This window comes from Dendrobates tinctorius, unplaced genomic scaffold, assembly GCF_039654945.1.
Source record: "Dendrobates tinctorius isolate UK_male_01 unplaced genomic scaffold, ASM3965494v1 ptg000104l, whole genome shotgun sequence".
NCBI lineage: Eukaryota > Metazoa > Chordata > Amphibia > Anura > Dendrobatidae > Dendrobates > Dendrobates tinctorius.
Genome location: NW_027361772.1, coordinates 15,573,184 through 15,717,362, shown reverse-complemented (window position 1 = coordinate 15,717,362; position 144,179 = coordinate 15,573,184). Strand labels below are relative to the sequence as shown.

Below are 144,179 nucleotides of genomic sequence, written 5' to 3'. Positions count from 1 at the left end.
CACGTCGGGGCTCGGAAGGGAAGTAGTGACGTTTTGGAATGCAGACTTTGATGGAATGGTCTGCGGGTGTCATGTTGCCTTTGGAGAGCCCCTGACGTACCTAAACAGTGGAAACCCCCCCAAGTGACCCCATTTGGAAACTAGACCCCCTAATGAACTTATCTAGATGTGTGATGAGCACTTTGAACCCCCCAGTGCTTCACAGAAGTTTATAACGCCCGGGCGTGAAAATAAAAAAATCATATTTTTTTTACACAAAAATGATTTTAGTCCCCAATTTTTTTTATTTTCCCAGGGGTAACAGGAGAAATTGGACACCAAAAGTTGTTTTTCAATTTGTCCTGAGTAGGCTGATACCCCATATGTGGGGGTAAAACACTGTTTGGGCTCATGGCAGAGCTTGGAAGGGAAGGAGTACCGTTTGACTTTTTCAACACAGATTTAGCTGGAATTGAGACCAGACGCCATGTTGCGTTTGGAGAGCACCTGATGTGCCCAAAAAGTGGAAACCCCCCAATTCTAACTCCAACCCTAAACCCAACACAACCCTAATCTCAGCCCTATCCCTAGCCCTAACCCTAACCCTAGCCCTAAACCTAGCGGGAAAATGGAAATAAATACATTTTTTTAATTTTATTATTTTTCCCTAACTAAGGGGGTGATAACGGGGGGTTTGATTTACTATTTATGGTGGGTTTTTATGTTTGGCAGCTGTCATACGCTAAAAGACGCTTTTTATTGTAAAAATAGTTTTTGCATCACCACATATTGAGAGCTATAATTTTTCTATATTTTGATCCATAGAGTCATGTGAGGTCTTATTTTTTGCAGGACGAGTTGACGTTTTTATTGGTACCATTTTCGGGCACGTGACTTTTTTTATCACTTTTTATTCCGATTTTTGGGGCACAGAATGAACAAAAACCAGCATTTCAAAAATTTCTTTTGGGGGGTGCGTTTACACCATTCCGTGTGCGGTAAAATTGATAAGGCGGTTTTATTTTTCGGGTCAGTGCGGTTACAGCGATACCTCATTTATTTTTTTTATGTTTTGGCTCTTTTATGCAATGAAAACAATTTTATATAAAAAATAATTATCTTTGCATCGCTTTATTCTGCGAGCTATAACTTTATTTTTTCACTGATGACGCTGTATGGCAGCTCGTTTTTTGTGGGACAAGATGATGTTTTCAGCGGTACCATGGATATTTATATCCGTCTTTTTGATTGCGCGTTATTGCACTTTTTGTTCGGCAGTATGATAAGCATTATTTTTTGCTTTGTTTTTTATTTTTATTTTTTAAAGGGTTCGCTAAAGGGGTTAACTAATGGGACAGTGTTATAGGGCGGGTCGTTATGGACGCGGTGATGCTAAATATGTCTACTTTTATTGTTTTGGGGTTTTTTTATTTCCAAAAAATGAATTCATTAGGGAATTTTTTTTTTCTTTTTAATTTATTTAGCGATTTTTTATAAATTATTTTTACACTTTTCTTTTTTAAACTTTATTATACTGTCCCAGGGGGGACATCATTGTCATGTGACAGTTCGCTGATCTGTCACATCACAAATCGCTGTGACAGATCAGCGATCTATCACAGGCACTGCACAGGCTTCCTCATGTCGGCGCTTTGCAGGCATGAGGAAGCCGGCTCCCTGCAGGCCCCCGAAGGTCCCTGCCGCCATTTTGAATCCGGGGACCTGCAGGGAAGGAGGCCCCCACAGCAGCGCTGCACATCGTGCTGCTGCGGGGGTCTCAGGGAAGCACGGAGGGAGCCCCCTCCCTGCCGATGCTTCCCTAAACCCTGGTACACTGCGATCGTGTTTGATCGCAGTATGCCAGGGGTTAACGTGTCGGGGGCGGTCCGTGACTGCCCCTGACACATAGTGCCGGGTGTCAGCTGTGATAATCAACAGACACCCGGCCGCGATCAATGGCGCTCCCCCCGTGAGCGCCGCTGATCGCGCTAGACGTACTATCCCATCCATGGGCATAGGGGCCCATGGACGGGATAGGACGTCAGATGGCAGAAAGGGGTTAATTATTTTTCCCCTCATTATCATACAAAGGTTAATGTCTCACATTGGTGTCAGAGCTGTAAGTAAAGGCCCCTTGGCCTGGACCAAGCTGATACTTTATTGCCCAAATTACATGCATTATAACAAAACTAAAAAAATTAAAAAAAAAAATGTAGCAGGTTTATAAGGTCCCATTCACACGTTCGGGATTTGCTCAGTATTTTACCTCAGTATTTGTAAGCCAAAACCAGGAGTGGGTGATAAACACAGAAGTGGTGACGGGTTTCTATTATACTTTTCCTCTGATTGATCCTCTCCTGGTTTTGGCTTACAAATACTGATGTAAAATACTGACCAAACACTGACCGTGTGAACGTGGCCTACGAGTCCAGATAATTAATAACAAACAATGGTGGAATCCTTTTGTTGAGAAAAAGCTTTTTAAATGTAAGGCATGCTGACAAAAAGCTATTTCTGCGCCATTACCCATTGTCTGTGATTGACAGTCTTTAAATGTCGAGGCGTGGAAGCTTACTTTGTTGTCCCATTCTCAGTCTACAATAACAAAGGCCCACGGTAACACTTTTACGACGTATAAAGTATATTTGCGTCATATGTTCTGTACCCGCCTTTTGATACGGGCTCACAAGCTGAGCTCACATCTTTCCCTGCACTTTACGGCTGATTTAATTAGCTGTCATTTGCCTTTAACGGCTGCTGATGGGGTGGTGCTCCGCCCCCAACTAATAACCTGTTAAATCCCTCTGTCAACCTCTGACAGAGACAGAGGGATTTAATACACGCAGACAGGGGTGTGTGTCATTCCACCTGCCCATCAGCGCACCCGTGACGTGATCGCAGGGTGCCAATGGGTTATCATAACATCCGAGGGTCTGTTGATGAAGCTGATGCCTGTCATTACGGTCCTTCTGTGAATGCCGGCTTGAGGCCAGCATTCATAGAAGAACGTGATTTCTGCTGTACATAGCAGAACTGATGCACTGCAATGTACAGTACAGGAGATCGGATAATCACAGCTTCAAGTTCCCTAAGGGAGCTATTAAATGCTGTAAAAAGTGAAACAGAGTTTTTAAAAAAATGTGAAAAAGTTAAAATCACCCCCCTTCATTTACCCCATTTGATAATGAAACAATAATAAAAACAATATTTGGACTCAGAAATGTTCAATCTATCAAAATATAAAATTCATTAATCCGATCAGAATAATGAAAAAAAAAATCAAAACACTGGAATTACGGGTTTTTAGCTGACGCAAAATTGCAATGAAATGCAGCAAGAGGCGATCAAAACATCGATCTACACCAAAATGGTATCATAAAAAAAATCAGCCCAGTGAGAAAAAAAATAAGCCCTCACCTAGCCCCAGATCCTGAAAAATGGAGACACTGCGGGTTCCGGAAAATGGGGACAACTGCAAAAATCTTTTTCTTTTAAATTTCTTTTTTTTTTCACCGCTTAAATAAAAAAAAAACAAAAAACTATACATGTTTGGTATCTACGTACTCGTAGTGATCTGGAGAATCATATTACCCAGTCAGTTTTACCGCACCTTGAACATGGCAAATGAAAAAAAGCAAAAACAACTGTGGGATAGAATTATTTTTGCCATTTCATCGCACTTGACATTTTCTTGCTCATTTTCCAGTACAGTATATGGTAAAATGGATGGTGTGATTCAAAATTACGACTCATCCCACAAAAACCAAGCCCTGGTAGTGCTATATTAGGCAGAAAAATAAAAAAGTTATGGCCTTTGGAATAAGGGGGAGGGGGAGAAAAAATTGGAAAATGGCCTGGGGTGAAGGGGTTAATTAATAGAATCATAGAAATGTTAAGATTTGGAAGGGGCCTCCAGGGTCATCATGTCCAACCCCCTGCTCAATGCAGGATTCATTAAACCATCGCAGACAGATGTCTGTCCAGCCTCTGTTTGAAGACTTCCATTGAAGGAGAACTCACCACCCCCCCTCTTTATAAAATCATGTGGAATTACTTAGGGTTAACTAGGGTTACTCCCTAGCTGTAGGACTGCTTGCTTCTCATGAGTGGAGTTGTATTTTTCATAGGTATGATTTTGAGGTGTCTATAACATTTATATTTTTGGGAGGGAGGTGAAAAAAACAGCAATTCTGTCCATAGACTAAGTGATAATTTCATGATTGATGGGACCAAGAGTCGTGCGGAGTCTAAACATAAGCATGAAAAGTGGATTTTTATTGATAAAATGTCTGAACTATTGTTTTCTTTTTTATTCCCACTATGGAACTTGACCCATCAATCTACTGATTTCTCATATTCTGCACCGCGCTACACGTATATTATTAAGCACAAACACATGACAGAGCGGGAGGCTTTTGTTGGGTTCCCAGCTATCACGACGATCTACTTGGGTGCCCTTGGCCCCAAAATACCTGAACGCACAGTGTTCAGCTGCTGCAACCAGTCTGGGAAAAACTGGTGGTTTCATCTTGTACAAGTAATGACCAGCTGCTCTATAGGAATAACGCAGACCCCATAGCATCCTGAAAGTTGGTCTAAACTTCTCTAATTTCAGTAGGTTTTGAATAAAAAAATAATGATGACTGCTTGTAGTGGTATGATATAGTTGTAGGGTCACTTTTTTGCCACACAGTAAACGCAGACAGATGTTCAAAATCCTACAATTTTTCCCTATTTTTCATTATATCATATGGTATAGTGAATGGTGTCATCTAAAACTACATCTCATTCGGGGGGAAAAAACAAGACCTCATAGGACTATGTGTGCGGAGAAACAAAAAAAGCTCTTGCAAGAAGGGGAAAAAATTAAAGTGCAAAATTAAAACTGCCAGTGGATGGAAGGAGTAAAATGGTAGTTTACTGCTCATGTATGTAGTAAAAGTTGGCCTTCATATTCATTTACAAAGTGTATAGTTATATACTGTACATGACAAAAAGAAAAGCAAAAGAAAATTAACCCTTTACATGTGAGGTAGATAATTTATACAGAAAAAGTTTTCCCTTAATGTAGATGTTGGACCTCTGTGAACTTAATTTTAGGTGAGTATCTATGACCCTGTGCGTAGTGAAACCAAAATGTTTAGATAGACCATCGCTCAGTCTCAGCTGTTCTATGAAGTAGATGTGCGATATCCTTGTGGTCTTAATAAACAGGTGGGCAAATATACAGGCAGTGGCATAAACCAAGCTCTCCCTTCCAGGCAGCTGTGTCAGAGTCAGAAATATATGTTATGGTCACATATAGCCAGGTGGAAATGTGTGGAGGGCTCAGTGCACCGAGAAGACACTCACCACCTGAGACAATGGAAACTTGGACCGTTGTGAACCATCTGCTCAGTGCTGAGCTCACACATTTCATATATGGTGGGAAAGAACTTACAATTAAATAATTGTACATTAAGGAGTTTTCACAACTGAAAATGTTGCCATATGAATGCAACCTTCTAAAAAAAAAAATTCCTATAACAAGTAATTGGAGTAAAAAATGCTTGGTCTATTAAAGATCTACTAGATGTGTGCCCGATGCTATCGCATCGGGAGAGCAGTAACATCACGATGTGGGCAGCTTTGTGGCGCTGGGGTTGGCGGCCCACCCACTACCGTGCAGTCACAACCGGCAGGAAAAACGGTGTTTTGCTGCCTGTGCTGGAGATGGTGTGTGGCACCACCAGATGGTGGCCGCACCCAATTTCCAGCACAGGCCACAAGCCGCGGTCTTTCCTGCCGGCTGTGACTGCACGGAGGTGGGTGGGCAGGCAGCGGCGGGATCCGGTGCGTGTAGTCTGGCGGTGGGTCCTGGCGGGGGTCCGGCGGCGGCATCCCTCTCAATACTCCCCCCTCATTACAACTTCTCGTTACACTTCTCTCACAACCGGCAGGAAAGACGGTGTTTTGCAGCCTGTGCTGGAGATGGTGTGCGGCGCCACCAGAGGGTGGCCGCACCCAATCTCCAGCACAGGCCTCAAGCCGCGGTCTTTCCTGCCCGCTGTGACTGCACGGAGGTGGGTGGGCAGGCAGCGGCGTAATCCGGCGTGTGTAGTCAGGCGGTGGGTCCTGGTGGGGGTCCGGCAGCTACATCCCTCTCAATACTCCCCCCTCATTACACACTCTCGTTACACCTCTCACAGCCGGCAGGAAAGACGGTGTTTGCGGCCTGTGCTGGAGATGGTGTGTGGCGCCACCAGAGGGTGGCCGCACCCAATCTCCAGCACGGGCCTCAAGCCGCGGTCTTTCCTGCTGACTGTGACTGCACGGAGGTGGGTGGGCAGGCAGCGGCATGATTCGGCGCGTGTAGTCTGGCGGTGGGTCCTGGTGGGGGTCCAGCGGCAGCATCCCTCTCGTTACTCCACCGCTCATTACACCCTCTCATTACACCCCCTCATTACACCCTCTCATTATACACCCTTCATTACACCCCTCTCGTTACACCCCCTCGTTACACCCCTTTCACAGCCTCGTGATCGCAGCGGCGGCCTGGATCCGAGCAGCCGGGATCCCAGCGTCGGTCGGGATCGCAGCGACGTTCGGGATCGCAGCGGCAGCCTGGATCCGAGCGGCAGCTCGGATCCCAGCGGTGATCGGGATCGCAGCGTCATCCTGGATCCGTGTGGCATCACTAGGGTGTTCCAAAATGGCGGTCGGCGTACTTCCGGTGCGGCGCGGTGGATTGTGGGATTCGGGGACATCCAGACGGAAGTGGATGACGGACAAATATATATATATATATATATATATATATATATCCCTGGATTAACCTCACATCTCCAGAATCCTGTATTCATAATCTGTAATATATTTTTCAATTAAGGCATCCAGGCCCTGCTTGACCTTGTTTAGGGAATCACCTATTATAACATCATGTGGCAGAGAGTTCCTATGTGATGTATATGCTGTAGCCCCAGTGTCTCCTATGTGATGCATATGCACCAGCCACAGTATCTTCTATGTGATGTATATGATCCAACACCAGTGTCTCCTACGTGATGTATATGCTGCAGTCCATGTGTCTCCTAGGTGATATATATGCACCAGCTCTAGTGTCTTCTATGTGATGTATATATACCAACCTCAGTGTCTCCTATGTCATGTATACATACTAGCCCTAGTGTCCCCAGAATATGACAGAAAGCACCAAAAAGTGACACCATTCTAAAAACTGCACCTCTCAAGGTGCTCAAAACCACATTCAAGAAGTTTATTAACCCTTCGGGTGCTTCACGGGAACTGAAGCAATGTAGAAGGAAAAAATTAACAACTTTTCTCCCTGCCCCACATGTTATGTACACTCGATGCAAACTCGAGTACCGAGCACTTGAGCTCAACACTAGCCAGCATATCATCATCATTTTTTTACTTTTGAAAAATCCCAATTCTAACACCAAAGCTAATCCTTACAACAACCCTAACACAACCCTAGCTTTCAGACAACCCTAACCCCAACCTTAACACAACTCTAACCCCAATTCTAACCCTTAAACAACACTAACCCAAACCCAACCCCAACCCTAACACCACCCCAACCCATACCCTAACCCCAACCCTAATCCTAACCCTAACCCGAACTGCAATGAATGGAAAAAATTTAAAATTTTTAATTTTATAATTCTTATCTAACTAAGGGGGTGACAAAGGTGGATTTGATTTAATATTTTTTTTTTTGATCACTAATAGTGCCTATCACAGTGGTCAAAAGGAACCAATGGGAAAAATTTCACATTTTTGCTGGGTATCAGCAGTCAAATTTTCTGCCAGGAAGATGACACGGTGGACCCCATTTCTCTATTCTCTTATACAGTGCAATTTGCAATTCATTTACCTCTTCTCGGATATGATCTAACATACAGTGGGGAAAAAAAGTATTTAGTCAGTCAGCAATAGTGCAAGCTCCACCACTTAAAAAGATGAGAGGCGTCTGTAATTTACATCATAGGTAGACCTCAACTATGGGAGACAAACTGAGAAAAAAAAATCCAGAAAATCACATTGTCTGTTTTTTTTTCATTTTATTTGCATATTATGGTGGAAAATAAGTATTTGGTCAGAAACAAGCAATCAAGATTTCTGGCTCTCACAGACCTGTAACAACTTCTTTAAGAGTCTCCTCTTTCCTCCACTCATTACCTGTAGTAATGGCACCTGTTTAAACTTGTTATCAGTATAAAAAGACACCTGTGCACACCCTCAAACAGTCTGACTCCAAACTCCACTATGGTGAAGACCAAAGAGCTGTCAAAGGACACCAGAAACAAAATTGTAGCCCTGCACCAGGCTGGGAAGACTGAATCTGCAATAGCCAACCAGCTTGGAGTGAATAAATCAACTGTGGGAGCAATAATTAGAAAATGGAAGACATACAAGACCACTGATAATCTCCCTCGATCTGGTGCTCCACGCAAAATCCCACCCCGTGGGGTCAGAATGATCACAAGAACGGTGAGCAAAAATCCCAGAACCACGCGGGGGGACCTAGTGAATGAACTGCAGAGAGCTGGGACCAATGTAACAAGGCCTACCATAAGTAACACACTACACCACCATGGACTCAGATCCTGCAGTGCCAGACGTGTCCCACTGCTTAAGCCTGTACATGTCCGGGCCTGTCTGAAGTTTGCTAGAGAGCATTTGGATGATCCAGAGGAGTTTTGGGAGAATGTCCTATGGTCTGATGAAACCAAACTGGAACTGTTTGGTAGAAACACAACTTGTCGTGTTTGGAGGAAAAAGAATACTGAGTTGCATCCATCAAACACCATACCTACTGTAAAGCATGGTGGTGGAAACATCATGCTTTGGGGCTGTTTCTCTGCAAAGGGGCCAGGACGACTGATCCGGGTACATGAAAGAATGAATGGGGCCATGTATCGTGAGATTTTGAGTGCAAACCTCCTTCCATCAGCAAGGGCATTGAAGATGAAACGTGGCTGGGTCTTTCAACATGACAATGATCCAAAGCACACCGCCAGGGCAACGAAGGAGTGGCTTCGTAAGAAGCATTTCAAGGTCCTGGAGTGGCCTAGCCAGTCTCCAGATCTCAACCCTATAGAAAACCTTTGGAGGGAGTTGAAAGTCCGTGTTGCCAAGCGAAAAGCCAAAAACATCACTGCTCTAGAGGAGATCTGCATGGAGGAATGGGCCAACATACCAACAACAGTGTGTGGCAACCTTGTGAAGACTTACAGAAAACGTTTGACCTCTGTCATTGCCAACAAAGGATATATCACAAAGTATTGAGATGAAATTTTGTTTCGACCAAATACTTATTTTCCACCATAATATGCAAATAAAATGAAAAAAAAAACAGACAATGTGATTTTCTGGATTTTTTTTTCTCAGTTTGTCTCCCATAGTTGAGGTCTACCTATGATGTAAATTACAGACGCCTCTCATCTTTTTAAGTGGTGGAACTTGCACTATTGCTGACTGACTAAATACTTTTTTTCCCCACTGTATGTTAGATCATATCCGAGAAGAGGTAAATGAATTGCAAATTAGATTTTTTTGTGTGATCGCCGATATTTGGTGAATAACGAAACACGTGACAATGGACCGTAAAAACCAGCCCTGATCATGTTCCGATGCTGAGGGCTGCTATACCCTTATTTCTCAGTGCTATCAAAAAGCAGTGATGAGGATTAAGTACCCTTAACTGCTGCCGTTTAAAGGCGTATCGGCAGTCATTAAGGGGTTAATAATCTATTTACACTGGCAGGCCACATTAAACGATTGTGCACTGAACAATATGTAACAGATATCTCAGTGAGCTTAGGATGCCATTGTTGTCAACAGTGCGAGTCCTCTTTACCCAGGATGATGTCCCACCAGAACAATGATCGTTTGCACTGCACAAAACATAATTACGTATGATTAACCCATTAACGTCCATTGACGGGCATAGCCCGTCATGGCAGGATGAAACTTCTCGCATGACGGGCTATGCATTGGTAGTTCAGTGCTGACAGCTGTCATTGACAGCTGAGAGGCAAGGCAAGGGGTGCAGGGACCCTTGCAGTCGGTCCCCTCACCCAGAGCACTGTGATTGGTCAGTGAATCTGACTGACAGATCATTTTTGTGGAAAAAAATGATTTTTTTATTTTCACGGCTCTACGTTATATACATCTGTGACGCACTTGGGGGTTTAAAGTGCTCACCACACATTTAGATAAGCTCCTTGGGGGGTCTAGTTTCCAAAATGGGGTCACTTGTGGGGGGTTTCCACTGTTTAGGCACATCGGGGGCTCGTCAAGCGCGACATGGTGTCCGATCTCAATTCCAGCCAATTTTGTTTTGAAAAAGTCAAATGGCGCTCCTTCCCTTCTGAGCTCTGCCATGCAACCACACAGTGGGGTATCAGCGTACTCAAGACAAATTGCACAATAACTTTTGGGGTCCTGTTACCCTTGGGAAAATAAAAATTGGGGGTGAAAAGATCATATTTGTGGAAAAATATGATCTTTTAATTTTACCGCTCTACGTTATAAACTTCTGTTTAGGTACATCAGGGGCTCTCCAAACACGACATGGCATCCGCTCTCGATTCCAGCTAATTTGATATTCAAAATCTGAAATGATGCTCCTTCCCTTCTGAGCACTGCCTTGCGCCTAAAGATTGGTCTTCCTCCACACATGGGGTATCGGTGTACTCAGGAGAAATTGCACAACAAATATTGTGGTTCATTTTCTCCTGATAGCTTTGACAAAATAAAAAAAATTGTGTCCAAAGAAAAAATTTTGGAAAAAAAGTTAAATGTTCATTTTTTCCTTCCACATTGCTTCAATTCTTGTGAAGTACCTAAAGGGTTAATAAACTTCTTGAATGTGGTTTTGATCACCTTGAGGGGTGCAGTTTTTAGAATGGTGTCACTTTTGGGTATTTTCTATTATATTAGCCCCCCAAACTCACTTCAAATGTGAGGCGGTCCTTAAAAAAAATGGTTTTGTAAATTTTGTTGGAAACATGAGAAATCACTGGTAAACTTACAGTACAGTAAGCTGGACACACACTGAACTAATTACATTTGTCACAGACATCTGTATATCTACCTATTCTATTTGTATTTACTGTATGTAATACATCTCTTCTATCCTGTTGGCGCTTGTTGTAATTTAACACTACGAGGCTGCTGAAATGCCGGCTTTTCTTCTATCTTTGTAATATATATACATATATACAGTTGTGCTCAAAAGTTTACACACCCCTGCAAAATTTTCGCTTTCTTGGACTTTTTTTTCAGGGAATATGAATGATAACACCAAAACTTTTTCTCCACTCATAGTTAATGGTTGAGTGAAGCCATTTATTGTCAAACAATTGTGTTTTCTCTTTTTAAATCATAATGACAACCCAAAATATCCAAATGACCCTGATCAAAAGTTTACATACCCCGGTGATTTTGGCCTGATAGCATGCACAGAAGTTGACACGAATGGGTGTGTATGGCTACTAAAGGTAACATCCTCACCTGTGACCTGTTTGCTTGTAATCAGTGAGTGCATATAAGCTGAGTGAGCTTATGGTATCCAGACAGACTCTTAAGGTCTCGTTACATTTAGCAATGCACCAGCAATCCCAACAACGATACGACCCGGTCAAGATTGCTGGTGCATCGCTAAATGGTCGCTAGTGAGCTGCCAAACAAGCAGATCTCACCAGCGACGCTCAGCGGTCGGCGGCCGTTACTTACCTGTCAGACGGCAGCTCTGGTGCCGACTTCCTCCCACGTCTATGGAGTCGCTCGTCGGCGCCAGCAGGAAGCTGACGAGAAATGGACCAGGCCGATCTCGTGCGATCAGCGATATCCAGCGGGGAGCCGGTCGGAGGTAAGTGTCACATATAGCGAGATCGCTAGCAATCTCACTATGTGTGAAGGGGGCTTTACATCTTTCATCCAGCCACTGACGTCTCTGGATTGGGAGTCATAGGGAAAACAAAAGAATTGTCAACGGATCTAAGGGAAAAGGTAGTTGAACTGTGTGAAAAAGGAAAGGCATGCAAAAAGATATTCAAGGAATTGATAATGCCAGTCAACAGCATTCAAACTGTGATTAACAAAAGGAAAATCAGGGGCTCTGTAAAAACAAAACCACAGTCAGGCAGAACTACACTTTTTTTTCCACAACTGCCAGGAAAATTGTTCGGGATGCGAAGAATAACCCACAAATAACATCAGCTGAAATACTGGACTCTCTGAAAACTTGCGGTGTGGTTGTTTCAAGATGCACAATAAGGAGGCACTTGAAAAATAATGGGCTCCATGGTCGAGTCACGAAAAGAAAGCCATTACTGCGCAAATACGACAAATTATCTTGTCTACAATACGCAAAACAGCACAGAGGCAAGCCTCAAAACTTCAGGAACAAGGTAATTTGGAGGGATCAGAACAAGAATGAACTTTTTGTCTGCAACCATAAACGTTATGTGGCGCCCCTGAGGGTTCAGTCGCCACAGAGGTACTGCACCTCCTCCTGAGGTGTGGTACCCCACCATCCAGGTAAGGTGGAGACTCCTAACCACGCTCCAACACCTGCACCCCACACCACAAAGTAGTGTAGCAAAGCACCTTCGGCGGCTCCCTGCTTGGAGTATAGCAAAGCACCCATTGGTGGCTCCCTGCTTGGAACACGAAACGTGCTGGGAGGTGGATGGAGTTAGATTACATTACAAGGAGCGGGAAGAGTTTAAGTCAGTTAGTCAGTAGTTGGTTGGAGAGAAGAAGATCCCTAGAGAGAGGGATAGATGGATGGAAGTGCTGCAGCAGATCCCAGGATCTGGGTCTGCTGGCACGGGAAAGGGAGAAAGAGAGAGCAACATAGACTGAAAGCTTGACTCTCCATAGAAAGAAAGGATTAGTAGGGAATGTGAGGAGTAAAAGAGAACAGAGGATGTGGGTGAGAAGAGACCCTTCCTAGAAGTTCTAAGCGCATGGCCGGGGTCCGGTCCCCGAGGTTGTATGGATACTAATGGTCCTGCAGTAGACACCGGAGGAATAGAAGTAGTGACCATTTTATTCCCACACAAGACTTGGGGGCACAACAGCAACTGGATAGTGAGCCGGGACTTAGTAGCAAGGAGTCCCCAAAGCAGGCTACAGCTGTCTGCCGTACAAGTAGAGTTCATAGGAACATCAGACAGAAGGAACTCCAGTGTAACTCAGTACTAGGAGTACTTCATCTAAAGGCGCTATAAGAGGAGACATTCAGAAAGGCACAAGTTGGCAGAGTGTTGGAAAGGAATATTCCATCTGGCCTGGGGGTTGACTGAGTCCCAGACCCGGAGGACACGGCACGGAAGCGGGCACCTGTTTGTACAACAGACTGTGAGTAAAGCTTTGGAACTACATGCCATGGTGTCCTCCACTTATTCCAGCATCAACCTGCCTGGCACTGCTACATCCCCTGCGCCTGACACTACACCACCTAAGTGTCACCATATCTACTCTGCCCTGGGACAACAGCCCTGCCTGTGGAGGGCTATACCATCACTGCTGCACTACATCATCTGTCCCAGAGGATCTGTCTGCAGCGTCGGCCTAACATCTACATTGCCGAATACCACAGGTGGCGTCATGACTTATTCATTCACACTGAACATTTACAATGGGCGCCCAGGGCCACGGGCCGGGTCACAGCTGCCGCGACAACTTCCATTGAGATCCACCGGGCCTGGTACCGAGTACCCCACAGTCCTGGGTGCGAGGGCGTCCCAACTTGGCGTCACGAACAGGATAACGAGACCCGATGCCATCGGGTTCTGTGTGCCTACGATTTACTGAACTTAAAAGTTTGTGGAAATGTGCCGAAGACCCTATTTGATAGACTGTAAAATGAACGCTAAAATGGCCGCTGGTGCGGTGAAGAAGGGCGTGACAACATGGGTGGTCCTAAGAAAATACCACGAACTGTTCTGGGCCTCCCCTGTCTAAACTTCTATGCAACTGCAACATGGCCCACCCCCTGAGGGGTTCGAGTACTGGCTTGGTATGGAGGAGTAGGAAAAAGACGCCGCCCTCAGAAGGTGGGGCGAAGGCCAGTGGCGGGAAAAGAGCCCAGACAGGAAGAAGAACGCCAGAACGCCATCTTGGAAGGAGAAGGGAGGAGGCCTGTAGAGCGTGCAGAGGTCGAGCCGGATCTCCCTGGCACCATGGCTGAAGGCTCTAACCCCGTCTCCTGGATGAACCACCAACAGCTGGAGGACGAAATAACCCAGCTGACGCGCCGTCTGTGGCTGAGGCAGGAGGCCTTACGCAGGTTGAGCAGGCAACACGCCCAGGAGGGGCCTACACCACCGGCACCTCTGGACCCAGTACCTTTCGAGTCGGTACCTGCTGTTACAGCTGTCACCCCGGTACCTTCACCAACGGTACCTGTCACTGCTGAACCGGACTGTCCTCAGGCAGCACAAGTATACACCTCCACACTGTCCATACGGCTGGTCGCGGCCTGTCCGGAAGAGTCGCCGGAGACCCCAGGAGCTGAGGCCGTGCTCCCACCCGGACCTGACGCGGCTGCGCGGGTCCCACCGGAGGCCCCTGCGGACCCGGAGCCGCCATCTGCTCCACCACTGCTGGCACCCGGACCAGCCATTCCAGTGGATATCCCTGCAGCTGCCCACCGTCTCAAGCCTGCACCGGAACACCGCCGGGAGGCCCCAGGTATGTCTGCTGCCCCTGCACCTGGGAAGGCCCTGGGGTGTACGCCCGTGGCAGCATCAGGACAGGTCGTGCTGGACCTTGTCTGGGACCGGGATGCTGAACCCTGGGGGGAGACATCCGAACCCCCAGTGGCAGCACCCTTGCCCACCATGGGTAAAAGCAGGTCCCAGGAGGAGGAAGAGGAGACGGAGTCATATTGTCAGCAGACCCTCCATCAACTGGCAGCGGAGCAGAGGGAGAAGGAACAGTGGAGACTGACTGTGTTGGGTCCTGACCTGGACCGGAAGGAGAAGGTCCATGCTGGTCATTATGGTCCCCGGGATGCAGCTGGATGGGGGCAAGTTTTAAACGTGAACCACGAGAGAGGTTTCAGGTTCATTGCAGACCCCAAGAGAATTAGTGACCTTTTCTTCAATCGGCGGGACGTGGAGTCGCACCTGAGGAAGGGGCACCCTGCTAGAGACCTGCAGCCAGGGGAGTACGTGACTTTCACCCGGCATGAGGGGTTGAGAGGGTGGTATGCTATCAATATCCGCCTCATACCAGAAGAGCTACTGGCAACCTATACAGGAAAGAAGGTATATGTACCACTTCATCTCATGTCCATCCAGCAGCAGGAAGAGATCATCAAAAAGTTCTTCCCTGGAAGCAGCAGTCCAAGTCAACAGCTCCCAGTACCCCAGGAGGGGACAACTAGCCAGAACCTGCAAAATAACTAACTTTGTTGCCCAGTAAGGTATTTGCAACGTTGTGCCTTTTCTCTAATTTTTGTTCATATTGTTTTTCTGTTCACACTTTTGTTGCCCAGTTTGATTGGCAGCGTTTCTTCATTTGGAGCTGTGGAGATCATGGATGCTGAATGATCCGGAACTGTGTTTATAAATAGTTGCACCTCTTTAGGTGCCCTCTCTTGGTTTTACATAGACACTTTGCGAAGATAAGGTCTACCTCATCTGGAGCATGACTCCAATCAAAGGACACTGCAAGAGATCCCGGCTGGGAGCGGTGTCAAGCACTTACAAGAATTATTGAAAGCTTTAATGTGAAGTATTTGATAATGTGTCTTATGATAGCTTTTATATAAGATGTAGGAATGTTTTAATAAAGAGATGAGAGATTTGAATAAAGAATGGAGATTTGGAAAATGTAGGTGGTGAACCAAGTATCAACGGTTATCACTTTAAGCTAATGACAGAAAAGTAGAAAATGTGAAAATGAGGAAAGATGATGAAGAATGAAACTTGCACTTTTGAATTAAGACTTTAGATAGTTCATTAAGAATTTTTGCAACATTCAAGAATTGAGAAGATTAGATAAGAACTGTTTACAAAGCATTGCCAAAAATGTTGTATGTTCCCGTGTTTGTCAACTTTGTTTGCCTTGCAGCCCGCGGACGTGCTGTGTTTAACAATACGCAAAACAGCACAGAGGCAAGCCTCAAAACTTCAGGAACAAGGTAATTTGGAGGGATCAGAACAAGAATGAACTTTTTGTCTGCAACCATAAACGTTATGTGGCGCCCCTGAGGGTTCAGTCGCCACAAAGGTACTGCACCTCCTCCTGAGGTGTGGTACCCCACCATCCAGGTAAGGTGGAGACTCCTGACCAAGCTCCAACACCTGCACCCCACACCACAAAGTAGTGTAGCAAAGCACCTTTGGCGGCTCCCTGCTTGGAGTATAGCAAAGCACCCATTGGTGGCTCCCTGCTTGGAACACGAAACGTGCTGGGAGGAGGGTGGAGTTAGATTACATTACAAGGAGCGGGAAGAGTTTAAGTCAGTTAGTCAGTAGTTGGTTGGAGAGAAGAAGATCCCTAGAGAGAGGGATAGATGGATGGAAGTGCTGCAGCAGATCCCAGTGATCTGGGTCTGCTGGCACGGGAAAGGGAGAAAGAGAGAGCAACATAGACTGAAAGCTTGACTCTCCATAGAAAGAAAGGATTAGTACGGAACGTGAGGAGTAAAAGAGAACAGAGGACGTGGGTGAGAAGAGACACTTCCTAGAAGTTCTAAGCGCATGGCCGGGGTCCGGTCCCCGAGGTTGTACGGATACTAATGGTCCTGCAGTAGACACCGGAGGAATAGAAGTAGTGACCACTTTATTTCCACACAAGACTTGGGGGCACAACAGCAACTGGATAGTGAGCCGGGACTTAGTAGCAAGGAGTCCCCAAAGCAGGCTACAACTGTCTGCCGTACAAGTACAGTTCATAGGAACATCAGACAGGAGGAACTCCAGTGTAACTCAGTACTAGGAGTACTTCATCTAAAGGCGCTATAAGAGGAGACATTCAGAAAGGCACAAGTTGGAAGAGTGTTGGAAAGGAGTATTCCATCTGGCCTGGGGGTTGACTGAGTCCCAGACCCGGAGGACACGGCACTGAAGCAGGCACCTGTTTGTACAACAGACTGTGAGTAAAGCTTTGGAACTACAGGCCCTGGTGTCCTCCACTTATTCCAGCGTCAACCTGCCTGGCACTGCTACATCCCCTGCGCCTGACACTACACCACCTAAGTGTCACCATATCTACTCTGCCCTGGGACAACAGCCCTGCCTGTGGAGGGCTATACCATCACTGCTGCACCACACCATCTGTCCCAGAGGATCTGTCTGCAGCGTCGGTCTAACATCTACATTGCCGAATACCACAGGTGGTGTCACGACTTATTCATTCACACTGAACATTTACAATGGGCGCCCAGGGCCACGGGCCGGGTCACAGCTGCCGCGACAACTTCCATTGAGATCCACCAGGCCCGGTACCGAGTACCCCACAGCCCTGGGTGTGAGGGCGTCCCAGTTACATTAGGAGAGGGGTCAACAAGGCCTATGATGAAGGAACACCATTCTTTCTGTAAAGCACAGAGGTGGATCACTGATGTTTTGGAGATGTGTGAGCTACAAAGGCACAGGAAACTTGGTCAAAGTTGAAGGAAAGAAAGCAGCACGTTATCAGCAAATACTGGAGGCAAATGTGCAATCATCAGCCCGGAAGCTGCGCATGGGACGTACTTGGATGTTCCAACATGACAATGATCCAAATCACAAGGCCAAGTCGACCTGTCATTGGCTACAGCAGAACAAAGTGAAGGTTCTGGAATGGCCATCTCAGTCTCCTGACCTCAATATCATTGAGCCACTCTGGGGAGATCTCAAGCGCACAGTTCATGCTAGACAGCCCAGGATTTTACAGGAACTGGAGGCTTTTTGCCAAGAAGATTGGGCAGCTTTACCATCTGAGAAAATGAAGAACCCCATCCACAACTGCCACAAAAGATATCAAGCTGTCATTGATGTTAGAGGGGGCAATACACGGTAATAAAAAATAGGGTGTGTGAAGAGGGGCTGTGGTCTGAAATACTGGAAAGAGTACCACAGTTGTCCCTGAGTGAATCCCATAGATTTTCTCACTTACAGGTATTACACCAGTCATATAGAACACCCCAATTTCTCCATGATATAGGGTTTCGACCTGACCCCCTATGTGCTAGATGTAAAACATCCCCAGCTAACGTGCTCCATATGATATGGACATGCTCCGCCTTGGATACTTTTTGGAAGGATGTACTAGCGATCATTAGTAGGACATACTCAGTCGATACAGATCCTTCACCATTAGTATGTATACTGGGATATATAAAAGATCTGAGCACTGACGAACATGGTAAAATAGCGATCGCACGCATGTTATATATGGCCAGAAAATTGATAGACCAGCATTGATTATCAGAGCTGGCGCCCACAGTAACAGAATTTATAAATAAAACTAACTGACTATTAAGTCTGGAGCAAAACATATATTTGAAAAGCAAGGTCATCTCCAAATTTGAAAAAATATGGGCTCCATGGATTGACGGGCCCAGCATCTAGAGAACTGCAAAGATTTAGACTAGGTCAGTTTTGATTTATGTATAGAGTAAATACTTGGCAGATGCTATATTCAATATTGGGCGGCTTTAGTCGTGTATACAAATGTGCCAAACTAAGTTCTTGACTCCCCATTACTATTGTTATGATAGTGGATAGTCATAGTGCAAGACTTCTAATCTGCTGTGGACAGAACTGTGAAATATTTATCTTAAGATGTTATGTTTAAAAGTGTTACATGTTGTGGGGGGATAGAAGAGGGACTAGGGCCCTTTTATTGTTGAATTGTTGTTTTGCACTGTATTGTTATAAAAATAATTTTAATAATAAAAAATATTTGATAAAAAAAAACCAGATAGGGTATGTGAACTTTTGTTCAGGGTCATTTGGATATGTTGGGATGTCATTATGATTTAAAAAGAGAAAACACAGTAGTTTGACAATAAATGGCTTCACCCAACCACTGACCATGAGTGGAGAAAAAATTTTGATGATATCATTCATATTCTCTGAAGAAAGGCCAAGAAAGCAACAATTCTGCAGGAGAATGTAAACGTTTGAGCAGACCTGTATATGTGTGAGTCACTGACCTCTATATATCTATCACATCACTCTAATCCCATACTCTACTATGATATGGGAAAATGAAGAGATCCCAAAAATAGTAAAAACAAAATCTTTATTAACAATTGTTAAAAGTATAATACTAAAATAATATTAAAAAAGCACAACGCTGTCCAAGGGCCACTGAGCAGAAAAAAGTACCAAAAAATATTTCTAAAGTTCACAGAGAATATAATGTATGCCAAAAGGTATATCACATATGTATAAATATAAGGTGCAGTTGAAAAGTGCCATAGTTATCCACACATAGAATAAAATCACTAGCGCTCCCAGCATATAAGTGATTAAGGCAACATCGCCATATAAGGAAAAATGTATCGGGATAATATAAGGAGGACACGGATGTGACCGCTGTGAAACTAGCACCACCCAATAAATCGGGCTAAATCATGGCGTGAACATGAGATGAAAAGGGGTTATTACCTGATGTAGGAAATATGACTGCTCAGCGTCCCCTCATCCCGACACGCGTTTCGCCGCCAGCTTCTTCCGGGGGCGTGTCAGAGTGAGGGGTACCTGAATATTTATAAGGCGGACAGCCAATAAGAAGAGGAAAGGAAAAAGCGGGACGGTATCAGTTTATTACAGCGCATGAAGCATTAGCCCCCTCCTCAGTGACGTACTTCCTCCTAACCGCACTCAGTAACACGCAGCCTGTGACGTCTGCATGTCAGTGTAAGAGCGCTCGGGGAAGTTATCGGAGGCCGGGATAACTGCACATGCGCACTGGAAACTGATCGTCCAAACTTGTAGTGCAAAAGAGAACATAGTAAATAACGGTGTAAACCAATAATATGGACCCAATAGGAAGTGACACTAGACAGAAATAGCTTATAGTCACCACTACAAGAATAGAGTGATAATATAAAATCATTTTTTAATTATTGAATATTTAAGAAAGTGCTCAGTGCCATGAAACGCCAAACGGACATTTAATAAATACTGTGCCTAATATAGCAGGTGATTATATATGTGCACAGTAATCAATATAATTGTTATAAAGTGCATAATGTTATATCTAAAATGGACTACAACATCTGAATTTTAGGCAATGAAAAAAATAAAGTGACCAAGTGACTGTGATATTACTGATATTACTGACTGATATATATACATAATTATACATTGCTCATATAAAGAATATATATTATATACATATATATATCTCAAAGTAAAATATAAATACCAAAATACATCACACAAAATAGTGCATAAATAAATAAAAAGAAAAAGAAAAAATGAAAAATTATGATAAATAAAATCATAAACAATAAACACTAAGGTCCACATAAGAAATGTTCCAGCTTTCACGATGATCGAATCCAAGCAAGGACATCTTGAATAGAAGAAAACTGTCCACCACAAAGGGGAAACTAGGAATAAATAAAATCAATTAAAATAAAAAATATGGGCAAGCGGGCACGGCTTGGAGACACTGGGCAAGCGGGCACGGCTTGGAGACACTGGGCAAGCGGGCATGGCTTGGAGACACTGGGCAAGCGGGCACGGCTTGGAGACAGAGCAGGTAGGTGACGGCTTGAGACACAGGGCAAGCAGGAGTGGTATATGAGAGAACAGGTTTGGACTTGTTCACACAGGAGGTGCAGGTATGGATATAGGCAGGAAGGAGTGGAATATGAAGGAAAAGGTTTGGACCTGTTCACACAGGAGGTGCAGGTAGGCAGAGCCGCAGGAGTGCGGAGTAGGCAGAGCCGCAGGAGTGCGGAGTGGGCTGGGCTCCAAGGGAGCCGGGCTGGCAGAGCAGCTAGGGAGCCGAGCGGGCAGAGCAGCTAGGGAGCCGAGCAGGCACAGCGGCTAGGGAGCCGTGCACAGATAGAGCTGCAAGGGTGCAGATTCACAGACAGAGCTGCAAGGGTGCAGATGAACAGATAGAGCTGCAAGGGTGCAGATTCACAGACAGAGCTGCAAGGGTGCAGATGAACAGATAGAGCTGCAAGGGTGCAGATGAATAGATAGAGCTGCAAGGGTGCAGATTCACAGACAGAGCTGCAAGGGTGCAGATGAACAGATAGAGCTGCAAGGGTGCAGATGAACAGATAGAGCTGCAAGGGTGCAGATTCACAGACAGAGCTGCAAGGGTGCAGATGCACAGACAGGGAGGACACAAGGAAAGACACAGCAGGGAAGGAAGCCACGGACAAGGAGAAAGGGAGATTAAGGTAGGACAGAGTACAGACAGGGTACTGGAACCAAGACTCAAGGGCCAGGATATTCAGCCTCCTGGCAGGCAGACAAGGTACGAGGCAAGACAAGAAATATTCCTCCAGAGAAGGAGGAAATACACAGAACAGGGCCTGGCTTCTTCAGGAGCAAGATACTAACTGAGATTAGACATTGCTCAGGCAATGTTCCAGTGGGTGTGGCAGGGTAAAATAGTCCAGGGCTCAAGGTGATTGGTCAGGGACCCATTAGCCAGGTGCACCCTGACTGCATAAGAACCAGAGAGTTCAGGCGCCGCCCCCCTATACACACAGTCAGGAAACATGGAGAGCAGAGGCACAGAGCTGGCAACAGACAGAATTCACAGCATGGCTTGAAGCAGAAAGTAAGTTGGTGTGCGGGGGATGGGAGGCCATGCAGTGATGCCAGCAGGGTTGTTACACTTTGCAAGTGCTGTGATCCGGAGCAAGCAGAGGGGGCCCACTCGTTGGCGACGGCACTGGCACAGGGCCCCTCATAGTACGGCGGTGTGTGGCGGTGTGTCTGATGGCGGGTTGGCCCTCCCACCGGCAGAGACACTTTTGCGTACTATGAGGGGCCCTGTGCCAGTGCCGTTGCCCATGAGTATGCCCCCCCACCTGCTCAAGGAACCTGCACTTTCATCTGCACCTTCCTCTTTGTCCCGTGTAAGGTGGTATAGTATGCGGGAAGGGGAACCTGAGTTTCCTCAGGGTAAGATTCTGGCTGTGTAGAGTGTGACGGGAATGTAGTGGTCTGGGTCAATGTACCAGCAGAATCATCTAGCAGTGGCTGGGCATCAGTGCACTTGTGGCGTCCCCAGGAGTACGGTCATCACAGTGGCATTACCTTCCTCCTAGGGAGTGTGATGTCATGCTTGGGAGCAACGAAGGATCTCTCTAGCAGTTAAACCAACACACAACACATTTCCCACTCCAGGCCAGCAGGGAGACCTCTGAACCTGACTGCTGAGGAGCTGCTCTCTGTGGTCGGGAGGAGGTAAGTTAGGGCACTCTGTGCAGGGAAGGGGAAGTGTGTGGACGTGAGAAGGGGAGCTGGAGGATGAGCAGAGTTAAGGCTCACTTCTAGCTGGAGCGCATGGTCCGGATTCCGGTCTCCGAGTTTGTAGGGACACTGACGTTCCTGCAGCAGAAACCGGAGGAAGTAGCAGCTGTAAATGCTCTGTACCCAACTAAGGCTCAGAGGCCCCAGCATCAACATGTGGGAGCCAGAAGGAAAAGGCTACGGCTACTTGCCATATGAGAAAGTTCCAAAAGAGAGTCAACAGGGGGAACTTCATTGAACTCAGCACTGCGAGTACCTCAGATAAGCGCTAGAACGGCGGCCACACTACCTATCTGAAGAGAGAGAATTCGAAATTGGCATCCAGGCTGACCAACTCCTTCTCCATCTGTACTCTGGGTCCTGGACGGCACTTACCAAGTACAGGTAAAGGAACTGCACAACTGTGTCTGTCATCTTTCTCCTGCACCTGGTGCACGGCTCTGCTACATCCTGCACTGCACACCATCTACCAACTCTTTCATCTGCCCTGCGACTACGGCCCTACCTGGGCAGGGCTTCTACATCTTAGCTGCACCACAACATCTGTCCCAGAGAAGCGACACTGCAGCGCTGGTCAATCTAATCAGAAACCACTGGTGGCGTCACGTATCATTCCCCTTTAAACGTAATTCACCCCTTTGCATGGACGCCCAGGGCCACGGAACGGGTCACCACCACCGTGACACATCCCTGTGAGACACCGGCCCGGTACCGATTGACCCCACTGCCCTGGCTGGCCACCCACACTCCATGTCAGATTCATCTTGGACTTGGGAATTCACGATTTGACTTGATAACCCAGGCATGGTATGATAGAAAGACCTATATGGACTAATGTGAAGTGTGGCCTGCTGCATCATTCACTTTTGGTGGGGGTGAAGGACACAAGGAAAGGGGTTCTTCCTGACCAGGAGCCAGCACTTGACGACTCAGTGCTTGCATTTTTTTGAAACTTCAGAAGAGGAGGGCATATTTGCTGGAGTCTATTTCGGCAATGTAAGCTAAAACCAGTTCCTCATGCTCCGGCTTTAAAAGCTGTTAACCTACTCCCAGAAAAGGTAGCCTTCCAGGCGTTCCAGAGCCAGACCATGACGCAGGCTCAACACCTCCTGCCTTAGCTGCTATTGTGCTTTTGCCACTACCAGCAGATGCACCACCACCATCAGCACCAGCTGGCCCCCCCACGCCCACGTCTGCGGCCTCTTACACCAAACTTCAAAATTTTGCAGAAAATAGACCCAAAATAACATCAGATATATGGCACTGTATCAGCAGCGTACAGCTCTATTCAGTCAAAGGATAATTGTCAATCTCCCTATATTCCATCAGTCACACAGAGACGCTCACAGGCTCAGTATGGATTAGACAAGAATATAAAAATGAGACAAAGTGTACAGTATCATCAGATAGCCGGTATATATAGTATAGTTTAAACATTCTAAATCTCTGTAGATATTTGAGGAGGCACACACAGACACTCTCAGGCTCAGTATTGGATTACAACACTAAAAAGCCGTAAAATGGTAATGGATCTCAAGAGTACAGCTGTACACAGTGTAGGTGTCATTGTTGTCAATCTCAGTATTTATTTCCACAGTCAGAAAATAACTCTCACTTGGTCAGTTTGGATTAGACCAGAATATAACAAGCAGTAAATGGGTACTGTATCACAAGCGTAGAGCTGTATACAGAGTTGGGGTAATTTTTAAATGTACATCTAAATTGCAGGAGTAACCCAAAGACACTCACGCGCTCAGGATGGATCACACCACAATATAACAAGAAGATCCGCAAGAAATAATCACACATGTGGGACAATGTTACAGGTGTCAATGTTACAGTTAGAGTGTTGGTTGGAGGAGGACTTCCTGGCAGAAAGGGTACAGTATCACCAGATACCAGGTATATATAGCATACTTTAAACATTAACAATGTACGTCTATATATCAGGAGTAGTGTTGAGCCACCCCGCTAGTGTTTTGGTTCGTCGCACAGGAGGCAAGTTCGTCGAATGTTCGTCGAACGTTCGAAGAACACCGTTGAACCCCATTAAAAACAATGGCAGGCAAACACAAACACATACAAACACATAGAAAACAATTACAAAACACCTTTAAAGGTGTCCCAAAGCAGACAAAATGCTCAGAAGACAAAAATAACATATGGAAAAGGGCAACTACATTTAGAAAAGAGGTGGTGTATATTACACCGCAGTGTAACAGGCAGAAATTGCCTAGTGTATGACAAACTAAAAGGTGTATGTAGAATTGGGCAGAATTGGAATCTCCCTAGAGTGTAGTTCTGTAAGAACGGACAAACTCCTCGGCTTTTCCTTTCAGAGTCACACACAGATAGCTTCAATTTGGCCGTGATAACAGCCGGTACACGGTACCATGTGAGGAGCGTACACGTACAACGCTGTATGGTGTGTGTATGTAAAATTGTCAAGCTCCGTGTTTTTGTATACTGTGGTGTAGTAACCACTATGTCCGCTAGGGGGCGCTGTGTGGAGGTTACAAGGGAGAGGATGAGTGGCAGAATCCTGAAGGATGGTTGTGTATCTCGAAGGGGGAGGCTTTGAGATGGAGACTTAGTTATGCGTATTGATCAGAAATGGTATTGCTGAGGTGTTATTTCAAGGTATAAGGGAGAAGTCTCTAGGTAACTTGGGAGTTGGGCGGGCCAGTTACCTACAAACCCACCCAGGGGTGTGTCTGAAAACGCCTGTATTAAAAAGCTATGTGAGTGTGTGAAGGACCTGTGATGAGATCATAGTCACGTGACCCGGTGGGCGTGGCTATAGACCATATAATGTGGCCAGGGTAGGTCACATGTGAGGAATGCTGGGACCTGGTTGGTCCAGTGTGGAAGGTCCTGCAGAGATGGAGCTTCCTCCCAGACAGCACGTGTGAAGTAGCTGGGAGCGATGGCGATGTGTGCCTGAGAGTTCCCTGGAGGGAACGAACGTGTGCGGAATGCCGCAGCCGCATGAGGAACCCTGACGTGGGTGAGATAATTGTGAGGCTAAGTGAGCCTGCATACTGAACATTGATAATAAGAGTGAAGCATTATAATGGACGCTATGCTGGTAATGCTATTAAGTGAACTTTCTGTTGCTGCTGTGGTTTATGGGCGTGAATATACCGCAAGGACTGTATGATTTGATGGAAAATCCGTGCCGGAACTGGTTTTTGTTCGCTGCAAGCGAGAATCCCCTAAGTAAATGACAGCGCTACCTCACAATACGGACTGACACACGCTCTCTCTAGTTTTGAATGTAATCAAACAGCAAATATACAAAACTGTTTGAAAACCAGACAAAACTCTAAGGTGTAGGTCTGTATGAACGGACAAACTCCTCGGCTTTTCCTTACAGAGTCACACACAGATTGTCAAGCTCCGTGTTTTTGTATACGGACTGACACACGCTGTCTCTCTCTAGTTTTGAATGTAATCAAACAGCAGATATACAAAACTGTTTGAAAAACGGACAAAACTCTAAGGTGTAGGTCTGTAAGAACGGACAAACTCCTCGGCTTTTCCTTACAGAGTCACACACAGCTTCAATTTGGCCGTGATAACAGCCGGTACACGGTGCTGTGTGAGGAGCATACATGTACAATGCTGTACGGTGTGTGTATGTAAAATTGTCAAGCTCCGTGTGTTTGTATACTGTGGTGTAGTAACCACTATGTCCGCTAGGGGGCGCTGTGTGGAGCTTCCAAGGGAGAGGATGAGTGGCAGAATCCTGAAGGATGGTTGTGTATCTCAAAGGGGGTGGCTTTGAGATGGAGACTTAGTTATGCATATTGATCAGCAATGGTATTGCTGAGGTGTTATTTCAAGGTATAAGGGAGAAGTCTCTAGGTAACTTGGGAGTTGGGCGGGCCAGTTACCTACAAACCCACCCAGGGGTGTGTCTGAAAACGCCTGTATTAAAAAGCTATGTGAGTGTGTGAAGGACCTTTGATGAGGTCATAGTCACGTGACCCGGTGGGCGTGGCTATAGACCCTATAATGTGGCCAGGGTAGGTCACATGTGAGGAATGCTGGGACCTGGTTGGTCCAGTGTGGAAGGTCCTGCAGAGATGGAGCTTCCTCCCAGACAGCACGTATGAAGTGGCTGGGAGCGATGGCGATGTGTGCCTGAGAGTTCCCTGGAGGGAACGAACGTGTGCGGAATGCTGCAGCTGCATGAGGAACCCTGACATGGGTGAGATAATTGTGAGGCTAAGTGAGCCTGCGTACTGGACATTGATAATAAGAGTGAAGCATTATAATGGACGCTATGCTGGTAATGCTATTAAGTGAACTTTCTGTTGCTGCTGTGGTTTATGAGGCGTGAATAAACCGCAAGGACTGTATGATTTGATGGAAAATCCATGGAACTGGTTTTTGTTCGCTGCAAGCGAGAATCCCCTAAGTAAATGACAGCGCTACCTCACAATACGGACAGACACACGCTCTCTCTAGTTTTGAATGTAATCAAACAGCAAATATACGAAACTGTTTGAAAACCGGACAAAACTCTAAGGTGTAGGTCTGTAAGAACGGACAAACTCCTCGGCTTTTCCTTACAGAGTCACACACAGATTGTCAAGCTCCGTGTTTTTGTATACGGACTGACACACGCTGTCTCTCTAGTTTTGAATGTAATCAAACAGCAGATATACAAAACTGTTTGAAAAACGGACAAAACTCTAAGGTGTAGGTCTGTAAGAACGGACAAACTCCTCGGCTTTTCCTTACAGAGTCACACACAGCTTCAATTTGGCCGTGATAACAGCCGGTACACGGTACTGTGTGAGGAGCGTACACTGGTGTACGGTGTGTGAAAAAATAAACGCTCAGTACCTCACCGAGACAAAACAATAAAATTTGGATTGCTTTTAAAAAGCAGTTTGAACACCAGTGTGCACACAGCAATGCAGGTAGCCTTAAAAAGCAGCCTAATCACCACCAGCACTGCTGCACAAAAGCAAAAATCTTCACCTTTCACTGCACACTAACTACAGTGAAAAGCGCTATCAGCAGAAGCGTTTTTTTTTTCTTTTGGCCTTCCTAGCGCTCTCCCTACAGAATCATCATCAGCAGCAGCTCTCCCTATTCTGAGATCAGCATAAGTAACATGGCGGTCGGCGTGCACGCCCTTTTATACCCCCTGTGACGCCACACAAAGCAAGCCAATCACTTGCATGCCCTTCTCAGAGATGGTGGTGACCGCTGCCTATGTCATCACGTTGCCCACAGTGTCCGTTCTTCCTGATTGGCTGAAAAAGGGAGCTAAAGCATCTTTTGAAACGCGACTTTGGCACGATGGTCGCCGACCTCATGGCCAACCTCACGCTAAGGTCGGGTTTCGTTTCATGAAACCCGACTTTGGCGAAAGTCGGCGACTTTTGAATTTTTTCAACCCGTTTCGCTCAACTCTACTTGGGAGTACTACCCAGAGCGGGATGCAATAGTGCAGTTTTGTGGTAAATTTGTCCATGAATTTGAAATCAGTATGGACCATGCCCAGGAGGTGGCGCTACTTGTGCTCCCATTGATGCCAAAGCAAGAGAGCTATTGTATTGCCTTATATTAGCCATAAAGTTATTGGAGTGCCCATGCTCTCCTTTCGTCAACATGACTAATTGATCATCCATTCGAATGTGACGTAATTGGATGCGCTCTCTTTTGCAGCAGGAAGGGAATGTTTTGTCCTGTGCCATTTCGTCTTTGAAATTTTTGGGTTGGCAGAACTGACATCGAAATGTCAGTTCGCCAGCACAGTGCTCTTCAATACGTGTCTCATCAATTTGATTAAGACGCCCTCTAGCGGCAAATGTAAGTTGCCGTCTTCGAGTGGCTCTTGCATTTTGGACACGACTTCTATCTTGTTCTCGTCTTTGTGAAATTTTGTATCACTTTGTGCATTGCGCGTTGCTCGTTGTCGTGCAGCATTAGATGTTCTACGTGATTCAGTTACTTCATTCATTTCTCTTGCTCTGGCTGCCCTCTGTTGGGCTCCATCAGCAGTTCTTCGACAATATTGTTTGTCTTCTGTTTCATTAAGACGCAGATTATGCATCAGTCTGCGATTCGCTTCTCTACGTGCAGCAGCGCAATCAATTTGATCCATCTTTGCAATGTTGCCTCACAGTGTTGCCTCACAGGCTAACGTTCAAAAAAGACTTATGCCTTAACTCGTCACCAGGGAGAGCTCCTCTCCTTATTAGATATGTCACTTAACTCGTATACAGGGTCTTACAGTACTTGGGTATCCATGGTTACGCCCATGCATATAGTCAGTTAGCTGCTAGTGGTAGTAACTATGTATACCTAAGGCTAGTTTCACACTAGCGTTTATTCGATGGAGCGCACGGCCGCCGCTAAGCCCCGCCCCCTGCCGGCTCCCTGCCCGCCCCATCCGGTCATCGCCGCCTACTATCGCACATGGACGCTTGCGATCTGCGCACCCTATCTTTAGCATAGGGTGCGCAGAGTGTGTGCTGGCCGTGCGCTAGTAGGATTTTGACGTGTGCTGCGCGCCGAAATGCAACATGCTGCGTTCAGCGCTCACGGACGCACTTTCAAAAGTGCGCAGCGCACGCCAACATCCTACTAGTGCACGGCCAGCGCACGCTCTGCGCACCCTATGCTAAAGATAGGGTGCGCAGATCGCAAGCATCCATGTGCGATAGTAGGCGGCGATGACCGGATGGGGCGGGCAGGGAGCCGGCAGGGCGCGGGGCTTAGCGGCGCCGTGCGCTGCATGGAATAAACACTAGTGTGAAACTAGCCTAAGTTAATGTTGAGCTGTGAATGAGTCATTGCGCCCAGACGGTTGGGCTGTGGATGACTCATTGTGCACAGACACACGGACACGTCCAAATTAGGTATATGGATATAACATGCTGACAAAAAAACAAGAAAAAAATAAGTTCGAGGTGATATGGTGAAAATAAAAACGCAATTCCGTCATCATTATTATTATTAAGAATTTTTTGTTTTGAGGGGGGATTAAATTTACGTCGTTTACTGTGCGGTAAAAAACAACCTGGTAATTTGGTTCCTTAGGTTAGTACCGTTATAGCGATGACAAACATATAATAGGGTTTTTTTTATTATTATTATTATTTTAGTGTTTAAAAATAATCCAAAGGTATGACCTGGGATATAAACTGATGTGCAAGCAGCATGTAAGTGCATGTTCACCCTTGGCCACTAAACAGAAAAAAAACATAATGATTAACCCCTTAAGGACGAGGGGTATTTCCGTTTTTGCGTTTCCATTTTTTGCTTCCCTTCTTCCCACGGCCATAACTTTTTTACTGTCAATTTGGCCGTGTGAGGGCTTGTTTTTTGCAGGAGAAGTTGTACTTTTGAACAACACCATGGATTTTACCATATCATTTACTGGAATATGGGAAAAAAATTTCAAATGCGGTGAAAATTTCCGAGAACCGTAGCGTCTCTATTTTTCGTGACCTCGGGTTGGGTGAGGGCTTTTTTATTGCGTGCCGATCTGTAGTTTTTATTGATACCATTTTGGTGTAGATACAATCTTTTGATTGTCCGCAATTGCATTTTATTGCAATGTTGCAGTGACAAAAAAATGTAATTCTGGAGTTTCGATTTTTTCTCGCTACGTCGTTTACCGATTGGATTAATTATTTTTATGTATTGATAGATCGGGCGATTCTGAACGTGGCAATACCAAATATCTGTATCTTTGACTTTTTTTATTGTTTTATTTTGAATGGGGAGAAAGGGGGGCGATATGAACTTTTATTTTATTTTTTTAAAAACACTTTTTTTTAACTCTTTTCTTGCTTCAATAGTCTCCATGGGAGACTAGAAGCTGCGATCATCCGATCGCTTGTGCTACATAGAGTAGGGCTGCAGCCCTGCTCTATGTAGCAAATATGCTCACTTGCTATGAGCCCTGACTGAACTATGAGCTGTCACATGACTGCTGATCAGATCAGCTGTCATGTGCCGGAAAAGGTGCGGGCTCATCGCCTGAGCAAGCACCAAACGGGGGAGGAGTCCAATGACGGACTCTGCCCGTCATTGGACATTATGAGGTTAAATAACCTGCAGTAAATACACAGCATAGTGCATGAAAATAATACAGTACTTAGTTAACATGTTTTTTTTTATAAAAACAAATGCTAAAGCCATCCCATCTCTTCACAAAAAGAAAAAATATTTGGTGCACCTTTTTCTGAGACTCTTCTTTATTTTTCTGTCAATAAACCAATGTGCAGGTTTTTTTTTTCTTAGTGAGCTTACATTTAATGCATTTTTATTGCATATTTTGTGTGAGGTGCAGAGACTAAAATACTGCAGTTTTGCAGTCTTTTTATTAATGTTTTGATAGATCGAATTTTTATAGTTGTTGAGAAGCCAAATCTGTTTTGTTTTTTTTAATTTCTTTATTTTTAAATATGGAAAAGAGGCTGATTTAAATGTTTGCTTTTCCATTTTTTATACTATATTTTCCAGTCCAGGACTAGATCCTGAATTGTTCGCTTGTGCGATATACTCTGATTTCACAGAATATAGTAAAAATAACCATCTGCAAGAAGCCCACCGTGATGGCAGCGATGTGGCCCCTCACAAGCCTCCTGTCCGCCATGACAGCCTATAGACGCAGCGCGATGATTCTGACAGGAAAATCAAAAAGGCTTCGACTGCAGCGACAAAAATAAAAATATGAATTTTGTGTCGCAGAATGTGTCAAAATAAATGTTTCCTATAATTTATAAGGCAAAATCAATGTCGTAAAAAGTAAAAAAAATTGAATGTTCCTCTCGAAAGGAGATTACGCTTTATTTTTTACCACAGACTAATTAAAGCCATAGTTAGTCACTAGACTTTCCCAGCTTGTTTTACTAAGTGAACCAGTAATCCCCCATTTAGTGGCTACACTCTAGTTTAGAAGGAGAAGCATAATGCCACAGAAATCAGCGCCATTTCCTCCGTATTATTTTTCCCGCGCTTTTCTCATCCTATGGTTTTGCCCTTTCCCAAAATGGCCGAAGCGTTGCACTAGCGATCTGCGCATGCTCCGTTGTGCTTCCCGCCCTTGCTCCTCCCCCCAGCGCTGCGGACGGACACGTGGTTTTGTGTATGAAGATGGCGTCTGTGGCGGATAAGGAGGATGTGGAAGCGGGAGGAGGAGCGGCAGCACCCGGGTCTAGCCCGACAGGGGGCGGGGACAACCGTGCCGGGTGAGAGAGGGAGTGGCTAAGTTATGGTTTGGTTATGGGTATGTGTGAGGTGACATTGCGCGGGCGGCTACAGCCCATTCATATCATAGTGGCGGCCATAGCTGGGCACGGGGCCGCATCCTGTGTGCCCGGCGGGGGGTCCATACACATTTCTCCTTTGTATTGGCGTTTCCTTGCTGTTTGCATGACCTCTGCTTGCTGCCAGTGAATGGGAACAGTCCTGTCTCCAGATGGTGGAGGCTTTGTTGCTGTGTTTCCAGCCTACACCATCATAACACTCTGCTGACACACTGTAGCAAACCCTCAGCGCTGTATGTGGACATTTTCTTGACTTATATTCATGTATTTGGGGACTAAATTCTTTTATTGTTATTATTTATTTATATAGCACCATTGATTCCATGGTGCTGTACATGAGAAGGGGTTACAGATATCACTTACATTAAACAAACTAACAATCACAGATGGATACAGAGGGGAGAGGACCCTGCCCTTCGCTGGCTTAGGCCGGTTTCACGTTTGCGCTTTATAGCGCAGCGACGGCCTGCGTATGGCCGCCGCTAAGCCCCGCCCCCTCCTGGCTCCCTGCCCACCCCATCCGGTCATCGCCGCCTACTAGCGCACATGGACGCTTGCGATCTGCGCACCCTTTCTTTAGCATAGGGTGCGCTGGCCGTGCGCTAGCAGGATTTTGCCGTGCGCTGCGCACTTTTGAAGGTGCGCCGAACGCAGCATGTTGCATTTCGGCGCGCACGGCGCACCTTCAAAAGTGCGCAGCGCACGGCAAAATCCTGCTAGCGCACGATCTGCGCACCCTATGCTAAAGATTGGGTGCGCAGATCGCAAGCATCCATGTGCGCTAGTAGGTGGCGATGACCGGATGGGGCTGGGCATAGCGGCTGCCGTGCGCAGGCCGTCGCTGCGCTATAAAGCGCAAATGTGAAACCGGCCTTACATGCTACAAGATGGTGGGGAAGGAGACAGTAGGTTGGGGGGGTTGCAGCAGTTCCGGTGTTGGTTGAGGTGATATCTCCGGTAGTGGTGGGGAGGAGGCAGCGGGGTCATTGCAGGCTGTAAGCTTTCCTGAAGAGGTAGGTTTTCAGGTTCCGTCTGAAGGATCCAAATGTGGTTGACAGTTGGACTTGTTGGGGCAAAGATTTCCAGAGAATAGGGGCAGTTCGGGAGAAGTCTCGGAGGTGGTTGGGTGAGGAGCGAATAAGTGTGGAGGAGAGAAGGAGGTCTTGGGAGGTTCGGAGATTACGTGAGGGAAGGTATCGGGAGATTAGTTCAGAGATATATGGAGGAGACAGGTTTTAGATGGCCTTGTAGGTCAGTATTAGTAATTTGAACTGGATACGCTGAGGGAATGGAAGCCAGTGAAGAGATTTGCAGAGGGGAGGAGTAGCGAGGAGAGAGATTAATTAGTCGGGCAGTAGAGTTAAGGATGGACTGGAGAGGTGCGAGGGTGTTAGCAGGGAGACCACAGAAAAGGATGTTACAGTAGTCTAGGCGGGAGATGATGAGGGCATGCACAAGCATTTTAGTAGATTGAGGGTTGAGGAAAGGACGGATTCTGGAAATATTTTTGAGCTGGAGGCGACAGGAGGTAGAAAGAGCTTGGATGTGCGGTTTGAAGGACAGGGCAGAGTCAAGGGTTACTCCGAGGCAGCGGACTTCCAGTACTGGGGAAAGTGTGATGTCATTAATTGTTATAGCTAGGTCGGGTAAGGAAGATCTGTGAGATGGAGGAAAGATGATGAGTTCAGATTTGTCTACATTGAGCTTGAGGAAGCGGGAGGAGAAGGAGGATATGGCTGATAGACACCCTGGGATTCTGGATAGCAGAGAGGTGACGTCTGGGCCAGAGAGGTAGATCTGAGTTTCATCAGCATACAGGTGGTACTGGAATCTGTGGGACTTTGAGTTGCCCCAGACCAAGTTTAGATCGAAAAGAGTAGGGGTCCTAAAACAGAGCCTTGGGGGACTCCCAACAGAGAGAGGATGGGATGAGGAGATGGTGTGGGAGACGCTGAATGTGCGGTTGGAAAGGTATGAGGAGATCCAGGATAGGGCAAGGTCTTTGATGCCGAAGGAAGAGAGGATCTGTAGTAGGAGGCAGTGGTTTATACAATGCAATTCCTTACAAGTTTTGTACCTTTTGCCTTATACAGGATCTTAGTTTCCCAGTATGGTCACTTGTTTTTAATTTGATCTTTGGATATAAATTAGCAGAGAAAAGAGAGAATCAGACGGCAACGGGGATCACAACACAAGGCACGGACTGGCTGGCGGCTCTACCTGACCCAAGCGTGACAGCAAGTATTTCTATGCGCGCTCGAGTCCAGCGTCCATGCGTTGCGCTGAGATCCTCGTACAGGAAGGGATAAAGGAGAATGAAAACTCCCATAATATAGTTGAAACGAGCTCGCTGACGGTTTCTCCATTAATTAATTCTACATCAAGCAATAGACAGAGACCGTAGGAGGCAAACGGTGCCATAATTTTTGCAGAACCCGATATATACACATGCATACTAGCAGTGGGTGTGTGTATAAATATATATATATATATAGTATGTATATATAAAATCTCACTTGTATTAATGTATTTCAGTGTATGGCAATAGGTTTTATCTCTTTTGGGCTTCATTGGAGTGTAAAGATGGCAGCAATGGGGGGGGGCTACTGATGTGGACCCATTAGTACCCAATGATCACATCAAGGGGAGGGCAATGGGTGAACAAATTGGATGCTGCAGGCAGAGACTGTCCGTGGCATTTAAGTGGTTAAACAGCAGCAATCTGCGCTAGCTCCTGCATTTAACATGCCCCATTCCTATATTGGGGATATCAGGTGAGGGGTTAATTGATGGCCTGGCTTTATCATGGTCCATTAATGTTAGATGTGTGGGGATCAGTCTCCTGACATATTCAGCGGTGGCCATGATTGGCACATCCTAATCAAAACGCCTTATAGTGGCTGCGGCTGGTTTTGCCTTTCAGTCCCGTTTACTTGATAGGGCTTCTACAGTATCAGGCACTACCACTTTGTACATGAGGCGCTATTTCCTGTCACACAATAAAGTGGACGATGTGATTGGTGGAGCGCTTTAGCTCCTCTCAATGACCTCACTATCCATCATAGAGTGAGCTCAGGGCCTGAGCCTGTTCCTTACACGTTCAGGAGCCATGCATCAATCGGAAACATATTTTTTTTATAAAAGTTATGAGTGTCAGAAATAGGCTAACACAGTTTTGTTTTTCTTTTGTATAATTTAGAAAGTTTTATTTTTCATGTCAGTAAGAACTTTATTTATTTTTTTTAAATATAATTCTCTATGTCAGTGCAATTAAGGGGATAATGTTACCGGGTCATTCTTAATGCGCAATGAACCCCGTAGAAGCAAAACTGAAACAACAAATAATGGCAGTTTTGCATTACATTTTTTTTCAAACATTTCATCTAACATGGATCTTTTTTTTTTTTTTTTTTTTTTTCTTCTTCCCCCTGATTTCCAGTGAATTGAATGGTGTCATCCTAAACGACAAATTCTATTGCAAAAAAACAAATGCTCTATAGTTATGTAAGGGGGGAAAAAAAATCATGGCTGTTAAAAGGAGGAGAGCAGAAAATGAATTTGAATGAATGTCTAGTTCCTGCAATTGTATACATATGGCCCCTCACAGATAGGAGGCGGCCGGGCATGGAAGCCATTTGGCCTCTGTGCACTTGTCGTCACCTGCCTACACATATGTCCGATGCCCCGTGTGTCACGTCCTTGCCTGGGAGCGCGTAAGGTTTTATTCTATGTCCTGACCATATTATTTCCATATCTTTGCAGTGACTCTGTACAACTGAGCTCAGGAACTGCACTGGACACCGAGTCTTCCAACGAAAAGGACGCTTTGGTACGTAACACGTTCATGTTCATCCATCTGGTTTCTGGCGAATAATCGTATGAGCATCCAAAGCTGGTGTCTGCGTATTGCCAGAGCCTAAAGTTCTGAAGAACTCTTGTATGGGTGTGATCCACACCGCAATCCTCTCTGCCTCTTTTAGGACTCCACAGCAGAAGGAGACATCATGGACACACAAGGCGGCTCAGTGGATGAAGAAAATGGCCGGCAGCTCGGTGAGATCGAGCTACAATGTGGCATCTGTTTGAAGTGGTTCGGAGCAGATACTTTTGGGATAGACACCACGTATGTTCTTATAAGCCTTCTGTATCTGCGCTTGCTGATTGCTGTGGACACGTATTCAGGCACCTTACTTTTTTTTTTTTTTTTGTACAGGTCTTGTCTTCCGTTTATGACCAACTACAGCTTCCATTGTAACGTTTGCCATCACAGCGGAAACACCTACTTCCTGAGAAAGCAAGCCAGTAAGTGAGTGATGGTAAATGCAGCCATCACATTGTAGGTTGGACTGTGCAGACCTTGTCCCAGGATCTGTTGGGTCTCAGATTTCTTAGATACTGCAGGTCCGAGTGATATCTGAGAAATGTGAGACTACCGTCAGATACTCCAATGCAGTCCTCCATAAAGTAGTCTTCAGGCCTGGCTTTCTACTTGTTCTAAAAATATAAGATTCTCCAAGACTTACCAGGTCTTGCATTAGATTACCACAGCAGAACGTCTTTTAATTGCCTATTACTCTGTCACCTCATTGGGGGACACAGAACCATGGGTGTTATGCTGCTGTCCACTAGGAGTTGACACTATGCATAATCTGAAAAAGATTAACTATGGCTCCTCCTCTGCAGTATACACCCCCGGACGGCGTCAGCCTTCTCCAGTTTTTTGCTTAATGTCACATACGACGCACACCTAAAGATTTTTTTTTTTTTCCCATTTTTATTTTTTTCCGTTTTTTCCTGACGGACTACAGATGAAGAAAAGTGGGTCTCCTGCAAGACCCCCGGCATGGCTCCTTCCTCGGCCTCTATTATAGGGTGCCTAGTTGAAGTTGAGGTGGCTATTCCCCATGTCGCTCCTTCCCCAGTCCCTCGGGTACTGGTTCGAAGTCGAGACCCCCCCCCTCCTTCCCCATTTCCCTTCGGTACTGGGTTGAGGACGAGGCAAGGATGAAGCCCCCTGATGGTGACAGCAGCACCCTCCCTAATCCCCCTCCTGGGGCATTAGGTTGAGACCCCTCAGGTAGGGCCTGTACAAGGTAGCATTCTGCGGCTCCAAGGCCAGGGACCTCCAGCCCAGCTGCGGGCTCCTGTAGGGGCAGGGGGAGGGTGTACGCAGGCATAGCACACACAGACACAGGGCTCCTGTGCCCCTGTCTCTGCGGCAGCACAAGCTCCATAGCGCTTCAGAGGGACCACTCACAGGGCCCCGCTCCTGTTACTAGCCCCACCGCTATCCTGCCTTTAGATCCGGGGGGTCTGGTTCAGATCCGACCCCCTCCCGGACATCCTCGCCGGCCTGGAGCCCTTCTGGGCTCAGACTTCAAATTTAGACCGTGGCTACGGCCTAGTTGAAGGTGTTCTGAAACCGCCTAAAAGTCCCTCACACACCTCCTGTACCTCAGTGGGCGACTTTTCGGTGAAAAGTTGGACACAATGATATCCAATGCCACTGGGGGGAAGAGTACCTCTCTCTCCCTCAACTAAAACCTACACAAAAGGCGTAACCAAACACGATTCTGATCCTTTCGGAATTCTTCAGGCTGGTCCGTCTCTCGTCCAGCACAAAATCGTAACCACTCTCCACGCAGGGACAACCCACGGGCGGTGCAGAGGCTGGACAGGACCTGGCAGCCGAAAGCAGGCCAGGCAAAGCCCAAAGGAGGAAAATCTCAGACTTTCTCCTCATCATGACTCACGAACTCCGGAAGACACCCCACCCGTAGGCGGACGACTTTTACTCTTTCAGCAAGTCTGGCTGCCTATTACAGAAGACAGGTGGGTCAGGGAAATGGTGTCTTCCGGATACAAGATAGAGTTCACTTCCAGCCCACCGAACTGGTTCTTCCTCTCTGTTCCCCCAAAGCCGCCAGACAAGGCTCGTGCCTTCCGCCGCGCGGTTTCCTCCCTCCTTCAAGCAGGAGTCATAGTACCGGTTCCCGAAATCGAGCGCTTCCGAGGGTTCTACTCCAATCTATTTGTAGTCCCCAAAAAAGGAGGCAGCGTACGGCCCATACTGGACCTGAAACAACTCAACAAATATGTACGGGTTCGTCATTTCCGCATGGAGTCCCTTTGGTCCATCATTGCGTCCATGGAGCAGGGAGAATTTCTCGCCTCCATAGACATACAGGACGCATACCTGTGTCGGGGTCGTAAACGACAATGAATCCTCATTCACCAGTCATTCCAAATCATTGTGCGAGCACAAAACATCTGGTACCGATTAAGAATGACTCAGACACGCAGCTGATTCAGTCTTAGCTAATGTCCTGCATCCACACCTGTCAGGAGCAGTACAACAACTGGCTTTTATTTACAAATACACAATACTATATGGAGTGTTAGGGGAAGGCGTGCACTAGGCGGGGTTTATGCAGTATACATCTAGTGTCCAGTCTCTCTCTGATTCGTCAAACGTCTCCCGATGGTTACTCTTTCTTCACATTCCTGAGTTATCTTTTTTTAGGAGAAATGAAACTTAGGAGAAATGAAACTTAACTTAACTCTTTAGACACTGAATTTAAGTGAAAGTGAACACTGGCAGCCATCTTTAATACAGTTACATTTGCATTAGCAAGCAATTAGGAAAAACTTATTGTTTCACAGTATAAAAATATAAAAGTTATATAAGAAAATATATTTTCACCTTGACAATCCCCCCTAAACACTAAGTTTTTCCCTTAATGAAAGATCCTTCGAGACTGTCCATGTGATGGGAAAAGGGGAGGTGGATTTCTTCATCCAGACACCTCAGAAGCTCTCCCCTAGCGAGAGGCCTCCAGGCAGCTGAACCCTTCACTAACCTCACATGGAGTTCTCCCGCTGTCCCTAAACTAAGTCTCTTAACATCATCTGAGAATGGGGGGTTTTGTCTACTCTCTTGAGGGGAATATACTTAGGGATCTCCCCTAGATCAGTACCATCGTACTCTGGTGGGTCTACTTCTTGATTGAGGAAGGTGCCAGTCGGAGTTGCTTTGGCAATAACCTTTTTATACAAGGGAATAACACAACAAAGAGTTATTGATCCAATTACAAGGAGGGCAATCAGTACTATACAAGCTTGTTGAAGGAATCCCTTGAGTCCACCCAACCAGCCGGAAAAGAAAGATGTGTCTACTCCAGCATTAGTTTTCAATTCTGCTGCTAACCCAGTTATCTTTTTAAGGGCTATCATGGTTTTTCCATTCACTCCAGAGTTCTGAGGGATATAGGTACAACACTCCTCTCCCACCATCCCACAAACTCCTCCTTTCTCAGCTAATATCATATCAAGGGCTAGTCGATTTTGGAGTGTCATTCTAGTGTTAGGGCCCAATTCTTCAACTATACCTTGGAAGGCATCTTGGCTGAAATTGACAAACCTTTGTTCACTGTAATATATGTAATTGATCCATTCAACATTTTTATTAATCTGCACCTGTGGGATTATAGAAGCAAAGCCAGCATAGATCTGGTTCTGGGCTTTAAATTGGTCAGGCACCCCCCTTGGCACTCCAATAGCATCAATATATACTAGTGGATCTTCTTCATAACTCATATGGAGCTGATCGAGGCTTCTCCTTTTCCTGGTAGGTTCATCAGGTATCTTTGGATCCCAGGGTAGAATCTTGAACTGCATAGCTAGTTTAACAAGGGTGCATTGGCCTGTCCAGGCATTTGGCAACCTAGGACGGAGCTTACCATCTCCACATAACCAATAAATGTCATACATATATTGTGTATGTTTGATTAACAAGTCAGTATCCAGAGAACTATTCTCTTTGCAGAAACCTGTCTCGAAGATCCCTACTGGTGTACCTGTGGTGTCGTGGGAATTATAGCAGGTGTAATTGTCAACTAATACAGTTACTTCTCCTGGGACCTTTAGTTTGGGTTCCTTATGAATTAGTGGGACGTAATCTGGGCAATCAGTGGGCTTCAAACCTTTCAACAAATTCATGACACAGGCAGTGGTGTTTAGGTATGCTCTGAGTATTCAACTGGTCATTCGGAATAACAAAGGTAGCTGGAGTCAAACGACCCAGAGTACAAGCACCTTTTACCCCTACTGGCAACCATTTATATGCATTGTCTCCACATACCCAGAACATGTCACTAGGTAGGTCCCATAGGGCTGAATGTTGTAATACCAGTCTATGAACTAAATCTATGAACGCAGATACATTCTGAAGCATACACCAATTTGGAAGTTGTCCTAAAGGGCTACAATACCCTACATCGGGATTTCCACAGGTGGGAGTTCCTTTCTCATATCCAGATAACTCGTTGCAAGGTATATTACCTGAAATATTAAAACAAGTTTCATTATTGCCCTGGGGAAATAAATTGGAATACTCCCAGGACGTATTATGCAACCTTCTTTCTAGCAGTATTGGTTTGAAGGCATCAGTAGAGTGGGAAGTTACATTAAAACTAACTTGTAGGCCATACATTGGAATTTGCCCCAGGTAGGTTAATCGAGTTCTATTCCTGGGTACCCAAGACCCCCTTTATATGCCAGATATTGAAGGTATGTGTTACTTCCTGAAAGATTACCCTGCCACCAAGGGTATCCTACCTATCCCACAATAGGTATACCAACAGTTGTGTTCCATAACTTCACATTATTTGTGGCATTATTAGCAAGTGTATCAGAACTGGTCCAGGCAAATAATTCCTCGGGTGGCACAGGAATAACAAGGAACGGAATACTAGTGGCCGATATTGGTGAATGTGTGCAGATCCAGCAATCTGCTGGAGATTGAGTGTCTTTTTGACCTATCATTCAGTATTTTTTTCATGATGTTGTAGAAACTTATTATTCAAGGACATTGGAGAATTTAGATTGTCCCACGCAGCTACCATTATTACAGAAAATGCAACAAAACCAAACCAAAACATTATGCACTCTTATGCTTTGTTAATTCCTGTGGCTAGTTTGCAATGCGATGCGTGGATCCAGGTTGGTCGTCCTTCCAACTTAACAGAAGTAGGCGTTGTCAGGAGTACTTGGTAAGGTCCTTGATATCGGGGTTCAAGGGTCTTTCTGGAGTGTTTCTTGACATATACGTAATCACCAGGTTGTAGACAGTGAGTTCCTTCCACACTATCTGGATCTGGAATGGAAGAGAAAACTAGAGAATGCATTTGAGTTAAATGCTTTTGCAACTGGATTACATAACTTGTCAAATTATCCACATTGAGTGTTAAGACCTGTGGGTAGTACAACCCTGTGTTTGGTGGTCTTCCAAACAGTATCTCGAAGGGTGACAGTTTAGTTTTCCCCGTGGGTGTGTACCTTACTGAGAATAATGTTAATGGGAGACACTCTGGCCATGGTTTATGGGTCTGCTCCATGGTTTTCTGTATTTTCAATTTTAGTGTCCCGTTCATTCTCTCTACCTTCCCTGAACTCTGTGGGTGGTAGGGTGTATGAAATGCTTGTTCTACACCTATCATTTGCATTACATTTTGCATTACCTCAGCAGTAAAGTGTGTACCTCTGTCTGATTCAATTGTTTCAGGGACACCGAATCGTGGTACTAGTTCCATCACCAGTTTCTTTGCAGTAGCTCGAGCTGTAGCCGTTTTCACCAGGTAGGCCTCTGGCCACCCAGAGAAGAGATCTACACATACTAGGATATTTGCATACACTCCTACCTTGGTAGCTGTATGTCGTCAATCTGCCGTCTCTGAAACGGGTAGAGAGGCCTAGGTGTCGCTTTCTTAGGGACTTTTACTGTTTTACCTGGGTTGTGCTGTGCACAGATGAGGCATGATTGTACAAGTTTCGCGGCTGCGTAACTGAAACCAGGAGCGATCCAGAAGGCATCTACCATGGCACACATGTGACTTTTTGAGGTGTGATTGGGGCCATGTGCTGCTTGCGCCATGATTGGGAACAGGGACTTTGGTGGGCACATTTTATCCTTATTCTCCCATACTCCATTTGAGTTCAGCTCAGCTCCCAGTCTCCCTCGGTGTACCTTCTCTGTTTGGGCAGCCTTTTGCTGGAGGGATTTCAGGACATCTAGACCCAATGTGGCTGGAATACGCTGACTCCCCGCCACTGTCCACTGCTCTCTCTAGGCCGCCTTGTGCTATTTTAGCAGCCTCGTTCGCCCTTCTATTGCCCTCTACCTCCACGGAGTCACCTTTGTGTGTGCTTTTACCTTGACAATGCCAACCTGGACTGGTAACATCAATGCCTCCATCAATTGTTTCACCAGCTCTGCATTTTTAATGGGCTTCGAATCTGTGAAAATATTAGCGACTTTACCTGCAGCGGCTCTACACGCCTCAGTGAGTGCCTTCAACTCTGCCTCCTGCGCCGACATGTGAGGAGAGAGTGGTTCCGCTCGGATTACCTCATGTGAGGATACTACTGCATATCCAGTGTAGAATCGTCCATCCTGGTGGTATCTGGGGCCATCTACAAAAAAGAAACTCAAAGTCTGCATTAGGAACAGGTTTTTCATGAATGTGTGCAAACCCAACTGTCTCCTGACTCATCAGTTCTATGCAGACATGTTCATGCGTCATGTCAAAGTATCCTTCCTCACTTGCTAATACGGTCACCAATTCCCCCTTTTCTGAATCCACAGGCAGGAGGGTGGCTGGATTCAGAACGTTACATCTTTTGAGGAGTGACATACTCAGGAATTAGTAGAGCACACTCAAGTTGGAGCTATCTGGCCATAGACAGATGTTTTGGTTGAACTTGTAGGAGTATGGCATGGATGTCATGTGGGGAATAGATTGTCAAAAGAAACGTCAGTGTCATCTCACATGCCTTCCCTATTACGTCTCCACTTTTTTCCTTGTGCTCCAGCATACATGACAGGTCGTTTTATTGTCCTTGTTTGCTCAATTTCTTTAGCTACCTTAAGGAGGTCTTTTGGATCTACATGTCTCCATTCAGGTCTGGCTGTCTGTACTGCGTCTCGTAAGTCTTTGTTCATACCGTCAATGAATGCATCCACCAGTATTCTAACATCAAGTGGATTTATGCAAATGTACCCCATGTCTGCCCATTTCAGCTGTAACCGTCCAAGGTATATCTCTACTCTCTCTCCTCTTTGCTGTGTCACATTAGTCAGGAGTACAGACTGCTCTGATTGTTCCACTGCAGCCCATTGTCTTAGTGACTCACAGTACGTCTCCCCAGATCGTGCAGATTTATCATCCATGCCCCAAGCCTGATTCTTTGTCACATCTGTGTGTCTTAATTATATGATCTAGTGCGTCACCTGCCTTTAAACTCACCAACCTCTCTAAGTCTGCCCAGGTACACTTATATGTCTGCTGTACTTCCTTTATGTGTCTGTAAAACGGGAATGGTTGGTCTTCAGGGGCAGGCAGCTGCTTCAGCAAAGCTAGCTGATCAGAGGGGCTCCAGGGATAATACACCTGTATCTTTCTTATTCTAGTCACACTTCTAGGTCCTGATGGGGTTGGCCGTCTGATGTCTACTGTCAGCTTACTCCTCAAGGGCCAATGTCCCACTACCCACTATCCACACTATTATGTCAGCTTCTTATGATCTTGTCTGGATAGGATTTAGTGCAATTCTCTTAGGTCAGTAGCACAGGTCACACTAGTAGCTATTCAGTCTGGGTTTGTCTGAGTCTGACCACAGTGTTTACAAGTCCATCTGTTTTGTCTGGGTCTCTGGTTACACTTTGTCAATCAAACATTCATAATACACCTTCCACACTGCTGCACATTCTCAAGCATCATTTATTCACTTGCTATTTTCTTCCCTTGTCTGTGCCTTTTTGTACATCCAAACATTCACACTCTGGTATTTTTGCCTTTTTCAATATTTGTCCCACTTGTTTTACTGCTTCCTTCCTTCTCTGTCTCTTGTAATTTGACACAATTTGCTATACAAATCAATCACACAACTAGAAGCAGGTTCAAACACATTAATGACCAAGCAATCACTTACAATTCCCTTCTAAATTAGGCACCATATCTTACTTTTAACTTCCAATCTTCAATTAAGTACTGTTGCTTTAAAATGCACAAATCTTTCAGCGTGTACCTTACGGATAGAATTACAGAGAATTTTGAGCACAGCTCACACTCAGCAGAGATAAGAGCGAAGGGAGAAGAAAAACTGCGCAGCTCCATCCTTCCCCCCTCCCGTCAGAATGCAGCGTCGTCCTTCACAGAATTCTGTAGTTCTTTAGACTTATCAAAATCAATTTCTACAAAGAAACTCAAAATCACGGGATTTCACTGTAAGGGCAGATAACTGTATAATGAGATTAACCATGCCTTGCCCTTTTTCTGGCCAAATGCATTCAGGAAACTTTACAATGTAATGCCACATATAACACGAACTATATCATTACTCAATTCATTCAGTCTCAGATGTAGATTTGAAATATCTATAACGCATCTGTCCGGGATTCCACCACAACTAGAAAGGTCACAAATCTCTTGACACAAAAATGATGTGTGATGATTCATTCATACGTGCTCATTCACTGATTTTTTTTTTTTTTTTTTTTTTTTTTTTTTTTTTTTTTACTCAATTACTCATCTCTCATCTTATTCAGAGGTTCTCATAGACATATATACAAGGATTCACACAGCCTGCCTATCTTGCACTTTGGATTTGATTAATACTTTTTCCAGGTTCTTTGCTGCACTACTTCCATATCTATCCTCAATTATATCACATAACCGATTTCCTTCTTCAGGTATCTTTCCCTGACTGTTCCCCATCAATCTCTTTCCATCCTTCATTCTTCAAGCCTCGCGCAACTCGCAGATGAGCTTGTGCTTGTTCTAACAATCCTTTATCTTTCAACATGCCTCGTTTGTTCTCTATGAGATTATGCCACATAGCCGGCTGTAATCTCCCTGACGAGGGCAATCCTACATGCTTATACAATCTCTCAACATTCTTGACTGCCTTCTTGCCTTCCCGTGACGCTACTATTGCCTTGACCTCCACAGCATCCTCATCTAACTTGTGGGGCACAGACTTCTTCTGCTTTAAGATACGCAGCATGACTCTTACAGAATACTATGGTTCTCTGCAGAAAAACCACTGGTAGCGATATCAACACTGATGTTCCACAGTACGGAGCCTCACGTTCGACGTACTAGGAAAAGAGCCTCGCGCTCAATATTTCCTTTCCCTAACCTTGAACAGCAGTGATTAACAGATTATCCTGCCACGATATTCCAACAGTCGGGAGGCGGTCTCCTAGTGAGAGCCCTCCACAGAAATACAGGTGGTCCCTTCTCGGGACGTCTTAATTACCTAGCTGGTACAATATCACAGAGGCTGCGTCTCCTATCCCTTCCTCTAGGTTGCCCCACAATCTGCAACTAGCTCAATTTATCACTCCACTTCACTACTAGACAATAGTCACGGGTAGGGTGGTTGAATGGAGTACAATGACCAGTGGAGGAGGTGTGGTGTACACGAGGACGCGCAGAATGCAACGTCTCTCAGTTGCTGGTTCAGAGCGTGGCACAGGATCGCACTCGGTCTCACCACTCGACCGGTCACCCCTCAGACCCAAGGAGACCACAGACAAACCAATAACGGCTGAGACACTAGCAAGTGTGACACATACAGTGTATATGATCTCACTTACCGTGTTTTGGAGGGTGATCAGTCCTCGAGGTCAGCCACTACAGGTATCATCCACAGACATCCAAGCATGGGTCCAGAGGAGCCTCGGATCACTGTCCACGCCCCACGTTGGGCGCCAAATTGTCGGGGTCGTAAACGACAATGAATCCTCATTCACCAGTCATTCCAAATCATTGTGCGAGCGCAAAACATCTGGTACCGATTAAGAATGACTCAGACACGCAGCTGATTCAGTCTTAGCTAATGTCCTGCATCCACACCTGTCAGGAGCAGTACAACAACTGGCTTTTATTTACAAATACACAATACTATATGGAGTGTTAGGGGAAGGCGTGCACTAGGCGGGGTTTATGCAGTATACATCTAGTGTCCAGTCTCTCTCTGATTCGTCAAACGTCTCCCGATGGTTACTCTTTCTTCACATTCCTGAGTTATCTTTTTTTAGGAGAAATGAAACTTAGGAGAAATGAAACTTAACTTAACTCTTTAGACACTGAATTTAAGTGAAAGTGAACACTGGCAGCCATCTTTAATACAGTTACATTTGCATTAGCAAGCAATTAGGAAAAACTTATTGTTTCACAGTATAAAAATATAAAAGTTATATAAGAAAATATATTTTCACCTTGACACCTGCACATACCGATTGCTCCCGCCCATCAGAGATTTCTCAGGTTCGCTATCGACCAGGATCACTACCAGTTCGTGGCTCTCCCGTTCGGACTCGCCACGGCTCCCAGGACGTTTACTAAAATCATGGCAGCCACCATGGACGTTCTACACTCCAGAGGCATAGTAGTCGTTCCATACCTGGACGACCTTCTTATCAAGGCTCCCACCTTCAAGGACTGCGAGGTCAGCGTCTCAATCAACACTCTGAGTCGCCTGGGCTGGCTAGTCAACTTGCAAAAGTCATCGACTACCTCGAGTCAGTCTTTGACATTCCTGGGGATGCTATTCGACACCTCCAGGGGTCTGGTGCTCCTTCTCGGGGACAAGGCAATGGCTCTCCATCTGGGAGTTCACATACTCCTCCGCAATTCCCCCCCCCCCCCCCCCCCCGATCTCTCCGGTTTGCCATGAGAGTCCTCGGCAGGATGGCAGCAGCAATGGAGGCGGTACCAGTTGCCCAGTTTCACCTCAGACCCCCTTCAACTAGCCATCCTCAAGTCCTGGGACAGGAATCCTTTCTCCCTCGACAGGGAGTTCTGGCTAACATCGGCAACCAGGAGGTCCCTACACTGGTGGCTCAAGCCAACCTCGCTTGCAAGGGGAAAATCCTTTCTCTCGGGTCAATGGAAGGTTCTGACCACCGACGCAAGCCTGACAGGTTGGGGTGCGGTGCACCTACATCACAGGGCACAAGGCAAGTGGTCAACACTGGAAGCGACTATGCCCATCAACGTTCTGGAGATTCGGACCATCTTCCTGGCACTGAGAGCCTTCCATCACTTGCTGGCAGCCTCTCATATCAGAATACAGTCGGACAATGCCACGGCGGTGGCATATGTGAATCACCAAGGCGGAACCCGCAGTACCCAGGCGATGAGGGAAGTGGCACATATCCACCACTGGGCAGAAGACACGAGGTCGGTACTCTCTGCGGTCCACATTCCGGGTTTGGACAACTGGGAAGCAGACTTCCTCAGCAGACAAGGAATGGACTCCGGGGGGGGGGGGGGGAGTGGACCGTCCCGATCTTCTTTCACAAGTCCCGTTCTACCACCAGAACTCGGGCTCTCAGTTTGACGGCGTGGCCCTTGAGGCCTGGGTTCTAACCCAGGCAGAGCTCTCACCGGACGTCATTAAGACCATGATGAGGGCACGGAAGCCAGCCTCCGCCAAGATTTATTACCGTACCTGGAGAGCTTTCTTTACCTGGTGCGAATCTCACGGCCAGATTCCACTCCCTTTATTCCCTCCCAAAGGTACTTGGTTTTTTTCAATCGGGCCTGGACGCCAGGCTATCCCTAGGCTCGCTTAAGAGCCAGGTGTCAGCGCTCTCAGTGCTTTTCCAGAGGCGCATTGCTAACTAGCCGCAAGTAAGGACTTTTCTCCAAGGAGTTTCCCAATTAGTTCCCCCCCTTACAAGCGTCCACTGGAAACGTGAGACCTCAACCTGGTCCTGACAGCATTGCAAGCACCACCTTTCGAACCCCTTAAGGAAGTCCCACTCCGCATTCTATCATAGAAGGTGGTTTTTCTGGTGGCAATCACCTCGCTACGCAGGGTGTCTGAATTGTCAGCATTCTCCTGCAGACCGCCCTTCCTAGCCTTTCACCAGGACAAGGTGATTCTCCGTACAGTCCCATCCTTTCTTCCGAAGGTTGTGTCCAACTTCCACCTCAATGAGGAAATTTCACTGCCATCCCTTTGCCCGGTTCCGGTTCATAGAGTGGAGAAGGCGCTGCATACGCTTGACCTCGTCAGGGCATTGCGTATATACGTGTCTAGGACTGCGCCCTTCTGGAAGTCTGATTCCTTTTTCCTTCTTCAGGAAGGCGTTTGCAAGGATCTGCCGGCTTCCAAAGCTACCCTTGCCAGGTGGATCAAGTCCACCATACAAGAGGCTTACCGCCTTAACAATTCTCCCCTTCCGGCCAGTATCACGGCACACTCTACGCGGGCGGTAGGGGCCTCCTGGGCCATTCGGCACCAGGCTTCGGCACAACAGATGTGTAAGGCGTCCACTTGGACTAGCCTACACACGTTTGCGAAACACCACAGAGTTCATACCCAGTCCTCAGCGGACGCGAGCCTGGGTAGATGGGTTCTGCAGGCGGCGGTGCTCCTAGTTTAGGGGCCTGTCAGCACAATATTCGTCCATTGCTTCCCACCCAGGGACTGCTTTGGGACGTCCCATGGTTCTGTGTCCCCCAATGAGGCGACAGAGTAAAGGAGATTTTTGTGTACTCACTGTAAAATCTCTTAGCCTCTAATTGGGGGACACAGCTCCCACCCTGTTGCCCTTATGGGCCGTTGTTATGGTTGAGTTCTCATATTGTTCTTTGAGTTCGTACATAGTGGCCTTATAACAGGCATGGTTATGTTGATTCTGTTATGTTCCTCCTAATTCTTTTGCACAAAACTGGAGAAGGCTGACGCCGTCCAGGGGTGTATACTGCAGAGGAGGAGCCATAGTTAATCTTTTTCAGATTATGCATAGTGTCGCCTCCTAGTGGACAGCAGCATAACACCCATGGTTCTGTGTCCCCAATTAGAGGCTAAGAGAAAGAGATTTTACGGTGAGTACACAAAAATCTCCTTTTTTTGGTATAGGTCTTTAACATTAGATTGTTAGAGGTCTTAATATCTAATTTTACTGAAACTTTGTTTTGTAGACTTGAAGGAAATGTGTCTTACCACTTTGGCCAACTTAACATGGCATTCCCGAAACCAGGATGAACACCCTAAAACTATGTTTTCCAAAGACAAGGTGACGTTGGCATTTCCTGTTCCCTGTGCCCTCGTATATCTCCTCATATAAGTGCAGGGGTCACATCTACGAAGAATATTACAATGAGGCTGGTTTATTTTGGGTGTTAATATTTTTACTGATCCCTTTCAATGATCACCTTGTGTGCTGAAGTATCCAATGCGACTGTCCCCTCCCTCTTTTTTTTTTTTTTTTTGATTTAGGAACATAATAAACATTATTATCAAATTAGACGTAAAGCTAAATTCTTACCATAGAGCAGTGAAATATGGGAGTTCAGATAAACCTCAAAAAGAGCGGGGGAAATGGAGAAGATTTATAGCTGGAAAATCTGTAGCAGATGATGAAAGAAAACTATTTATAAACTTAATTGTGACTTGTTTCCTGTCTCCTATAGGACATTATACCTTTCATTGATAAGTATTGGGAGAGTCTGACTACTCGACAACGGCCAGGAAAGATGACCTGGCCAAACAGTATTGTGAAGACTATGGTACGTGTCAACAGTGGAGTAAAAAGGGGATCTGTTGTGCGCCTAAAGCCACCTCATACATGCAACCTATGGTTCAGGCAATCAGACGGTCACCACCTTCCTTGCCCAGGTCTCCCATAGACAGGGGCGCTTAGCCAGCTGAAAACTCCCATTGTTCTCTTTGATAGAGCCACTGTCTGACATGTGAAATTGGAAATGCCCGATCCTTAACTCCCCCTGACAATCATCTGTCCAGAGTGCTCACACTATCTGCCAAATCCGTCAATATCGGCAGGTTCGGCTAACGTTAGTCCACTGTGTATGAGGGCTTAAGGCTGGGACTACACGACTACCTTGGCCGCACAGTATGTCTCATTGCATGTTGCATCATAATTAACCCCTTTCTGGCATCGGATGGAATAGTATGTCCGATGGCAGCACCCCTGCTTTTATTTGGGCTCCGGCGGTGAGCCTGCATCAAAGCTGGAACATGTCTGCTGTTTTGAACAGTTGACATGTCCCCGCAATAGGCGCTGGTGGAATTGCGATCCACCCACGATCCACCAAAACTCTTGACTGCGACATTTAACAAGTGCTCCTAGCCATCCAGCCGGAAATGCGCTGACCCCTGTGCATCGGCATAACAGCCAGAGGTCTCCTTGAGACCTCTATGGTTGTTGATGCCGGATTGATATGATCGCCACCCTGTGGTCGGCGCTCATAGCAATGCAGTAATTTTACTACATACAGGCGATCTGAGCATCGTCTGTATGTAGCAGAGGCGATCAAGCTATGGCAGCTTCTAGCCTTCCATGGAGGCTATTGAAGCATGCCAAAGGTTAAGCGAAAAAAAAGTAGTTTTAAAAATATAAAAAAAAAAAAAAAGTTCAAGTCACCCCCCCCCCCCCCCTTCGCCTCATTCAAAATGAAGCAATAAAAAACAAATCACACACATTAGGTATCGCCCCATTCAGAATTGCCCGACCTATCAATAAAAAAAGGTTTAACCTGATAGCTAAACAGCGTAGTGAGAAAGAAAATCGAAACTCCTGAATTACGTTTTTTTGGTCACGGCGACAAATTAAAATGCAATAACAGGCGAATGTATCTGCACAATGGTGGCATCATTAAAAACATCAGCTCGGCACGCAAAAAATAAGCACTCGCCCAACCCGAGATCACGAAAAATGAAGACGCTATGGGTCTCGGAACATAGCACAATTTTTTTTTTTAAGCAAACTTTGGAACTTTTTTCACCACTTACATAAAAAAAGAACCTAGACATGTTTGGTTTCTATGAACTCGTAATGACCTGGAGAATCAATTGAATGTCAGTTTTAGCATTTAGTGAACCTAGCAAAAAAGCCAAAACAAGAAACAAGTGTGGGATTGCGCTTTTTTTTTATTGCAATTTTACCGCACTTGGAATTTTTTGCCCGTTTTCGCGTACACAACATGGTAAAACCAATGGTGTCGTTCATAAGTACAACTTGTCCTGCAAAAAATAAGCCCTCACATGGCCATATTGACTGGAAAGTAAAAGAGTTATGGCTCTGGGAAGAAGGGAAGCAAAAAACAAAAATGCAAAACAGAAAAAAGCTCCGGTCATTAAGGGGTTAAAGTGAACGCCTTCAGATCACAACCCGAATCGTGATCACAAGAAATCAAAGCCTGCTGTGTTATATACCGTATTTTCCGCTTTGTAAGACGCACTTTTTTTTCCCCAAAATTTAGGGGGAAAACAGGGGTGCGTCTTACAAAGCGGACATGCCTTACCTAGGCTGTGATCGGGGGCGTGTGGCGATTGCTGGCCGCTGCTGCGGGTGTGTCCGGTGCCGCGTTGTGTGCCCGTCGATGCCCGGGGCTCTGCCAACATTGTGCGACAGGCCAGAGCCTCGGCATTTCCTCAGTTCCCTGTGTGCGGTAAAAAGATGGCCGCCGGCGCGTGCGCAGATGGGATCTCGGGACCCAGTTCTCGAGAGATGAGATTTGAAATCTCATCTCTCGAGAGGTGGGTCCCGAGATCCCATCTGCGCACGCGCCGGCGGCCATTTTCCCTGGGTTCCCTGTGTGCGCGCGGTGGTGCCTGCAAAAAAATGGCCGCCGCGCGTGCGCAGATGGGATCTCGGGACCCAGCTCTCGAGAGATGAGATTTCAGATCTCATCTCTCGAGAACTGGTCCCGAGATCCCATCTGCGCACGCGCCGGCGGCCATTTTTTTTTTTTACCGGCACTTCAGCGCACATATACAGGGAACCAAGGAAATGCTGGGGCTCTGGTCTGTCGAACAATGTCGGCAGAGCCCCGGGCATCGATGGGCACACAACGCCGCACCGGAGCACCCGCAGCACCGGCCTCCAACCGCCGGACAAGTGGAGAAACCTGACACCAGCACAAGACTCTGCAGCAGCAACAGCACACATCGGAGCCCCCCCTCATCCCTGAATGCGGCCTGCAGCATCACTCCACGCCTGCCTCCTCCAGCAGCGAGCCTGGGACCCCTCTACACCGCAGCCACCAACCCCGGTAAGCAATAAGATGCAAGGATTATAAGAGGCACCACCATTTTATTAAAAAATATTTTTTTCTTATTTTTCTCCTCAAAAATTGTGGTGCGTCTTATAATCCGGAGCGTCTTATAAAGCGAAAAATACGGTATATGACTTGTATATCGTTGTTGCACTTAGGCCTGTTTCACACATCAGTTTTTGTGTTCAGTCAAAATCCGCTAAAATGGCGGATAGCGGATCCGTTCCTGAACTGACCACAACGTTTGTCACCGTTAACGGATCCGTGGAAGGAAGAATTTTAAAGGAACCGCTGCCTGGGGGGGGGGAGAGAGAGATTGATTTTCCAGCCGGCAGAACAGAGTTTAGGGTTAAATTTCCGGCTGAGTGAAGTCTTTCAGCCATGCGCAGTGAGAAGTGCGGATCCTGCCGCCCGAAAAAACGTTGCATGGTCCATTCGGTCATGTCGGCGGACGTCAAAATTTTGGCGGATCTGCAAAAAAACGGATGGCCATCCGTCCAAGATCTGCCGGTAATGCAACTCAATGGGGAAAAAAACGGATCCGCCAAAAAAAATGGCGGATCCGGGTTTTTTGCAAAACGGCGGATTTTGACTGATGGACAAAAACTGATGTGTGAAACAGGCCTAAGTTGTGACAATCGCTCTCAATCTAGTTTGACGTAACATCGCAATACAGCGACCAAAGGCGTGTTGTAGCCAATCACTAACTTGCCCAGTGTATGTGGACAATTGGCCTTTTATGTGTAGATTTATATAATATAGTTTTTATTCTGTGACTTTTTTAAAATTTCAGACTAAAGAACGGGACGTGTTTTTAGTAAAGGAGCATCCAGATCCAGGGAGCAAGGATCCAGAGGAGGATTATCCAAAATTTGGCCTGCTCGACCAGGTGACTATGGTTACAAAGCTGACATTTTCCCTCATTTAGCTCCATAAAGCAGACCGTAGACCGGCTTCTCATGTCCCCGTCACAGCCATCTTTTTGTCGCCGCAGCTTCTCTATATCTGCCGATCATCTGTGGTTTTACACTTCGAACAGTAGAGTCGCTGTCCTTATGCATTAAAAACACATTTGCCACATATGGTGCTATAGTGAACTCTCTTTGTTCTAGGACTTGGCGAATGTAGGGCCGGCTTATGATAACCAGCGGCAGAGCAACGCAGTGTCCGGTGGAGGTGGCTTAAATGGTGAGCGATATCTCTTTGTACTGCTTGTATTTAGGTGACATAATATTTAAGAGTTAAGAGCTCTATAAAAGCTTCATTGTTATTCTGAATGTGTTTATATAATATAAAAGTTTAATTTCTCCTTTGCCTCATTGGGGGACACAGGACCATGGATGTATGATGCTGACACTAAGTAATACAAAGAAAGTTAGCTCCTCCTCTGCAGTATACACCTTCACACTGGCTCCCAGTGAACCAGTTCTTGCTTAGTGTCCGTACGAGGCACTCTGGTCTTCAGACCGTAGTTTTTTATTTTTGACATCTATTTACTTTTTACTACTTTTTCCAGACTGCGGCGACGGATCCTTTCAAGGGTCCGATCTTCCCAATCCCAACAACAGGCGGGAACATGGAGTATCGCCTCCATGTACCCCCTTCTGAAGCCAAGCTACAGCCCTGTCCCCATCCTAGGGGAGTGAACCCCTGGAATGTACAGAGGTATCCATGGCGTCCGTGCGGCCCCCAGTGGATCACCACTGATAGAACAGCGGTGATGGAAGGAGGCGGACGGTCCCTCTCAACCTCCCAGACAAGGGGATGGTGGATGGAGGGCTCCTTGCACCGTCCACGTGGCATCGACAAAGTCTAAACTCTGCGCCCATGTGGCTCCCTCTCCATCGCCTGTGATGTACAGCGGCGTTGGCGGAAATGCGGATGGTACTTCCCCTCTTCTCTGACCTTAGAGTGGGTATATGGCATCACCGTCCACGCTGTAGCCTGATCATCCACGGCGGCTCCATGCTGGGACGCGCACCGCTGGTAAGGGAAGTCGGCGATGGGCTCATGCAGCAGGGTTTTCGGCGCTCCCATGCAGCGTCCCCCTCCCCCGGGGCAACTCTCCCGCCGGCCGTAGAAATTTAGGCCCTGGCTTGGGCCTATTCATGGAGCAATCCATGAAGCTCCACCCACTTGATATTGCAGCCGTGGCCCCTCCCCCCGATCTGGCTCTTCTAGCTCACTGCAAGACTTTGCTGCCTCTGCAACTCCCTCGGCCATCTTGGTCCACCCGGCCAGTTTGCACAGGGGTGACGGCTTTGCAGGACGTGACACGGCGCCAGGCAAGGATCTGCGGTGAGAATGTACCGGTGGCGTTTTTTAAAAGGGGCACAGCGGATCTGAGGAACAGGACCTGGATAAGAGCATGACCCTGCAGCAGACACATCAGTCCACATTGGCCCTTTTTGCGGTGGACCTTTGAATCTATGGATGCCACTGGACCCTGTGAATTACATAATGGTCTTAATGGCTCTTAACACTCTAGTAGGCCCAGGTGATAAGAATGGACACTTTTTGCGCAGGAGCCCGCCGCCGCTACCGAAACAAGTGTTTCTAGCCCCCCTGAGCAGGCTTCGTTGCCGTTGCAGTTCATGGCGCCACTGACCAAAGCAATACAGTCCCTTCTCTATCGGCCAGGACGGTCGCCAACCGCTTGGGAGGGTTCATCCACTCTAGATTACACAGGACGATGGATCCCTTAAGGGCTCCGCTCTCCCCAAACCTACAACAGGCGGGAACGCGGAGTGTCGCCTCGACGTACCCCCTCATGCTGCCCAGTGTGGCTAGCCCCCCTGAATGGGATTTCCATGCATTCCATGGTTGAGGCAATTGAATCCCTCTCGGGATAGGAGCGTTCCCATGACTGTTGTAGATGGTTCATCCCCTACACGGGAGCAGTCTACAAGAACTGCACATGCGTCTACAAAACGGATCCGTAGTATGTCATCCGTTGGCGTCCGTGAGTGCAGTCTGTCGCTCTCCCGCACCTGGGATCTGTAGCGATCAAAGTTCCGAGTATGAATAGGATGTTTCCTTGAATCTGGTCTCGCCAGAGCTTCAGTAACCATGTCAACCAGTCTTTGGAGGTTGACGAGGACTCCGGTTCTGCTCTGGATCATGCAGTGTCCCTTTAAGAGGACTAAACGCCCGTATAGATCTTATGCCTTTCTCCTGGACTTTCGTGCTAGTTACTTGGTACAGGGAGCGACCGGATAAATCCTTCACTGGTTGGAAGCCTCTTGAAGTGACACATCCCTTCCTGCTGATCTGCGGTGAGATCCTCTTTTTAGACAAAGTGTTCTGCTGCACAACTTTGCAGAACTACGATGACGTACAGCTGAGTTGGTATATACTGTACCTCTAGCATTCCCTGCAGAGTACAAACTACTCCGCTCCGTGACACCTGTGATCCCAAATGATGCTGATGACCCCTAGTACACTCAGGAGCCCTCAACTGTCACTGAGTCCAGTGTACCTAGTCCCCTTAAGTGGGCTTTGTCACTGTCAGGCTGTGTGCACACGCTGCGGATTAGGTGCGGATTCATCCGCGCGGATTTTGTAAAATCCGCAGGTCAAAATACCTGCGGATTGTTCTGCGGTTTTGCCCTGCGGTTTTTCATCTCAATAGCGGAGATGGCAAACCGCAGGGGAATGTCAATTCTTTCTGCGGATTGAAAACCGCAGATAATCCGCGCGGAAAATTCTGCACCGTCTGCACTGCGGTTTTTGATTCCCATAGGGAATCATGGTACTGTACACCGCAGCAAAATCCGCAGCGTGTGCACACAGCCTCACAATCCATGGCCTCTCTGGCCAAAGCAATTGAATCCCTCTGAAGATTGGGCAGCTCCCATGACTGAGGTAGATGGTTCCTTTCATATAAGGGCGTCGTCGGCTAGCAGGGGCTGCAAGCATTCTAGAAACGTGCAGGCGTCTAGAAAACAGTCAGTGAGCTATCATGTGCCTTGGCATCTGCAAGCACCGCTCCTTACTCTCTCACCAGAGGTGTGTAGTGAACATGATTCTGTGTATTATTCGGAGGGTTACTTGATCTGGTTTTGACAGTTTTCCGGAAAACAGTGGTTTCAATTATTGAGGCAATCAACCAGTCTCTGTAGGTTCACAAGAACTCTGGTTCTGCTCCGGATCACAGTGTCCTTCAAGACTACTAAACTCCCTCATGGTACATTTGCATTCACCTGGACGGTAGCGTCCGGATAAGCCACTCAATCAGCAGAAACCTCCTGAAGCGCGGTATTCTTTTTCAGGCAACAGGCGTGCACTTGGATTGTCGCCTCCATGTATCCACCCCTGCTACGTGGGATGCCAAGCCTGAGCTGATTTTTTACGGGCAACTGGTCCCTTAAAGGGCCCCGATCTCCCCACACCATCAACAGACGAGCACAGTGTCGCCTCTATGTATCCTCTTCTGCAGCCAGGACATTTCTGGACAACTAACCTTGTCCACCTGGGGGCTTGAACGCCGTGAATGTACAGAGGCACCCTCCTTTTGGCATCCGCAGTCCCCACTGCATCACCACTGTTTAGCGGATGATGCAAGGTGGCGGACGGTCCCTCTCCACCTCCATGTTAAAGGGATGGTGGATCGAGGGTTCATCACCTTAACTCTGCACTGTTCAAAGACAGCAGCGACAGCAAGAGAGGGTTTATCCTGACCTGTTGGATACAACTGCACATTCCACCACCCGGCAACTTATCTGGGTACGTGTAAAAAAAAAAGGATCTGAAGGAAGGAAGTTTGAGCCAAATCTCCTGTAGTAGACCCTCCAGTATCCCAACTGGGAACAGTAACCTTCTCCCGAAGGCAGCACAACTAGCCAACTAGCCAATCAATTCTCTTGAGTGAGACTATGGGTCCACTCCCCTTTGGATGCGACTAGTTACGCGGCGCTGTCAGCAGCGAATGCCATTACAATCAGAAGGGCATTATGGCTCAGAAAATGGAAAGCGGACTCTGCATCCAAAACAGTCTCCAACTTATCTCCCTTACCAGAGTGGTCGGTTATTCGGTGAGAAGTTGGAACCAATCCAGGCTGGCCCTCTACTTCCTCCCAATCAAGGGTGTTCCCCACGCCGGAACAAAGGACCGCTCCTGGACCTCAAATTTCTAACAAGTTTATTAAGATCCGTCTTTTTTGGATGGAATTCCTCCGTTTGGTTATTACCTCAACGGGAAAAGGTGAAGTTTCTCACATCCATCGTCATTCGGGATGCTCACCTCCACATTCCAATTTTGTTTCCCCTCACCAAAGATTTCTGCGCTTCGCCATTCGCTAACAGCATTTTCAGTTCAGTCCTTTGCCCTTCGGTCTTGCTACCGCTCCCATAGAGTTTACACAAGGGTCATGGCAGCTGTCATGTCCATCTTGCACTCCCTGGGCCTGGTCGTCCTGTCCTATCTGGACGATTTTCTAGTCAAGGGACCGTACTTCCAGAACTGTGCTGAGTCTTTATGTATCACTTGCGATACCCTGTCTTGCCTGGGCTGGCTGTTAAGCCTAAGAAAGTCTTCCCCACTTCCAGCCCAGCGGTTATGCTTTATGAGGATCTTCCTGGACACCTCCAGAGGGTTGGTACTTCTCCCTCGAGACAAGGCCTTGGTCCTCCAGCAGGAAGCTTGCGCCGTGTCCCTCGTCCCCTCATTCCATCCGAGTTGCTATGAGGGTTCTGGAAAAAAATGGTGGCGGCAATGGAAGCAGTCCCCTTCGCACCGCTTGTCTGCGGGTCGGACTTGCTCTCAGCTAGTGGACTTAAGCTCCTTCCTCAACTAGAGGGGAGATTTTTTTTTTTTTTTTTATTTTTTTTTCCCAGTTTAATTTTAGTAGTGCCTACCAATGGCCAGTCTTTACCACACTACTCAAGGCCGCCGGCTAACTCTGGCTCCCAGACTCCCGATCATCGTTCTAGAGATCCGAGCGATGACTAACCCTACAGCAGCTCCACTTCTGGCGGGGGGCCCCCCCCCCATCCGAATTTTGGTGATCTCAGCAGGGCTTATCCCAGGAGTGGGAAACGGGGCTACAGACTTCCTCAGGCAAGTGGGAACTTCATCCAGAAGTCTTCCAACAAATCTGTCTTCCTTAGGGCACTCGGATGTAGATCTCATGGCTTACAGATTGAACGCCAAAGTACTCGAGTTCTGACCCAGGCGGGACTCTTACAAAGAGTTGTGAGCGACTATTGCTGTATGGCTTCCTCAGCACACATTTTGCCTGGGGCAGGGATCACGGATACCTCCCCCTTTTTTCCTTCAAAACAATCTGGATTCAGGCCTGGTGCTCAGTTCGCTGAAAATCCAGATTTGCCTTATCGGCTTTATTGCAATAAATCTGCAAGTAAGGTCTTTCACGCAGGGAATATCTCGTGATACTTCCCTATCGCATACTGCTGGATTTTTGAGACCTTAACTGGTCCTGGGGGTCTTACAGGAGACTCCTTTTTGATCCGGACTGACCTTATGGTCATGGAAGGTCACACTTTTTTTTTTTTTTCTTTTGTGGTCATGTCATTCAGGCGACTTTTCAGAGGGCTCGCTGTGTCTTTCCGACATCTTTCCTTATTTCCATCAAAGCAAGGTTGTCCTCAGGCTGTTCTCGCCCCTTGTTGCCAGTGTGGTATCGGACTTCCACAAAGTGGAACAGGTTCTCCATACTGTGGACGAAGTGTGAGCTCTCAGAAGGTACTTATCGAGGACGGCATCCTTCTGAAGGTCGGACGCTTTATTCAGGCTTCCTGATGGTCACAGGAAGGGTTTAGCCGCTTTATCGACTATGATCGCCAGGTAGATTCGTTTCTCCTTCCGGGAGTCCTACGTCAGAGGCCAGCCTATCCCAACAGGGATCGGGGCACGCTCGACTAGGTCGATAGGGAATTCTTGGGCCATTAGGCACCAGTCTGCACACATTCTTGAAGCACGATCATATTCACATACAGACTTCCGCAGATGTGAGTCTTGACAGGCGGACTGATCTGTTACATTGTCCCCACCCAGGGACTGCTTTGGGACGTCCCATGGTCTGTGTTCCCCAATGATGCGGTACATCGTGTGGAGTAGGCTCTTCACACTCTGGATCTTGTGAGAACTCTCAGAAGGTATGTTTCACGGACGGCAACATTTTGTCAGACGGACACGCTGTTTGTGCTCCCGAGGGCCACAGGAAGGGACTAGCCTCTTCAAAGTTGACAATAGCCAGGTGGATTCGCTCGGCTATTCAGGAATCTTACCGTGTCAGAGGCAAGCCTATCCCAGCGGGGATCAAGGCACACTACACTCGGTCGGTGGGCGCTTCTTGGGCCATTCGGCACCAGATGTCGGTGGAACAGGTTTGCAAAGCAGTGACCTGGTCCAGCCTGCACACATTCTTGAATCTTTACAATGCCCACATTCAGGCCTCAGCAGATGCGGTCCTGGGCAGACGGATTCTGCAGACAGTGATAGCGAATCTTTAGACAGATGGTATGTGGTGTTTAATCTATTATTTTGCATTTCCGACCCAGGTTCTGCTTTAGGACGTCCCATGGTCCTGTGTCGCCCAATGAGGTGAAGGAGAAATAGGGATTTTTGTGTACTCACTGTAATATCCTTTTCTCCGAGCCAATCATTGGGGGACACAGCACCCACCCTGTTAATGGTTCTGTGCTTGTCCTGTAGATTGACATGTTAGACTTATATGTTTTTGTTGATCTTCTACTGCTTTTACATTGAACTGGTTCTCTGGTAACCAGCATGAGGGCCTATACTGCAGAGGAGGAGCTAACTTTCTTTGTATTACTTGGTGTCAGCCTGCTAGTGGCAGCATCATACACCCATGGTCTGTGTCCCCAATGATTGGCTCGGAGAAAAGTATTTTACGGTGCGTACACAAAAATCCCTCTTTCCTCCTTGCTGCTGGGATTTTAGTGCAGCAGCTGCACAAATTTTGGATGATTAACCACATATCTGCAGGTTAATAGCCATTTTTGATGTGACAGGCTCCCCTTTTAAAGAAGTTGTTAGGGACATAACGAATGACAACCTATCCCTAAGATCGCTTCTCAATATGAGATTAGTTGGGGGTCCAACGCCCGGTACTACTACTGATCAGCTGAAATCTATTCCAGCAATGACCAGATGCACGCTGTATACTGAGTAGAAAACCGCAGCAGCACAAATGGTGGTCCCTGCTGGGTACTGCACTTTATCTCCTCTTCACTTGAATTGGGATATAAACTGCGCTACTTGCCACTAGACACAAAACAATGTACAGGGGCTGTGGTGTTCCTCTCAGTACGTCACTTATTCCTGGTCGCTGTTGGAGAGTATTGAAGCACATCTGTGGGAGTGTCGGCAGCGATGAGGATCACATCATTAACCCTCGGGTGGGAGAGGGTCACTGGAATCCGGGATCCAAATTCCGACGCCGTCTCCAGACAGTGCAGAAGACAGCATCAACCTCTTACAAAAAGGGGGGGAGGCCACCTCTGGTGACCACAGTCTTCCTCTCAGCTTTCTCTGAGAGTGGTGAGGTGGGGAAAAGGCAAAGGACCGGCCACCAGGAGTCACCCTGAAACGCCCGTAATGGTCACAGGGGATTAGGTCCTGCCTGCAGGCCTGAGAGTGGGAGATGTGTGTGACACCACACTGCTCTGTCGCATAAATACGGGAAAACGGTGAGAAATTGCAACCTATTACCCTTAAAAGAAGAACCTGAAAGACAAAGGGAAAAGGTTAATAAACACAAACAGGGAACCTGAAAAGTAGCAGCTCCAGGTCTGCCTCCTACAGACACCTAGCTTAAGGTGAAGGGCTTTGTGCCTCTCGGTGGGTATATACTGCTGAGGGGGAGCTATTTTTCTTTTTTGCGAAGTGTCCCGCCTCCTAGCGACAGCAGCATACACCCATGGTTACCTGTGTCACCCAATGAAGGCTCCAAGAAAGAGAGATTTTATGGTGAGTACCAAAAATCCCTCTTTTTTTTTTTTTTTTTCATGCACAGCGGCACTCCTGCCGACTATCTGTGCAGTGATGCGGTTACCCTGCACAGTGGATATGCAATCACCGTTGTTCAGGAAAAGACTACAAAGTTGACACCACAACTGGGGCACCTTCATTCTGCAGGCCAGTAACGCTAACGCTCCCTGGGGTTAGACTAATATGGTCATGAAGTAATAATCATTGTGAGGGCGGCACTAAGCTTCTTCCTTTTACACTGTCGTAGCATCCGCCACTCGCTACGTACAGACTTGTATACTGGGACGGTTAATCCCTATGCACGTGGTGACTACATTGTTTGCTATACGCAGTCAGAATGTTTTGTTTGAGGTGACCCTCTGGTTTTACTTCATTATGCTTCATTCATGTATCTGACAGAAGTGCCATCAAAGACCGTGCATCTCTTCCATCATCTGCGATGGTTGCAACCTTTCTCAGACAATTTGTGGTCCAATATACTATATCCTTGCTCCTGAAATGTATATCACTGCTCATGTCGAAATCATCGGACAATCTGAGAGAATTTGTATCAGGACTACTGCTTCACCGTATGCATCTAGGGGTAGCCTGAGAGGCCCGGGAATCCGCCGCACTGGGGCTGAGCTGATTGGGTACGCAGATACAGGGGCCAGGTACACGCACATTGAGCATTTTTGATGTAAAAACGAGACTGGCAGAATTTAACCCTGCCTCTCCAGCAGAACATGGGTGTAATATAGAGAGGCTATGCCAGATATCATCTTCATATTGCTTCTGTCTGTACTCAGGAGCCGCAGCGGCCAGCTCTGCGAAAGGTAGAGGTGCCAAGCGCAAGCAGCAGGATAGCAGTTCTTCCAATGCAACCAAAAGAACCAGAAGGTAATGGGCTCGTACAGGAAGTGGCCACGTAATATATTTTTTATGTTGTCCATGTCTAGCAGATGTTGGGAAGGGGGTAATGTAATAGTAATGTTTCTTAGACTAAGCTGTATAGGATACCGGCATTGTTCTGAACCAGGAGGAGTCCGTGGCTCACTACACCAGTGTAAGGTCTGACAATGGCTCTGAACACGTGTGGGTGTGACAGATACTAGGATAAAATCCTTAGAGCCACTAACAGCAGTCAGTTTACCACTGGCTAGGACAAGGCTTTGCCTCCCCAGACCATCAGATGTGCAGATTTTCATCTCTGACTCATCACTTAGGATCCCATTTCACATAGCGACGCACCAGCGATCCCGACAACGATGCGACCTGGTAAGGATCGTTGATGCGTTGTCACACAGCAACTATTTTGAACGATTCCAGCCTGCGTCCCTGAGTTCTGCGTCGCCGAGGTCGCTCGTCTGCGTCAAACACAGCGATGCATGCTGGCCAGCGGGACGCCGACGATGAAAAAATGGCCCAGGACATTCTAGCACGATCAGCGTTATCCAGCAGGGGGGAGGGCGGTCGCCGCTATGTGTCACATGTAGTAAGATCGCAGGCGAGATCGCTGTTGCGTCACAAAATCGGTGACGCATCAGCGATCTCGCTATGTGAGACGGGGCCTTTACTTTGGGCTTTCTGTGACGTGTAAGTGCAGCCTTATTTTTCTCAAACAACGTTCTATGCATGTGATTAACGTGCTGTAATTCCCTTTTCAGTGATCCACTGTTTGCGGCCCAGCGCCTGCCTCCTCACGGCTACCCGTTAGAGCACCCATTCAATAAGGATGGGTACAGATACATCCTGGCAGAACCTGACCCACATGCACCTGACCCCGAGAAACTTGAATTGGACTGTTGGGCTGGAAAACCTATTCCAGGAGACTTGTACAGAGCCTGCCTATACGAGAGGGTGCTGCTTGCCTTGCACGACCGAGGTGAGGAGGCTTCCTGTGCAATATCCATGTCATGTAATCAGACTATGACATATGTTTTTTGTCAGTTTTATTAATGTGACCATTTTATAGGTTTATTGTAAACTTTACCACCAACCAGCATGCTTTCCTTCTGTTATGTCATCGCGAAGTTATCAATGAATAATATATTTCTTTAATTTTTTTCTTTTTCAGCTCCCCAGTTAAAGATCTCTGATGATCGCCTTACTGTTTTGGGAGAGAAGGGATATTCCATGGTGCGGGCATCCCACGGCGTGAGGAAAGGAGCCTGGTATTTTGAGATTTTTATTGATGATATGCCACCAGATACTGCTGCCCGGCTCGGCTGGTCACAGGCTCTAGGTACGGTTTGTCTAGAAAAAGGAATAGATCTGGGGAAACATGCAGCATAAAGCCCTGCTATGTATAGCACAGGCAATTGGACGATTGCAGCTTCACGTCTCCTTAGGGGACTATTAAATAAAGTAAAAATTTAAAGTATAAAAAAAGAATACAAGTTCAAATCACACCCCTTTTGCCCTATTAGAGATAAAAAAAAAATACACATTTGGTATCGCTGCGTTCAGAAATGTCTGATCTAACAAAATATAAAGTAAATTAATGAGAAAAGGAAATAAAAGCTCAAAATGCCAGAATTAGATTGTTTTGCTTGCATCAATATTGCAATAAAATGCAATGACTGCGATCAAAGCACCACATATGTACCCCAAAATTGTATCAATAAAACATCAGCTCAGGGAGCAAAAAATAAGTCCTCACCCAGCCCCAGATCCCAAAAAATTAGAGCATTTCGGGTCTCGGAAAATGGTGACAAATGCAAATGCAGAAACCTTTTTTTTTTTTTTACGTGTAGGTAATCTCCAGGCTCCATTAGGTTATGACAAGTTCAGCTATTCCTGGCGCAGCAAGAAAGGAACCAGATTCCATCAGTCCATCGGGAAACACTATTCTGATTCCTATGGACAGGGCGACACGCTTGGGTTTTATATCAGCCTCCCAGACGAGACTGAGACTGCGCTGGCTCTGCCTGACACGTACAAAGACAAGGTGAGGAGAGACATTGCCTCCTGTGGTACGGGAAACGTATGTCCTTCATACCCTAACATCTGCTGATCTTTCTTCTCACTCAGGCCTTAATTAAATTCAAGAGTTATCTGTATTTTGAAGAAAAGGACTTTGTAGATAAAGCAGAGAAGAATTTGAAGCAAGCCCAAAGCAGTGAGGTGAGTCTTGCATCCTGGGTGTAAACTCCCCAATATCTTTACACGTTCGCTATAACGGGTTGTTTCTTCCTGACACACATCCTTTTGGCAATGAGCTTATGGCAAAGGGGACTTGTTGGCTTTCAAATGTCCCACTGAATCTAAAAGATTGACAGGCACGCTTTGCAATGGCTCACAACTGGTCCCTAATTCCCTCCCCCATCCTTCCCTTTACATAACAGAGAAGTAGTCAAAACTAGACTTACTTACAGTAGTGTTTCCAAACCAAGGCGCCTTTGTAACTCCCAACCCAAGGTGCTGCAAGACGCCAGATCAAAATTGTGGCAAGAGTGGAGGGAGCTAGGCAGTACACTGCACATGGCTTTCTGTATGGCCGCTGACTTATTAATTTACCTCAGCATGTTTGAAACTTGGAAACAATTGGACAAAGCAGTGGGGCTTCCAAGTAGACCTATTAGGTTTCCTGCATAGACCTCTTATAGGTGCTGTAAGATGGTGCTGGTGGCGCAATGTATACAGGGTGTGCATGTAATAAAAAAAAATATGGATTTATTTTCTCGTTCGCCTTATTGGGGGACACAGAGACCTTGGGTGTATGCTGCTGCCACTAGGAGGCTGACACTATGCACAAAAAAAGATAGCTCCTCCTCCGCAGTGTACACCCCACCGACCGGCAGAGAATTCCTCAGTTTAGCTTAGTGTCAGTAGGAGGTGGACACGGGTCTTTTATTAGACCCATATCTACCTCATCGTGCGTCGTTCCTGTTCAGGTTCCACGGAGGGATACAGAGTGAAAAGTCACATCTGTACTCCCACATGGAGTCTGCAAGTACGGCGTGTACTGCCACCCCGTATCCTTGCAGTTCTCCGCGGCAGGACCAGCCAGATGGACGCCGACACCAAGACGTGCCAGCGACTCCAGGGTCCTTGTCGCCAGTCTCCCTCCCACTCGCCTACCAGAGCCTGTCGGTTGGATGAGACGCAAGACTTCTTCAGACAGGTAACGGATCGTGGATGGGTGAGTATTAGGCCCCGGCTTCATATTTATTTACCTGGCTGCCCATTCCCGACGGTCACCTCTTCAATGGTCACAGGGGTAGGCGCTGCGGTCGCTCGCAGTCGCCACAAGGCTATAGGCAGCTCAATGTTGCTGGGCATCCCCCCCCCTTCCCTCCCCCCTTTCTGGGTACAGGGAGCACAGGGTTTTTTCCCATTGGGAGCAACTTGCGACTGCGGCGTCCCACTTTTTCGGACCTCCGCGCCGACCCCCTGCTGACAGGCGGCCGCCGCAACTAATTTAGGCCCCGGCTTCAGTTCGGGCCTACCGCTGCGTCGCGGCCACGCCCCCCGCCCCTTTCTTCTAAGCGGGCTTCTCTCCCGCTCTTCCCAGGCCCTCCCACCGCCTGTCCTTCACCTGCCCAGCCTGTTATTGGCTAGAGGGCGGTGAATCGTTAACCCTGCGTGGTGCTCCGCCCTCCCTCCTGTCCTAAGGCACGCTTTTTCTCAGGACGGCGCCATTTTCCCAGCCTGTTAGCCGGGCACCAGCTCCTCACTGGACAGCATCTTCTCCAGCTGGTTTTTTTCAGGAAGTCTGTCGGCCGGATTTCGCTCTGACCTGCATCCACTGACAGGTCGCAGAGCATCGCTTCTGGGGACACCGGACCGTGAGTAGCTCTGCACTGCAGACTGACCCTTCTCCGCCCTCTGTCCCCCAACCTTCCGGCATTACCTCAGCTTTTCACTATGTCTAAGTCTGATCGTACCCGCTCTACCGCCCCCCCCTGCACTTTAGTCAAGTACTTTGCATGTTCTTCGTGCAATCGCAAACTTCCCTCAGGCCAGTCCACTCCCCTCTGCCTGGATTGTAGCAATCCAATTCAGCCTGATGCCGTCCAGGAGCCATCTGCGGCCCCAGGTGAGAGTGAGCCCCCCATGCCTGGCTGGGCCTCCTCGCTATCTCAATCAGTGGCAGACCTCACCAGGGTGTCTCAGTCCCTGGTGGCCGTTCTTGATAAGTTGCCCCTGGACTCTTCAGCAGGGCTAAGCAGGTCCCAAATTGTTCCATCTGAATCAGCCAGCGGTAGTCGCAAAAGACCCTGGCAAGATTCCCAGCCGGAATCCTCTCCTAGTCCCATCTCACCGCATAGCCCTTCTCACCAGTCTCCCTCTCGGGCCTCCTCTCCCGAGTCAGGGGAAGCGCTTTTGGACAGGTCATCTGAGGGGATTTTAGAGCTGGATTCAGACCAGGATGCAAGCATGAAGGTCACAGTGCAGGACCTCATTGCTGCGATCCATCATACCTTCGATATTGCTGACTCCTCTGCAAAATCCTCAGATCAGGAGGTTTCGTTCAGACGGGCAGAAACTCCCTCCAGGGTTTTTCCTTTCCATTCCCAGTTTGGGAAAATTTTTACCAAGGAAAGAGAGGATCCGACCAGACGCTTTCAAAGAGGAAAACGTCTCGGCATACTCTACCCATTTGCTAAGGAGCTCACGGACAACTGGTCGGCCTCTCCCTCGGTCGATCCGCCCGTGTCCAGGCTATCCAATAACACGGTTCTCCCGCTTTCAGGCGTGGCGTCCCTAAAGGATTCTAATGACAGGATTATAGAATCCCTGGCGAAGTCTGCCTTTGAAGCGGCTTCAGCGGCGGTGTGTCCAATCTTTGCTTCATCCTGGACAGCAAAGACCATAGCCACGTGGGCAGACGACCTTCGGCAGGGCATCTTAGATAAGGCGCAACCGGAGCATTTGGCCAATCTCGCCAATCAGATCTCCCATGCTGGGGACTATCTTCTCTCCGCTTCCTTGGATGCTGCATCCTGTGCAGTTCAGGCGTCAAGCAACGTTATTGCAATTCGACGTACACTTTGGCTAAAGGCATGGCAAGCGGACTTGTCTTCTAAAAAGTCCCTCACTAACCTGCCTTTTCAGGGGGTGCGCCTCTTTGGGTCCCAATTGGACCAGATTATTAAGGACGCCACCGGAGGCACGGGTTCACTCCTCCCTCAGTCCAAGCCTCGCAGACCCCCACTAAGGCGTCAGTTTCGACCCTTTCGGACTTTCCGCCGTTTCAATACGGCGGACAACTCCTCCAGCCAACAGAGACCGCAGGCTCGCCAGGAGAGAAGGAAAGTTTCCTTCAGACCCACTCCTTCCTGGCGACCCCACTCCTCTGGACGGTCTACTTCAGCATGACTATCATCGGGCACGCGAAGGGCCTTTCCAATTGGGAGGTCGACTTCTTTCCTTCAGGGACGTTTGGCTGGCCGCCGTGGAGGACGCCTGGGTCAGGGAGGTCGTATCCTCAGGATACAAGATAGAGTTCGTCTCTCTCCCACGGGATCGTTTCTTCGAATCCCGGCCTCCAAAGGATCCAGCCTTGATCCCGGGGTTCTCTACAGCTATCGCCGCTCTCCTCAGTTCCGGGGTGATTGTGCCCGTTCCCGAATCGGAGCGCTTCACGGGGTTCTACTCGAACCTGTTTGTAGTGCCGAAAAAAGACGGCGCAGTTCGACCCATCTTGGATCTCAAGCTGCTCAACAAGAGGGTCCGCCTTCGCCACTTCCGCATGGAGTCGCTTCGCTCGGTCATCGCCTCCATGGAGGAGCAGGAATTCATGTGCTCAATAGACATCCAAGATGCCTATTTACATGTTCCAATTTTCTCCGGACATCAGAAGTTCCTGCGCTTTGCAATTCGACAGCACCACTACCAGTTTGTCGCACTGCCCTTCGGTCTTGCCACCGCTCCCAGAGTCTTCACGAAGATCATGGCTGCGTTGATGGCTTTGTTGAGAGTCAGAGGCCTCGTTCTTTTCCCGTACCTAGACGATATTCTGATCAAGGCTCCCTCATTCCAACAGGCTCACCAAAGTTTGTCATTCGTCCTGGACACTCTTTCCAATTTTGGGTGGATCGTCAACAGGAAAAAGTCCTGTCTGGTTCCTACCCAACGCCTGGTCTTTCTAGGTCTTCTGTTCGACACTCGTCGGTCAAGGGTCTTTCTCCCACAAGAAAAGATTCTCTCTCTGCAGCAGGAAGTACGATCGCTGCAGACCTCGCGATTCCCATCCCTCCGTACAGCCATGAGGGTCCTGGGAAAGATGGTTGCGGCGATAGAGGCTGTTCCCTTTGCCCAATTTCACGCCAGGCCTCTCCAGCAGGCCATTCTGTCGAAATGGAACAGGTCGCCTCGGTCCCTGGATCGCTCTGTCCATCTTTCTTACCGGATCAAGCGGTCTCTCAACTGGTGGTTGTCGTCACCTCTCATTCTATCGGGTCGATCCTTCCTTCCCATTCACTGGCAGATAGTAACCACAGATGCCAGTCTCCTCGGTTGGGGTGCTGTGTTCCGCAACCACACTGTTCAGGGTCGATGGTCGGATCGGGAATCAGCGCTACCGATCAACGTTCTGGAGATTCGAGCGATCCATCTTGCTCTGGTCCACTGGGAAAGGCTCCTCAAGGGACTGCCGGTACGGATTCAGACAGACAACGCCACAGCGGTGGCATATGTCAACCGCCAAGGGGGAACACTGAGTGTTTCAGCCCTGGCGGAGGTGTCCAAGATTCTTCGTTGGGCGGAGATTTCCGTCCCGACAATTTCCGCGGTTCACATTCCCGGCGTAGACAACTGGGCCGCCGATTTTCTCAGCCGCGAGGGTCTCGCGGCGGGAGAATGGTCCCTACATCCGGAAGTGTTTCATCTGCTCTGCCTTCGGTGGGGAACCCCGGATGTAGACCTCATGGTGTCTCGCCTCAACAGGAAAGTCCCACAATTCGTGTCCAGGTCTCGGGACCCTCTGGCAGTGGGCGCCGACGCCCTGGCCGTTCCTTGGTCCCAGTTCGAACTTCCCTACCTGTTCCCTCCTCTGCCTCTTCTTCCCAAGCTGTTGAAGAAGATCAAGGCAGAAGGACTTCCGGTCATTCTCATCGCCCCGAATTGGCCCAGAAGGTCTTGGTTCGCGGACATTGTCAACCTTCTCGCGGACGCCCCCTGGAAGCTTCCAGACAGAACAGATCTGCTGTCTCAGGGTCCGATTTGCCACCCCAATTCTCGGCCGCTCAATTTAACGGCGTGGCTGTTGAGACCGAGGTTCTGAAACGAGCAGGATTTTCCGACCACGTAATTCAGACCATGATCCGAGCCAGAAAGCCATCATCTTCCAAGATTTACTACCGTACTTGGAAGGCCTATTTCACTTGGTGTGAGACCAATGACGTCGCGCCCATGTCCTTTTCGCTCCCTTCAGTCCTAGCGTTTCTTCAGGCAGGATTGGATGCGGGGCTTGCCCTCAGTTCCCTGAAGGGTCAAGTTTCGGCGCTGTCCATTCTGTTTCAGAAAACGTTGGCTTCCCGTCCTCAGGTTAAGACCTTTCTTCAGGGCGTGGCTCACACGGTCCCGCCGTACCGGGCGCCCGTGGATCCATGGGATCTTAATCTGGTTCTTGCGGTTCTGCAAGGTCCGCCCTTTGAACCCCTCAGGGATATTTCCCTTTCTCTCCTTTCTTGGAAGGTAGCCTTTCTGGTGGCCATCACCTCCGTCCGGCGCGTGTCGGAATTGGCAGCTCTTTCGTGCCGCTCTCCCTTTCTGGTTCTCCACCAGGATAAGGTAGTTCTGCGGCCTCCGCCCTCGTTCCTTCCGAAGGTGGTGTCCTCGTTTCACCTCAACTAGGATATCGTGCTCCCGTCCTTTTGTCCGAATCCAACTCATCCCCGAGAGCGGTCCTTGAACAAGCTGGACCTGGTTAGGGCGGTAAGAGTCTATCTGTCTAGGACGACTTCCTTGCGAAAGACAGAGTCTCTTTTCATTATCCCTGATGGAGCGCGGAAAGGTCACCCGGCGTCAAAAGCCACCATTGCTCGCTGGATCAGATCGGCTATCCTCATTTTGGGTTCAGGTTTGCTATTTCTTCCTGCTGCATTCTGCAGGCCATGTCAGTTATATTTTCTGCCTACGGCGTGAGTATCTGACTCTGGTAGTACCCTGATTTGTCCTGCTGCGCTTTCTGACCTTGCACGTGTCTGTCCCTCCCTCTCTGCCCGTCCCGTTTTAGGGTTTCCCGATTGCTTTTGGATTTCCAGGTTTTCGACTCGGCTTTGACTCTGACTTGATGTTGCCTCTGGTCCATGGTACTTCTGCCTTTTGTTCTGGAATTCACCCTTTGGCACTCCACTGCCTCTTTGCTTGCTTTTTCCCTTGGTACTGTTTGATGGTCTTGGTTTTGACTTGGCTTGTTTGACTACTCTGGTGCCACCTGGTAGTGGCTTCGCTGCAGCATTGCCTGTCTGCTCTTGCAGACTTGTTACTATCCTTCCACTCTATTGCCATCTAGTGGAGGTTACAGTTACCTGCATAGCTGCAGTGTGACACCAAGGTTATGTATCTTGCCATCCCGACTCCTAAGTCTCGATCAGCTCCTCGACCTGCGGCATCCGATATGCACTCGACTTGGAGACTTCATTCAGCTTCTGATAATCAATGCCGAATCTCCATTCTCCACCGGGTTTTGGGACAAGGACAATCGGGTTAAACCATTCGCTCTTGGATTCCTCAATGACTCAGATTTAGCATACGCTCCACTTCCTTGGAGATCAGTTCTCGGCAGGCCAATGGAATTCGGTAGGGCTTCAAATTTACCTGCACATGGTACACCATCAGAACCTTGTGTTCTATGACATCTGTATACCCTGGCAAATCTGAGAACAGGTCCTGCATCTGCTGCAGCAATTCCCGACATTGAAGACGTCACAGTAGCCAAAAAAAACAATGTCCACTTCTGGCTTAACCAACAAACATGGAATTTCAATGGGGTCACTTTCTTGCCAAGCCTTGGTGGGTAGCGGTATGAGGGGATATCTGAAGTGAGAAGTGGGAGCGGATAACTGGCAGATGAGACAAGACTTGCAATACCTTAGGACTTCCCAGTGACATTCAGGCCAATAGAACCTCCGCATGAGCCGTTCTTGAGTTTTGTCCACCCCCAGATGGACACCCAAGACTTGTGAATGAGCCATGTCCAACACCCTCCATCTAGAGGATCCTGGTACCAACAATTATTCCATGATCTTCTCCCTCACCTTAGTAATCTGGTACAATAAGTCTCCACTCAATGTGAAATGGGAAAACCTGGTGTCAGCCCCCAGTTCCTGTGCAATGCTATTTTATAACAGTTACTTCATTGAATGCTTCCTTTAGACTTGAGTCCCTATGTTGGGCGAACTAAAACTTTCCTCCAGTCACCCCTATATCAAGAATGTCGGCCTCCAGAGGATACTACCTCCCTATCTCCCACCATTACGCAGAAGGGAAATCCATCAGTCTATGGGGTTGGTGAGTCTTCTTTAGGGCCACCCTTTTTCTTACCCGAGTAATCAAGGTCTTTACCCCCTGCCCCCAAAAGTCCCAAAACGGCAGAAAGTCCCGGCCTATGATAATTGGGTGCAATGAATCCTGGACCACACCAACCTTATGGGACTCAGTGCCTTGCATTGTCTCAATATCCAGTTTAGCCACCGGATAATCTTTAGGAGTCCCGTGAATGCAGCGGATGCACTCCTTCTTCCCAAGGATAAATTGGAGAGGGAGTGTGGCTCTCATGAGGGTTACCAAACTCTGAGTCTAGTAGTCCAGTTATTTGCAGACCATTCACTTTTACCGGACAAGTTTGGTTCCCTCACAGTGTGGACAGTCCACACTGCAGGCAGGATATGAGTAGAATGAACATCTGCGTCCCATGCTGCAGTCCATTTGCTTGGTGGTCATGGAACAATGGGCAGCTATAATGACCTGGATCATGACGTCTCCAGCAAATTGCATTCCCCCGATGAGACTCTTGGCATGATCTCAGATCCCCCGTATGGAGTGGGTTTCCTCTCCAAGGAACGGATCTCAACGCTGAAAAATAGATAAAGTGCACAAGAACATATCAAAATATCTTCAACATCCGTTTTTGATGTTTAATGGTAGGAATGGCAAGTGTAAGGTTTTGTGACGTGGATTGCCAGCTTATTTATGGTGGCCATAATATTAACTAATACTTTACATATTTTGATATGTTCTTGTGCACTTTATCTATTTTTCAGGGTGTAGTTGGGCCCATATGGCTCTGTATCTGTGGCCTCTGTTCACACAGGATACATTTGGGAGGCACTGGGCCCGCCTGATCTAAAAGTATGGACGGTGGTAATAGGCTGTAAGCCAGATGCTCTGCATCACCTTGAATCACCGTGAATTATGCAACATATAGATTGGAGTTTTTTGTGCATTAGTATTTGCACCTGTGTTGCTGCCATAATTAGAGAAGTCCGGAAGTAACCTGCGTCTTGCTCGAGATCCCAGCGGAGCAGGGGAGATTACAGCTCCTGTCCCGGGTGGCGCTGACATCAATTGTATTCGCATCTGACGGACGTGAGTACAGCTAAGTGCAGGAAGCAACGGCCGGGACGCGGGAGAGAGGGATGAGCGGTGTCTGTGATCAGCACCGCTAGCACGTATGCCCGAACCTCAGTTATCACTGTGCTGAATGTTTGCGGTTGTAATGTGAAAAAAATGTGGAAAAATTCACAGGGTATGAATACTTCTTCAAAGCACTGGATAGGTAGATATCTAGTGCCCAGATTTGCTGCCAAGATGGGCCTGCCCCACACATACGGTAATATCCAGAGAGCTTATATCCTTCCTGACTGTTAAGAGGGGGAGATAACGTTAAAAAAGTGTTTTATAGCAATTAAAACTGAGAAATCCTACAAGAAAAATCTGTGTGCCTCAGAGGCTCAGGCATGTCTCTCTACGAATTTTACACCCCTGTGTTTGGATATGCCACAACTGGCTGCAGCAGGAGCCTCCCCCAATTTCTAATCTTTTCCCATTTGTCATCCCAGAATGGAGTAGGCTAGCTTGAGCTTTCTTCCCCCTACTTTCACAGTGGTGGCTACATGACCTCTAGTTCACATGTCCTTCATTTCGGCTCTGTTTTATCCTACTAACAGTTTTTTTTTTCTCTATGCAGATCATCTTTTATAAGAATGGGGCCAGTCAGGGAGTGGCCTATAAAGATGTTTTTGAAGGTGTCTATTACCCAGCTATATCTCTCTACAAAGGCTGCCAAGTAAGTATATAGTGAATTCAGTTTTGCTAGGGATTTTAGAAATGCAAAATAATTAAAAAATAATTTATTCCGACTTGCTTGATATTTATATATTTTTTTTTTTTTTTTATAGGTTTCTGTTAATTTTGGACCTCATTTTAAGTATCCACCGAAGAATAAGTCTTTCTGTCCTGTGAGTATTTAAAGGGGGGAGGCTGTGCTAAGGGTCTAAAGGTACTGTCACACTTAGGGATGTACCAGCGATCCCGACCAGCGATATGACGCGGTCAGGGTCGCTGGTACTGTCGGGGTCGTAAACGACAATAAATCCTCATTCACCAGTCATTCCAAATCATTGTGCGAGAGCAAAACATCTGGTACCGATTAAGAATGACTCAGACACGTAGCTGATTCAATCTTAGCTAATGTCCTGCATCCACACCTGTCAGGAGCAGTACAACAACTGGCTTTTATTTAAAAATACACAATACTATATTGAGTGTTAGGGGAAGGCGTGCATTAGGCGGGGTTTATGCAGTATACATCTAGTGTCCAGTCTCTCTCTGATTCGTCAAACGTCTCCCGATGGTTACTCCTTCTTCACATTCCTGAGTTATCTTTTTTTAGGAGAAATGAAACTTAGGAGAAATGAAACTTAACTCTTTAGACACTGAATTTAAGTGAAAGTGAACACTGGCAGCCATCTTTAATACAGTTACATTTGCATTAGCAAGCAATTAGGAAAAACTTATTGTTTCACAGTATAAAAATATAAAAGTTATATAAGAAAATATATTTTTACCTTGACAATACATCGCTAAGTGGTCGCTAGTGAGCTGCCACACAGGCAGATCTCACCAGCGACATCGCTGGGGACGGGGGTCGCTACTTACCTGTCACACTAGGCGATCCTGCGTCTCCCGCCCGGCTCGTCGCTTGTCTCTCCACAAGAAGCGCCGCAGGAAGCTGACGACGAGAAACAGTCCTGGATGTTCTCGCGCGATCAGCGATAACCAGCGGGGGGAGAGGGTTGTAGGTAAGTATCACACACAGCAATATCGCTATAACGTCACAAGTTGTAGCGATATTGCTAGCGATATCGCTTAGTGTGACAGTACCTTTAGAACTTTCTAGGCTTTGTTTGCAGAGCATTAAGCATTTTATATGACAGCTATCCTGTCATATGCATCTGCTCGTTCCAGAGGGGCAGTGTGCTCAGGAGATATCACTATGTTTTGGGAGACGTATAAAAATATTCAGTACTTTGCAAAAGTTTTAGGCAGGTGTGGAAAAAGCTGCTGCAAAGTATGGATTCTGTCAGGTATGGAAGTTGCCAAGGGAATAAGAGAAATCTAAAGCAAATCAATATTTGGCTTTAAAAGAAGATCAAAGCATCAATTGTTCTAGAATACACACCCACACAATTTTTGAATGATCTCAGGAGGGAGGTAGTTCTAAACATCTTGGAGAACTAACCACAGATCTTCTATGGATTTTACGTGTTCTAATCCCTCTGTCTCTTGATATAATTGTAGACTGCTAAATGATATTGAGATCAGGGTTCTGTGAAGTCGTATCAACACTTCCAGGATGATGCAAAGGCAAATATGCCACAGCCTGTAGTATCGGAGAGCACACAGTTTGGTCCTGTGGCTCATCCATGCCGCGACCAGAGCTGTTAATCTTCAGGAGAGAACCCCTTTGACCTCAGGAAGCATGGCACAGTGTGCATCTATAAGTTCTAAGAATATTTGAGGTTTTAAGGAAAATAGTAGAATTTTAGAATGTACAGTTAGGTCCAGAAATATTTGGACAGTGACACAAGTTTTGGCATTTCAGCTGTTTACCAAAACATATTCAAGTTACAGTTATATAATCAATATTGGCTTAAAGTGTAGACTCAGCTTTAATTTGTGGCTATTCACATTCTAATTTAGTGTTTTAAGAATTACAGGTTTTTAATATGTAGCTGCCTCTTTTTAAGGGAACCAAAACTGATTGGGGAATTATGTCAAAAGCTCTTTAATGAGCTGCATGGGCCTTTCCCTTATTAATCCATCATTTAAACAGGTAGAAGGTCTGGACCTAATTCCAGGTGTGGCATTTGCATTTGGAAGCTGTTGCTGTGAACCCACAACATGTGATCAAAGGAGCTCTCAATGAAAGAGAAACAGAACATAATTCATTTGAGGGAAAGAAGAAAAAAAAATCCGAGAAATAGCAGAAATGTTAGAAGTGGCTGAATCAACAGTTTGGAACATTCTGCAAAAAAAAAAAAAAAAGCGCATTGGTGAACTTGGAAACGCAAAGGGGACTAAATATCTACGGAAGGCAAAAGTGGTGTAGGATTGCAGAATCATTTCTTTGGTGAAGAAAAACCCTTTACAACATCCACCCAAGTGAAGAACCCTCTACAGGAAGTAGTTGCTTCAGTTTCTTAAGTCTACCCTAAAGAGAAGACTTCATGGGAGCAAATACAGAGGATTCACCACAAGGCCAAGAAGGAAAGAAAGGCCACTTTAGACTTTACCAAAAAACATCTAAAGAAGCTGCCCAGTTCTGAAAAAGCATTCTATGGACAAATGAAACAAAGACTAAAATCAACCTGTACCAGAATGCTGAAAAGTATGAAGAAGGCTTGGAACGGCTCATCATCCAACACACAGCAATATCCTCTGTAACACATGGTGGGGCCGTGTGATGGCGCGGTCATGAATGGCTTCCAATGCTGCTGAGTCACTAGTGTTAAATGATGATGTGACTGAAGATAGAAGCATCCAGATGAATTCTGCAGTGTACAAGGTGATACTTTCTGCTCAGATGCAACCAAATGCAGCAAGATGGATTGGACGGCGCTTCACAGGACAGAAGAACAATGACCCAAAACCTACTGTGAAAACTATCTAAGGGTATGTGCACACGCTGCGGATTGGGGTGCAGATTTTGTCAAATCCGCAGGTAAATCTGCAGGTAAAAGACCTGCAGTTTTACCTGCGGATTGATCTGCGGTTTTGCCCTGCAGTTTTTCATCTCCACAATGGAGGAGATGGCAAACTGCAGCAGAATCCGCAGAAAGAATTGACATGTTTCAAAACCGCAGCAAAACCGCGCGGAAAAATCTGCACCGTCTGCACTGCGGTTTTTTATTCCCATAGGGAATAATGGTACTGTACACCGCAGCAAAAACTCCGCAGCGGCCAAATCCGCTGCGGAATCGCAGCAGAATCCGCAGCGTGTGCACACACCCTTAGAAGTCAAAGAAGTGGACTATTGTGCAACAGCCAAGTCACCACCAGATTTCAACTCCATGGAGCAGCATTTCACATGCTTAAGACAAAACTTAACCCCTCAATGACTGAGGCAATTTTGACCTTAATGACCATGCCTAATTTTTACAATTCTGACCAGTGTCACTTTGAGGTAATAACTCTGGAACGCTTCAACGGATTCCACTGATTCTGAGATTGTTTTTATTTTGTGACATATTGTACTCCATGATAGTGGTAAAATTTCTTTGATATGACTTGAGTTTATTTGCGGTGGCCCCACCCCCCCCTGAAATTTTGAAATTTGGCAAAAATTTTATAATTTTCAAACTTCTAATTTTTATGCCCTTAAATCAGAGTCATGTCACACAAAATAGTTAATAAATAACATGGCCCTCGTGTCTACTTTAAATCAGTACAGTTTTGGAAACAAATTTTTTTTTTTTGTTTGTTAGGAAGTTATAAGGGTTAACAGTTAACTAGCAATTTTCTCATTTTTCTAACAGAATTTAGAAAACCTTTTTTTCTGTGATCACATCATATTTCAAGTGTCTTTGAGGGGGTCTATATAACAAAGTACCCAAAAGTGACACTATTCTAAAAACTGTACCCCCTCAAGGTGTTCAAAACTCTTCAGATTCTTCACTGGAACTGAAGCAATGTGGAAGGCAAAAATGAACATTCAATTTGTTAACAAAATTTACTTTAGACCCAAACTTTTTTTTTTTTTTCTTTTTCACAAGGTTGACTTGAGAAAATGGACCCCAAAATTTGTTGTACAATTTTTCCTGAATTTGTCGATACCTTATTTGTGGGGGAAATCTACTGTTTGGGTGCATGGCAGGGCTCTGAAAGGAAGGAACGCCATTTAACTTTTACTCTTCGCCACGACAGCACCCACTTGGAGGTATCGGATCCGCCCATTTGGAACAGGAAACCCTACAGGAAAGATAAAAGGGGCGGTCCGCCTTTCCTCCTTAGTTTTGGTTTCCTGTTACAAATGGAGCAGGATCCTGCAGGATCTTACCTGGGCCATGCATCCGCCTGTGCGGTCTCCTCGGGAAAGGCAGGGGCTGCGGTCCGGAAGCAGCGTCGGGGGAGACTCCGTTTGACGGTTCCCCCCTCGTCTGGCGGCAAAATGGTGATGACCGGGTCCGGGTATGGCCGCCCGGTCTTACCAGGGAGCGGACCGGTCTGGCATCCGGAGGGGCCCCCCCCCCCCCTTCGGTGGTGACACAGTGTGGGAGGTGAGGCCATGAGCGCACGAACCGCGCGTGTGAGTAGCGGGGGCGCAGGAGCCGGCCGGCGCCCGACGCTCCTATACCCCGGAAGTAATGGTTGAACTTCCGGGGTAGGATGGCGATGACGCGGCGTATGCGCCCTGACACAGGGCGACTTCCGGGGGCACGACAGGAGAAGATAAAACAGCGCTGCAACGATGGAACCATGTCGTCCCCCACGGAGTCGCAGGCCCCAGCAGGGGATTCAGCTGGGGGCAATTCCACCAGGGACCGCAACGCCAGGACAGAGACTGCCCGCAGGAGTGAGGCAGCAGAAACCCGATCCAGACCGTCTCAGCCATCCGACCCGGTATTAAGCTTCACTGGGTGAGTGTGCAAAGTATATACTCTACCTAATAAGCTAAAACCTCTCCCCCCCCCCCCCTCCCCCCTCTCTCCTTTCCTTTGACCTCCTACCTCAGTCAAAGAAAAAAGAAAAAATTAAACATAAAGAATGCGCATTATGTTCAGAGCCTCTCCCTGACTCCTACCCCAAAAAACTCTGCAAACAATGCATGAAAGAGACCAGGCAGGGGTCGACGATATCTTCTAAAGATATCCGAGCCATAATTAGGGAGGAGATACAAGCCATCAACCGCGCCAGCACTCCCTCAGAGTCCAGTCATAAGAGACAGGCCGTTGTTAGTTCAGAGTCAGAGGAAGAACAGGAGTTAAACTCAGGCTCCGCATCCACGTCCTCATCGTCATCCTCGGAGATGGAAGGACGGGCATGTTTTCCACTGGACAGCGTAGATAATCTAGTAAAAGCGGTCAGAAATACCATGGGGTGTGAAGAGGAAAGGGGCGCCCAAACCGCGCAGGACATTGTTTGCGGGATTGGCAGAAAAAAAGAGGAGATCATTTCCGGTGATACCGGCAATTAAGGACCTCATCAAAAGAGAGTGGGAAAAGCACGACCAGAGAGGTTTTCTCCCATCAGCCTCAAAACGGAAGTATCCGTTCACTGATGAAGACCTATTGAAATGGACTAAAATACCAAAAGTGGATGCCGTCATAGCCTCCACTTCCAAACAGACCTCGATCCCGGTCGAGGACGCAGGATTGTTAGCAGACCCATTAGACCGAAAGGCAGAATCTTCGCTCAAAAGGTCCTGGGAGTCCACCACCGGGGTATTCAAACCTGCAATAGCCAGCACATGTACTGCTAGATCAATGCTGGTATGGCTAGATCAGTTAGATCAGCAAATCGAACAAAGAATGTCAAGGGAGAAACTGCGTGCAGCCATCCCGTTGATAAGAGGTGCAGCTGCCTTTATGGCAGATGCTTCAGCGGACACCCTAAGACTGGCAGCGAGGTCGGCAGCCCTGGTGAATAACGCCAGACGCACGCTGTGGATAAAAAGCTGGAAAGGGGACGCACAATCAAAATCCAAAATTAGTGCAACCCCATGCGAGGGTGAGTTCCTCTTCGGAAAAGCCTTAGACGAAATTCTCGCCAAGGCAAAAGAGAGGAAAAAGGTCTTCAGTGATTCTCCCATTCTGTTTTATAGGAAAACCTTTAAGAGACGGCCATTCGGGAGAAGAAGACAGTCGGACAGAACGAATAGATGGGCCACGAAAGACGAAAAACAGAAGGGTACCATCTTCAGAGGGCCAACATATAGGAGAGATAAAAATTAAAAGTTTAGACCCACCAGTTGGGGGTAGATTAAAATTTTTTGTTACCAAATGGGAACAAATTACGTTAAGCCCATGGATTTTGAACATAATCAGGGAAGGAATAAAGATTGAATTCCTTCAGATCCCTTATGAATTCTTTGTTATAACTCGCCTTAATTCCTCAGTTCAGCAAAAGGCTCTCGAAGACGAGATTCGAGTGCTTCTAGCTAAAAAAGTTTTAGTTGATGTCCCTGAGGGACAAGAGGGTAGAGGCTTTTATTCTCCCCTGTTTTTGGTTTCTAAACCAGACGGTACATTTAGAACCATTATTAATTTAAAGAAGCTTAATTCATTTATAAAAAATTATAACTTCAAAATGGAATCAATTAGATCCACTATAAAGCTTCTGTTCCCAAATTGCGTAATGGCAGGGATTGATTTAAAAGATGCTTATTATCATCTCCCTATTCACAATAGATTCCAGAAATACCTAAGAGTCGCAGTGGAAGTCGAGGGCAGGATTCGTCATTTCCAATACGCGGCCATGCCCTTCGGGCTTTCCACGGCACCAAGAATATTTACCAAGGTGATGGCAGAAGTGATGGCCTACCTTCGCCAAAAGGATACACTGATCGTGCCATATTTAGACGACTTCCTAATAATTGGGAATTCAGTCAAACAATGTGCCGAACGCGTGACTGACGCAATCTCGTCTTTTCAGAGCCTTGGCTGGATCATCAATATCAAAAAGTCCAGACTCGATCCACAATCTCTCCAGACATTTCTAGGATTTCAACTAGATTCCTTGACCCAGAGATGTCTACTACCTCAGGTAAAAATCACCCTCACGAAACAAAAAATACGAGCAGCTATAGATAAACCACGGGTATCCTTGAGAGGAGCAATGTCACTATTAGGATCACTAAATTCTTGCACCCCGGCAGTCTGGTGGGCCCAGTACCATGTCCGTACACTACAACACCAGATCCTCCAGGAGGATAAGCGACATAGTGGGCATTTACAGAGCAAAATAACCCTGTCACAAGAAGTCTTGACTTCTCTAGAGTGGTGGTTAGATGATGACCATTTATGTTCAGGAGTTCCATGGCTTATAGTTCCATCCTGTATCGTAACCACCGATGCCAGTCCCCGGGGCTGGGGAGCCCATATGGAGAATGAGTTTCATCAGGGAAAGTGGAATAGAGAGGAATGTGAATACTCATCCAATTTAAAAGAACTGACTGCAGTGTTCTATGCTCTATACAACTTCCTTCCGCAGCTCCAACAGAAGCATGTCAGGATACTATCGGACAATACCACCACCGTGGCCTATATAAACAAACAAGGAGGAACTCTATCAGAGACTCTGATGTCTTCAGCGGCAAGAATTTTAAACTTAGCAGAAAACTATTTTTTGTCCCTCTCGGCCCTTCATATCAGAGGCGAGAGCAATCAAAAGGCAGACTTCCTAAGCCGACACACTCTGCGGCAAGGAGAGTGGTGCCTCAATCAGAAGGTCTTCAGGGACATAGTAGCCCTATGGGGACAACCCGAGGTGGACCTTTTCGCCACAAAGGAGAACAGGCAGATAAAAACATTTGCCTCCCTATCTCCATCAGACCACCCAGACATACTAGACGCCCTTCTAGCTCCATGGAATTTCAACCTGGCGTATGCATTCCCTCCATTGATCCTCCTACCTCAAGTAATTCGGAAGATCAGAGACGACAAAGCAAGGGTAATCTTAATAGCACCGTTCTGGCCAAAAAGACCGTGGTTTTCGTGGCTGCAGACTATGTCAATAACAGATCCTTGGGTCCTTCCTTCAACTCCCAACCTACTCTCCCAAGGCCCCTTTTTCCACCCTCAAGTGGTCAGCTTGCACTTGACGGCGTGGAATTTGAGAGGCAGTTATTGAGGACAAGAGGATTCTCTGAGTCTTTAATTACTACACTACTACAAAGTAGAAAACAGTCCACAACCCAAATTTACACTAGAATATGGAAAAAATTTCTTCAATTCCATACAGTACCTCATACAGCAGAAGTTCCGATAATCCCAATCTTAGAATTTCTGCAGAAAGGGAAAGACTTAGGCTTAGCAGTAAATACGCTAAGAGTACAAATATCGGCATTAGGAGCACTATATGGCCATAATATAGCAGGCAACAAGTGGATAACTCGATTCATTACAGCATGTGAACGAATAGCTCCAATCCACATACCCTCCGTCCCTACATGGGATCTAAATCTGGTCTTAGACGCCCTAACGGTAGACCCCTTTGAGCCGATCGACACAATACCCTTCAAACACTTAGCACTTAAAATGGCCCTCTTGGTAGCACTGACCTCAGCTAGAAGAGTGGGTGATATCCAGGCCTTGTCAATAGATCCACCTTTTTTTCAAGAATACCAAGACAGATTGGTATTAAAACCAGACCCTGCCTACCTGCCAAAAGTGGCAACAAAATACCATAGATCTCAGGAGATACTCCTCCCAACCTTCTATATAAATCCCTCTACTCCGGAAGAGCAGAAGTTCCATACTCTGGACGTCAAAAGAACTGTCCTAAAATATATTGAGAGGTCCAACAGTTGGAGGCAGAGTAGGGCCCTATTTGTTTCATTTCAGGGCTGTAAGAAGGGGTATGGAGTCACGAAGGGCACCATTTCCCGGTGGATCAGAGAAGCCATTCGTTTAGCCTACTCCGCAAAAAACGAAGATCCTCCAGGGAACATCAGGGCGCATTCCACCAGGGCAATGGCAACTTCTTGGGCAGAAAAGGGAGATGTTCCGATTGAAACTATATGTAAGGCGGCAGTTTGGTCATCCCCTTCTACCTTCTATAACCACTATAGACTTGACCTTTCATCAGTCTCTGACTTAAGCTTTGGCCGGACTGTCCTTGACACAGTGGTCCCACCCAGGTGATGGTCTCTGGAATCTCTCCAAGTGGGTGCTGTCGTGGCGAAGAGTAAAAAGCTGGATTACTTACCGGTAATGCTCTTTTAATGAGTCCACGACAGCACCCGCTCACTTCCCTCCCTAAAGATATTTATAGTAAGTATATCAACCAAATAATGGATAAGAAAGATGTTAAAATAAGAGAACATTGCCTAATCCTTGGCGGTCCTTCTGGTACTCTGAAACATAAAACTGAGGAGGAAAGGCGGACCGCCCCTTTTATCTTTCCTGTAGGGTTTCCTGTTCCAAATGGGCGGATCCGATACCTCCAAGTGGGTGCTGTCGTGGACTCATTAAAAGAGCATTACCGGTAAGTAATCCGGCTTTTTTCAGTGTAAAATTTGCTATAATTAAATGCCATGTCGCAGTTGGAGAGCCCCTGATGTGCCTAAAACAGTGGAAACCCCTCAAAAGTGTCCCAATTTTGGAAACCACACCTCTCAAGGATTTTATCCAGGGGTATAGTGAGCATTTTGAACCCACAGGTAAAACACCGAATTTGATAACATTAGGTCGTCATCTTGAATTTGTCGTCATTAGTGTTGAGTGCAAGTGCTCGCTACTGCAGTTTGCATGGGGTGCTTGAGTAACATGCTTAAGTCTCTGCCCTGCCATGTTTCTTGACTGTTAGACACCCCCCAAAAAAACCCAGGGATTTGCGATATTCTGTGCATAATACCCAAGCACCCGATGCAAACTTGAGTACCAAATACTTGTGCTCAAAACTAGCCATCGTATTCTCACCCCAACCCTAACCCAAAAATTAAGCAACCACTGCAAAATGTTCAGTTTGTCTGATTTTTCTGCTTATAGGTATATTTTTGAGTGAAATGTAAATTGTTGTTTTATTCTATAAACTACTGACAACATGTCTCCGAATTTCCAAGCAATACATTTTTTTTCTAAAAATGAGAAATGGTCAAAATTTAAATAAAAGAACCAGTGCTTTCAGACCTCAAATAATGCAAAGAACACAAGTTCCTAATCATTTAGAAACCACAATACTAATGTTTTAACTCAGGAAGAGTTCATAAATTAATATTTTGTGGATCATTATTATACATTTTTATAGCGCCATTTATTCCATGGCGCTTTACATGTGAAAAGGGGAAATATAGACTAGTACAATAAACGTGTAAGACAAGGGACACACATGTACAGAAGGAGAGAGGACCCTGCCCGCGAGGGCTCACAGTCTATAGGGATGGGTGAGGATACACTAGGAGAGGGTAGAGCTGGTTGTTCGGTGGTTCAGTAGACTGCGGGTCATTGCAGGCTGTAGGCTTGTCGGAACAGGTGGGTCTTCAGGTTCTTGAAGGTTTCCGTTGTTGGCGAGAGTCTGATGTGTTGCGGCAGAGAGTTCCAGAGTATGGGGGAAGCACGGGAGAAGTCTTGTATGCGGTTGTGGGAAGAAGAGATAAGGGGGGGGGAGTAGAGAAGGAGATCTTGAGAGGATCAAAGGTTGCACGCGGGTAGGTACCGGGAGACCATGTCACAGATGTATGGCGGACACAGATTGTGGATGGCTTTGTATGTCATGGTTATGGTTTTGAACTGGAGCCTCTGTGAAGGGCCTGGCATAGGGGGAGGCTGGGGAATAGTGGGGAGACAGGTGGATTAGTTGGGCAGCAGAGTGTAGGATGGACTGGAGTGGTGCCAGAGTGCTAGAGGGGAAGCCAGAGAGAAGGAGGTTGCAGTAGTCGAGGTGGGAGATGATAAGGGCATGCAGTAGTGTTTTTGTGGTTTCGTGGTTGAGGAATGCACAGATCCGGGAAATATTTTTGAGTTTGAGGCGGCAGGAAGAGGCAAGGGCTTGGATGTGTGGTTTGAAAGAGAGGGCAGAGTCGCGGATCACCCCAAGGCGCCGAGCATGCGGGACTGGGGAAAACGAGCAGCCACTGACATTGATGGATAGGTGTGGTGGAGGGGTAGAGTCAGATGGAAAAATGATGAATTCTGTTTTGTCCATGTTCAGTTTGAGAAAGCGAGCAGAAAAGAAGGCTGAGATAGCAGACATTGTGGGATTTTGGTCAATAAGGAGGTGAGGTGAGGTCAGGTCCAGATAAAGTATGTAGATCTGCGTGTCATCGGCGTAGAGGTGATACTGCAAACCGTGGGATTCTATGGGGTGTCCCAGGCCAAAGGTGTAGATGGAGAAGAGTAGGGGTCTTAGGACTGAGCCTTGAGGAACACCGACAGACGGGGTGAGGTGAGGAGGTGGTGTGTGAGAGGGAGACACTAAATGTTCGGTCTGTTAGTTATGATGAGATCCAGGATAGGGCCAAGTCTGTGATGCCAAGAGATGAATCTGTAGTAGGAGGGGAATGGTCCACGGTGTCGAAGGCAGAAGACAGGTCTAGGAGGACAGAGTAGTGTCGCTTGCCCTTGGCGGTTAGTAGGTCGTTGGTGACTTTAGTTAGGGCAGTTTCAGTTAAGTGATGCGGTCGGAAGCCAGATTGTAACCAGTCAAAGAGGGAACAGGAGGAGAGGTGGGAGGACAGTTCAAGATATACATGCTGTTCCAGTAGTTTTGAGGCGTAAGGGAGAAGAGATATCGACAATAGTTAGACACAGAGGATGGGTCGAGGGAGGGCTTTTTGAGGATGGGTGTGATTGAGGCATGTTTGAAGGATGAGGGAAAGACACCATTTGTAAGTGAAAGGTTGAAGAGGTGTGTTAGAGTTGGGATGAAGACTGTGGCAAGGTTAGGGATGAGGTGGGACGGGAGCTGGTCAAGCGCGCAAGTGGTGAGGTGTGATTTTGACAGGAGGGTGGAGAGCTGATCTTCTGTCCTGGTAGAGAAGCTGGTTTTGGAAGAACAGGGCTGAGGGGCATTGGTGGCTGCGGGCCAAAGCTTTCTCTGATCGTATCGATCTTCTGCTTCAAGAAGTCTGGGACGAAGTACAGAATTGAAAGTGTTGAAGAGCTGTTTAGGGCTGTGAGACAGGGAGGATATGAGAGATGCGAAGTATGTTTGTTTTGCAGCAGAGAGCGTGGACTCGAAGCTGGCAAGTGACTGCTTGTATGCGTTGAAGTGCTCGGTAGAATGGGTTCTCTTCCATCTCCGCTCAGTAACCATTATTTTTAATCACACTTTTCATGCATCTTGGCATGCTTTCCACTAGTCTTTCACACTGCTTCTGGGTGACCTTATGTCACTCCTGGTACAAAAATTTAAGCAGTTCTTTGTTTGATGGCTTGTGACTATCCATCTTCCTCTTGATTACATTCCAGAGGTTTTCAATGGGGCTCAGGTCTGGAGAATGGGCTGCCCATGACGGTTTTGATGTGGTGATCTCTTAATTTTTGCCAGAGCTGTGTGTATATATGTGTGTGTATGTATATATAATATAAATTTTTATCTAAGGCTACTTTCACACTTGCTTCGCCCCCTGCCGCGCCCCCCTCCGGTCAGCTCCGCCTATGGCCACATGACGCTGCATGCGACCTGCGAACCCTATCTTTAGCGTTGGGTACGCAGGCCGTGCGCCGGTATGCATTTGCCGACGCATGCTCCCTTTTGACGGTGCGCCGAGCACACCAAAATGCAACAGGGTGCGTTTGGCGCAGGTCAGCGCATCGACAAAAGGGCGCATGTGCTGGCAAAAGCATACCAGCGCACGGTCTGCGTACCCAATGCTAAAGATAGGGTACACAGTTTGCATGCAGCATCATGCGCCCATAGGTGGAGCTGACTGGAGGGGGGGCGGACCTTCACGCAGAGTGTACGCTGCGCCTCCTAACGCAAGTGTGAAAGCCTAAGGGGGAGGCAAAGGGGGACTTGATTTACTATTTTTATTTTAATCACTGTGATACTCTATCACTGTGATCAAAAGGGACCAATAGGAAAAATTCCCTATTGTTGCCGGGTACCGGCGGGCGCACTGCGCTTCCACCCGCCATTTTTTTTTTTTTTTTTGTTCCCGTGAAGATGATGGCCATGGTACCGGGGGGGGGGGGGGTGTATCATTTCTCTCTCCTCTGTCATGTATATCATGTCAGAAGAGAGAGAAATCATTGAAACATCACACACGAAAAAAAGTGTTCACTGAATAACGGCAATCACGTGATCAGACACTGGAAAATCCGGCCCTGATCATGTTCTCTGGGAGATTTTATGACTCTGGGGGGCGTGACAGCCTTATTCCCAATTGTCGCTAAGGGATTAAACCAAAAAGACCCACAGTTTGGTGGCTTCCAGGCCTCAGGCAGACATTGCCCTCAAAGGATTCTCTGCAGTATTTAAAAATTAACATTTTATGTATGGCACAGTTAATTTGTCCAATTACTTTTGAGCCCCTGAAATCAGGAGTCTTTGTAGAAAAATGGCGGCAATTCCTAAACATTTCACAGGATATTTTATTAAACCTGAAAGTCTCCACTTCAATTGCATCTTGTTTCATGTTAAATAAAAATTAGTGGAATATAGAGGGCAGATCACGATGATTCAGTCACTGTCCACGTTTTTTTTTGTTGGTTTTTTTTTCACCCTAACTGTACATAAGGTAAAATTCTTTCTTTATCGCTTCATTGGGGGACACAGATTGCCATGGGTGTATTCTGCTGCTGCTAGGAGGCTGACACTATGCAAAAAAGGAAAATTAGCTCCTCCCCGGCAGTATACACCCACCGACAGGCACCAAATACCTCAGTTTGTGCTTAGTGTCTGTAGGAGGCGGACCGGGACCTCCCCAGATCCGCAGTTAACTATTCCTTTTTCCCTTTTAGGTTTTTAGTTATGTGTATTAACCTTTTTCCATTTATTTTTCAGATTCAGCTTCAGGAAACAGGGGGTAAATGTTCACCCTGCTTTCCCATATCAGGCGGCTGAGCGAGCAATGTGGTGTTTCCCACATTGCAATTCTCAGGACCGCAGGCAGGACCTTTTCTCTATCACCTTCGGTTGCTACGGGCTGACGACAGGTGGCCGGTCCTAGCCGATTCCCCTCCTCACCCCTCTCCCGGGACAGGGCTGAGAGGAAGACGGTGGTCACCGGTGGTGACTTTCCCCTTCTGACAAAGGGTTTGGCGCCGTCTTCTGCACTATTCAGACATGGTGCGGATACAGAGGATCTTCATTCCCAGCGGCCTCCCCTCAACGTGGGCCCCTGCGGTCATCCTCTTCAGGGAAGCATGTGGACGTCAGGTAAGAAGTCTGAACGCTCCCACCAGTCCCGTGCTCGCCCCACATGGAAGTCATCGAGGTCGGCACCGCTGATAGTCGACTATGCCCACCCTCCTTTTGAAATTCCTGCCCGTTTTTTGCAGGCGCGCTCCTCACAGCCGCCCACAGCCGGGTGTTCTGCATTGAGCCGCAGACAGCGGTTCCCCATCCTCATACCTGCCTCATTTCTGCGGCGTCACGGGCACCGGGTGCATATCTTGTGGATGAGAGACTCCATCACAGAGCTACTTTCTTTTCATAGCTTCTCAGCTCTCCTTATCCGTGCCCCCGCAGTCTACAGCCAATCGCGCAGCACGGCCGCCAAGTACCGCCCACCGCTAAGGTCCTGCGCTTCTCTGGGACCTCGTGTGCGGCACTCCACGGATTTCAGCTTGGGGGACACATCTGCTGTCTGCTGCGCATCAGATTAGCGTGGACACGGTAGGCTCTTCTCATATTCCTGAGGCCCTAATTAGCTTCCCTCGGCAGTACCCTCTCACTCCCTGCAGTACTCAGGTACGTGCTGCTATAATACTGCAGTCTTCACATATGCCCAACCCTGCAAGGGCTTCCTATTCTAGACCCACCGCTATTTACTATGCCTGTGTGCGCTGTGAAAAGAAGCGGGCGTCAGGTCAGTCGTCTCCCTTCTGCCCGTCCTGCAGTCCTTCCACTATGTCTGCCCCACAGGAGCAGCCCGGGTCCCGGGATTAGAGCACTCCCCTTCCCCCAGAGTGGGGCGTTGCAATGTCTCAGTAGGTCTCTGACCTGACTAAGGTTTCACAGTCCCTGGTCCAGGTCTTAGAACGATTACCTCAGCTATCTACAGCCACCTATGCGCTGACCGCCTCTCACGGTGAGTCCCCTGCACCTGACAGCGACCTCCAGAGGGACAGACCGGGTAGGAGTTCTAGGAAGCGGGCTCTTTCTGGCTCCTCTTCCAGCTCGCAAGGTCCTTCCGCTCCGCCCAGGCTACTTCGTCTCCTTCCTCAGAAGACGACCTTAGGTCAGACGATGATTCCCAATCGGGATCTGACTCCGAGGCAGACAACATGTCTAAAACACAGAACATGGTAGATAGTCTCATAACGGCTATTTTCCAAACGCTCAAAATAAAGGAAGATAAGGCACCCCTTCAGGAATGCTCTGTTCCCTTTAAACGAGCGAAACCTCCCTCCCGAACCTTTCCTAATCACAAGGAGTTCGAGACTACTTTAACCAAACACTGGGAACACCCTGAGAAGCGTTTCTCAGGCTGCAGGTACTTAGACGTCCTATATCCCTTTGATGCGGATCATCTCACAAAATGGACAAAAGCTCCCGAAGTGGATCCGCCAGTTTCCCGTCTTTCCTCTAAGACGGTTCTATCCCTTCTGGACGGGGCATCTCTTAAAGATCCAACATAAAGATCCAATCAATTTTTGAGTCATCCGGCGCCTCTCTCTGCCCTATTTTCGCCTCCGCCTGGGTGGCGAAAGTCATTTCAGCTTGGGCAAAAATTCTTCGCAAAGGCATCTTAGCGTCAGCTCCTCAGGACGAGCTGGCAGATTTAGCAGACCAAATTAATCATGCGGGTAAATACCTCTTGGCCGCCTCCTTGGATGCGGCTGGGTGTGCAGCAAGAGCTAACAGCAACATAGTAGCCATACGCCGTATCCTTTGGTTGAAGGCATGGAGTGCGGACACCACCTCTAAGAAGTCGCTCACCAACCTGCCATTTCACGGTTCTAGGCTCTTTGGTGCCAAGCTGGATCAGATCATTTCTGATGCCACCGGGGGTAAAAGTACCTCTCTTCCCCAGTCTCGGCCTAGACGGTTTTTCAACAGAAACCTTCTCGACCGTTTATGTCCTTTCGTCCCTTCTCTTCCGCGGAAGGATCATCCCAGCAGGACCGGCCCTCTACCTCCTGTAAACGGAGAAAACCATTGTATAAACCCGTACCCCGCTGGAGATCAAGAGGCCGACCCTCCAGGTCGTCGGGCTCCCGCTCCGGTAGATTTTCCTCCAAGTGACGGGTCACCCCCACCTGGAAGTTCTTCCAGGGTGGGAGGCAGACTTTCTTCTTTCATGGACGCGTGGCTATCTGTTGTTGACGACACTTGGGTCAGGGAAATCCTCATATCCGGATACAAAATCAAATTTTCTTCCTGTCTCAACCTCCAAGACAGCAGTCCCAGACTCCAGGGTTCCTTCATGCGGTCTCTTCCCTTCTTTCCGCCGGAGTAATAGTTCCCGTTCCTTCAAACGAACGGTTTTCAGGCTTTTACTCAAATCTTTGTAGTCCCAAAAAAAACGGCTCCCTTCGCCCAATCTTGGACCTCAAGTTGCTCAATCGCCACGTGCGGATCCTCCACTTCAAGATGGAGTCCCTACGCTCGGTGATCGCCTCGATGGAACCCGGAGAGTTCCTCTGCTCTGTGGACATACAGGATGCCTATCTTCACATTCCTGTTTGTTTGCAACATCAGAAATTTCTTCGTTTTGCGATTCAGGAGAATCATTATCAATTCACAGCCATTCCCTTCGGCCTAGCCTCCGCTCCCAGTGTTTTTACGAAGGTGATGGCAACAGTCATGGCCACTCTTCGCTCCAGGGGGATCCTCATTATACTTTATCTGGACGATCTGTTGATCAAGGGCTCGTCTCGCCAAGACTGTCTCCAAAGTCTTCAGATAACTCTGGATACTCTCGGCCGTCTCGGTTGGATAGTCAACAGAGAGAAGTCCACCCTGCACCCCACTCAGCGTCTGACTTTCTTGGGCATGGAATTCGACACAAATCTAGTCCAGGTGTTTCTTCCGAAGGACAAATTTTCAGCCCTTTGCAAGGGAGTCCGATCCCTAAAACGGACAGGGCCCATTTCCCTTCGGTCCTGCATGAGGGTCCTGGGGAAGATGATAGCTGCCATGGAAGCAGTGCCCTTCACACAATTTCACACTCGTTCTCTCCAGCTGTCCCTCCTTTCAGCCTGGGACAAGACTTCTCTTGCTCTGGATCGCCCCATACTCCTGCCTCTCAGAGTAGGGCAATCCCTGACTTTGTGGAGAATGCCTGCGTCAGTCCTGCAGGGGAGGTCCTTTCTCCCGCTTCAGTGGCAAGTTATCACCACCGATGCCAGCCTTCTAGAGTGGGGAGCGGTTTTCCATCGGAAAACGGCCCAAGGGCGCTGGAACGCCCAGGAGACTCTTCTCCCCATCAACCTTCTGGAAATCAGAGCGATCTTCCTTGCCCTCCTCAGCTGACAGCCTCTCCTCATGGGCAAACCAGTCCGCATTCAATCAGACAATGCCACAGCCGTGGCGTACATAAACCACCAGGGCGGTACTCACAGCAGACAAGTAATGGCAGAAGTGGCAAATATACTGCGTTGGGCAGAGCGTTGCGTTCCGGCGATCTCCGCCGTTCACATTCCAGGAGTGGAAAATTGGGCAGCCGACTTTCTAAGTCGCCAGGGCCTAGCGGCAGGCGAATGGTCCCTACACCCCACGATCTTCAGTCAGATATGCCAGCTTTGGGGCACCCCGGACGTCAATTTCATGGCATCTCGGATGAACCACAAAGTTCCTTGCTTCGTTGCCAGGTCCAGGGACGCCCTGGTAATTCCGTGGTCCCAGTTCCAACTTCCTTACCCATTTCCTCCCCTTGCCTTGATCCCAAGGGTGGTCAAGAAAATAAAATCAGAAGGCATCCCAGTAATTCTGGTGGCTCCAGACGGGCCAAGACGACCTTGGTATGCGGAGCTGGTGAACATGCTCGCGGACGTTCCCTGGAGGCTTCCAGACCGTCCAGATCTTCTCCCACAAGGCCCCCTTTACCACCAGAGTTCTCAGTCTCTGAGTTTAACGGCATGGCTGTTGAGGCCACGATTCTGAGAGAATCAGGTTTTTCCAATCAGGTCATTCAGACCATGATCAGAGCTAGAAAACCAGCCTCCTCCCGCATTTACCATAGGTACTGGAAGGCTTTTTTCCGTTGGTGCGACGATAACAATTTTTTCCATTGTCGTTCTCCATTCCATCCATACTTAGCTTCCTCCAGTCCGGCCTAGATGCGGGCCTGTCCCTCAGTACCCTCAAAGGCCAGGTCTCGGCTCTGTTGATTCTTTTCCAAAGGGATCTGGCCCCCTTACCGCAAGTTAAGACCTTTCTCCAGGGAGTCGCCCACGTGGCTCCTCCTCATCATTCTCCAATAGATCCGTGGGACCTTAATCTCGTTCTCGGCGCTCTCCAAAATGCGCCGTTCGAGCCTATTCAGGACATTCCTCTTTCCCTTCTCTCATGGAAGGTAACTTTTCTGATCGCCATTACATCCATTGGGAGAGTTTCTGAACTGGCGGCTTTATCATGTCGTTCTCCGTACCTAATCCTCCATCAGGATAAGGTCGTTCTCAGGCCCGTTCCCTCCTTCCTTCCCAAGTGGTGTCCTCTTTCCACATTAATGAGGATATCGTCCTTCCCTCCTTTTGTCCTGCACCAGTTCACCCTCTGGAAAAATCGCTCCACAAACTTGATGTGGTGAGAGCCTTGCTTGTCTATCTTGCCAGGACCGCTTCTCTTCGCCAATCCGATTCCCTGCTTGTCATCTCTGAAGGTTGCCGGAAAGGGCTTCCGGTATCCAAATCCACAATCGCTCGCAGGATTAGTTCTACTATACTGGAAGCTTACCACCTTCAGGAGAAACGGCCCCCTCCGGGAGTGAGAGCCCACTCCACCTGGGCTGTAGGGGCTTCTTGGGCTGTCCGACACCAGGCTTCGGCTCTACAGCTTTGCAAGGCTGCGACCTGGTCGTCTTTGCACACTTTTGTGAGGTTCTACAAGGTTCATACCCAGGCCTCGTCTGGTGCAGGCTTAGGTAGGAAGGTTCTGCAGGTGGCGGTAGCACACCAGCCGGCCTAAGCCCTTCCTTCTCGTTCCTTTATTGCTGTTCCCACCCTTGGGACTGCTCTGGGACGTCCCATGGTAATCTGTGTCCCCCAATGAAGCGATAAAGAAAGAGGGATTTTTGGGTTCTTACCGTAAAATCTCTTTCTTGGAGCCTTCATTGGGGGACACAGCACCCTCCCTGTTTAAGTTGTACCGTGTTGGGTCTACGAGGCCCTTGTTGGGTTGGTACATATTTTAAGAGTTTTTTTTGTTGCTTCTCCTACTGCTTTCTCACCAACTGAAGTACTTGGTGCCTGTCGGTGGGTGTATACTGCCGGGGAGGAGCGAATTTTCCGGTTTTGCACAGTGTCAGCCTCCTAGCAGCAGCAGCATGCACCCATGGTAATCTGTGTCCCCCAATGAAGGCTCCAAGAAAGAGATTTTACGGTAAGAACCCAAAAATCCTTCTTTTAATCTGTCATTGAATCTGGTTTGTCAGATGGTGGTAAAACTCCCTTACTGATGATGGCCTCACACTTTCACAAGTTGTCAGCAAATAACTATTCCTTCTGCCCTACTCACCCCATGTGCATATATACTCTCTCTGCTCCACAATGCGTGCTTATGTTCTCATGTGGAGTGGGAGTGAGCTGCCGCTGGACTTCCTGGTTCCAGCTTGTGTCCTTTTAAGGGATGAAACATGTTAAAAGCCTATATGCTCAATTCAGCAGTTGTCTGAGCGTCAGGTCAACCTCCACCCTGTACAGATTAAATGCTCAGATGATTCGTTTGAAATTGGCGTGTTCAGTTGGCATTCAACTAATGTGCATGGACACCTTCAGACCACTTTCCTTTCCAAGAGGATTAGTCTGTTTTTTTTCTGCTTATCTTTCTTATCTTCTGTCAAAAAAATGTTGATTATCAAAGAAATGTCACTATATTTATCCGTTTGTCTTTAAATCCTTACAGATGAGTGACATGGCCTGGAAGGCGATTGTGGAGCACACGTTATCGGATGTTCTTTACCATGTAGAAACTGAAGTTGACGGCAGAAAGAGTCCTCCATGGGAGCCTTAATATTAGTTTTTATGTTTGTAGGGTTTTTTTTGTGTTATCTCTCCCCTCTTCCCCTCTTTTCCAAATTTAGATTATTCACTGCATAATGAAAATAATACTTTGTGTATCAATACTTCTCAGTTTTCAAAATCTCTGATTGCTATCCTTTAAAGGGTTTGTCCAGCCTTTGGCTACAAGTCTGAACTCTGTGATTGCGAACTCGTGAATGCTCACATTTCGCATGCCGTGAAGATTCTCCTGTGCCGGCGGGGTTGTGTGACTGCAAGTATGTGATGTGGGCACATGCTGACTAGACGTGCGCAAGTGTACTGAGCAAGGCTGGAGACGTCTAGTTGGAATGTGGCCGAAAGTATACAAATCACATCCTTGTGGCCATGTGACTGACCGCTCCCAGCACTGAAGAATCTGCGCGCTGAGAATTCACTTATAGCCTAAAGGGCATGTCACACTAAGAGAGATCGCTAGCAATATCGCTATAACTTGTGACGTTATAGCGATATTGCTAGCGATATCGCTGTGTGATACTTGCCTACAACCCGCTCCCCCGCTGGTTATCGCTGATCGCGCGAGAACAGGCTGGATTGTTTCTTGTCAGCTTCCTGCGGCGCTTCCTGCTGTGACGACGAGCGACGCGTGGAGGCGGGCGGGAGGACGCAGGATCGCCTGGTGTGACAGGTAAGGAGCGACCCCCCCCCCGTCCCCAGCGATGTCGCTAGTGAGATCTGCCTGTGTGGCAGCTCACTAGCGACCACTTAGCGATGTGCCAGCGATCCTGACCGCGTCATATCGCTGATCAGGATCGCTGGTGCATCGCTAAGTGTGACAGTACCTTAAGACTGGACAAACCCTTTAAGTGCAAACTTTTGTTTGCTTTTAAGTGGAATAATCTGTCTTGGTTGTGTGATGGTCACATTGCTCAGCCTCTTCTACAGTTCCTCCATGTGTCTAGGACTAGAAATAGACAATGCAGATTTCTATTCACTGACCGCAGAGAAAATGGCAAGAAATTGGTACAAAAAGTATGTCTTGGAATTTTTTTCTTTAATTTTTTTTCATTATACAGTGAAAAAGCCTAATTTGCTGGATCAGTAATAACAAAAATGATTATTGGGAATCCCACTGATCCCAAGAATGGGATTGGAGAACCCATTTAATTTCATCATTACTGGGTTGTTTTTTGGGTACTTAATGATTACTGATGGGTCAGAAAGTTGGATGTGTGGCCAAAAATCTTTTTTTAAGCAGATTTGTGCAATGCATCACCCAAGTATTCATATCTGCCCATATTTTTTGTTTGATCAAGTGTTATCCTATAGTAAGGACTGCAAATGTCTGTCCATTCGTCTCATGTCAGCAAAGTATTAAATGCTTCCTGTTCACCGAGGGTTGCCTTGTGCGTCCTGAATCTTGTGGTTCACTCAGATGTAAAAATATTACTTGTGTTTCTTTTAAATAAAAGCTTTTTTTTTATAATTTACAATAGCGTGTGTATTTGCAAAGTGTCCAGAACAGATCAACCAGTGGGCAGAGAGTGGGGCATTAAATCATCTGTTTTGCACACATTGCAGGGCCTGATATGTCTATATTGCCTGTCAGGGCAGAAAAACATCACAGTGGTGTCCAGTACACCAATGAACTGCCAATTAATCCACATTCACCAACTGTAATTGGATCTTTCCCTTCCCCATGCTTTACACTGCAGACCTGTGTGCTCAGAAAGGCTGTTGACAACTAGGTATTCACATTCCATTTGACTGTAGGGTGTGTCCATACATAGTCTGAAATCCATTATCATCAAATTGAAAAATCATGGTACCACAACAAACCTCCTAAGAGAGGGTCGCCCACCAAAACTCCTCATCCTGGGCATGGAGGGCATTAAACAGGCAGCACAGAGGCCAAAAGGTAACCCTGAAGGAGCTGCAGAGTTCCCAAGCAGAGACTGGAGTATCTGTTCATACGACCACAATAAGCCGTACGCTCTATAATTGTAAGGCTCATTTGAGTTTGCCAAAAGACTTGGGAGTCTCCCTAAATGAATGGAGTTGGGTGCTTTGGTCAGATGAGACCAAAATTGAACTTTTTGGCCACCAAAGTAAACTCTGTCTGGCGCCTAACCAACACAGATAATCACCCCAAGAACACCATCCTCGCAATGAAACGTGGTGGCAGCATCATGCTGGGAGAATGTGTTTCGGCACTAGGGGCAGGGAAAATGGTTGGAGTTGAGGGGAAGTTGGATGGTGAAAAATATATAGGGATATTGAGAAAGACCTGTTTCAGTATGTCAGTGATGACTGGGACGGAGGTTCACCTTCCAACAAGACAGTGACCCAAAGCATACTGCTAAAGCAACACTCGAGTAGTTTAAGAGAAACGTTTAAATGTTTTGGAGTAGCCAAGTCAAAGCCCAGACCTTAATCCTATTGAGAATCTGGTCAGTTATGAAGATCGCTGTTCACCAGAGGAAACCATCTAACCTGAAGGAGCTGGAGCAGTTTTGCCTTGAATGATCAAAACCCAGTGGCAAAATATGGAAAGATCATAGAAACTTATCCAAATCAATTTGCAGCTGTAATTTTCACAAGAGGAGGCTCTACAAAGTACTTACTTTAAGGGGGTGAATAGTTATGCACAATTAAGTTTTTAGCCATTTTTTCTCTTTGCCACGACAGCACCCACTGAGAGAGGGGATCCTGTTGTGAATGGGTCACCGAGGAGGATATCAGAACTAGGATAAGCACCAGAAAACCAGAGAGGTTGGTAACTAAGCGGATTGCAGACCCCTGATCCTATCTACACATCAAGCAGTAGCCGTGGAGCGTACCTACGATGCCCTAGACGCCTCGGCACATCCGGAGAACTAACTCAGCCTAAAGCAAGAAAGGTGAAATCTAAACTGCCACAGAGCAGACCCCAAGGAAATAGCCCCCAAACATATACTGTCGGTGAGACAAGATGAAAACACAGACGCAGGCAGAAAAATAGACAGCAAATGATGGCCCAAACTGACTAGACAGGAAAGGAAAGACACTGTCTGCAATCACACAAAAAATGCTGAAAAATCCAACACTTCTGATGCACAAAAAAACACTGAAGTCACACGACTTCGCCCCACTATATCAGCACTCTGGTATATACTGAAAGCAAAGCAAAAAGAGACCAATATAACGGGACAGAACAAACTGACACAAGCAGTAACATATGGGCGGTGATCCAGCATAGCCCCAGCAGGAGCAAGCTGACCCGCACAAAGCAGAGATAGACAAAACCAGATCAAATGTAAAAGATTAGCAAATGAACCACTTAGCTGAACCATGCAGGAACAGAGCAGGAGACATCGACCTCAGAAGACACAGGAAGAAAATCACCAGCAGGGATTGAAGGAAGTCAGCTGTCTTAAATACTCCAATCAGAAACCCCAGATCTCCAATCATCAGGTGGCAGGCCTCTGTCAATCTGACCAGCTCCACTACCTCCAGTAACCACCAGAGGGAGCCCAGAAAGAGAATTCACAACAGTACCCCCCCCCCCCTTGAGGAGGGGTCACCGAACCCTCATCCACGCCACCAGGCTCATCAGGATGGGCCCGGTGAAAAGCACGAACCAATCTCGGCATGAATGTCAGAAGCCGAGACCCAAGAATTATCCTGCTGGCCATAACCCTTCCACTTGACCAAGTACTGGAGTCTGTCTAGCCAAATGAGAATCCAATATCTTCTCTACCTCATACTCCAAATTACCTTTTTAACCAATACAGGGTCAAGAGGCGCTGCCATGGGAACTACTGGCTCCACAAACCTCTTCAACAAAAATTCATGAAAAACGTTATGAATCTTAAACGTAACTGGAAGAGCCAAACAAAGAAACGGGGTTAAGGATTTCCAAAATCTTATAAGGTCCATTGAAACTTGGCTTGAATTTTGGAGACGCAACATTCATAGGAATATTTTTTGAAGACAACCAAACCATATCACCCACTTTAAACCGGTGACCAATGGTCCTATGCCGGTTGGAAAACCGTTGGGCCTTTTCCTGAGAATGGGACAGCTTATCCACTACTTGGTCCCAAATTTGCTACATTCTCTCTAACACAATCCACACTTGGGCAGGCCAAAGATTCCACCTGCCCTGAAGAAAATCGATGAAACCCAAAGTTACAGAAAAAAGGCGACATCAAAGTGGCAGAACTAACCCTATTGTTTAGCGCGAATTCGGACAAGGGCAAAAATGAGACCTAGTCATCATGATCAGCAGATATGAAACATCTCAAGTGGGACTCCAAAGTCTGGTTTGTTCTCTGCCCATTGGTCTGAGGATGAAATGCAGAGGAGAAAGATAACTGAATTCCCAGTTTGGAACAAAAAGCTCTCAAATCTGGAAATAAACTGGACTCCTCTGTCCGACACAATGTTCTCAGGAATCCCGTGCAAACGAACCACCTGTTGTAAAAACATGGGCACCAACTCAGAAGAAGATGGCAACTTTGGGAGTGGTACAAGATGGACCATCTTAGAAAATCTATCACAGATCACCCAGATAAGTTATTCTCTGAGAAGACAGGAAGATCAGAATTAAAATCCATTGAGATATGGGTCCATGGCTTCCTGGGCACCGGCAGGGGTATCAACAAACCACTAGAACTAGAACAGGGCTTGGACCGAGAACAAGTCCCACAGGACTGCACAAAATTCCTGACATCACAAGATATGGCAGGCCACCAAAAAGACCGACTCACCAAATTTCTGCTACCAAAAATACCTGGATGACCAGCCAACGCGGAGCAATGTATTTTAGACATTACTCTTTTCCTCTATTGGTCAGGGACATACAATTTTCCCATAGGGCAATGTTCAGGTTTGTCCTCCTGAAATTCCTCCAGGGCACGTCTCAAATCGGGTGAGATGGCGGAAAGAACTAAATCCTCATTTAGAATGGTAGTAAGCTCGGTCACATCAAGAGAATCCGCAAAGAAACTCCTAGAAAGGGTGTCCGCCTTAACATTCTTAGTGCCCGGAAGAAAGGAGACCACAAAATTAAAACGCGTGAAAAATAAGGCCCACCTAGCCTGTCTAGGATTCAAGCGTTTGGCTGATTCAAGATAAATCAAATTCTTGTGGTCGGTGAGGACCACAACTTGATGTCTAGCTCCCTCCAACCAATGTCTCCACTCTTCAAATGCCCATTTCATGGCCAACAATTCCCGATTCCCAACATCAAAGTTACGTTCAGATGGGGAAAATTTTTGAAAAAAGAAGGCACAGGGATTCATCTTAAAGTCACCGGATCTCTTTGGGACAAAACGGCTCCTGCACCAATCTCAGAAGCATCTACCTCCACCTGAAATGGGAGTGAGACATCAGTTTGCCGTAGAACCGGAGCAGAAGTGAATCTCAGCTTAAGCTCCTGAAATGCCGAGACTGCCTCTGGAGACCAATTCACCACATCAGCGCCTTTTTGGTCAAATCAGTCAGTGGTTTAACAATACCAGAAAAATTACTTATGAATTTTCGGTAGAAATTAGTAAAACCCAAAACTTCTGGAGAGCCTTGAAAGAAGTGGGCTGAACCCAATCATAAATGGCCTGTACCTTGGCCGGGTCCATTTCAATAGCAGACGGGGACAAAATGAATCCCAAAAATGAAATCCTCTACACCAAAGAGATACTTCGATCCCTTAACATACAGAGTATTTTCTCTCAAAATCTGGAACAGTCTGGACATGTTCCACATGAGAATCCCAATCACTGGAAAAGATCAAAATATCATCCAGATAAATGATCAAAAACTTATCCACAAAGTCCCAGAAAATATCGTTCATAAAAGATTGGAAGACAGAAGGGGCATTAGTGAGCCCAAAAGGCATCACCAGGTACTCAAAATGTCCCTCCGGGGTATTAAACACCGTCTTCCATTCATCCCTGTGCTTGATGCGAATAAGATTATACGCCCCCTGAGGGAAAGTTTGGTAAACCAACAGACAGTTTTAACTCTGAAAAATCAGAAATCAGGGGTAATGGGTACTGATATTTAACAGTGATTTTGTTAAGGGAACGATAGTCAATACATGGCCTTAATGAGCCATCTTGGCCACAAAAAAAACAGCAGCTAAAGGTGAAGAGGATGGTCTAATATGACACTTCTCCAACGACTCCTTGATATAAGATCGCATAGCATTATGTTTGGGGTACCGATAAGTTGAAAAGCCGACCCTTGGTAAAATTACACCCGGGCATTAACTCAGTTGCACAGTCATAACTCCAATGAAGAGGCAAAGACGCAGACTTACTCTCACTAAATACATCAGAAAAATCAGCCAAATAGTCAGGAATATCATGAGACTGGAATATCATGAGACTGGGGAGAGGTGGAGAAAACAGAAGTGTCACTAAGAACACATTGACAACCCCAACTCACCACAGACACAGATTTCCAATCCAAAACAGGATTATGAGTTTGCAACCAAGGAAAACCCAGAACAATGGTATCATGCAAATTGTGCAACACTAAAAATGTACAATTCTCTTGGTGGTCCGGGGCGACCTGCATTATCACCTGTGTCCCAAACTGTGGTTTATTCTCCGCCAAAGGAGTAGCATCAATACCCCTCAAAGGGATAGGAGTCTGCAGGGGTATCATGGGAAAACCACAACGTTTGGCAAAGTCAAAATCCATCAGATTCAAAGCTGCTCCTGAATCAACAAAAGCCTTAGCGGAAAATGTAGACAAGGAGCAGATCAAGATAATCGCCAAAAGGAACTTAGGCTGTACACTGCCCACCGCAAATGCGTGAGCAAAACGATTTTCTTGCTTAGGGCAGACAGAAAAAGTATGAGATGCGTCCCCACATAAAAAACACAACTTATTACGCCTTCTAAACTCCTGACGTTGCGCCCTAGACAAAACCCTATCGTATTGCATGGGTTCAGAAGTTCGTTCGAAAGGCAGCAACGCCTCGTGTAGTTTTATGTTCACGTAAACGCCGATCAATTTGAATGGCCAATAACATAGAGTCGTCAAGACCAGAGGGGACAGGAAATCCCACCATGACATCTTTTACGGTTTCTGCCAAACGCTTCCGAAAGAGAGCTGCTAGGGCATCGTCATTCCATTTAGTAAGGACCCCCCACTTTCGGAATTTTTGACAATATAACTGCAGAATCCTGACCCTGGTTCAATGCCAATAAGGTTTTCTCAGCTTGATCAATAGCATTAGGTTCATCATACAACAACCCCAGGGCTTGAAAAAACGCTTCCACATTAGCCAGAATAGGATCTCCGGGTGTCAAACAAAAGGCCCAATCCTTGGGATCGCCGTGCAGCAGGGAGATGACAATTTTAACCTGCTGCACAGAGCTCCCCGATGAGTTAGGTTTCAAAGCAAAAAATAGTTTGCAATTCTTAAAATTCAAAAGTTTAGACCGATCCCCAGAAAACATCAGGAGTTTTGATTGAGCGAGATGATTGAGCGAGATAGGCAGAAATTCACCGCACTTCAGCAGCGAGCTGCTCAACATGATCAGACAATAGCTTAGTCTCCATTTAGACAAAAAATATCCTACGGCCCCAGAAAAAAAGAAAAAAATATACAAAAAAATGCTCTTTTTTTTCAATTCTTTCCTTCTTTAGAGTACCCTAGAGTCTACAGTAAGGCTGGTCATTCTGTTGTGAATGGGTCACCGAGGAGGATAGCAGAACCAGGCTAAGCACCAGAAAACCAGAGAGGTTGGTAACTAAGCAGATTGCAGACCCCCTGATCCTATCCACTCAACTATCAGTAGCCGTGGAGCGTACCTACGATGCCCTAGATGCCTCGGCACATCCGGAGAGCTAACTCAGCCTAAAGCAAGAAAGGTGAAATCTAAACTGCCCCGGAGCAGACCCCAAAGGAATAGATAGCCCCCAAACATATTGTCGGTGAGACAAGATGAAAACACAAACGCAGGCAGAAAAATAGACTGAACAAATGATGGGGCCCAAACTGACTAGACAGGACAGGAAAGGAAAGACACTGTGTGCAATCACGCAAAAAAAACCTGAAAAATCCAACACATCTGATGGACAAAAAAACACTGAAGTCACACGACTTCGCCCCCACTATATCAGCACTCTGGTATATACTGAAAACAAAGCAAAAAGAGACCAATATAACGGGACAGAACAAACTGACACAAGCAGTAACATATGGGCGGTGATCCAGCACAGCCCCAGCAGGAGCAAGCTGACCCGCACAAAGCAGAGATAGACAAAACCAGATCAAATGTAAAAGTTTAGCAAATGAACCACTTAGCTGAACCATGCAGGAACAGAGCAGGAGACATCCGACCTCAGAAGGCACAGGAAGAAAATCACCAGCAGGGATTGAAGGAAGTCAGCTGTCTTAAATACTCCAATCAGAAACCCCAGATCTCCAATCGTCATCATCATTATCAGGTGGCAGGCCTCTGTCAATCTGACCAGCTCCACTACCTCCAGTAATCACCAGAGAGAGCCCAGAAAGAGAACTCGCAACACCTCTGTCAATCTGACCAGCTCCACTACCTTCAGTAACCACCAGTGGGAGCCCAGAAAGAGAATTCACAACAGGATCCGCCCCTAGGAACAGGAAACCTACAGAGAGAGAAAAGGGATGGTCCCCCTCGCTCCCTCAGTTGGTTTCCTGTTTCTAAGGGAACCTGTGGAGACCTGGGCTGTGGGGCCGCCTGTGCGGTCTCTGCAGGAACGACAGGGGCTCCAGCGCTGAATCAGCATCGGGGTACTCCTGAATTTCAGCTCCCCCCTCAGCTGAAAAAGGGCAGTGTGAGACCAGGGTCTGGGGAGGGCAGCCCTGGCTCACATGGAGAGCACGGTGCGGCAGGACGGGCCAATACTTGCCGAAGGGGTAGCAGGGTGCAGGCATCGGCTGCCCGGGCTTCCCCTGCAGGTTTCTCACTGCGACGCGCAGCCGGGGGAGAACGGAGCCGACTTGCGCATGTGCAGGAGCCATGAATAGCGCTCTTCCCCTGGAAGTACTTTTTTTCCGCTTTTGGGGCGGTACCGAAGAGGTGGCAGGGCGCCTGTACAGAGCGGCGAGGCTGCGCAGGCGCGATGAGTGGGGATGCCGGAACCAGAAGTAGTGCACAACACTTCCGGGTGAAGACTCAGATGAAAGAAAAAAAAATTTGCCTTTGATGGGGGAGTTGCATAAAAGCATCGGCTAGAGGCGTACCGGTGTGCAGCGATGTCCCCAAATGACCTACTATGCATCCGCTTGAGGAAGTGGTGGTGTCTGCGCACAGCAGCAGAAAAAGCGGCAGTGGACACTCTGGACAGAGTGGCTCCACGAATAGAAGTGGAAAGAACAGGAAATCAAGTCAATCCACATCTCAGCCTGTACCTCCGCAACCGGTACCATGCTGACAAGCTTCTCTGGGTGTGTGTTATTGAGCACATCTATTAAGCTGATAGCCCCTTCTTTCTGTATGCCCCTTCAGGTTAAAAAGACCGGAAAATCAAAACATAAGGAATGCGCCCTATGCTCCCAGCCCCTTCCTGACAGTTATCCCAAAAGGCTCTGTCAGGTCTGTATCAGGCATTCCCTGCAGGAAGAGTCAGTAAGAACAGAGGACATCACGCTCATGATAAGGGAAGAACTACAGGCCCTGGGGAGTTCCAGCAGTACCAGGGAGCAGAGACCCAGCAGGGAATATACTTCCCCCTATTTCCAGATCATCCTCGGACAGTGGGAACTGGGCTCAATTTCCTCCCTGGAGTCATTATCTTCAGAGGAGGAAGAAGAGCATACCTATTTTCCGAAAGAAAGTATTAATAACCTTGTCAAATCGGTCTGAAAAACTATGGGGTTGACGGATACCAGAGATTCTAAAACACCTCAAGAAATCATGTTCGCAGGCCTCTCTCAAAAGAAGAGGCGAGCTTTCCCAGTGATACCCGCAGTGAAAGAGCTAGTGAAATAAGAATGGGCAAAGCAGGGGCAGTGAGGTTTCCTTCCCTCAACATCTAAGCGGCAATATCCCTTTGATGATGAGGATCTAGCTTCTTGGGCAAAAGCTCCCAAAGTGGATGCAGCCATAGCCTCGACTTCATGATGCTCTTCCTTACCAGTGGAAGACCCGGATGCTATCTGACCCCCTGGATCATAAGGCAGATACACTCTTTAAGAGATCCTGGGAGTCATGTACAGGAGCCTTCTAGCCAGCGATATCGGCCACTTGCACTGCGAGATCTATGTTAGTGTGGTTGAATCAGTTAGAGGAGGATATAAAAAGTGGACTATCCAGGGACAAGTTACGTTCCTCCATTTCTCTTATCAGAGGGGCAGCAGCCTTCTTGGCAGACGCCTCGGGCGGTTCTCTGCGCCTAGCGGCCAAATCAGCAGGATTAACTAAATTAGCCCGTTGGACCTTATGGTTAAAAGGCTGAAGAGGTGATGCGCAGACTATATCAAAACTTACCAGGGTGAGTACCTGTTTGGCACATTCCTGGATGAAATTTTCACCAAAGCAGGCGAAAGAAAGAAGGGTTTTCCTAATGCATATGTTCTGTCCTAGATGAGGGCTTTCAGAAGGCAGTCATTCAGCAGAAAGGACTATAGGAGCCAAGAGTGCTGGCTGCTGGGGCAACAGAGAAGCCAAATAAAAAAGGTACCGTTTAGCAGACGTCCCCTCAAGGGCGGTGACAAGTCCCGATAGCCCCGGGCCGCCGGTGGGTGGCAGGTTGTCACTCTTCTGCCAGCAATGGAAGGCAATAACATCTAACTCTTGGGCCAATAGCCTTGTGACATCTGGCTTAAGATTATAGTTTGCCAGGATCCCTCCGTACACCTTCATATTGACTTCTCTAATGTCTCAGGCTCAGCAGGAGGCTTTGGAGTCAGAAATTAAGGGTCTATTATGCAAGTGTGTTTTAGTGGAAGTTCCGGCAAACCAGAGGCGGAAAGTATTTTACTCCCCTTTATTTCTGGTCTCTAAGCCAGATGGGTCCTATAGGACCATAATTAATTTAAGGAAGTTAAATAGCTTTCTAAGATCTCAGACCTTCAAGATGGAGTCCATCCGATCAGCCATTAAAATTTTGTTTCCGATGCTTCATGGCAGTTCTGGATCTCAAGGATGCATATTATCTCCCAATACATGTCATGCATCAACAATATCTTCGAGTGGCGGTTATGGTAGAAGGTCAAGTTCGTCATCTTCAGTTCGCCACAATGCCCTTTGGGTTGTCCATGGCTCCCCGGATCTTTACCAAGTTAAAGCTGGAGGTGATGTCGCATATATGGTTAAAGGACACTTTAATAGTCTGTTATGCCGCGCTCACCAGGAGGCGGGGCTTCGGCGCCGACGTCACTCCCTCCGGTACGGCGGTCCCTCAGGGGTCCCCGTCGGGTGCGCACGCGCAACTCTCGTCCCCGGGTCTCCTCCTCCATGCCACGTTTGCGCTTGCGCGCTCCTGTCAGTGCTGTATAGGGCTCGGTCCTCTCTATGGTATTGGAGGACCTGACCCGGAACCACTAGTGGTCATGTGCTTTCTGGCTAGGTCCTGACCCGGAACCAGTAGTAGTCATGTGCTATATCAGACGACCTCCCCCTAGGGGAGGTGCCTGGTTATTGTTGTGCTTCCTGGCTGGGTCAGCTGTGTCCCAGCCTGGCTGTGTGCTGTTCTCAGGTCCTCTGCTCTGTCTGCTATTCTGTGGTGCTCCTAGCACTTGCTCTGAACCCTTGTTGCTTCATGCTCAGTTGTGCCTCCTGGCACATCCTCTCGTATCCTGTCCCTTGTTTCTTGCTCCGCCGTGCCTCCTGGCATTCACTCTATTCCTGTGTTCTGTTACTTGCTACACGCCTTATGTGCCCATGTGTACCCATCTAGCACTACCCTGTACTCAGCGCACTCCCGTGTACTCTCCTGTGTTCCCTAGTATCCTGCACCCTCCAGTCACACAGTCTCGTATCTCCTGTGAGCCGGCCGCCTGGTGCCAGTAGTCGTGGTATCGTATCCCCTGGGGCTTGCTCCTGACACTCCCTGTATAGGGGGTGGTCCTCACTAGGCTAGCTCACCCTGGGAGGGTTGGTGCCGCGACCCAGAGGGTCCACTCCAGGAGTCGCTAACACTCTAACACTCTAACAGTATAATCAGGCCATGGACCCTGCTGGTACTGCGGCTTCCGTCCAAAAGGAGCTGACGTTCCTCCGGGAAAACCAGATTAGGATTATGGCATTTCTCAAGTCCATGGAGTCCGGTTTATCTGCCTCTCAGTCCTCTGAGCCTGGGAATGCTGCCCAGTTGGCTAGTCTCCAGCAGGAACTTGCGCAGCAATGCGACTCCCAGGCTCAGATTCTCAACTATATAGCGTCGGTAGATAATCGGCTCCTTTCCATACAATATGCCCAGGCCATGCTTCCACACTCGCTTCCGTGCCTATGCAAGCCACCCCGGTATAGTGGTGACCCTGTGTTGTGTCGCGGATTCTTGAACCAGTGTCGTTTGCATTTTGAGTTTTTGCCGCAGCATTACCCCACCGATCGTGCTAAAATAGCATTTATTGTTTCTCACTTAGAGGGTAAGGCACTTGCGTGGGTGAATCCCCTTTGGGAGCGTGATGACCCGCTCGTCGCTCAGCTTTCCATCTTTTTGGACATTTTCCGTAAGGTGTTCGACGAGCCGGGTCGCCTTGCTTCCACCACCGAGTCCCTCTTTAATCTTCGTCAAGGTTCTCTATCGGTTGGACAATACGCGATATGTTTTCGCACTTTGTCCTCTGAGCTAGGTTGGAATAATGATGCCCTCGTAGGGGCCTTTTGGCGTGGTCTGTCCGGTCGGATCAAAGACGAACTGGCGGGCCGAGATACCCCTACCAATTTTGAGGATCTTATCTCTCTCGCGACACGCATTGATTTGCGCTTCCAGGAGCGCTCCCGCGAGTCAGCCAGAGAGAGAGGGTCCTCTCACCTCTCTTCGTCCACTCGCAGTTTTTCTCATCCGTTACCCGAGTTATCTGTGGCAGATCCGGTACCTGAGCCTATGCAGGTGGATCGCCTCCAGATAGCTCAACGGCGTCGTGTGAAAAGGCAGGCACAAGGGCTCTGTTTCTATTGTGGGGATGCCTCTCACTTTCTACGCTCATGTCCCAAGAGACCGGGGAAGTCTCTCCGCCTGGGACTGTTAAGTGAGGTCTCCCCAAGTGTATGTGATTCCTCTCTACCCCTGACCGTGCCTGTCTCCCTGAATTTTGGTTTCGAGACTTTTACTGTGAAAGCTATTGTGGACTCTGGCGCAGTGGGTAACTTTATTAGTCTCGAGGCAGTTAAGAAGTTTCGCATCCCTGTCAGATCCCTGGAGTCTCCTAGGTCAGTAGTTCCGGTCGACGATAAGCCCTTGCAGGACACCGTTAACCAGGTCACTGAGGAAGTTGAGTTGCAGATTGACACATGTCATCGGGAGCGGATCTCCTTCTACGTATTGCCGACTTCGCCTCATACCCTTCTTCTTGGCCTTCCTTGGTTACGTATTCATGGGCCGACCCTGGACTGGCAATCTGGTGATATACTCCGTTGGGGACCGTCCTGTCAAAAGAGTTGCCTGCTGTTCATTCATCCGAAGAACCCTGCTTGCTCGTCTTCGACGGTTATAGGTCCGCCGTCCACCATCCCGTCTGTGACTTGTGACATTGTCGAGAAGGAGGCTGAGAGTCAGTCTCCACATCCTTCAAGCAACCGGTCTGTGACTTGTGACATTATCAACAGGGGGGCTGAGAGTCAGTCTCCACCTCCGTCAAGTGACCATCCCAAGGTAATTACCGTGGCTTCCGTCAAGTTGACGCCCCAGCGTCCAGGGGAGACCTTTGTGTCTAAAGGTAACCGTAAAGGTGTGTTATCCTGGGGACATTCTTCTCCAGCTGCCTGTCATGTTGGTGCCAAGAGGACACTCTCCCGTTTATCCCACGATTACTGGTGGCCGTCTATTGCTCAGGACGTCAAAGACTTCGTGGCTGCTTGCCCATCGTGTGCCAAGAAGAGACTTCCCAAGCAACCATCCTCCGACAGCTCGCCTCCTAAGGATGAATTGACTTCCAATCACTGCACCACCACTTCGGCCTCCAAGCATGTCTGTGTGCCTCTGCCGGTTCGACCTGTCTCGGGGATACCTGCCTCCGACTCTCTGTCCGTGGAGTTCTCCAGGGTATGGCAGGAGACCGAATTTTCTCGTATTGAGACTCTGGATCTTATTGGTCCTCATGCAGTTAGGAAGTGTCTGGATCCCGCTCCTAGTGTCAAGGTGCTATTTTCCAGTTCTAGAGAGAGGGGCTTAAAGGAGGGGGTACTGTTATGCCGCGCTCACCAGGAGGCGGGGCTTCGGCCCCGACGTCACTCCCTCCGGTACGGCGGTCCCTCAGGGGTTCCCGTCGGGTGCGCACGCGCAACTCTCGTCCCCGGGTCTCCTCCTCCATGCCACGTTTGCGCTTGCACGCTCCTGTCAGTGCTGTATAGGGCTCGGTCCTCTCTATGGTATTGGAGGACCTGACCCGGAACCACTAGTGGTCATGTGCTTTCTGGTTAGGTCCTGACCCGGAACCAGTAGTAGTCATGTGCTATATCAGACGACCTCCCCCTAGGGGAGGTGCCTGATTATTGTTGTGCTTCCTGGCTGGGTCAGCTGTGTCCCAGCCTGGCTGTGCGCTGTTCTCAGGTCCTCTGCTCTGTCTGCTATTCTGTGGTGCTCCTAGCACTTGCTCTGAACCCTTGTTGCTTCATGCTCAGTTGTGCCTCCTGGCACATCCTCTCGTATCCTGTCCCTTGTTTCTTGCTCCGCCGTGCCTCCTGGCATTCACTCTATTCCTGTGTTCTGTTACTTGCTACACGCCTTATGTGCCCATGTGTACCCGTCTAGCACTACCCTTTACTCAGCGCACTCCCGTGTACTCTCCTGTGTTCCCTAGTATCCTGCACCCTCCAGTCACACAGTCTCGTATCTCCTGTGAGCCGGCCGCCTGGTGCCAGCAGTCGTGGTATCGTATCCCCTGGGGCTTGCTCCTGACACTCCCTGTATAGGGGGTGGTCCTCACTAGGCTAGCTCGCCCTGGGAGGGTTGGTGCCGCGACCCAGAGGGTCCACTCCAGGAGTCGCTAACACTCTAACATAGTCCCATACCTGGAAGATCTTCTGGTTGTAGGGACTTCCGCTTTCCAATGTGAACATCGACTAGCTGATGTAATTTCATCTTTACAGGCTTTAGGTTGGCTCATCAACTGGAACAAATCCAGGTTGCTCCCGTTAATTTGCCAGACGTTCCTGGGCCTTCGTCTGGATTCCGTAAGTCAGAAATGCCTCCTCCCTAAAGCGAGGTTAACAATAATACATAAAGTGCGTTCAGCAGTCGACAAATCTAGAATGTCCCTAAGGAAGGCTGTGTCCCTTCTCGGCTCCCTTATATCAAGTATTCCGGCGGTACAGTGGGCCCAATTCCATACTAGGCAGTTACAGCGAGCCATCCTACAAGAGGACGAATGGCTGCAGGGATAGTTGGAGGGCGTAATATCCCTGTCAACTGAGGTAGTTAGATCCCTATCATGGGGCTAGACCCAAACCATCTCTCGGGAGGAGTTCTGTGGGTGATAACACCCTCAAAAATAATTACTACAGACGCTAGTCCCTTCGGATGGGGAGCGCATTTAGGGGAAAGCATAGTTCAGGGACAGGGGTTCATGAGTGAAGCAGGCGACTCATCAAATTTGAGGGAGTTGAAAGCTATTTATCACGCTATACATAAATTTCTTCCACAGCTGCGAGGGACTCATATAAGAGTTCTGTTGGACAACATCACCTCCGTATCATATTTAAATCAACAAGGAGGAACTCAGTCAGAAGCTCTGATGTCTACCACAGAGAGAATCCTAACAATGGCTGAAGAACATCTCTTGTCCCTATCAGTTCTTCACGTCAGGGGAGTAGACAACTTCAGAGCAGACTTTCTCAGTTGCCATACCTTGGATCAGGGGGAATGGGTGCTCAGCCGTCGCATCTTCAAGAGGATAACGGACATGTGGGGTATTCTGGAAATAGACCTATTTGCTACAAGTTCACTATACAGAGCGGACCAACTGGATATACTCGACTCCCTTCACTTCCCATGGCCTTTTCATCTCAGTATGCTTTACCCCAGATGGTGATTCTGCCAGTGGTCATCAGAAAAATAAGGGAGGAAGGAGTGAAAGTAATCCTGATAGCCCCGTTTTGGCTTAAGAGGCCGTGGTTTTCATGGCTCAAAGCCATGTCGGTGTCCGACCCCTGGATCCTCCCATAGGAGCGGGACCTGCTCTCTCAAGGACCCTTCTATCATCTTCAGGTGAAGGGCCTACGCCTGACAGCATGGAACTTGAGAGGCAGTTACTGAGTCTAAGGGGGTTCTCGGAGAATTTAATAAATACCCTCCTGCACAGTAGGAAAGAGACCACGGCCAGAATATACACCAAAGTATGGAGAAAATTTCTTACCTTTAATACGGCAACCCTCTTTAGTGAGGTACCTATCCCTGCCATCTTAGAATTCCTGCAAAGAGGTCGTGAGTTAGGACTACCAGTAAGCACCTTAAAGGTTCAAATATCGGCTCTAGGAACCCTGTATAATTAGAACATTGCTGGGGACAGATGGGTAGCGCGATTTATTTCAGCGTGTCCGCGAGCAGACCCAGTACATATTGCTCAGATACCACCTTGGGATCTCAACTTAGTTCTGGATGCATTGACAGGGGCCCCATTTGAAGCATCACACTCAGCATCATTAAAGTGCCTTTCATTGAAGACGGCCTTATTAAGGACCTTAGTATCAGCAAGTAGAGTGAGTGATATCCATGCATTATCAATAGATCCTCCCTATCAGTATTCCATGATAGGATAGTATTAAAAACAGACCCTTCGTACCTTCCCAAGGGGTCTACTAAGTTTCATAGATCTCAGGAGGTTTTTCTTCCCTCCTTTTATGATAACCCTGCAACACCTGAGGAGGAAAAATTTCACACCCTAGATGTGAGGAGAGCTGTCTTAGCCTATTTAGATAGGACTAGACCCTGGAGGCAGAGGAGGGCTCTCTTTGTGTCCTTTCAGGGCAGCAGGAAGGGGTCTGGAATCACAAAGGGTACGCTATCTCGACTTGTCAGAGACGAAATTGGACTGGCATACTCGGCAAAAAGTGAAGACCTTCCGCCGAATGTAAAAGCACATTCCGCATGGGCTATAGCATCCTCCTGGGCTGAAAGAGAGGATGTCCCGATTGACCGTATATGTAAGGCTGCAACCTGGTCCTCACCTTCTACAGTCACTACAGGCTTGACTGGTCTTCATCTGCGGACTTAGGGTCCCATTTCACATAGCGACACACCAGCGATCCCAACAACGATACGACCTGGTAGGGATCTCTGGTGTGTCGCTACATGGTAGCTAGTAAGCTGTCAAACAGACAGATCTCTTCAACGACACACCAGCGATCCCGACAGCGATACGACCTGGTAAGGATCGCTGGTGCGTTGTCACACAGCAGCTATTCTGAACGATTTCAGTCTGCGTCCCTGAGTTCTGCGTCGCCAATAAGGCGATGAACTCGATGAAAAAATGGCCCAGGACATTCGAGCACGATCAGCGATATCCAGCGGGGGGGCCAGTCGCCGCTATGTGTCACATGTAGCGAGATCGCTGGCGAGATCGCTGTTGCGTCACGAATCGGTGATGCTTCAGCGATCTCGCTAACGATCTCGCTATGTGAGAAGGGGCCTTTAGTCTTTGGTAGAGCAATTCTTGACACGGTGGTCGCTCCCAGGTGATTGTCTCTGAAAGTCTCTCAGTGGGTGCTGTTGTGGCGAAGAGAAAAAAACGGATTACTTACCGGTAATGCTCTTTTATAAAGTCCACGACAGCACCCACTCACTTCCCTCCTTTAGTTTATAGTTGCACACGGTTTACTCCGAATGGTGACGGGTTAGTTTTATATAGATAAAGATATACAGATATGTATGTAGCTGGAGATGTAAATATGTACATACTTTAAACGGCTTGCGGAGCAACTAACTAAAGCTTGTGTGGCGGTTCCTCTCATTCTCTGTAATCCAACTGAGGGAGCGAGGGGGGCCGCCCTTTTTGTCTCTCTGTAGGTTTCCTGATCCTAGGGGCGGATCCCCTCTCTCAGTGGCTGCTGTTGTGGACTCTATAAAAGAGCATTACTGGTAAGTAATCTGTTTTTTTTTGTTTGTTTATTTGTTTGCGTCACAAAAAAAAACAAATGTTCACAGTTCTAGGCATGTTCTTTACATGAACTGATGCAAACCCTCAAAAAAACTAGTAAATTCCAGGTTGTGGGGTAGCAAAACCCAAAAAATGTGAAGGGGAGTGAATACATTCTCAAGCCACTGTATCCTTCAGGAAGCATTAAAGTATACAGTAATCTTTCACCAGAGTTTCTAATGTAATTCTTAAAATGTGATTAAGCTGGTGTACTTACTTTGAAAACCCATGTCAGAACAGCTGTATAACCCTTAGGCTATGTGCACATGCTGTGGTTTTTGCTGTGGTTCCGCTGCGGATTTGGCCGCAGTGGATCTGCAGCAGTTCCGCAGACAGTGTACAGTACAATGTAAGTCTATGTGACTTACATTCCGCTGTGCCCACGCTGCGGATTTTTAACTGCGGAAAAGCTGCGGTTTTGAATCCACAGAAAGAAATGACATGTCACTTCTTTTCTGCGGATTCTGCTGCGGTTTACCACCTCCTCCATTGTAGAGGTGATAAATCACAGGGCAAAACCGCAGGCCAATCCGCAGGTAAAACCGAAGGTCTTTTTACCTGCAGTTCCGCAGATAAAAATCTGCAGACCAATCTGCAGCGTGTGCACTTAGCCTTGAAGTGGTTGTCACCATATTTATCAATACATATTATGAAATATACTATGAGGCCGGAGTATTATATCTGACGAGGCTGGTGTACTTACTTTGATCTGTCAGAATGGCTGTATGATTGTGATATGAAAAAAGTCTAAGTGTGTTTAGGCTCCGTCCACTCAGCATAGCAGTCCTCTGGCTTGTCCTGAGCAGCGTGATGTCAGCAACAGCGGGGAGGAGTGACACTGAGCAACTGTCTTTCAGGCTAAGAGAGCAGAGGTTGAGTTTTACATTTCTGAAGAGGTTATCGAGCCATCCTGTTATGGATTATCCCACTCATCCGGTGTTAGATCTATTTAATTATGTAAGCAGTTTATACTGTGAAAAGTAGTGATAGATCTGTTCTAATGAAAGTTTAAAATGCAGTTTTCCCATTTAGGCTGATTGACAGCTCCTCAGTGACCCTCCACTCTGCTGAGATCTCACACTGATCAGTACAAGCTGCGGCTGTCAATCAGGCTGGATGGGTGGTTACTGAATACACTTTGACTCTAGCGCTGTTATTCTCTTTCTGGACTCATGAAATGTTCATTTTAACAACAGGATTATGGGGTATTTTATTTGAGGACACAACACAAAGATGCACGAAAACGGGAGACCGGCTCGTAATGGTAACAACTTTTATTATTGGCACAATGGTTGTACAGAACAATTCAGCCTTATCTAATAGAGAACAGAACATGAATACTCGGGGGCTAATAAATGCAGGCGTCATTTGTTTGTATATCGCCTGACATCATGGTAGCTGCTGACTCTGAATCATTTCTGATTGGGATAATTATCAATCTCAGCCAATTCGGGTCTAGGACTGTATCTGCGGAGGCGATTCGGACCTACATAAAAAATATTAAAACACTCCTGATACTTTCTGACCTGCTCACGCGTTTCTTACCATACTTTATTAAGCATGACCACATTTTAATGAAATTCCACTTTCTTATTAGGCAAATATTAAATTAAATATATAAATAAATTATGCAGCCGGTTCATAAATAATAAATAAAATATAATATTAATGGGTATTAATAAATAACACTGATATTAAAAAAAAAAAATAGAACAACGTGTCACAAAGTGCTGAGTCTATAAAATTCTTAAATTTTACAGATGCTGTAAATGCCAGAAAGCGAGAGCGTGGAGAAGAAAACCGCAATACGCAAAATGCTGAAAAGACCATAGATTTTTTTGAAAAAAAAAAAGGTACACAATACTGCATGTAAGTGGGATATATATATATGTGTGTGTATATGTATGTTTGCGCGCGTGTGTGTGTATATATATATATATATTACCGTACATTTTTTTGTCCCATTATTTTTTGATTCATAAATAATTGAAAAGTAAAAAAGTGTCTAGTTATCAATTATCTATGAAGTGTATGTATGTATGTGTGTGTGTATATATATTTGGATGGAATATACTTGGAAGCTATCCTCAGTACTGGAGCTTTATGCTATATGGAAGTTGAAAAAGTGAGCAAGTGTAAAAGGATTTCCCTTCATATTTATGGAAGTGTCATATAAGCAGTAGATAAGATAAGCTTGAGATTTAAAGAGGTTTTCCACTATTTTGATACTGATGACCCATGAAAAGATTAATTTTCAATATCAGATCTGTTGGGGTTCTGACACCCGATTCCTCCATCAACTATGATAGATGTAAAATGGGCCACGACGGCACAACTTTTAGTGGCTGCTCCTGGGTTTTAAAGCTTCTAAAATATTGAAGACCTATCCTAAGAAAAGGTTATCAAAGTAGTGGACAACCCAATTAATTGTGCTTCGTAAGTGTGGAAGAGAGTACAACATAAAATATACTGTATCTCTGGTCACAATATGATAATATCATATTGTTTTTCTATTCTCCATGCATGGACTATTGGCTGAACCTTATGGTGTACACAACCACAGAAACAGTTCTAACAAATCATAAAACAATAATAGAATTATATATTATACAGGATATAGTAAATTATTATATATTATATTTACTGGAACAAATATTTGTATGTGGAACTTCATGTGGCTAGAAGTAGTTTTCCTCCTTGCAATGCATTGTCACCTCTATTTTATGCCCTTTTCATTTAGTCTCTCTTAATTGTTTCCTAACTTGATAGCTTCAGTTGTCAGGGAACATTGGAGGATCAGCTTTTTAGAATTTGACTGGTTGTCATCAGATTTTCCCAGAAAGAAAAGTTTGCCAATATTCATCCATTTTTGTGTTAAATTTAGCTCCTAGGGGGTGGGTTCTAGTTCCAGTTGGTCACATCAAAACTGCCACTGATTGGTCAGCACCTAAGATCCGCTTGTCTCTACAATAATGGCAGTATTAGCAAAAAAGGGGCCAAACTGCCCTCTCTGTTACAAGATTGAGAGCTCGCTATTGCCTAAAAACGTATGTTTTTTACATTGTGATATGGGGCCCTCTTTATGTTTGCATCTAAATCATGGACATTTTTTGGGGGGTGTGGGTAAATACTCTTTAAATAATCAGAGTCAGCAGCTATCACTCTATGATGAGATATTAGTCTTAAAGAGGACCAGTGACTGGGTCAAAAATGGCCAGTTTTTGCTCTTATTTCTTCTTCCCACTGTTCCCTGATGTATTCAGTCATCTACCATGGGGTGGAGGTCATCTTCCATCATGTTCCAGGGGTGTAGGCCTTATTGTTTAGTGCTTATTTTTTATTGTCTTTACCAAGGGGGTGTGACTCACCAGATTTTCTGGAGGCGCGTCTTTACACTTCTGTGCCTAGTTACCATGTTAGCCACACCCTCTTGTTAAAAAGAAACATACAAAAGTAGAACTAAAAGGCACCCATATATCCTGAACTGTATGGTAGATTTAAAAAAAATATATATACAGAATTCTCAGGAGCAAAAGGAAGAAAATGGGAGCAAAAACTGGAACTTTCTGACCTGGTGACAGCTCCTTTCTAAACTCTGATCCATAGTAATAAATTGTACGACCCTGATACATTAGTTACTTTCAGAATTTAGCTTCAAAACGTACACATATGGCTGTAGGAATCTAGTAGTCTTTATAGCTACGCATGAGGTTGTAAGTTCCGGTTTCGGGACCTGCGGTCAGTTCGGGAATTGCAGTCCTTACATGGCCCGCGAAATATGCCCGTCTGTACCTGGCTTTAGGCAAAGTGGCTTTTTGGTGTTCCTATGGGCTACATCAGTGGCGCTCCACGTGTATAGATCAATCATTACATTGGCCATTACTTTTTAAAGCCTGGAATAAGCAGAAGGATTGGGACCAGGAGGAGAAAGGGTTAGCAGAGTGATAGGCTGGCAGTGGACATAGCGACTCTGTTGCGGAGATGTTTGGCAAAATCCACTTGCGTCTGGGACAAAACTTGGTTTATAATAGACTTTGGCAGCCATCCCTGGATAAAAGACAGAAGAAGAGAATGGATTACAATGAAGTAAAGAACACGAATAACACCCAAAAAGCTATATTAACTAAAGGGTGGACACCTCTGGTCATACATTGTAAGCATAGACCAGTACCACTGCGTCCCAACCTCGTCAATAATCCTAAGAGGTGCGGGAGTGCTGCTTATAAAAAAAAAAAGGAGGAGGTTCATGTTTCAAATGGTGGCCATGTCCATAAGATTAACAAATGACTTCAACCAGTGATCTATACTGAAAAATTTGGACTGTGGGACGTGCCCATTCGATCATCACTAATGAGATTGTAATGGCCTAGATACTGTTGTATGGGAAGATTATAGTAGTATTACACGGCGCTATTACTTCGACACTATATGGATGGATAAATGGGTGTGGAATGGCTAAGATTAAATTAGGGGCTACTACTATGATAGAATAAAGAGAAAACTCCAAGAAAACATTCTTAATTCATAACTGTAAGTACAGATATAGTGCCTCATAAAGTCTCAATCGATAGAGACGACGCTCACTTATACTGGAAAAACAAGAGGAATACAGAGTCCAGATCCATCTATAAGTAAAGAGGCACATAATAGATGAAACAAGACAATTTTGTTAAAATAACTTGGTCAGTAAGTTTGTAACCCAAAACCAATAGAAAGAAACAAACCAGCAACCAAACGGTTAATGTTAACTAACTGAGGACCACTGCAGAAATAGTTTGTTGTGCAAAATGAGCTGTGCTGGGGAATCTATGCTTAAGGATGATCAGTCCTATTGTATATTGTATTGCACTATGCCCTAGTAATATAAATCAATGGTGCTATGGTGGAGGGTGCAGCCCATATCAGCCCGGAGTCCAAATGCATGCACAGTTGCCCAATGATAGAAGAAGCCACTATGGCTAATGTTATATGAGCATACTGTGTGAGCGGATGATGTCAGGTGTCCTGATGCTATAGGGCAGCATTGTGTATGCACTGCATGCCTCGCTTTATACTGGTGCAACTGGAGTCTTTTTCTAAGACGTTGACTATAGAGGGCCATTTATTTTGAGACTCTAGTATCTATCACAGACAACTTAGAAGGCTTGGACTGGCCCATTCGAGAACAGGAGAATCCTCCGGTGGGCCACCACCCTCTTATATGAGCAGCACTTGGGACAATACTCTTGATTCACCATATACAGACAAAGGCGGCATCTTATTTATTTAACATTCAACCCAGTTTATGCAAATATGACTTTATCCTGACTCACAAATTTCTATATTTGCATTTGGCTGAAAAATGGAGTTCTGGAATTGATGTTACTAGTGGGCCCTTGATGAGATTTCAGCTCTAGTAGAAGAGGGATGTCTGTCTGGCTCGTTTCAATAACAAAGCCAGCCCCCTTTTAAAAGACACAGAAGGGGGCTGGATTAACTACTGAAATGAACCATGTAGATAGCCCCTTTTTAAAGAGGCGCAGAAGGGGGATGGATTAGCTCTTGAAATAAGCCATATAGACAGCCCCCTTCAAGCACATCCCCAATACAATACAAGGAGCACAAGAAACCTTAGTCCTGTGTGTATGTAAAATATATTAAAGTATATTGATAAGTTCAATCTCTTCTCACTTGGAACCAATTAAAACAACTTTTTATCTAGGTGGACAACCCCTTGAATGGCGCCCAGGCTCTAGATGACAGACCCATAATTGGAACTGGTTGGGATGGTAATAAATGTGCTCAATGATATCTACATACCTTTAGATCAATGCTTAGAAGCCAGGTTAGTTTGGTTTTTGAGGGGTCTTCAAGCACTGGGTGAAGGACCATACATGTTGGGCCATTCTCTGCCCTGGAAGGAAGAATATATACTGTATATTTCTGTTTTATCAGTCATCATGCTGGCGTTCCGGATACACTACAGTATATGTCTTAGTAGGAGTTCTCCATACCTTACATATCCTTTCTGTTCCGGCATTCCACCAAATCTCGTTGACATTCCGGCCAGAATACAGGTGGATCCTCTCCTCTTACTGCACCGCACGCTCACAAAATCTCGAGCTCCTACAATATTCCCTGGGGTTTCTGCTGCTTTTTCATGTGTTATCACTGTATCTTTTCCAATTTTCTGGAGAATCTGCAATAAAGAAAACATTAATATGTGTGCTCCATGATACTATACCGGTCTTTCCCTGCTTCATAGGACGAGAATACACATTTTGGTAGGCTCTAATCAGACATTTTTTGCCTATGAACTACATCTGTCATTGTATCCCAGCCCCAAATACTTCATAGAATTGCAGCATCCAACATAATCCATAAACAAGGACTGCATGAGAATTCTTCCATCTCATTCACCTTCCGGCAGTCTGTAGTTTCCGTTTGTTGTCAAGAATTTTCTTGCAAATGTTTAAAAACTTCCATAAGGCCCCAATACACATTAGACTTATGTTAGCCAAACCCGCCGATATTAGTGAGGTTGCCTAATGGTCTAATGTGTATGGAGGGCACTGGCCGACTGACAGTCGGGAGAGATGTCTATCATGATTGTCCGATTTTTGGACTGCCAATAAAATTGCTCTCCTGGAAAAGAGCCGCCAGCCGACGTGGTAGTCAACAGCTTTCTCGTAGAGAACAAGCGCTCCTGTGTATGGGAGAATTGGCTGAGATGGCTGTCAATCAAATGATCAGCCGAAGCTTTCATCTCCAAAAATAATCAACCTAAAACAAAAGATAGAACACACAGAGGAAGGGGTGCAGCTGCAGTATCTCTCCCTCTGTGTGTCAGTGAGAAACCATAAGGCAAAAAGAGGAGGTGAAGCAGCAGGATGAATGGACTGGTCACTTCTTTTCTTTAAGTAGCTTCATGACTTCCAAACTTGTGCACAGCAAGTCATTTTGACATTGCTGTACATATATCTTTTTCACACTGGCTCCAGGTGGAATCCGCCAGTAAAAGAGGTGGTGTGCACATACACTAAGGAAGGATTGTGGTTACTTCTTTATAGAATTAGGTACAATTGAAACGTTACATGTCCATTGGCTATACTGGACATATGAACACATGCACCGGACCAGCCTAAGGACTCATGCACATGACTGATTATATCGGACAAGTGCTATCCATGGTTTTCACGGATAGCGTTGGCATCCATGATATTCTGTGGTGCTCTGCACATGTTTTAATCCGAGAAAAATATAGGAGATATGTGTGATTTTGATTTGAGTGTCTGATCAAAATCGGCAATGGTGGTTGGGAGCCATCGGCCTGCAATTGGATGACATCCAAGCACGGTCCGATATTCAACTGATGCCATTCTGATAAAACTCTGATCACGTGGCACGTGGTCAATTAAGCCCTAAGAGTTCATGCGATAATAACTGACCGAGATTAAGGAACTGCAGACAGCAGGAATGTGTTTTCACAAAGCAGTGAGCAGACACCAAGGACATTGAGATAATGGACCAAGGAAATCCATGATAGAAGACTTCCTCATGCCAGAAACACACAATAATCTAAGTAGGTTGGGAGGTAGAGTCATTATAAGAGCCTGAATCCGGCACACGATGTCTAAGAATTTGGAGATTTAGAGGATTTTCATTACTAAAGAGACCTAATCTTGGTTGGAATATATTTTTTTAAAGAGGAGCAGATACCATAAAAAATAAAATATTGGGATTCATGTCTAAACTATACATCCTAGCCTCTAGGTGTCAATACTTTACAAATATGTGGCAAAACTAAAAAAAAAAAAAAAAGTGTGTGTATATATGTATATGTATAAGGACAGGCTTAGTTATTAATTGGGGGTCTCCTGGTCAGGACCATGTTCTCTTAGAGAGGAGAGAGGTTTCTCTTATTCGGAGACATGCCCTGCATTACACAGGCAACCCCTTGATTTGAATGGACCCCGTGTAATATTTCATTTGCCCTCTGATGGTGCTGCAGAAAAATTAAACTCTAAAAGGTCGACAATCTCTTCCGACTCACTCATACACAGAAATGCTCAGTTCCCTATGACATAAGCCTGCCAAACAAATTGAGCAGGCGATTGAATTCCGACTACCCTATCTCTTTGTCTCTTTGTCTCCTGCCATAAGTGTGGGACATGCTCCCATGCACATTAGATGGTCAGCTGATCCATCCAAAATTAGTGGGTTCAGATGACTTTCATCAAATAAACGGTTACCGTATTCCAAACATAGATGAGTGTTGTTGGATTCTGTTTTTTGTTATTGTTGTTTTTGTTTGCAACTTACTACTTATTAAAATTTATGGCCATTTTTGAGCTAGTAACAGTGTTTAAATTAAATTTAAATTCAACAAGTTTCTTTTTTTTTTTTAGAAAACCAGAAGAAATTGCCTCTTGTATCATGATTAAGGTAAAATCATACACTGTAAACAATGGTCAACACCAGCATATTCCTCTAAGCAGAGCAAAGATTTAGAGACTGGTCTTCTCCCGATTACTTGGATGTTGTGACATTTTATATAGGAAGCTATATATACAGTTAATTCACCAGAATTAGACCATTTTTCGTACCTTAACTTCTTTAACATTAGGATTCCATTCTCCCATCTTCTCCATATTGTCCACCAGTTCTCCATATACATTGTCCAGCGGCCTCTCCACTACTGCTTCCAGCTTGAAGACCTTTCCGATGTCTGGGAGGACTTTACTGAGAACTTTATCTCCATTTTCCTTCACAGATTAAGAAAAAAATGATAATTTTATTATTTTTATTACCTAGCTTCTTGTCTATAATAATTTATTTGTATTTTAATCTTGGTGGTGTTCAGATCTGTATTAAACCTTAGGATTATTCTAAAGGTGGCCTACACCTTTTATGAGCTATTTGCCGAACACTCTTTCCTCTCCCATACCCATACACATTGACCCTGAAAAACATCTCTGGAGGTGCCTTATCTTTCTTAAGAACAAGGGATTAGGCTGAGCGGACATCAGCAGAACATCTAGTACACAGATAGTTGGCCGGTCCAGACAAATCGGTGGGCTTGGCCAACTTTAATCAAATTTGTACGGCCACCCACAAATAGGCCGTTGGCTTTTATCCTTTTTAATCACCTCTTTACCTGGATCATGTAGCCTTCTATCACTTCTGAAATAATATATATACTTGACCAAATGGGAAAGTCTGTGTGGAGTCTGAGATTGAATAATTGGTGAAATTAATGGTTTACGTTACTTTAAGGTTACACAGCTAATTTACCAAATGATAAAATGTTGTTGGCCATTGAGTGGGAATAGAAGACCTTAAAGTAGTAAGTGTTGAAGCATATGGACAAATTATAGCAGTATTGTATGGATCCTTAAAAGGTGTTGTCCACTTCAGCATTTTAGAATGACGTAGAAAAAGCAATATTTCCCTCTACTATTATCTCACTGCTCCAGTTACTTTGTTTTCTGAGTCACCCTATGATCTCTACTTTCTAGTCCATCGCGCACACACACACACTGGGCATATCAATGACCCAACCCAGCTAGTGAATGCCTCTGCATTACATCACATCAGTATTGCTTTTAATTTTCTTCTTAATCCATTTGGAACCTCTTTGAAAATAATTATTGTCAAAGTGGACAGCCACTTAATTTTGGAACCCATAGTCTACTATGATCCCAGACCTCACCTATATTTGTCTCTGATGTCATGCTATATGTTTTTCTTACCAATTCTGAAGATAGTCCACATCCAACCTTTCCCCGCTCACACAAATAATTGTGCATGCAGTTCTAGTCTAATTGAAACTGAAAAACAAGTGACCTGACGAGAACCAATGTTCCTCATGTCCATGCATATGAAGAAATATTCACTCTAAAGTATGACAGTATGTCACTGTCGAACCCTGATATAAGGTGCAACAGATCTTACCGCCACAATCTCCACTTTCCATCCATCTTGTTCTCCAAGGATGCTCATCGACTTCTTCAGGGCTTCTTCTCCTTGCTTGATGTAAGACATCTCGACTTCATTGTAGGGTTTCTCATCAAGTCTGGAACCTAAGGACACATTTTATTAGTAAGAAAATTCTACCTTACTTGGATGGATTTTCCTATTGTTTGGGTTAAGACATTTCACTTACTCAGCAGAGAGCTTCGTCTTCTGACTTGATTTATCCATTGACTGGGTCCTGGTCCAACTAAAGCCAATTTTTCCAGTTCATGCGAAAGAGCAACTGCAGCCGTTCTCCTGAGACCTAGACAAATAAGTATATATATTTATTATTATTGTAAACTGTTCTGCAAAAAGAGGGTCATTATTATTGAAGCTATGTTACAGAAAAGAGAAATCACCAACATAGGTCCATACAGCGAAGTGGTGGGGCAACCAAATTTTCTTTTTGCAAGCGGAAAAGCTTGGTCAATTCTTTCTTTTAGAACTTTTTTCTCCCCTTACTTTGTTTCCAATATCAACCTGAATTGTAGTCTCCAGACAACTGTGAAGTCTCAGTTCGGAGCTAATGACATATACTTAAATGGGCAAAGCCAGAAATGGACAGATTTCACCTATTGTATACCATGTGATGGATAGGTATTGGGGAGTGAAAACCCTGATGAATGTGGCTTAGGATTTATTCACAATGTTTTTTTTTTGCAAAACATTGGTAACACCGTATTTTTGACATTGTCTCCAAACACAGCAAGCTCCAGATATGCTATTTTATGCATGCAATTTCACATAGGCTTCTCCATAAGATAAAAGTGCATTTTTGTGTGAACATAAAAAGCCCACAAAAAAATTCTAAAAGTATAGAATTAAGTATAGAACTGCAAAAGAACCAAGTGTGAAGGATGCCTTAGTATGTTGTGGTGCATCAAAGGAATGAGCGTAATTTTTCACAAATTCCAACTGTTCCAGGTGAATATACATATTTTTAAGGTGTTTTACCTGTAATAACCTATGAAAAAGAACATTAATAAACATAATTATTTATGAAAACACATTATTGTTTTTGCCCATTGTTTTTTTAGCTGCGTGGTACACGATCCATGCCAAGCAGCACATTGGTAATTTTACATTTTGCTATTATTGTACTTTTTGATGATGGTAGATTGCAGGACAATTTTTGCGTAGTTCACTAGTTATTCAGGATTGGATCAGAAGTAGCATAAAAACTGACATGCATTTTTTTCCCATAAGGCATTTTTTCAAAAACTGAAAAGGAAAAAAAAAATCAGTCTGGCCTTGATAGTCACTGGTTTTAAGGGCTAAGGGGTAAGGTTTCTCCTTGTGGAGAGTGACATACCAGCTCTGGCTTGTCAAAGTAAGGAGGCTTATTCGCCTTGCAATGCTCCTCTGGGAAAATAATATGCAAATTGCCTCTTCAGAGAGGAAGAGGACTTGAACTCTATAGCGCCCCTGTTGGAAGTAGCGATCCTACAAGTCACAATCAACCCTTTAACGAGTCTTGTAATTAGGGTTGATTGTGACTTGTAGGATCGCTACTACGAACAGGTAGCGCTATAGAGTTCAAGTCCTCTTCCTCTCTGAAGAGGCAATTTGCATATGGTTTTAAGGGTACATTCACATGGGATTTATTTGTTGTGGATCCCTCGAAAATCCACAACTAGTAAGAAACCTGTGATAACATCTCCATGTATTGGCTATGTTCCCACAGTTTTTTTTTAGGATTTTATTGCAGTGGATCCACTTCAAAAACCTCCGACCCAGCAAAACTAGCCCTCCTCCTGCCTCCTTTGCACTGATGAGGAGCAATCACTCCAAAACACACAAATTGAGTTTTTGATTTGGCTTCTTATTGAAAGTGGAAAAGCACTTTAAAGAGTCGATACCGACTTTTAGGATTGTTAGCCCCCAATAGGTGGCACTAGAGTTCCTTTCTTTCTCTATTTGCAAATTCAAAATCCAAACCATAGGTCAGTTTACCCTGTGCACTTTTTATATAGCTTATCTGTGACAAGTTTTTAGTTACCTTACATACTATGTACAATATACTGACCTCGTATTGGACAGGACCACTTTTTTAGAAGATAACTCAATTTTGGGTGGTTGTATCAAGGAGATTTCACTGTGGTATATACAAGGTTGTTGATATTTCCATCTAACGAGAATGTTAGGATATATTCACACTTGGTATATTTGCAGTAATTTCTGTAGCTGTGCCTTTAATCTGAATGAGGCTTACAGAAATGTGTGAATGCACTCTAGGTTTTCGATGTTGACTAGATGTCGATTTATCATCCTAGCTACCTACTAACTACAAATCAATCTATAAACCTCTCAATTGTGAAGATATATAATTTTCTACACAACTTTGAACATGATGGACAAGATGTGAACATTTGAGTAGTTGGATCTGGTCATTTAGTCTTTTACATTATCATTAACCCTCATAATTATGTTGCTAATTAATAATATGTATTACAATAGGCTTTCATGTGATGCACCCTTTAAAATTGAGTACCAACCCTTGAGATATAGACCTGTGAAAATTTGCAAATTGTCTTGACGTGAGCCAAAGAATACCTTGATGGCTTACCTGTCATGTTACGAAGATGTCTGTATGATATCCCGGCACAAAGCTTGAAGGTGGCTGGCAGCATTGCTTAGATGAGAGTTAGGTTGCGGGTCAATATAGTGGAAGTCGCTCTAGGTTCTGTAGCTGAAGAGCTTTTCTATGCTTGAAATGGAAAATTGATGGTCAAGATGGTCAGCTTGTGTTGTTAGTCCGAGGGTGGTCAGGTTCTCTATTACAAGTGATCCGCTTGGCTTGGTAGACTGGATATCTTTGCTCAGTGTATATCTGATATGTATTGCTGTGCAGGATCCAGAACTCTGTTTAAATCCTCTCTTCTGAAGGATGCTGTGCGGTAATGACTCAGATAAGAACACAACATAATTTACTGGAGGCCAGCGGGAGCAAGGACGAGGGCTGACAAGTATGTCACTGATGATTAAGCCCTGATACAACACATCAAGGCAAACATGAAGAAACTTTCATTGGGCCATTAACCCCATATGCATATTAGCAACATATGTCAATCTGATCAAGGTGCAGCACCCTTACCTACTTTTCCTCCTTGGGTATACTTTCTGTCAGAAAATATTAAGAAAATTGGTGTCTACAAGTTTGGTCAGCTCTCCGTTAATTTAGCCAGAAGAATTATTATCCTTCCTGTAGCTCTTTTAGGCACCCGTGGTGACCCAGAAGTTCTACCACTCCATTATGTGGTAAGGGCAGATTTCACCACTTCCCACCATCAGTTTTGATTTTAGTGCTTTCTTTTTTTTTCCTACTCTTTTTTTCATGTATTTATTTTTTATATTTCAATCAATGCTCTATTTCATTCCCATGTGGACTACTTCAACTCTTTACTAATTGGTCTCTCTATTACTAACCTTTCCCATCTCCAATCCTGAATGCGGCAGTGAGGATCGTATTTCTATCCAGCCGCTACACCAAAGCCTCCACCTTGTGCCTGTCATTGCACTGGTTACTCAACTACAGAATTCAATACAAATTTATTAGGGATGAGTGAATAGCTTCGGCTATGTCCTTATCCAAATAACTATAGCGCTTACCGAATAGCTGCATCAGAAACCAGGATACCTGGAGCACTTCCGATAATCAGCTGTTCGGCGCCGCAGCTCCATGTGTCTCGGCTCTGTGACTGTCACAACACATGCATGGAGAGCCCAATAAACAGGTTCTCCATGCATGTATTGTGACTGTCACACAGCCGCGACACATGCAGCTGCGGCGCTGGACAGCTGATTATCAGAAGTGCTCCAGGTATCTGGGTTCCCAATTCAGCTGTAGCTATTCGGATAAGGACTTATCTGAAGCTATTCACTCATCCCTAAAACTTAGCTCTCTCACCCACAAAGCCCTCCACAGTTCAGCACCACCCTACATCACCTACCCCATTTCTTTCCATCACTCTACCTGGGCACTCCATTAAGCAACTGATCTAAGACTAATTTCCTATGTAATCTGAACTTCCCACATCCGTCTTCAAGACTTCTCTTGTGCTTTTCCAGTTTTCTGGAATGAACTACCCCTGACAATCCGACTAATAGCTACCCCCTACATTTTCAAGCATGCTTTAAAGATGTATCTCTTTAGAAATGACTGTCTACTCTCTTCACTCCCCTATGCCCCCTTTCTAAATTTCTGAGAATCTGGTCCTCCTATTCATCTGTCTCCACATCCTCCATGCACCCAATAGCACTTGGTACCTGCACTTAGAGAGATAATGGCTTATTTGAAAACCCCTATTTATTTGGAGCACGTTCTACCTATTGTTTTCACCCTATATCTTTATAGATTGTGAGCTTGCGAGCAGGACCCTCACTCCTCCTGTAACTGTTGTGCTATTTTGTAATGTGGAATATGTTGACGCTATAGAAATAAAATTATTATTAATTATTATCAAAATAGAGCTTATATTTGCCAATAAGGGTAGAAGTTTTGAATTGCATCAATCCTTTTACTTTGCAAAATACTGGAAAACCAGAAGAAAAGATGTGAATTGTTGGGAAAAAAAAATGCAATTCTGTACTTTTTGGATTTTGTTTTTACAGTGCACATTGCAGTTAAAAGATGACCAGGCAAAATAATTACCCAAGTCAGGATGATTATGATGCTTCCAAATTAGAATACATTTAACCCCTTTATGACCTTGGACGTAAAGGTGCATCCAAGGTCGTCATCCTGCATTTGATGCAGGCTTCGGCACTGAGATCACACCTTTCCCTGCAAAAGAAAGCTGATTTGATCGCGGGGCGCCGATGGATTGTCATGACTGCCAGGGGTCTGCAGAAGATAACACGTGCCTGTCATTGCAAATCTACTATGAACGTTGGCCTGAGGACGGCGTTCATAGGAGATCATGATTTATGCTTCACATAGCAGGGTTGAAGCCCTGCTACGTGAAGCAAAGGCGATCAGATGAGCGCACCTTTAAGTCTCCTTAGGGGACTATTGAAGAAAGTAAAAAAAAAAAGTTTTAAAACATTTTAAAAAATAAAAGTTAAAATCACCCCCATTCCAAATAAAACAATAGAAAAATATTTAAAAATTCACATATTTGGTATGCTGCATTCAGAAACGACAGATCTATAAAAATATAAAGTAAATTAATACGATCGGTAAATGGAGCAACAAGAAAAAAAATAAATAAAAAAGCCAGAATTACTTTTTTGGCAGCTGCAACATTGCCATAAAATGCAATAACAGGTGATCAAAACCTCTTATCCTACCCCAAAATGGTATCAATAAAAACATCAGCTCAACGCACAAAAAATAAGCCCTCAACCAACCCGAGATCACGAAAAATATAAACACTACAGATCTTGGAAAATGGCGACTTTTTTTTTTTCTTGCAAACTTTGGATATTTTTTTCTCACCATTTAAATTTAAAAAAAGCTAACATGTTTGGTGTCTGCGAACTCGTACTGACCTGAAGAATCAGCAGGTCAGTTTTAGCATTTAGCGAACATGATAAATAAAAAACAAACAATAATCAATTGTGGAATTGCACTTTTTTTCACCATACTTGAATTTTTTTTCCCATTTTCCAGTACGCTATATGGTAAAACCAATTGTGTCGTACAACTTGTCCTGCAAAAAACAAGCTCTCATACAGCTATATTGAGGGAAAAATTAAAAAGTTATGGCGCTGGAATGAAAGGGAGCAAAAAACAAAAATTGCAACGTGGTGAAGGAGTTAAAAAAAAAAAAAAATTAGAACGTTTGTTGAAAAAGAATTTGGCTTGTGTCACCATTTTCTGAGACCCTGTAACTTTTTTTTTACTTTTCCATCGATAGAGTTCTATGAGGCTTTATTTTTTGCATGGCGAACTGACATTTTTATTGATACCATTTTGAGTACATATGACTTTTGATCACTTTTTATTGCGTTTTTTTTTCCAAAAGTATAGAGACAAATATATAGAAATTACGGCATTGCGAACTTTTGTTATTTTTATGGCGTTTATCTTGCACATCAAATAATGGAATATTTTTGTTGAATGAACTTTCACGGATGCAGCAATACAAAATGTAAAAGTCAAACTTACATAGTTTTAGAAACTTTTTTTATGCTTTTTTTTGTCCTACACAGGGAAGGTGATAATAATAATGGCTTACAGCAAGAGGTGGTAAGCTAAAGATGGCTGAGACACACTTACGGTAGTTTCGACACATTTTGGACTCCTTTCTTCATGCCGTCTTTTGAGATTTGCTTAGGAATAGTATTTTGCTCCCTCCACCCAAAAAAAAAAAAAAAAATTGTTCTCCGGTTCAACAAATCTTGGGCACGTTAAATGGAAAGCATGTCGAATTGTAATTTTTGAGGCGCAACACTATAATAAAAGCTGCATAAAGAAAATGCACCATGCATCAGAAAGCTGTCGTATGGCAAGTCTGAACAGAAGTAGCTGCCATGTCAATACATTTGCCCCATAGTGTTATTTATATAACTATCAAGTCATGGGTGACTTTTTACATGTTTCATGTACAATTTGGTGGGTACTAGTGATGAGCGAGTATACTCGTTGCTCAGGTTTTTCCGAGCATGCTCCGGTGGTCTCCGAGTATTTTGGCGTGCTCAGAGATTTAGATTTCGTAATCTCAGCTGCATGATTTGCGACTTGTAGACAGGCACGCCAAAATACTCGGAGACCACTCGAGCATGTTCGGGAAAACCCGAGCGACGAGTATACTCGCTCATCACTAGTGGGTACCCATAAATGAGACTTTAAAGGTGCGCGTACACTTTAGACTAAAATTAGTTAAAATGGACGATATAAACCCAAATGATTGTTCACCGGTTTAAATTAATAGCAATCGTTGAGTTGATCGGTCACAAACCATCTTAGCTCAGAATGAGGTTTGACAGTTGCCCGATAGTCTCTGGTTCCAGGACAATCTTTCCAGGAAATAGCTTTTCCTCAAATGTTCCTTGCAATTATTCACCTTTTGCCAGAGTTACTGAACATGTATGGTGAAGTCTCAGTGACAGGGAGGCCTCAACCAGACATCTGTTTGTCTCAAGTATTAGAAAAATGAAATGATTTTTTTTAATCAGACTTTCATCACATCTTGGTCCGAGTGTCATCAGTTTTCCTTGTATGTGGAGAAAAAAAATTTCTTCACTGTCTGTTTTCTGTCAAGCTGTGAAAATTGGACCACACTCTGATGTCATCCTAGTGCAGTCCAAATTTTTCATGGACCCATAGCCTTGCATTGCCAATTTTTATGCAACCCTCAATCATATCTCCGCTATTGAATGGCACCAAAGATTATCACAGGTAATGTGCTGTTCATGAAAACCACAGATAGTACTCGTATGTGAAAAACAAATATCTGAATGAGCTCTGACGAGTAGTAAAGAGTGGCTAAAGTATGTATGGCTGGGCTAGGGCAACGATGGTGGTTCAAGCATCAAGACATTTTGGCAACACTCTTGGGCCTAAGCATAAAAATGGTAATTGTTTCACCATAGCTTTGATTTGGAAGTCATGGAAGACTTGCTGCTAAGTGTCTTTCCTAGCAATCTCTATAAACGTACTACAAGAATCCTACCAGCGAAATGTAACTAGTATCTACAGCTTTTAAGACTTTCCCCGCAAAGGCTCAGGCTATCTGGTAAAACTGTAGGATCATCCATGGAGCTACTCCACAGAACTGTTCTACACATTCATGTCCTCTCTGCATAGGAAATTTCCACTGTTCTCAAGGACAAATGGAGGAATGCTCAGCGCTGTGTTATGTATGAACAGATTATTCATAGAGTTATCTAACACTCCTTCCAGAGAAAATCGCAAACCGAAAAGGAAATAAACATAAGCTCAATGTCTATTAAGGGGCATTTACACTGCAAAGTAATCCTGAACGAGCTTTGTTTAAACCTCACCAATGTCTTGCTGTGTAAAAAGACTGCTGACCACTCATTCATAGAATGGAATGATCTTTTATGCCGCATAAAAGATCATGATTCTCGGAAGCACATCTTCCAATGTAAACAGAACTCGTGCTGCCGAGAACTATAGCAGTCTATGCACACAGTCTATCGCTCAGTATGCATCGTTTGCTTAGGCCTGCCTGTGTGAACACTGCTGATAGGTAAACTTTTACCAATCGACAGTTGTATCGTGCCACCGGTCAGTTAGTCTACATAGACCTCCGGCTGCTCAAAAGGTTCCAGAAACTGTGTGTTCCACACCATCATAAGGTTCCACGTACCCAAAATAATTGATTTCCTTTGTCTTCTATTGTCTGTCAATCTTTTAGAAACTTCTTGAGAAGTTGTTCTTCTATTAAGACCATTTTAAAGTACAGTGTGGATTTATTTTTTTGGTCAATAATATTTTTATTACGTTATCACATTACATAGTAAAACCGGTACAGTGAATAAAAAAAAAAAAAAAAATTTTTATTAAAGAAAATACTAAAATGATTGTCAGTAATTCAACAACAAACCCCTGACCTTAATCCACCTAACAACCTCCCACCCCTATCCACAGTGAGTGCAGACATTTTTTAAGTTTTTAGGTCTTAGGCCGGGGTCACACTAACCGACGCAAAATACGGTCCGTAGTTTACATGCGTAATACAGATAAATGACCCCTAAATAGTGCTTCGTATGTCATCCGTAAGCAAGGTGTGGTCGCGTATTTTGCGCATGTCAGCATCCGTCCGTATGTAATCCGTATGGCGAGATTTTCTCGCAGGCTTGCAAAATGGACATTTAACGGTTTTGAGGCCTGCTAACTATTTAAATCATTAGCCTGCACCCTATTTATTGGCTCAGGAACAGGTGGCTGCCTCCATACTGTCCATTTGTGACCTTGCCTTCACTAGGTGTGTTGCTGTTGTATGTGCAACATGGCAGACAGTCTGACCTTCAACACAACTGAACAGGTTCTCTTCAACTGGATTTTGTCACGCCGCTTTGGTCAACCATACCCAGTGATAGTGGATCCGCAGAGGAGGAGACGCATGTGGGTCCATCCACTTTTGAGGCAACGACTCACAAGAGGTCATTTTCACCGCCTCTATTCTTTGCGGGAGCATCCGGCTAAATTCTACCAATACTGTTGCATGAGCCTTGCAACATTTGATCGACTCTTGGAGACAGTGCGCCCTGGGATAACCTTTCAGGACACAAGGATGCGCAAAGCTATATCTGCAGAGGAGCGACTTCTACTCACATTACGGTATGTACTGCACAACCACATTCTCTATGTTCATGATGTGTTGCCCAAAGTATGTATCTTTTGCTTCATGGACTAATTTTAATGCCCTCATCTTATTCCAGATATGTTGAAACTAACAGACCAGAATGTTATGTTTAAGTGTTAGGAATCTGGTTTCTACCATGCCTATGCAGCAATCCAGATCCTCACATTTGTCTCCAGAGGCTAAGTCCTTCTTCCCAGCTTCTGAGCATGCCCATGGGATGAGCTCCCATTGGAGTTCAGGAGTCAGGTGCTCAGGTCCTGCTCCTGATTCCATTGGTTCTGCTCAAGGCTCTGGAGATTTCCGGCAGGTCCCGTACGCTATAAAATGTGCGCTGTTATGATTGAGTCACCGTAGGAGGCAGACACAAAAATAGAAGCTACGTCCAGAAAACCAGAGAAGTTGGCAACTATCAGATTGCAGACCCCTGAACCTATCAACACAACTAGCAGTAGCCGTGGGGGGTTCCTACGATGCCCTAGACCCCTCGATCACAGCCGGAGCGCTAAATAGCCTAAAGACAGAAAAGGAAATCTAAACTGCCCCAGAGCAGACCCCAAAGTAAAAGGCAGCCCCCAACATATAATGACGGTGAAGCAAGATGAAAAAACACTCACACAGATAGAAAGATAGGCTGAGCAAACGATGGGGCCCAAGCTAGCTAAACAGAACAGGAAAGGAAGGTTGCTGTCTGCAATCTGCCAAAACCCTATCAAAGACATAAGCCAACAAGCTGATATGAAAAAGACCCTGAAGCAGCTAGGCTTCAAAAACTAAATCAGCACTCAGGTATTTTCAGAAGACAGAGCTAAAGGAATTCAGCACACCCCAGCAGGGAATGGCAGAAATCCAGAAAAACAAAGCAAAACAAAGTCTAAGCACAAATGCAAAAAGCCGAGCAGAAAACTTAGCTTTAGAGGAGCAGGAATTCAGACTGGTCTCCAAGGATCCCACAGAGAAATTACCCGCAGGGCAGAAGGGCGTCGGCAGCCTTATATCCAGTCAGCAACTCCACTCAGCCAGTCATCATCATCAGACTCAGGTGTTTGATAAAGGGGCTCACTACCTTTCTTTACCAGAAGAGGGAGTTCCTCGGGCCTCAGTAGTGAAGGGGAAAATGAACTCACAACAGTACCTCCCCCTTGAGGAGGGGTCACCGAACCCTCAACCACGCCACCAGGGCGATCAGGGTGAGCCCGATGAAAGGCACGCACCAATCTTTTGGCATGAATATCAGAGGCAGAGACCCAGGAATTATCCTCCTGACCATAACCCTTCCACTTAACCAAATACTGGAGTCTCCGTCTAGCCAGACGGGAATCCAGTACTTTCTCTACCTCATATTCCATGTTACCTTCAACCAATACAGGGTCTGGAGGTGCCACCCCCGGAACAACAGGTTCAACAAACCTCTTCAACAAAGATTTATGGAACACATTATGGATTTTAAATGTGACAGGAAGAGCCAAACGAAAAGAGACCGGATTAATAATCTCCAAAATCTTGTAAGGTCCATTGAATCTAGGCTTAAACTTAGGAGAAGCCACCTTCATAGCAATATTTTTTGATGATAACCACACCATATCACCAACCTTAAACTGGGGACCAATGGTCCTATGTCGGTTGGAAAACCGCTGGGCCTTTTCCTGGGAGAGAGAGAACTTATCCACCACTTGGTCCCAGATCTGGAGCATTCTCTCCACCACAGTGTCAACACCTGGGCAGGCAGAGGGCTAAACATGCCCTGAAGAAAATCGAGGATGAAACCCAAAGTTACAAAAAAAGGTGACATCAAAGTGGCAGAACTAGCTCTATTATTTAAAGCAAATTCGGCCAAGGGCAAAAATGAAACCCAATCATCCTGATCAGCAGAAATAAAACATCTCAAATATGACTCCAAGGTCTGGTTTGTTCTCTCTGTCTGCCCATTGGTCTGAGGGTGAAAAGCAGAGGAGAAGGAAAAACTGAATTCCCAGCTTGGAACAGAAAGTTCTCCAAAATCTAGACACAAACTGGACTCCTCTGTCAGATACAATGTTCTCAGGAATCCCGTGCAAGCGAACCACCTGTTGTAAAAACAGGGGCATCAACTCAGAGGAAGACGGCAACTTAGGGAGTGGTACAAGATGAACCATCTTAGAGAACCAATCACAAATCACCCAAATAACAGTCATCCTTTGAGAGACAGGCATATCAGAGATGAAATCCATTGAAATATGGGTCCATGGCCTCTTGGGGACAGGCAAAGGCATCAACAACCCACTAGAGCGAGAACACGATTTAGACCGGGAGCACGTCCCACAGGACTGCACAAAATTCCTGACATCACGAGACAAGGAGGGCCACCAAAAAGACCGACTCACCAGATCTCTAGTACCAAAAATACCTGGATGACCAGCCAAAGCAGAGCAATGAACTTCAGACATCACTCTCTTCTTCCACTGGTCAGGAACATACAACTTTCCACTGGGACAACGCTCAGGTTTGTCCTCCTGGAACTCTTCCAGAGCATGTCTCAAATCAGGCGAGATTGCAGAAAGAACTACCCCTTCGCCTAAGATGGTAGCAGGCTTGGTCACCACAGGAGAATCAGCAAAGAAGCTCCTAGAGAGGGCGTCTGCCTTGACATTCTTAGTTCCAGGAAGAAAAGAAACCACAAAATCAAAACGTGTAAAAAAACAAGGCCCACCTAGCCTGTCTAGGGTTCAAGCGCTTAGCCGACTCTAGGTAAATCAAATTCTTGTGGTCAGTGAGGACCACGACTTGATGCTTAGCTCCCTCCAACCAATGTCTCCACTCCTCAAATGCCCATTTCATGGCCAACAGTTCCCGATTCCCCACATCATAGTTACGTTCAGATGGAGAGAACTTTCGGGAAAAGAAAGCACAGGGATTCATTTTAGATGTTACAGGATCCTTTTGGGACAAAACAGCTCCTGCACAAATCTCAGAAGCATCCACCTCTACCTGGAACGGAAGTGAGACATCAGGTTGCCGCAAAACCGGGGCGGAGGTGAATCTTCGCTTCAGCTCCTGAAAGGAAGAAACAGCCTCCGGAGACCAATTTAACACATCAGCACCCTTCTTAGTCAAATCAGTCAATGGCTTGGCAATACTAGAAAATTTTGCTATAAATTTCTGATAAAAATTAGCAAAACCCAAAAACTTCTGGAGGGCCTTCAAAGAAGTGGGCTGAACCCAATCGTAAATGGCCTGTATCTTGGCCGGGTCCATTTTAATAGTTGACGGGGACAAAATAAATCCCAAAAAAGAAATCCTCTGTACTCCAAAAAGGCATTTAGATCCTTTGACATACAGGGAATTCTCCCTCAAGATCCGGAACACAGTCCGAATATGTTCCACATGAGAATCCCAATCCTTGGAGAAGATCAAAATATCATCCAGATAGATAATCAAAAATTTATCGACAAAATCTCGGAAAATATCGTTCATGAAGCACTGGAAGACAGAAGGGGCATTAGTGAGCCCAAAAGGCATCACCGGGTACTCAAAATGTCCCTCCGGAGTATTAAACGCCGTCTTCCATTCATCCCCATGCTTAATGCGAATAAGATTATACGCCCCCCTGAGGTCAAGCTTGGTAAACCAGCAAGCACCTTTAATTCTGGAGAATAGATCAGAAATCAGGGGTAACGGATACTGATATTTAACAGTAATTTTGTTGAGGGCACGATAATCAATACAAGGTCTTAATGATCCATCCTTTTTGGCTACAAAAAAAAACCGGCACCTAAGGGTGACAAGGATGGTCTAATATGACCCTTCTCCAACGCCTCCTTAATATAGGATCGCATAGCCTCGTGCTCGGGTACAGATAAATTGAAGAGCCGACCCTTGGGAAATTTACACCCCGGGCTCAGTTCAATTGCACAGTCATAACTCCTACGAGGAGGCAGAGACGCAGACTCATTCTCACTAAATACATCATAAAAGTCCGCCAAATAATCAGGAACATCATGCGACTGAGGAGAGGTGGAAAACACCGGAGCCTCACTAAAGGCACACCGACAACCCCAACTCGCCACAGACACAGATTTCCAATCCAAAACTGGATTATGAATTTGTAACCAGGGAAACCCCAGAACAATAGTATCATGCAGATTATGCAACACCAAAAATCTGCAATTTTCTTGATGGTCTGGGGCGACCCGCATTACCACCTGGGTCCAAAACTGAGGTTTATTTTTAGCCAAAGGAGTAGCATCAATTCCCCTCAAAGGGATAGGCGTCTGCAGAGGTGTCATCGGAAATCCACAACGTTTAGCAAAATCCAAGTCCATTAGGTTTAGGGCTGCTCCCGAATCCACAAAAGCCTTGGCGGAAAATATGGACAGGGAGCAGATCAGAGTAATAGCCAGAAGAAACTTAGGTTGAACACCACCAACAGAAAACGTGTGTGCAAAGTGTTTCTCTCGCTTAGGACAGACAGAAATAATATGCGAGGCATCTCCACAGAAAAAACACAACTTATTACGCCTTCTGAACTCCTGACGCTGCTCTCTGGAAAAAACTCTATCACATTGCATAGGTTCAGACATTTGTTCAACAGGTGGCAACGCCTCTCGTGCAGCTTTGCGTTCGCGCAAACGCCGATCAACCTGAATGGCTAATGACATAGAATCGTCAAGACCAGAGGGAACAGGAAATCCCACCATAGTATCTTTTGCGGCTTCTGACAACCCCTTCCGAAAGAGAGCAGCCAAGGCATTATCATTCCAGGTAATAAGTACTGCCCACTTTCGGAATTTTTGACAGTACAATTCTGCAGAATCACGACCCTGGTTCAATGCCAGCAGGGTCTTTTCAGCCTGATCAATGGCATTAGGTTCATCATACAACAACCCCAAGGCCTGAAAAAATGCGTTCACATAAGTCAATAGGATCATCTGGTTTCAAAGAAAACGCCCAATCCTGGGGATCGCCACGCAGCAAAGAGATGACAGTTTTAACCTGCTGCGCGGAGCTCCCTGACGAGTTAGGCTTCAAGGCAAAAAATAATTTACAATTGTTTTTGAAATTCAAAAATTTAGACCGATCCCCAAAAAATACATCAGGTGTAGGAATCTTTGGTTCAGCAGCATGTGAATGAGCAAGGTAGGCGGAAATTCCCCGCACTTCCGCAGCAAGCTGCTCCACACGATCAGACAATTGCTTTATCTCCATTGAGAGAAAAAAAATTCCCCCTACGGCCTCAGAGATATAGAGGAAAAAATATACACACTTTTTTTTTTTTTTTTATACAATTCTTTCCTGCTATTGAGTACCCTAGGATCTGCGGTATGGCGGGTGATTCTGTTATGATTGAGTCACCGTAGGAGGCAGACACAAAAATAGAAGCTACGTCCAGAAAACCAGAGAAGTTGGCAACTATCAGATTGCAGACCCCTGAACCTATCAACACAACTAGCAGTAGCCGTGGGGGGTTCCTACGATGCCCTAGACCCCTCGATCACAGCCGGAGCGCTAAATAGCCTAAAGACAGAAAAGGAAATCTAAACTGCCACAGAGCAGACCCCAAAGTAAAAGGCAGCCCCCAACATATAATGACGGTGAAGCAAGATGAAAAAACACTCACACAGATAGAAAGATAGGCTGAGCAAACGATGGGGCCCAAGCTAGCTAAACAGAACAGGAAAGGAAGGTTGCTGTCTGCAATCTGCCAAAACCCTATCAAAGACATAAGCCAACAAGCTGATATGAAAAGACCCTGAAGCAGCTAGGCTTCAAAAACTAAATCAGCACTCAGGTATTTTCAGAAGACAGAGCTAAAGGAATTCAGCACACCCCAGCAGGGAATGGCAGAAATCCAGAAAAACAAAGCAAAACAAAGTCTAAGCACAAATGCAAAAAGCCGAGCAGAAAACTTAGCTTTAGAGGAGCAGGAATTCAGACTGGTCTCCAAGGATCCCACAGAGAAATCACCCGCAGGGCAGAAGGGCGTCAGCAGCCTTATATCCAGTCAGCAACTCCACTCAGCCAGTCATCATCATCAGACTCAGGTGTTTGATAATCAGGCTCACTACCTTTCTTTACCAGAAGAGGGAGTTCCTCGGGCCTCAGTAGTGAAGGGGAAAATGAACTCACAATGCGCTAGTATTTCATACTTGCTGCTGTGTGTTTGCTGATGGATGCTTGGACTGGTGAATGACTCATTAAATACCCCCTTCCTTGGTTATTACGTTTGTGTGAGTGTTTGAGTTCAGTCAGTATTAGCGCCAGCACGCCCAAGCTTCAGCTGTGCCAGCAGCTAAGCATCCTGCATCGCGCTGCCAGGGTAGCGGTGTCTCTTCTGCAGCTCAGTTCACGCTGCGCTGCGGTGGCAGCTGTTCGGGCGCTCGCAGTTGCGACATCCCGTATCCTATTTTCTATGGTAGGTCTAGAGGGGATAGTCCTGGTGTTTAAGGCTATTTCTGTGACCTTTTAATGCCGTGTCCACATCGCTGAAGTCTGTGACCCTATACAGACACAGCGTTATTTAGGTTTTTGTTGGCAGCTCTGTGCATAAAACTGAGTCTGCTTTAGTGCACTGGGTGCAGCTAAAACCCTGTGCACATTACCGCTTGAGTGCCCTGCCTCTTTTAGCAGCGGTTACTCCATCTACCGCACGGTGGACCCCGAGCGGTGAACGCACTTTATTTTAATTTTATTTAGTGCGTTCCACCGCTCATAACAGTAAGATGTACTGAATATCACTTAGTCATTGTGCAACAAAATATGTGTATGTTATTAGATGTGAATTCATAACAAGTTTTGTATGTATGTACCTTTTTTTTGTTTAATTTGTGCATTTTAAAAGGTTCCTTTTCTGTTTTTCTTCAGCTTCCTGTCCAAAGGCCTGTCTTATGCCGCCCTCCACCATGAGTTTCTGATTGGAAGATCTACCATTTCTGGCATAGTCAGGTCGACATGTAGTCAAATATGGTCAAGACTACATCAACTTGTCATGCCCGAGCCCAGGATGGAAGACTGGTTGAGGATATCAAGGGACTTTGAGGAGGAATGCCAGTTTCCTAATTGTATTGGGGCCCTTGATGGCAAACATATCCGGATGCGTAAGCCGCCAAACTCTGGCTCCTAATTCTTCAATTATAAACAATACTTTTCTATTGTATTGTTGGCTCTGGCCGACCCTTATTACAAGTTTATAATTGTTGACATTGGGGCCTATGGAAGGACGGGAGACTCTCGAGTCTTCAATACTTCCATTATGGCTCGGCGGCTACGCACCAACCAGTTGGATCTACCACCACGCCAGCTAGCAGGCTCTACTCAAGAATCTGTCCCTTATGTCCTTGTGGCAGATGAGGCTTTTCAGTTAACGCACAATGTCATGAGGCCATATCCCTGGCGCAACCTTGACCACAGGCGCAGAATTTTTACCTTGCGCCTATCACGTGCTCGACGACTGGTGGAGTGTTCCTTTGGCATTTTTTGTGCCAAATGGCGGGTACTCCAGTCTGCCATTCAGCTGAGTGAACAAAATGTTAATGAAGTAGTTAAAGCCTGTGTGGTTCTTCATAACTTCACCAGGATACATGATTGTTCCTCCTCTGGTGGTGTTGTGCGTGGGTTGGCCAATGTGCGTAGGGCGAGACCACCTATCAACCCTCAACGTAGACCGCTCTCTGGCCTCAAAGTGCGTGATATTTTCACAAATTACTTTATGTCACTTTACGTTACGTTACTTTAACTTGCGCCTATCACGTGCTCGACGACTGGTGAAGTGTTCCTTTGGCATTTTTTGTGCCAAATGGCGGGTACTCCAGTCTGCCATTCAGCTGAGTGAACAAAATGTTAATGAAGTAGTTAAAGCCTGTGTGGTTCTTCATAACTTCACCAGGATACATGATTGTTCCTCCTCTGGTGGTGGTGTGCGTGGGTTGGCCAATGTGAGTAGGGCGAGACCACCTATCAACCCTCAACGTAGACCGCTCTCTGACCTCAAAGTGCGTGATATTTTCACAAATTACTTTGTCACCTGAGGGGGAAACGTCTTGGCAAGAGCATGCTGTATCTATGTTATAATTTTGTGGTTTATGTGTATCTAAATATATATATTTCTACCCCTTCTGATTCTATGACTGTTTAATTGCATTGGTAAGCGTATGTTAGTTTCTTGACACTTTTTTAGAATTGAGACAGAGACGTAAAATGTATTAGCCAAATGTTCACTTGACCCTTTTTTTTTTTTTGTTGTTTTTTTAAATCAAAACATATTATTGCCATATAAGAACTGTGGCAATGTGGCAAATTGGCCTTTTTGCAGATGTGAACATTTTTTCACAAACAATTTTTCACACACACAAAAACAAAAATACAACATAATGCAATAACAAAATGGCTACATTATAAATTTTGGTAATTTGGGGAAGGAGAAGGCGGAAGACCAGCCTGTGGTTGCTGCTGGCTACTTTGCCCAACATCGCCCTGTGTGGGAGCATACTGTTGCCCATGATGTGGGTATTGTACTGCCTCCTGGGATTGGGCTTGGTACTGGCCAGAGTGATACGGAACAGGGACATCTTGTTGGCTCGGGTAGGCCCGTGTCTCATACCCACCAATATAGCCATGTCATCCCCAACCAGGTTGGGACCAGCCTCCAACACTGGGTGGGAAAAAGTGGCCATATTGGTGGGGTTGGCTAGAGGCCGACATATGTTGCTGGTGTTGTAAAGGTTGGGTAGGGAAGGAAGGGGGTGAGGTGTAGGCCCACATATTTGAGGATCCTCTGAGCCTGCTTGAGCAAGCATCTGTGTGGGTGGTCTAAGGCGCATTAGATTTCTGGGTGAAAGCTGCCACCGCTCCAGATATTCAAACAACTCATATGGGGTATTGGGGGGGTGTGCTTGCATCAAGCAGGATCTGAAAACATCCTCGAATACGGAGCCTCACCTCACGGGAAAGGGCACGAAGATAAAGGGCCAGGCTACGTGAGTATGCCTCCTCGCCATCATCTGTATGCACTCTAGCCAGATAGTTGAGGACCCCTGTGTCCACATTGGTCCGGGTATCTTGGGCAGGGATCTGGCGCCTTCCTGTCCTCGCCGGGATGGTCCAGCAGGCTGTGGGGAGCCCCGGATCTGGGCAGTTGGGCTGCTGCTCATGTTGCCCTGCTCCTCCAGTATGGCTGATGGTGCAGCAGCAGACTGTCCTGGTGGTGGGGTTTGTGTCGCAGGCACTGGGTTCTCCTGAGGGGATTCTTCACCCATGCTTCTTGTAGGGGGAGAAGATGGGCCAGCCACCTCATCCCCTACAGGATCAATGATGGGCTCTGTATCTGAGCCCGTTCCTCTATCCGTAAGGTTGGACTGAGTTCTGTTATGAAATAGAACAGAGCCAAAAATACATCAATATTTTTGGCCCTGTAAAGTATCTGTGTAATGTGGTGTGAGGTATCTACTTACGGACTCAGATCCAGAATAGGGGCGAGGAAGGAGAGGCGGTCATAATAGATGTATTTCCTCTTTATGTAGCCCGCATCACCACTCCTGGACCGCTGCTGACATTCCCGCCTGTATTGGTCGCGGATGCTGCGCCACCGTCTCATCACATCTTCCACTGCAATGTGACAGGAAATATTATCAGTTTCACATATTGATCGGTCACATTTGCTACCAGTAGCCTAGGCATGTGGCCTTCTGGGGTGTGCTTTCTACCCAGGGAGGCATATCTAATTGGCCCATCCAACCCAGATACACAGGGTCACAATAGTTCATGTATCAAGTAACTACACTTAATAACTTGGTAGGCTAGGAGGATGAGGAGCTTGTGGCCTGTGCCAAATGATGGCAGTGTAAAACCATGGGTCACATCAAAATCTACCTGCCTCATGAGGAAAAAAGTACAAGCACAGGAAGGGGGGGTGGCCGATTCTATATGCATCTTTTGATGTGAGGTATTTTTAAACAGTTTTTGGGTTGTACTTACTCAGTTTCTGCTGCTCCTCACGTGGCCGATCACCAAAATCATGGAACATCTGGCGACATATGCGCCTCCGTGACGCCTCCTTTCTTGCCCGATTGGCATAATGGGCATCACGTTGGTCCCAGAGTTCTGGCCGCTCCTGCACTAATACAATAAGCATCTCCACATTGAGGAAATATGGCGCCATGACGCTGCTGTACTCCGTGGAGGCATACTTCCTGGATGTCTGGAGCGCTTTTTGAGCTCATTTGCATGTCTAGGCTTCCTGATGATGGATTGGCCCATTTCCTGTCACCAGCCAAAAGACCTGCGTATTTCTCACAAGTCACACGTGTGGTCCGTGTGTAATCCGTACTTTTTGCGCACCCATAGACTTGCATTGGCGTAGTACTGGCGTAGTACGCTGACAATCGCAGCATGCTGCGATTGGCACGGACCGTAGAATACGGACGATAAATATACCGCTGTTGGGAGCAAACCCATAGAGAATCATTGGTCCGTGTGTAATGCGTGCTTTTAATGCCTCTCACTCATCCGTATAGTGTGACCCCGGCCTTAAAGGGATTCTGGCAACACAAAATGACTGCTAAAAGTAAGCACAGGGGCTCGGTGCACCCTTGGTGTGGCCAAACAGTTCAGTGCATCTTCCACGTACTTGTTTTGCATCTGTCTCAGCTTTTCTCTTACTTCATTAATAGCTTTGGCTTTTACATGTGCCAGGGTTGGGCTGGCTGAACAGTCATTTTGCATTGACAGGCTACTTTTAACCCCTTCCTACAAGTGGACATAACTCTATGTCCAGAATGCAGTTGATTTCCTATGTTCAGGTGTACTGTTCTGTCTGAGGAATGGCACTGACACCGATCCCTGTTATACATAGCCAGGATCCCGCTGCAAATGCTGAGACTGGTCATAGCGCCCAACTCTGCACTTTATAGCCTCAGATGCTGCCATCAGTAGTGATAAAACAAAAAAACACAAATATCCTAGAATAAAAAATAAACTGCAAATAATGCATAAAGTAATAATAATAAGGGTATTTAGTAAACAAAATTTTGATCAAAATGATGTGCAAGCCATCCCGCCACGTCACGGCAACCCTTGTGGGACAGTCCCTAACTCTAGTATTTAAAACCTTTCCACTTGCCAAGTGACGTGAATGTGAACAAGGATCGAGCGACTGAACCACTAGTAAAAGCTTAGGCCAGACAGGATGGGTTTCACAGCTCAGAAAAAGGGCGGTCACACCCATATATGCACAGAATGCACACTGAAATAAATAAAAAACTGGAATCTGAACTGGGAAAGTAAGTTAATGTGTATGCACAATGTGAGTGCATTGTTCACATTCACGTCACTTGGCAAGTGGAAAGGTTTTAAATACTAGAGTAGGACTGTCCCACAAGGGTTGCCTTGACATGGCGGGATGGCTTGCACATCATTTTGATCAAAATTATGTTCACTAAATACCCTTATTATTATTACTTTATGCATTATTTGCAGTTTATTTTTTATTTTATTTTAGGATATTTGTGTTTTTTGTTTTGTCTTCTCTGTGTAATGGTCTTGTGTTTAATGTGCACTTACATTGTGCATACACATTAACTTACTTTCCCAGTTCAGATTCCAGTTTTTATTTTTCATCAGTAGTGATGGCAAAGAAGAATCTGAGAAAAGTGAGACAGATCCCTTTGTCAGCCCATCTGCACCGTGCAGTACGCTTGCGGGGTGTCTGGTTCCTATGGCTACAACAAGGACTGACAATGGCTCCATTTTTGCCATATCCCTCAGCTAATCAGATCCCGCTGGGGGTGTTGCCAGATTGGCTGTCAATCTAGACTGACAGGGGAGATAATGCTCTGTAATACATAAGTACTACAGTGTATTATTAACGAGATCAAAGGATCGTAGGTCGAAGTCCCTTGTGGGAGTGGTAACTACTGTGAACAGAAAAAGATCTAATATGTTTTTAAATATTACAAAAATAAATAAAATTGCTAGTCACAATTTTAATAATAAAAGAATGGTTTATCTAATATATAATAATAAAAAAAAAATATATAATTTAATAAGAAAATACTACTACTAATAATAATATATATATAAATATATATATATTATACAGTACATTAAAATATATTACAATAATAGTATAATAAAATATATAATATATAATGAAAAAATGGTGTATCTGTAAAACGAAAAAACAAAAGCACATACGGTAAATATTTGGTATTGTCATGCTCAAAACAACTCAAACCATAGAACTGTATGAATTTTCATTCCATATGGTATATGAAAGTTTTTCATATATAGGAATTTTATGTAATAATTGCCATTTTTGCTAATCTTGGAACAAAAAAATAAAATTATAAGCAAGAATCAGTGATATATGTTCCATAATGATAACAATAAAAAACTACTGCTCGTTATTCCCAAAAAATGAGCCCTAATACAGTTCTGTAGACAGAAAAATGAAAAAAAAGGACTCCTACAATTTGACAACCAAAACAAGTGATTTTTTTTAAAGTGATGTTTCTTGTGAAAATGTAAAAAAAAAATATCAAAAATAAGTTATAAATTGGGTCACAAGATTATTGAATCAACTAACAGAATAACATTATCGTGTAAAAAAAAAAAAAAAATAAAAAATCCAGATTCAATTTGTTTTTTACTACAAAAAATTTAAACAGTAATCAAAAAGTAGTGTGTAACCAAATGCTGCCCTCATACAGCTTTATCTGTGGAAAAAATAAAGATGGTATGGGTGTCAGAATATGATGACCAAAAAAAATATATATTTTTTTACTAAGTTTTTTGTTTTGCCAAAGCAAAACATAAAAAAAGCATATATAATAAAATAATAAAGGTAACATGGCAATTATATTGAATGATGTTTGAAAAATAAAAATTTAATTGCTGTTTTTTGTTCTTTTTGCCTCCCAAATAGTTAATAAAAGTAATAAAAAAGTCACATGTACCACAAAGTAACACCAATGAAAACCACATCCTGTCCTGCAAAAAAATAAGACATCTTACAGCTCCGCTGGTGGAAAATAGTGAAACTTTTGGCTCTCAGAAATAGGTAACACCAAAACAAGTGATAAGTGATTTTTTTTTTCAATCAGTGTATTCATTGTACAAAATTAGTAAAATATAAATAAAACTGAATTTAGTATTATCATATTCATACTGACCCACAGAATAAAGTTAATCCTTTATTTGTATAGTGAAAAGCTTAATATTCAAGATGCAAAAAAATACAGTGGCAGAATTGCTATTTTGTTTATATTCCTTCCCATAAAGAGTTAATATAAGTTCATGAATAAGTGAAATGAACCCCAAAATGATGCCACTGAGAATTGCAACCCATCTTGAAAATAAAAGAACAAGCCATCATATGACTATGTCACATTACGATGAAACATTTTGTGCCTGAGAGTCTTCATGGGCATTACGTC

At 46.0% G+C, this 144,179-nt stretch overlaps 3 protein-coding genes across 9 annotated transcripts; 1 reads left to right on the top strand and 2 right to left on the bottom strand.

The window, feature by feature from the left end:
• Positions 1-31,532: 31,532 nt before the first annotated feature.
• ASH2L (ASH2 like, histone lysine methyltransferase complex subunit) lies at positions 31,533-122,508 on the top strand. Of its 7 annotated transcripts, none has more exons than XR_012234689.1 (18): positions 31,533-31,666; positions 35,507-35,573; positions 35,725-35,867; positions 35,958-36,046; positions 48,742-48,836; positions 49,234-49,329; positions 52,631-52,726; positions 52,950-53,025; positions 61,600-61,690; positions 62,458-62,675; positions 62,868-63,035; positions 63,547-63,740; positions 63,824-63,916; positions 72,930-73,028; positions 73,141-73,200; positions 113,266-113,358; positions 117,207-117,273; positions 119,893-122,508. XR_012234689.1 is itself a non-coding variant. In XM_073588808.1 (16 exons), exons 1-16 carry the CDS (start codon positions 31,566-31,568, stop codon positions 93,239-93,241), a joined length of 1,794 nt encoding a protein of 597 aa, XP_073444909.1. In that variant the 5' UTR covers positions 31,533-31,565; the 3' UTR covers positions 93,242-94,721. The 7 variants fall into 7 exon arrangements, 3 of the variants coding, with proteins under 3 accessions (XP_073444909.1, XP_073444910.1, XP_073444911.1); XR_012234686.1 differs by having other exon boundaries at positions 117,207-117,329; XR_012234688.1 differs by having other exon boundaries at positions 113,266-113,374.
• LOC141100372 (endogenous retrovirus group PABLB member 1 Env polyprotein-like) lies at positions 38,049-46,027 on the bottom strand. The gene is made up of 2 exons (XM_073588811.1): positions 40,691-46,027; positions 38,049-40,084 (listed from the first exon to the last, which is right to left on the bottom strand). Exon 2 carries the CDS (start codon positions 39,740-39,742, stop codon positions 38,630-38,632), a length of 1,113 nt encoding a protein of 370 aa, XP_073444912.1. The 5' UTR covers positions 39,743-40,084; positions 40,691-46,027; the 3' UTR covers positions 38,049-38,629.
• Positions 112,762-124,385, bottom strand: STAR (steroidogenic acute regulatory protein). The gene is made up of 7 exons (XM_073588812.1): positions 124,068-124,385; positions 121,650-121,763; positions 121,439-121,566; positions 120,091-120,249; positions 117,499-117,683; positions 117,305-117,398; positions 112,762-115,552 (listed from the first exon to the last, which is right to left on the bottom strand). The coding sequence occupies exons 1-7, from the start codon at positions 124,129-124,131 to the stop codon at positions 115,439-115,441; spliced, it is 858 nt and encodes a 285-aa protein (XP_073444913.1). The 5' UTR covers positions 124,132-124,385; the 3' UTR covers positions 112,762-115,438.
• Between the last annotated feature and the right edge of the window lie 19,794 nt (positions 124,386-144,179).

What these genes read in the sequence shown, in the direction of transcription:
- STAR (XM_073588812.1), bottom strand. Translation starts at nt 124,131, where the DNA reads ATGCTGCCAGCCACCTTCAAGCTTTGTGCCGGGATATCATACAGACAT. An exon ending in GGAAAGTGGAGATTGTGGCG is followed by an intron (nt 120,250 to 121,438) that starts GTAAGATCTGTT and finishes TAATCTGTGAAG; the next exon opens with GAAAATGGAGATAAAGTTCT. An exon ending in TTCTAAGCATTGATCTAAAG is followed by an intron (nt 115,553 to 117,304) that starts GTATGTAGATAT and finishes TCTTTTATCCAG; the next exon opens with GGATGGCTGCCAAAGTCTAT.
- ASH2L (XM_073588808.1), top strand. Translation starts at nt 31,566, where the DNA reads ATGAAGATGGCGTCTGTGGCGGATAAGGAGGATGTGGAAGCGGGAGGA. An exon ending in AATTTGGCCTGCTCGACCAG is followed by an intron (nt 52,727 to 52,949) that starts GTGACTATGGTT and finishes TCTTTGTTCTAG; the next exon opens with GACTTGGCGAATGTAGGGCC. An exon ending in GCAACCAAAAGAACCAGAAG is followed by an intron (nt 61,691 to 62,457) that starts GTAATGGGCTCG and finishes TTCCCTTTTCAG; the next exon opens with TGATCCACTGTTTGCGGCCC.
- LOC141100372 (XM_073588811.1), bottom strand. Translation starts at nt 39,742, where the DNA reads ATGAATTTGTTGAAAGGTTTGAAGCCCACTGATTGCCCAGATTACGTC.